Source organism: Metopolophium dirhodum, chromosome 8, assembly GCF_019925205.1.
Source record: "Metopolophium dirhodum isolate CAU chromosome 8, ASM1992520v1, whole genome shotgun sequence".
NCBI lineage: Eukaryota > Metazoa > Arthropoda > Insecta > Hemiptera > Aphididae > Metopolophium > Metopolophium dirhodum.
Window position 1 is genome coordinate 8,676,846 of NC_083567.1, and position 144,179 is coordinate 8,821,024.

General features: G+C 30.5%; 9 protein-coding genes across 10 annotated transcripts in view; 6 read left to right on the top strand and 3 right to left on the bottom strand.

The window, feature by feature from the left end:
- The first annotated feature begins 10,362 nt into the window (after positions 1-10,362).
- LOC132950598 (pituitary homeobox homolog Ptx1-like) lies at positions 10,363-42,290 on the top strand. Its single transcript, XM_061022116.1, is given in 7 exon segments — positions 10,363-10,436; positions 14,590-14,953; positions 28,232-28,342; positions 28,572-28,594; positions 28,596-28,829; positions 40,674-40,862; positions 41,838-42,290. Coding segments are annotated over 7 exon segments (1,419 nt in total). The 5' UTR covers positions 10,363-10,391.
- A 66-nt stretch (positions 42,291-42,356) lies between these two features.
- Positions 42,357-45,065, top strand: LOC132950599 (ell-associated factor Eaf-like). The gene is made up of 2 exons (XM_061022117.1): positions 42,357-42,789; positions 43,553-45,065. The coding sequence occupies exon 1, from the start codon at positions 42,357-42,359 to the stop codon at positions 42,759-42,761; it is 405 nt and encodes a 134-aa protein (XP_060878100.1). The 3' UTR covers positions 42,762-42,789; positions 43,553-45,065.
- A 14,431-nt stretch (positions 45,066-59,496) lies between these two features.
- On the bottom strand, positions 59,497-81,197 carry LOC132950994 (progestin and adipoQ receptor family member 3-like). Its single transcript, XM_061022647.1, has 7 exons — positions 80,600-81,197; positions 64,842-65,005; positions 63,628-63,784; positions 62,946-63,098; positions 62,633-62,821; positions 60,822-60,912; positions 59,497-59,845 (listed from the first exon to the last, which is right to left on the bottom strand). Exons 1-7 carry the CDS (start codon positions 80,711-80,713, stop codon positions 59,706-59,708), a joined length of 1,008 nt encoding a protein of 335 aa, XP_060878630.1. The 5' UTR covers positions 80,714-81,197; the 3' UTR covers positions 59,497-59,705.
- Positions 81,198-86,576: 5,379 nt separating this feature from the next.
- On the bottom strand, positions 86,577-91,402 carry LOC132950310 (H/ACA ribonucleoprotein complex subunit 1-like). Its single transcript, XM_061021712.1, has 4 exons — positions 91,047-91,402; positions 90,655-90,767; positions 88,763-88,978; positions 86,577-88,688 (listed from the first exon to the last, which is right to left on the bottom strand). The coding sequence occupies exons 1-4, from the start codon at positions 91,120-91,122 to the stop codon at positions 88,413-88,415; spliced, it is 681 nt and encodes a 226-aa protein (XP_060877695.1). The 5' UTR covers positions 91,123-91,402; the 3' UTR covers positions 86,577-88,412.
- A 178-nt stretch (positions 91,403-91,580) lies between these two features.
- Positions 91,581-93,319, top strand: LOC132950526 (uncharacterized). Its single transcript, XM_061022026.1, has 2 exons — positions 91,581-91,774; positions 91,873-93,319. Exons 1-2 carry the CDS (start codon positions 91,724-91,726, stop codon positions 93,184-93,186), a joined length of 1,365 nt encoding a protein of 454 aa, XP_060878009.1. The 5' UTR covers positions 91,581-91,723; the 3' UTR covers positions 93,187-93,319.
- Positions 93,320-94,684: 1,365 nt separating this feature from the next.
- On the top strand, positions 94,685-106,588 carry LOC132950036 (uncharacterized). Of its 2 annotated transcripts, none has more exons than XM_061021228.1 (15): positions 94,685-95,216; positions 96,134-96,273; positions 96,332-96,442; positions 97,351-97,448; positions 98,153-98,274; positions 98,658-98,817; positions 98,876-98,945; positions 99,068-99,251; positions 99,323-99,551; positions 99,637-99,782; positions 99,872-100,124; positions 103,665-103,888; positions 103,969-104,195; positions 105,495-105,720; positions 105,831-106,588. In XM_061021228.1, the coding sequence occupies exons 1-15, from the start codon at positions 94,991-94,993 to the stop codon at positions 106,019-106,021; spliced, it is 2,607 nt and encodes an 868-aa protein (XP_060877211.1). In that variant the 5' UTR covers positions 94,685-94,990; the 3' UTR covers positions 106,022-106,588. The 2 variants fall into 2 exon arrangements, with proteins under 2 accessions (XP_060877211.1, XP_060877210.1); XM_061021227.1 differs by having other exon boundaries at positions 94,686-95,234.
- A 722-nt stretch (positions 106,589-107,310) lies between these two features.
- Positions 107,311-110,104, bottom strand: LOC132950037 (probable isocitrate dehydrogenase [NAD] subunit alpha, mitochondrial). The gene is made up of 6 exons (XM_061021229.1): positions 109,841-110,104; positions 109,591-109,716; positions 109,044-109,216; positions 108,682-108,945; positions 108,356-108,605; positions 107,311-108,276 (listed from the first exon to the last, which is right to left on the bottom strand). Exons 1-6 carry the CDS (start codon positions 109,865-109,867, stop codon positions 108,040-108,042), a joined length of 1,077 nt encoding a protein of 358 aa, XP_060877212.1. The 5' UTR covers positions 109,868-110,104; the 3' UTR covers positions 107,311-108,039.
- Positions 110,105-121,721: 11,617 nt separating this feature from the next.
- LOC132950284 (uncharacterized) lies at positions 121,722-140,002 on the top strand. Its single transcript, XM_061021643.1, has 2 exons — positions 121,722-121,921; positions 137,274-140,002. Exon 2 carries the CDS (start codon positions 137,277-137,279, stop codon positions 138,000-138,002), a length of 726 nt encoding a protein of 241 aa, XP_060877626.1. The 5' UTR covers positions 121,722-121,921; positions 137,274-137,276; the 3' UTR covers positions 138,003-140,002.
- A 3,939-nt stretch (positions 140,003-143,941) lies between these two features.
- Positions 143,942-144,179, top strand: part of LOC132951125 (poly(A) RNA polymerase gld-2 homolog A-like) — a 12,934-nt gene continuing 12,696 nt past the window's right edge. The window contains exon 1 of the mRNA XM_061022841.1: positions 143,942-144,179. This exon is cut by the window's right edge and continues 499 nt beyond it. The gene's annotated coding sequence lies outside the window, so the exon portion shown is untranslated.

The following is a 144,179-nucleotide window of genomic DNA, read 5'->3' on the forward strand; positions in this document are numbered from 1 at the left end:
AGAAAGAAAAAAAACAACAATCGAACGACAACGTATATTATGACAGTCGCATTAATTCCACATATCGCTTTTTAGACGTCTCCTCTACTACAGCAGCCAGTTGGGGTGATCGGAGCGCGTTCAGTGTATGGGTTTTACAATATAATATATATATATAAATACGGTCGCGCGGTCCTGCGACAACGTATTTACCTCTTACACAATAATACAACGGGCACGTCACTCAAAACAATATGCACACTCACACACACACTCCACATACGTCGTTTAATATATATATATATATAATGACATGTATGAGTAAATCGAAAAATTTCCCAACACGCGCGGGCACGTCTCGCGCGCGATCCCGTCCCGCTGATATTCCGTACCCAATCTAAGTCCGAAATAATTGTGATCTGACAATTATATTTCCGGTCCGTTTAGTCGCGTTCATCCGTGGACATAAAATACATATATATATATATACACACGCATATAAATACCTCGCTCCGAAAGTCCCGCTTATATATACAGACGCTGCTGTGCCGTCAAACGGATTAACGACGACTCTCGCGAGCGATACGTATACATAATAATAATAATAATATTGTATATATACATTATACAGCTCAGTATCGGCCCTGGACGAGAGGCGAACTGCACCGATCGCGCGGCGTAGTCCCTCGTCGTTGGCGCGTGTACATCCGTCCGATTGTCACAAAAGGTCGAACCTTAATGCGCGCGTATTTAAGCCATCGGTCGGTGCGTTTATATCATAATATAATATTGTTAATAATTTGGCTAAACGAGATTATTGTCGTCATCCTGCAGCGGCGCCACTCCAAACGATAGACAGCAGGACGCGACTACGCCGCCGCCGCCGCCTCCGCTGCAGATATATATCAGCTATACAAACGAAAATACAAAACAATATTGTGTTGAAACTTTTAGAGAACATTTTATTTTAGAGAAAAAATATGAATGTATTTATCATCAGAAAATTATTACCTTGAAAAATAATCTGAAATATATATTAATATATTATATATGAAAGGTATATAATTTATTGTTGTGAGGTAGACATATATAATTTCAAATTTGCATTGGTTCAATTATACCCAATATTATAAACATTTTTCAAAAGTATAATGTTTTTCTTCAATAATTTTGTATTATTTAATTATAATCATTATATTATAATTTGAAAACTTAATAAAAATATGCACTACCATGAAACACGTAGGTATACTATATATAGTGTTTAAAAAATCAATTTCGATGGTATATATAGATATTTTTTCAATAGTTTGATTGAGATAAAATCATATATATTATTAATATATCTGTAGCAGTGCAAGTATAAAAAAAACATATTTTAGTGTTTAAAATTTAAGATCGATTGCACATATTACAGCGATGTGTGTTCATTTGATTATGTTATATGTATGTAAGTATGTTATCACGTTTTCAAGCAGAAAAATACTTCAAATTTCAATTTTGAAGGTTGATTTTGGTAGCTAATTAGATCTAGAATAATTCTAGATTGTAAAAAATTCTTGGTATTTCATAAAACAATTGAGAAAAACTTACAAAAATAACGAAGATTATACTGACATTTGAAATAATCGTATTTTATTGGATAAATATTGATAAAATATTTTTTGCTCGGTTAAAAAGCTCATGAAGATAGGATAAATACACGGTTTCTGATAAGTTCTTATATTGCGTAGTTTAAACATATCAAAGATATATATATGAAGGTACAAACTACAAATTTTTAAAAGCATTTAAAGTTCATATGTTGACAAAATTCGTCAAAATTATGAAAATATTCTAATTATTTTGTAGTTTTATGGCGGAAAAAATTTTCCATTTTGCCGAACTTAAAGCAGGCGTATTATTTCAGGTTTATAATTGTTGACAACATTTTTGGAGGTCATTTTAAAATCATTATCTTGAATTGAACCATGACTAAAAAAGAAGTACAATGGGCAACTCGGAATGTTCCAACATAATCACTGTAATATACATAGGTAGCTACTAACTTAATAAAAATAATAATGACAATAATTAAAAAGGACGTACATTTTTTTAGTTAAATTATTTTGTAACTCAAAACAATAATCATATGCTATTACGACGTACCTACCTATATTATTATTTTGAAATAGAAATTGACAAACAATCTCCCCGATGATTGATCTCTGAATTCAAATTTAACACATCCTTAACATCGTATACATATCCTAATCAATGATAAGGTTCATTCGAAACCTGCTATACAGAAGAACGACTTCTCCGGTTTTGTTTTTACTTAACAATCTTTCAAATAGACGATAAAACTACTTAGAGGTATATATTCGAAACAAGAACCTTTGCCAGCATGTTTCTCAAGGATTAACCTTAATTCCACTTCCCAGTAACGTCCGAACAAACTAAAACAGCCCTTGCACTTAAAGTGAACACCAGGAATTGCGTTTTTATCCACCGCAAAACTTTGAAGTCTTTATATATATATTACATATGTGATTTAAAAATTATCCAAAAACATTAAAAAATGTGTTTCAAGATTTAAGTACAAATCATGGAAAATTATATATTAACTACTAAGTATAGGTACCAATTTAATACCTAGTTATATACGTATAAGTAATATGTTCTTTATTATAATTTATTTATTGGTTTAAGATTCTTAAAGGTTTGATCGTACAAATTTAATTAATAAGAATTATGAATACCTACAAACTAAATATTTATAAGCAGTAATATATTATTTAATAATTTTGATATTGTTTTAAACGATCACTATAATTATTATTCTAAAATGTATTTTTTAAACATTTGGTTGATTTTAGAAGTATTGAAATAATTCTAGTATAATTTATATCTACAGGTTTAGTTAAAATTATTTTAACATAAGATGAACATCCTTGACTTATTGTTTTTACAGTTTTAGTATTTATATAATATACCTAATATATAAATATCCTTCTAGAACTGATAAAATTATGTTTTTGATTAAAATATTTTTACAATTTGGTTTCATTGGTAATATTAAGGTTATTTAATATAATACAATAATATTATTTTAGACAAACATCAACATTTATTATCTAATATAGAAATACCTAATAGATGTTGGACTAAATAAATTAATGTTTCATATTTTTAAGATGTTAATCTGATGACAATATTGAGTGTATATTATAATCAAATACAAAGTGGTCGCCGAACATTAAAAATATTATATCTTTTATTAGTTAGTATTGTTTTGTTTGTTATAACTTATAATAGTGTAGACGTGTAGTTACACGAACATAAGTATAGGATTTAAAAGATAATAATTTTTTAGTCAATAATTGATTAGTATAAAATGTAGTAATCACTAGTTTTTTTTACGTCCATCAATTGTAAATAAAAAGACATTTCAGTCTATATCATAATGTTAAATTTACATTCTTATAAAATATAATACAGGTACCTTGCGAATAATACACGTACCATAAAATTTTGTAATCTTAAGTGTTTATTAATGTTATGTTTTACAGTCATTAAATTTGAAGAGCACTTGGCATAGTGTATATCGACACTAGTTCGAACAAAATCCATGAGTGATTTATTGATTGGGGAAAAAATATTACAGTAGCTGATTCTAACGACCAATCACAATGCGTGTTAACTCCCTTTATGGCCATCAGGTAATGCTTGACATGATTATAATATATTTACCGACCCTCAATAAAACTGTCTTTAAATTTACTATATGGACCGAAGAACATAAATTACATACCTATAGTGAAAAAGAGTATATAATATATAGCCATATAGCCATATAGCCATATAAGTATACTTGATGTGTGCCTATAGCAGGTTCGACCTTTCATGAAAAATTGTTCCCTATAAATTATAATATAACTTAGGTATAGGTAGGTAACTACAGCCTAATAAATAGGAATTAATTTAATATTTAAATTTTTAAGATATTTATTTTGTTGAATAATATAATATTTAATTGAGATAGCATTTGAAAGGAGTTTATTTAATTGTGTTTTTATATTATATCAGTACATCACTATATTAGTATATAATAATATGATTGTAATATATATTAGGAATTTATTTGAACCAGTTTCTTTTATTTGTTCATATGTATACAGTATACGCACTGCAATATGCAATATATTTGTTACGGTTTGTAGTCTTGTAGATCTCTATCCGTATTCGTACAGGATGTCCATTGTGCAGCGTTTATTTAAATATGATTTTACTTGCTTAAAATAATTTGCGTTATCTCCGGATTTTCTCATCGGAGTGTATATGTATATATACATATATAACTCGTTGAATATAAATTATTTTATTACTTCGGGATAAGCATATCGTAGTGTACGTGGGTGTTATGTTATATAATTATTAATGCAACTAGTTACTGCACCAACGAAGACACTGGCACGAGATAGCGTGCGAATATATTTATACACAAATATATATATATATATATATATATACATCACTGCACACACCTGCAGCACGGGGTGGTTGGAGGGGGTCGAGAGATTCGATGTGGGCGAGTGTCGGTGGTGGTAGTACTGATGCTGCTGCTGCTGCTGTTGCTGGTAGGGGTAGCGGTGGCGTGTATATTCAACCCCTCCGCTCGAGGAAAAAAGGGGGTGGAGTTGGGCCGCCGACGACGACGGTACAGGAAGGAAGGGATGAGGATTCTGAGAGTGTCGCCCTCAGTGCGCCGCCGGATAGCCCAGGCTTAGCATGTTGATCCCGCTGGATTAGTGGAACGGCTACCCAGTATCAGGTTAGTGTTTTGCTCTTTTTCGTCCTCCCCCTTCCATTCACTACCACTTTAGCCCCTTCTCCACCTATTACCCCTCGATTCTAACTCGTGTTCGTCATGTGATATCATCATATCATTATAAATATTATATTATATATTACGTGACGAAATTCCGTTAAATTAATATAAACCTACGTGGGTATTATAGAAATACCCAATAGGTGCACAGCTTTAGATATTAGAATTATTGTTTTTTTGTATTATATACGATGAATATTTACTTGATACATTAAATGTATAATTTTATATCAAGTGCACACATTTAAGTTTGTATGCGTGAAACATTTGATAGGTTACTTAAACCAGTTAAACCCATATAATATGTATGTCTTACTGCCAGTTCAGTTCCAGTTCATATGTCCGGCATATAAGTTAAGGTTTTTTTTCATCCTAGTGTTTAAAGTTAGAAACGTTATAATATTTATGTCATCATATAAAATTCATGGTTGAAATTTTTTTAAATAATAGCTTAACAAGTTAAGATTAAAATACGCTTAAATATGTGCAGTTCTTATTTTATATAAAAACGTAAATTTGCATAATTTATACAATTCATTCTATTCATAATTATATTAATCAAAGTATTAATTTATAAAGTTGCCACCAACAGTAATAACAAAATTTTTAGAATTTTAATCAAATGAAAATAGTAATAAATAATAATAAACTAAATATTTTAAATTAAATGTTAAATGTTAAATGTTCAGTGTAAAATAATTAATTCAAGCTAATTGTCCAGACACCAAGGCTTTAAAACTAATAAAAAGAAATTATAGTTTTACTCCATGTAATTTAAATGCTTTTAAATAACTGTACACATATAACCTATTTTATTTTAGGATAAATGATAATATAAATGTCTCTTATCATGTTATATTATATAGTTATAATGTAAAAAAAAATGTCAAATAAACTTTAAAACTATTAAAATTTTCAATTTTAAGTACCTACTGTATCTATATAAAATTAAATATAAATAAAAAATATATTACATAATATTTTTTTGAATAAAAATACTCAATACATAAAGTATACCTTAAGCTTGGTACTATATAATATATTGGTATTTGATACTGTTCCTAAATAATATAACATTGAAAAAAATTACCTAATTATGTGCAAAAATACATTTGCAGTAGGTATATTCGTTTATTACATAACACAAAATATTGTAAATGATTTAATAGTTAGCGTAATTTAGCACAATATATTACTTGAGTAAAATTCAAATTATCATCATATTTATGTTGTTATTGCCTAAGTTTCATGTTATAAGGAAATAGAAATTATGAGTGTCCAATCATCATAAAAAACTTCACTGTCCTAAAATCTTATTATTGATTTTAACCACATTATGATTAATATTAATTAAATTTATTAATATATAGGTACTTATTATTATATGTAGGTATATATAGCTTGAAAATTAGCACTGATACGTTACAATTTTCAATGATTGGTCTGAATCATTTTTTTGTTTAAAGAACCACGGGATAAATTAATATAAACAGCAATTAAAATTTGCACGAGTTGCTCAGTTAAAACACAGTAGTGAGAAGTAAGTGGGATTTATTAGTGTTTTTCTTTCGAGTTGTAAAGCCGACTTAATACCAGCGGATCACAGTTGATCTCAAACGATTTTTCGTTGTGGCCCACTGCAGCAGTTCTTTTTTCAATATATTATTATGTACCTATTCCCGCTTATTTATTCTGGTCTAAATATTATCATAATTCATCTCACATCCGTATAAATAACCTTGAATATCTTGATCATACTTATTTAAATCTCAGGACTTAGGCAAGATGTGCATCTAAATTGTATGATCATTGCTAATGGAAATGGTATGAACAATAATTTTTTTGAGAATGTTGTTATGTAATATCTATTATAATGCACAATATTGAGACTGTAATATTGATGATTCTTTTTTTGAAACTTCGACTATGGCTTAGATTGTTTAGAGGTACGTTCATAGTAAAAAATAAAAATATTTATAGAAATGACATAAACTAATACATTTATTGTTCATATTACAGATTTAGGTACTTAATTTCTGATAATTGTTTTAGTACATATTTATTTCATATACTTGATTTCAATATTTTATATTTATCTAATATGTTCAAGTTCGCAAATAATTTTTTTATGATACTACTACAGTTATACCTAAATATTCAATATCCTCTTAAAATGTATGTTATAACAAGATAAACTGCAATAGGTATCTATTATAGTCGATAGTCATATAACTATTAACTACCAATATTTAAATTCATAAAGTATCTATTATTTGAAATACCCAGGTATATATTCAGGAATATTAATTGTAGATTGAAATACATATTTTAAGACAATAGGTATTATTATTATTTTTAAAATACTTTTTATATTTCAAATTCTAAATTTTTTAATATTTGGTAAATGTATTAGTTGACTACCTACATTATTTTCATCACATTTTTTGAAACCAACTTATTTTAAAGAATATTAACCGTCTGTCCTACTTAAAATTATATATAAATACATTCAATGAAGTATAAGAGGGTGTTTTATTTTATATTTATAATATTATGTAGGTAGTAGGTACAATAAGACAGTTTTAATAATTTGAACTATAATAAGTTTTAAACATATTTTTATATTTTTCTAAACTGTTTTATGAGAATACAATTTAATTTTCATAAAATAGAAATTTATTATGACATATTATTTTTAATTTAATTAATACTTAGTAGGTATATTCAATAGAAAATTCACATAGGTTGTAGTTAACTTTTTTCTTAATCGAAAAAGGAGCACAATTTAATAATTCCATTTTAGGCATGTGTGTACATATATTATAAAGGTACTATATAGTAGTCGGTAGATGAAAAAAAATCTTAATTCAAGTCAAGTGGAAGTATTGAGCAAGGCCACTTTCTTCAGCGATGCGTTAGTGCAAAAACAAAATAAATTTAAGAAATTCAATAAATTATTTTCAACCATCCAAAATTTACAAATCAAATAAATATTAAAAATCGAAAGTAGATACAAATGTAAAAGTAATAGGTAGTATTTAATATATAGTGTTTAAATGTTAACGTTAAATATATTATTTTAAATTAATTTAATTTAAATTGTATATTAAATGTTAAATTTAAGTTTATATAGGTATGAAGTGATTTTGAAGATGGGTAGTTAGTAATGTAGAGGTATATATACTAAGTACTATAAATGATATACAGTTTACTCTCTCGTTTACTTGAAGCGTATATGCTATACATTATTGTTAGTGTAAACGATTGTAAATTCCCCGCCGTGTTACGACAAGTATATATAATTTAATACTGCAGCACACACGCGAATTTATCGCTATACCCGCGTGGTTATATTATTATTATTATTATTATTATTATTATTATCATTATATTATTATATTGTTAGTCTTATATGTATAGGGTTCAGTGCCATTATTATACACTATATACGTATATACGCATTATACCTGTAATAATAATAAATAAAATTGAGTAGTGATTTGTGCCTATATAATAAAGTATATAGAATATATATAGGTACACCGTGTATAACATTTATTATTATATACATGCCACTGCGGTAGGTACCTTACCTATATAGGTTACCCTCTAACCATATATTATATACATGTGCAGCTATAGTTAGGTATATACCGTTTTGGGAAAAGCAAAATAATATTTTTATTCGGGACTCGGGTCATGTAATTTTAGGCGCAGTGAGTGACGGTCCTTTTTCGCCCTCCCCCCTCCCTTCACAACCTTAAAACTCAGTAATATATTATTAAATAATATAATATTATGAACTCGTATACAAATAAACTAATATTATAATATATTTAATATAATATAATAAATAATAATATTATTGTTTTGAATATTATACCCATCATAGAAAACGAAATCGCAATAATAATAATAAAGTAATAATAATAATAATATTATATTATGTTTTCGTCGGTGTGGCGCTCACGAAATTTGACGAGGGTCGAAACGCGAGTACCGCTGCGCGCGTCATACTGGTACAGTGACAGTGCGAGCGGCGGCCTTTGCGCGTTGACGCGGCGTAAATAATTATTATTACATAAAAACGCGTCGTTTTTCGGCAAAATTTGAAGCAGCGGCGGCGGACATATCATATTATTATTATTATTATTATTATTATTATTATTAAAGCGGCGCACGACGACCTTCGAACGCGAGATTGGCAAAAACAACGGCGGCGGTGGTGGTTCAACCTGGCGACATGAGGGTGCGGGTGGGTGGCGTGGTAATAATATCGTATGAAAAATCGTCTGCGGACAAGACGGCGTACGAGCGCGAAACCGTAAAACAAATGAACCCGTTCGCCGAGCGCATATAGGTACACTCTAGCGGTGCAGTGCGGGTGCAGAGCGGCTGCGGTGTCGGTGTGGGTGTGGGTGGGTGAGTGGGTAGGACGTGTGATGGGACAGAACGTGTGGAGAGGAGGGGAGGAGGGAGAAAAAAAGAAAACACCGTACGTGTGTCGAGCGCGTACGTGGCGTCGTCGTCGGCGGCGGTGGTGGTGGCGGCGGCGATCGGGGGCGAGAGAGCGCAAGCGCCGCCCGAGTGGGCCAGACGCGGTGGGGCCCGCCCATTACCCGGGATGGTGGCCGCCGCCGCCACCACTGCCGCCGCCGCTGCCGATCGGTTCCCATATCTCAAAGCCGGGGGGCTCAAACCGCGGATAGTCGACCTAATCTGAGGTCAATTTGTTAGCTTAACTTTAAAACTCTACGCGGCCGGCTCTCGCGTATTATTATTATTATTATTATAATATACGAATATATACTTACCGTATACGGCGTGTACTTAAATATATATTATTATATTGTAAACTCGCGTATTATACATAATATATAATTTAATAATATTATACATAATATTTACAAGCGACTTACATTGTGCGTAAGTACGGACCGTTTCCGTGCGTGTGCGTGTGCGGCGTGACGATTATATTTCACTCGAGTCGGATCAACGGTATTATTATAATATTATAATCGTATACGGTTACAATAATAATATTATATCATCGTTACATTATTATTTAATTCATCTTTTCGCGACGGACGAAATATCGAATTTTGTTTTTTGTTTTTGACGCGTCGGAACGAAATATTGCATGACGGGCCTAAACGCATCGAAAGTCAACCGGTAAGTCGAGCGAATTATTCGTCGATATAATTTAATATAATATCTAATGTTATGTATTACAACTACTATACGATATTATTATTGTCGTATAAAAGTAATCTTTATTATCAATTTATCGTGTACCCACATTTGGTTATAGCCTTATAGGTATAGTTTGTACGTGTAAAATGAGATAAAACATGATAGGTAATCAGAACTAATATTATATAATATTTTCAAATTCGGTGTGCGTGTCAACAATTACGAGTAAAATAAGTATTTAACTAAAATAAAACGTCTTCTGCGTGCGGTGCAGACGACGCAGTAGACTATACGACAGACGCGCCTTAGGTACATTTGTCGTTTAAATGTATACACGTCATAACGTCCGATGTTCCCGAAAAATCGCTGGCGATATCATAGGTTTTTTTCCGAAGTGAGTAAATTTGTTTCAATTATATTTCGTCGTCATCTTCGTATTATTATTATAACTTTTTTGTACCACACGTGGACGTGGTATAATATTTTTTTGTTACCGTTACTGTAGTACAAGCAGTGGTATAATAATGCATGGGTATACCGTGCGTCCTGTGAATCGAACGCCACCGCGTATATCATGCACGTGGGTTTTCGCGACCGCGAATCGCAGTCAGTTTTCACCGCGGAAAATTATATAATATATTGCTCACGATTTACAAGTCACGACAATTATAATAATATATCGTTATCCGATTAATTTTCATCAATTATATTATCGTGTGTGTCGCGTGTTCGTTCGTCGTTCGTCACGGTCTCCGGCTCGATCTGATGCGTAGGTATATTATGATAATATAAAATAAAATAATATAATACGTCGCTGTCCGCGTCACCAGCGCACGACGGATGAGTTTATTCGCGGCGGACAGACAATTCTTCCGTTCCCGCGGTCGCTGCATGAGGATTAAAGCTTCAACGATATAACATATACTATAATAATAATAATATATTATATTATATACGAGGTATTTACTATATTTTCAACGTCCACGCGTGAATCGTACGGACACAAATTTTCAAAAATTATTTTTAACGCATATTATAATATATTATACGGCAGTGCGTAATTACAGAGAAGTAGGGTCATTTTTTTATTACCTACCTAATATTAAAATACATTTTAAGCGTTTGTCTTACGTTATTTGTTGTTGTTGTTGTTTTCGTTTAGAACTATTGTAAAAGGGAGGCTATATTAATCATATTCACATATTTAATTTTAAAAAAAATGCATTATAATATTGGCACTGCTATATACATCATGGACCAGGGTTACTGTCTTACTGATTTTCTAATTAATTTATAATGATATACTATACATATATTATTCAATTTTTAAACTATGACGCATACACACACTGGTTGTATAATATAATATGTTAACTTATAGGTACCTACATACTTTAGTCTCTAGTTCAACAATAAATTCATAGTACTTATTTATTTATAATTCAACAGTACTAAATTTTTTACAGTAAATAATGTGGTATAGATATTATGTAACTATTAATACATAATAACACAAGACCAACCAAATAACATGTAGGATAATAATATTAATAAAGATTAAATTACCTACTCATAAAATTATGTTAAAGTGGATGGTATACCTAACTATAGTTTACAATGGTCTTTCTGCATTTTAATAAATATTTATTGATAATAATATGCTTGTCTTAAATCTAAAAGTATCTCGAGGGGTATTAAAAAGATCTAAGGTAGATTCTATACATATTTTAACTTCTTGATTCCTTTTCAGTCACATACCTACCTACTTTTAACCTAATTGTATGTTTAAAATTGATCGAGTAAATCTAATGATCATAAGAATATAACAAACCTTTTAAAAATATTCATGATATATATTTATTCATCATACAGGTATAAGGTATAAAACCTAACCTATATAAACGCTCAAAAAAGTTTTTATCTTTACTTTCGCCATTGCGTGGTTGTAAATAATATTAATAGTGTATATTACCTATATTTTTTTTATATATAAAATAAGAATATATTTTAATTCCATATAAATACCTAATTCTTACAATAATATATGGTTAACAGTCAACTTAATTTATTAATTTTTTACTAAATTCGCAAATAATAAATATGTTGGTACTTATATACTAATATTTTTATTTTTTACAAGAGTAAAATTTTGTTGTACTGATTTTTTAATTTGTTCAAATTCAGATGTACAATACTCAGGGTTAGAACAGAATTTATTTAGCTTTTGAAATGTTAAGAATATAGGTTTAGATATGTATATTAAAATTAAAATTAGTACCTATTATACTTTATATTTTTTGCTGAAGATGTTTAAGTAGGTACCTACTTACATGCATATATCTATATATAAGTTATATAGTTATAACATATAATAAAGTTTTTATTTTTATTAGGAAAATAGATTAGGCTAACAAAGCAAACATTATATAATCACAGCATATGACAGCAAAAATATTTTAAACGACAAAGGTACCTATATATAATTTCTTGTCTTTATACTATATGCATGGTTCATTATTAAAGTGATCGAGTTGAGTAAAATACAATGAAATCCATTCGTGTTTCGTATGTACCCTACAACAGGTACAGGCTGGATAGATAGCAGGTATTTAAGCATACATTATTAACTCGATTTGTATTCAAAAAATATAAATAGGCAGGCTCTTAGAAATATGTGTATTGGTGTAAAGGTGTTTAAAATTATAAAAGATAAACATTGAGTACGAATGTTTTTTTATGACGTAAATTGCAGTGTGGAATTACGATAAAATGGTTCTCTTTTTATATAAAACACGCACCTATATATTGTGTGTAATTTATATTTATGTGATTGGCTTAATTCGATTTACAAGGACTCAATAATTCGTTTTCAAAAAAGGTCATTGATATAAATTGGTACTTATTAAATATCCGAATAAGTTTATATTATTTTACTCTTTATTGTTTTTTGTGTGATCGTTTAAAGTTTAAACACGACGCATGCGGCACATGATAATTATTCGTAGCAAATCTGCAAAAATATATTATAATATATTGTAAGTATAATATAAACATTAAAATATAAATAATAAAAAAACTCATTTTTAAATTTATCTGCATGCGTATTAACATTTTGAGGGATATAAATATTATTTACTATGAACAACTTAAGTTTTATTGATTAACTCAAGATTTTAGAATCATAAAACAAAGCCTCGACGTCTTTAAACGCATGTTTTATGATTGCATTTTCTTTTATGTGAATAATTCTTAGATTTTCTCTTGCGTACGTGGATTTAGTCATGATTTTTCTGTTGAAGCATTTTAATCTATGCACACATAAAACCATAAAAATCGTATAGATTTATCAATATTTGCCTGGAGTGTAGGTATATATATATCCATAATATATACGCAGTATTTTAATAATCATATTGCAGGCTGTGCTGTATACAATTTTTTTAAATTTTATTTGTAATGATCGTTCAATTAATTGATACAATCTAACCTACTTGATGATTAAATAGAAATATAGAATATATAAGTAATTATTGTTTGTACCTATATTGCGTTTTTATTCAGTTATTAAATTAAAAAAAAATATATATATATATATAATAGAGCAATATTAAAAACTCGCGTGTTTATCATGTGAACAAAAAATATATTTAATCACAACCACTCCTCTATTATTACTTGCGTTGGTACTCATTGTTTAACTATAGGTACTAGACGTCAGTCAAGATATTATATTATAGAAATTGACGATACTAATATTGTTAAAACTGTAAACGATTGGCATTGTAATAAGTATGCCTATACCTGTACTACTGAAATCTGTATAAATGTCTGTCGGTGTAAATATAATATTTTTTTAATTATTTAATTAATAATGAATAAACTAGTTTAACGAATTTTGATTTTTATATTTTTATCGTTTAGTATTAGTTAGTTTTGTGAAGTATATAGTTTCATATGTGCTAAAAAGAACAATATACTTTAAAAACGTTTTTTTTCTTTTATAAACCTAGTGATTATAGTTAAAATGTTAAAATTTGTCCGAACTATTACTACAGTTCGATTTATTTATCTGTAAGTATTTGTATTTGCTTAACGGGGAAATTAAACACTCTTGTCTCAATCGATCACTTTTGCAATAATATTATTTATACTAACAAAACGTTTATTTGGAACTACGGTACACCTACATAATATTATAGCCGCATTATAATATTATATGTTATGGATATTATAAGCAGACGAAATGTATAATATTTAAATACGTACATTATATTTATGCAATAATATCATGTATTATATACGCAATCGGCAATCGTGATTCGCGAGCAAATCCTGCAAATGGTTTTATTTATTATAGGTTGGATTATTTAATGATAGGTTCCCATAAAATATAATAACTACCTACCTATTTCTCTATAGTTCTATATGCAACTTAATCGAGTTATTGTGTAATAATATAGTATGCGTTTATTGTTGCAATGTGCATAGAATTTACGTATATTGTATAGTTTTAATATCGTTTGTGAATATTGTGTGGTTGGTTGCAGATTTCAACTGAGTGTTCACTTCCCGCATTCGAATCCGGTGATGGTCGTTGGCCTTTGATAAGCGAAAATCGAGATTTCAAAAACCCAAAAATGATGGAACGCCTGGAAAACCTGACCGACCCGAGTCTGTGTCTTCAAGACTTGGTGTCGTCGACGGGTTCCGATCACCATAACGTCGCATTACAGCACGCGTCACCGGCATCGTTTCACCATCCCGTGCACGACGGCAGTGCCGGATTGCACCAAGGCATGCTTGGACACCACCACGTGCACCATCACGACGGTCATCACCATCATCATCACACGTCGGTGCCGTGTCCGCCGTCACTGTTGCACCACGAACCGTTGGAAAAACTTAAGAGAGGTGCGTAATGTATATTATTATCATAATCATTTTCAACTGATTATTATTATTAGGATTTTTGTAAATTATGAAAGTACGACGATATCAGAAAAAAAATCCCTGTAACAAATATATAATTTTATATATATTAAGCATATTTTTTAGACTTTATAATAATACGCATTTTCATCATAGTTACACATTATTTAGGTATATACCTACTGTATTCATTTCCTCGTAAATTTACCTAATTGTAAGCAAGTACGAGACCGAAAATCATATATTATTATCATAAATATAGCCAAACAATTACTCCTTAAATGGATAGGGTCAAGTATAAATGTCAACAGCCCGTTTATAGTTAGTTCGAAAAGACGAAGGAGGTATATCGCTTACTTTAATAATAATTTATAATCAAAAATTTTATGCGCAATCCTAATATGTGTTTTGACTATACGCAGCATAATATATTATAGAAGGAATACAGTTTGGACAAAACTTGTTTCGCATATAACTCATTGATAATAGGTGGATACTCGGAAGAAAATTAATTTAGCATATTTAATGTTTTGAGTTTATTTTCTTGCAATATTTTTCACATTTTTATGTTATTCTTTTTTTTTACAATCCACCTATGTTCTACAGCGATTAGCATTCAAGTTTTTTTATTGGTATATGTATTTGTTATAAGAATAATTTGACTTATTCAGAATACTTTAAGATTTTTGTTTTCAATACCACTTGTTTACTGACAAAATATAAAATATTGCAAACTGCTACTTAAACACGAAAAAATAAGTTGAAATAAAATTATTAATTAATGAGAATAACAATAGCAAACGTTTGATAAACGTATGTTTTAAATTAACTTTATGTTTGCATTTTTAAAATTTTTAAGTGTATTTTTTTAAACTATGTAGTCAATAGTTGTTAGTTTTTAAATAACAGAAAACAAAAATAACTCGTGTAGTAGGTATTTTTAATATTTTACACAATCTTACAAAATATTTCAATATTGGAAAACTATGCAAAATAAAAATAAAACGAAAATAATATATTCATCTACTGTTAAGCAAGGAAAACGCTTAATTTTGATATGAAATAAAGATATGAGTATTTTGTTCAAATATTTATATTAAGTAATATATAACACAAAAATGTAATAATTTGTATATCTAATAAATAATAATGATTCGTTTTATAATGATGAGGTGTCATGAATATGTTAGACTACTGTGTATAACATTATAATATAGTATAGTATTTTATAGTATAAATACTCGAATTGTCGACCTATAATACTATAAACGTTAAACCATGTCTGAATTTCGAATATAAAAGGGTAGATATAGTTTTGTACTTATTTACAAATAAGTTTTCAATATACCAGCTCATTCGATTTTGATTTTATAGGGACAGTTCGTGCAATTTTACACGATTGGTGCGAGGCGTAGGTCATAATATTACTTATTAGCTATTAAATATATTATATTATGTTGGTGCGGCCGCGGTATCCCGGTATGTACCTACCTACTATTTTTAAGATGTCGTAACAAGTAAATTTCAGAGTTTTTGTGGCGATCTTTTAATTAAATAGGTATAGACATGTAGGTACGCTCAAAACATGAATTCGTAAAATTTTGAAAGGCTAACGTTATCTTATGTATTTACCTATGTATATAAATATTATACCGAAGACTACTAACTATAATACCTATGCTATCTCTCCGTCATAACGACGCACTGCAAATAAGACTACAGTCGATCGTGTACCTACAACTTACCTATGTATTACATTACGCAATATGAAAAACCGGGTGTTTTTGCCGTTAAAAATATGACATTGGCGGGTGCGGGGATATTAAGCGTACATGCATATAGGCGGTATATTATATTATATTATATTATTATATTATATACAATTGCGGCGCGGTTGATGTTTAATGGGCAATAATTTAGAGCGTTATTGTTATCGGGGTGTCCATTAGCATAATCATTGTTGTACGGGCGGCGTACACAACAAGTGCGAATTCCCATGTAACACTGAATACACGCGTATGCGTGTATATGTATATTATATATTATATTATTATTATATAGCCGTCGTATAATAGTCGTCGAGCATATTCGTGATCGGCGCCCCGTGAAATCAGCGCACGAGCTCCCTAAAAATATGATACGACGCGAAGGGTGCGAGGACAAAAAAAAACTTATTTCTCCTTCACTCGCCCCATATTACATATTATTATTATATACGTGTGTAACGGTGTAAGTGTATACTCTGTATACATATATAGACGTGGTATACCAAGGGGGATGGAGGGATAGATTAGTGTCCGTGTGTATATATATAGAACACCCTGTGGCCGCGTATATATACATATATATACATTTTACACACACACACACACACACTACACGTCCGACGACTATACTCGGGCTAGTCGACCGAAAACACATATTTATTATTCGACGCCCAAAAGAGGTCCACACCACCCATAAACCAATTTGCCCGGATAATCTGTCGTTTTGTTATTCTTCTCGGGCCTCGCGGGGTCATTTAAGCCCGCGGCCGCCGACAGGAGCCTATCTCTTTCTTTCTTTCCACATACATAAGATTGTCACGTCGGAAAATTTTGATTGCTAAAACGCCTGACGCGTTCAAAATGGTTCAAAATGTATAAATATATATATTTCTATAGTACGATTACGAGTATAATATTATATACTGTATACATATTTAATGCACTATACATAGGTACTGAACTGTATACACTTACGACTTACCTATGTATGAAGTGCATTCAAGTTTTTGTCTTTTCTCTCTATTTATTTATCAAGTATAATATCATTTTCGTTTTGACCGAATCAATCGTTGTTAAAAATATAATATGAGAGACGAAAGTATTGTATAAGTTCTCGGGTTTTCTAAAGTAGAATCTCTGAAAATGTTGACACCGCTCGTGCGATTGAAAAAAATCTCAAAACGCATTTATGAGACGAAAATACATAATATCTATTTTGAATTGACTATTTGGTATTACGCGTTTTTGGCCGCTATAGGGACACACATATAGACGTACCTATATAAGTTCTTACGTTTCACTCTTATATATTTTTAAATCTTCGTTAGTATACGCTTAACATAATCATATTAAACAGGTACAGTTTTGGCAAATACCATTTAAAAAATCTCACCAATAAAATATAATATATTTTCTGCTGAATCGTATATTATGTCCCATAATTGATGTTCATTTTACTTATTATGTTATTTTACAGTATTTGAATATTGAATATGTTTTATCATATTATTATACCTAGGCAATTATTATTTGAATTTGTTAACATAGGGCATTTTCTTCAATTATACGATCGATATAATAATCGTTTTAAAACTTTTATATTTTAACAACATTAGATTTGATGCAAAAATCCTAATTCTTTTGGTCGAAGGTTCTTTTTTTTTTGTCAATAGTCGATATATATTATGACTTTTAAAACATTGTGTTGAATACAAAAACACCAAGCTCAAAGAATTAATTTATATTAATTCGTAATGGTTTGGATATTATCAGATTATCTACCTTTAAAATATATATAGTTGAACAATGGTTTTCTCATTAAATGTAATTTGTAATTAGGTTTTCGCGATAATTATAATTGACATCGTGGTAATAGGTAATACATACGAATTTTTGATATTTTACTGGGTAAAAAGCTAAGCTGTCTAATATACCTATATTTTATTTTAGTTCGGAATGCGGGATGAAATCTTTTTGGCAGATGCAACAGTTGCGAATAATTTAAATTAAATTAAACAGACGATATTTTTTACCCTTATATCAAGTTATATATATATTAATAATAATAGTATGTATTATGCTAGTTTCTGACAATTTTTAAGAGATACGCAGGTGAGAATAAAATGTGTGGGGAGAAGTATTCAGAAAACCCTGCAGACTGGTGATGACGCAGGTTTGTATACTGATGAGGATATTTCACATGTATTTTTAGAAAACCAATTTTGGATAATTTGACAGTTATTGCATTGTCAGAAAAATGTTATTTTAGTCTCATTATGACAATTCACTTCATAATTATTTTTATAATTTTATGTGACTGGCATAGTGTGCCAAATTTAGATTGCAAAAGTTATTATCTTTCGGAATTTGCGCTCTGTCTCTCTCATAAACTTTAGTTCCTATACCTAATACATCTTGTTAATCCTATAGTTATAAACATAACATTTAAATATGACTGAATATTATATATATATAAAGGCCAATATTTGTTAATTATATTAATATATAAAAATACATAATTAATAACAAGCATTGTAAAGTTAAGTTAAATATTATAATAAAAATTGTTTTTATCATTTTGACTATAATTATGCATTATATTATTTTAATCTTCTTAATTCTTACAACCTTTTAGGTTGGTAGCAACAGCCTATCTTTTTAGAACAGTTTAGACAGTGCACATTATAATGTATAATTATTAATACGTTTAGGTATATGTAATCACTAAAATGTTATGCAAGGAGAAAATGCACAGAGAATTAGCTCACTTTTGGTTTCAATAGAAGCCGTGGTGGCGAGGCCTCCCACACCCTTTAACATTTCATTTATATGAAATCTTTAGACATCAATCATCAATATAATAAAACAAGGTATATTTGGAACGTATCTAGTTTTGATTAATTACAAAATGGTCACTAATTTATTGATCACAATTCACAATACATACACTGGTTCGATATCAAATATAAAATATTTCGACCACTTAAGCAAGCTTAACCACGGTGATGTGGTAGATTAGAATTTATAATAATAATAATATACCACATATCAAGATTACCAATCTAATTTATTGTGATGTTACGTTCCGTTCTTTCATGATTGTGAACAAGTGCGACCGTTTCTCAAAATGTCACTATTTTGGTTTTAACTATCAAAATAAATGAACAAAGAAGGAATTTAATATTTTATTATTTATTTAAAAAAAACAATTTTTGTTAATAATATTTTCTCTGGTGCATTTGTATCCCCTTAGGCTTCTGGGTGGGCCCTGTTGTTCTAATCATTTTACTGAAAAAAGTGGTATGTAACTAGACAACTGTTATATTACTAAATAGATTTTAAATAAAATAAAAAATATTGCATATTTGATATTTGCATGCCATGTTATTATACGAATATGTCCAAGATGGAACGCTGTGATGCTGGATCACAATGATTATTATGAATTGAAATGAACACTAATAAATAGGGCTGTGAATTTGTAGGAAAGTGCATTTTTTTGCTGATTGTTAAACGTAGCTTTGTAAGTACATAATTTGAATTATGTAACTACAAATCCATTTATGAAACTATTATTTTGCATATTTTTGCATTTTTTGACGTTTTTAATTTTTAGGTCTTTTTTTTGCTTTTTAGGTGATATTTTCTTTTTTTAGTTCATTTTCCGGTATTTTTAATAAAATTTCGTCAATTGACATGTTTGAAAAACATTTTTTTTGTTTTTTTTTTTGCCTATTAGTCAAGACTAAAGATGAATAAGGTACCTGCAAATAAATATATTTAAGTTTGTTTTATTATTTTAACAAAATAAATAGGGACATAAAAAAAAATGTTTCAAGTAAATAGCATTAGGTATACAAAATTCAAACTCAATCAATATTTTTATTCTTTTTTTTTATTAAATAAACACATTTGTATGCATGTACAATATAATGTAGTGTAATTATATGTACTTATATATAATATCCTATAATAGCAATATAAATATAAAAATTAATAAAAACCATTTTAAGTGAATTTTATACTATAATTTTTGGCATTTTATATTGCATTTTTCGTATTTTAAGTGCATAATTTATTGCATTTTTTTGACTTGTTTTAAGGTTTTTAGTGCATTAAATTCACAGCCCTGCTAATAAATATTATTATAGGTACCTATAAACTAATATTAATTGTACGCCTCACCCCTTTATGTGACAATTAAAACAAATTTACACATCCACTAAAATCATCGGTCATATCCATAATGAAAGTAAATTTATTTACATAATAACTGTAAGAGAGCTAATAAGCGAGTTCTTATTAATTTAATTTATTACTAATAATAGTTCAAAATAGCCAGTATAAATATATATAATATAACCATATATAACCCATTCAGCAATCTATAGTGTCCGTAATTTGATGATTTCTTTTTGATTTTTAAAAATTAATCTTAATTTTTAATTTTTTTTTTATTAAAACTAGCTATACTAGCTATCAAATTCTAAAAAGTCATAAAATTTTATTATGTAGGTATACGTATAAATGTGTAATAATGTATATAAGTACCTAGGTATACATATAATATTCACGAGCGACTTCGTTGTATAATGTTTTCGTTAGTCATTTCGTGCAAACAAGTAACAACAACATACTTTAGGGTGGTGAACGAGGAGCGTTACGGATGTGAATAAAGTCGACCAACTAACATAAACCAACTGCAGCTTTATTTTGTTTAGTATAAAAAAAAATTGAACATAACTCACGCCATTCTCCCTTTGGTGCGTTCTGCTTGCGAGAGAGCTATTCGACCGAAATGTTTTGTAATAAAAATCATAAAAAAAAAAGATCGAGACCGTACTTGGATGGCCTTAATGTTTTCGGATAACGTAGTTGTACCCTCTAATAAACATAAATTAATAACGAAAACAAGGCAACTGTAAATTGTCGTAAGGGGTGGGTGAAGGTCACCATTTGTGAAATAATTTCTTTTCGCCAAAATCCCTTAGAGAGAGTTTTATTTATGGGGGGTGATACCTCACCCCCGGAAACCACCACACACACTTGCGGATTTTCGGAGTCCCTAGAGGCCTGTGGCTTGCGGGCCGCTTATGGTTGGCGCGTACAAGAGTAATTTTGAAAAACAAATTACCCCTTTTCCGTAGTACACATATACAGCGCGCACCGTAATAGCTGTGCGGTCAACCTTATAATTATTCCCTCAAGATATACGCACACAACCCTTTTGTGTAGCATCCGATAATTTATGTATGGCAAGTGTTTCGGATATTTGTGTATTTGCATTGCACCCTCGACCTCTTCTGGTTGCAGCTTATGTAGTATATAATCGAACAGACTGTCCGTGTAAAAATCACTATTATTATTCTTATACGGTCTGTAGCGCGTCATTTATACACTGCACACATACTGCGTAGGCGTGTGTATATAATCAAAATGATCTGTTGCCTTGACGAAATATGTAATATATTGTGTTTGTGAGGTGGGCTGAATATGGTCAAATGTCAAACAATGCTCAATCCCTATATAATAAGAAATAAGTAAATAAGAATAGTAATAGGTATACCTATATACTTTAAACACGCATTTATCGAGATACGTCTGTGTTTTAAAGCGATGAAGAAAAAAATTAGAATTTTTTACTTTTTATTCCTAGGTATAAAATACTGCGCAGAACTTTTACAATACTATAACTTTATCGATTATAAATCATAATAAATTCCATAATTCGGTTAAAAAAGAGAATAAAAATGACTATTTTCACCTACGCTTCGTCAGCAGAAAATGGGCTGCTTATGCAGATACACTACAGCGTATATCAGCGCTTGACTTACGCTTTTAGGCAGTAACACGATAACCCTTATGGCAAAGATAAAGTTGACATATCTCTTAACGAAACATGCAAATCGTAATTGATTACTCCACGCAGTCCACACTGGCAGAGACGAATAAGTCGTGTGCATTTTGCAGTATAGCGCAACACCGTCAAACTTTCAGTGGTGGTATATGCAAATAGATCGAAGAATACAAATAGTTTCATATGTGTATTAAAATAAGTATTCAACGAATTTATAAATATAAATGAATTTATTGAATTAAATGAGTACCTAAATTAAGATTAAAATTACAATAGGTTAAGGTTAACCAATTATCCCCGAAGTATAAGATAGGTACCTATATTTAGTAGTTATAGTTATACTAATCAAATTATTTAATAAATTAAATACATATCATGAAATATGCAAATGAGAAATGTATTGATATGAATAATAAATTGGTCATTATAGGGTAGAAAATAATATTTTTTTTTTATCCTAATGAAATAATTTAGATAGTGTGTAATACTGTAATAGTGCAATCTATATTGTTGAACGACGAGCGACGTATAAAAAATGGATGTATTATATTATGTGTTGATTAAAAGTTACTTTTTTAAAAAAATAAAATAAATCAAATAAAAAATAATGTAGGTAGTTAAAAAAACAATATAAACTCGTCACATGCCGCAATAAAACCACTTATGATATGAATGTTTGTGAATATAATCTTATTGTATATTTATGTACTTTAATAAATTATCACTACTGCTGAAATCAGAATAGATACATAATTTCATAATATGCTGAAAATCGTTAAACACGACACCATTTAATGTATAATGTATATAGAAGTGCAAAGACGCCATTTTAAGCGATTGCTATTACAGCACAATGCCATATACGTCTGCAACTATATAATGTATTATAATATAATATATTTAGTTTGAAGTTTTGATAGGTGTACCACTCTACACATATTGACGAATTCAATAATTTTAATTAATTTCAGTGATATATATAATACTAGGCACTAGCTATGTAACCCGACTTCGCCCGGGAAAAAATGAACTAACATAAAATACGGCACTATATATCAGCATAATATGTATCTCAATTTTGATATACCCCAGTTCACGAGAAAATCGGCATCGGTGTTCCTCGATTTGTGAACTCCGAAAGACCGAAATGGACAATGTAACAATCTAACCTAATTTACATCATACAACGATTAAGACGATGACGATATATTGTTATAATATGTATTTACGCACCAAACGTGACTGAGTGGATGAGGTGGCTCGGGGGGGGGGGGGGGGGGCGTGAGAACTTCACCGGCTCATCCGACGAAACCGTTTCTGGTACGAAATGTTGAATGCAACAATATACTAATAATATTATGTACATAATGCATATTAAGAGTAGATTGACCGCAATACGTCAACGGTGCACCCCCTCGCTGCAGCTGGTGCGCGTGCACACATGACAATACGGTGTTATATAATACGAACGGTACGGCCACGACAACTTTTATTATTATTATTATTGTCATCGGCGATGTGGTATATGGTATATCAATTTCGCAGCTCGCGCGACCCGTTTGGTTTGCAACAGTCCGCCGGAAAACCGATCGGTTACCGAGCCACGTCCCTCCGATAATATATATTTACATTTAAACGAGATTTCCGCCGCCGCCGGTCCAACTCGATGTAATAATAATTATTATTATTACTGGGATATAGTAGGCGTCCCCTTTTAGCTGGTCCCTCTTGCGGTAATACTGTTGTTGCCCGTCGATATCCGGTGGCCTGTGCAGCGCGAAACGAATTCGACCGACGAACGTCCGGTCACTCGTGAAAACACGTCCGATGCGATTTTCCGAAGCATCGGTTTTCACGGTCCGAAACCTCGCGCGCGCGTTATAATAATAATTATAACGTAACTCGTCGATTTTCCACTGCAACTGCCCGCCGTGTACATAATATAATATAATAATATCACGTTCGTATATACGGTTTAATGTCGTGTATTCTGCTAGAAGCGGTCGGTCCACTCGTTTTTCCGGACGAACGTATTATTATTATTATTACGACGACACTAATTCGACCGTCCCTTGTCGGTAGTTCGATTTCGAAATTATATTTATAAAACCAATTATTACGCTTCAAGGTATAGCGACCCAAACGTGCACTGAATAAGAGCGTAACGCATTCAATAGCACAAGAAGCGTAGTCTTGACGCAATAATAACTGTCAACTTAACGAATTTAAAAGCTCGTAAAATAAAATTTTAACTGCTATACTTAAATATTAAATGTATAAATGTAAATAATGATATAATACCTATATTAGGCATAGATATATTATACCTAGTTTTATTTCTTTACATTTAATCCAAATAGGAGTGGGGCCATTCAAGTTTTTCCTATTTTTATACTTACTTCACTGATCACACGTATTTACTGATGATACCTATCCCTACTTCAAACACACAGATTTCACTGTGCCGCAGTTAAGTTGATGCAGGTTTAACAATAAATAATACACATACGCTCAACACCATATTTTATACTAATGTCAGTTATTTTTCATTACGTTTCAATTTACAGGGTATTCAGTGCATAATACATCTAAACGAGCTGAACTATATTGTTATTATAAATCGTTACTATTATTATTAACGCACGTGGCACGTGTGCCGATTCAAATTAGTATTTAGCATAATCGAATAAAATATTATTTACATGATGTACACATTATACAGTAGATTAACCAAAACGAATTGGGAATAAACAAATTAGCAAAATGTATTAATGCAAAATATTGTGAGTATCGCGTATGTACCTACATATTATACTTCATTCAGCAGAGGTTTTTGATTCCATTATCCAATTGATATTAGTCTCTGTATAAATATACAATGTATAGTATTATTATATTAATTGTATTATTTCGTTGTGTTTGATAAGGTAAAATAACTTCATTTATTTTAATATATATTATATTTTTAATACAATGTACATATTTGAATTACTAAATATAATAAGCAGTTAACACAGTCTGAAATAGATTTATTATTGATAACAGTATAGTATTATCTACATTAGAAAAAAAACACAAGTATAATAAAAATCATAAATAATCATAATAATTATTCATTTGTAAATAAGAAATTATTATATTTTTTGTATAATGATATGGTAATAACTTATATAGAACTCTTTTACATTTACCGATTTAGACTTGTAAACATTAAAAATTATTGTCACATAAATTGTAAGTTATAGCCACCGTTACATGTGTTACATGCACGATGCACGTTATGATAATAATATAATAAACTGAAACACATGTTTTACTTTTGGTGAGAATATTTCGTCCTTATACGCGCGTTCAATATTATTAATACAAATATTACAGATTGTATACATTGGCATGTGCAGTATAATATTGAATATTTCTCGGTATGGTGACGATATATAGACGTACATTTTGGTCGGCAGATAAACTTTTGGGAACCGATCGAAATTCTCGTGCTCGGCTGCAGCAAGTGCAACCCACACGGACCGTTTAAGATACTTACTATATAGACTTGTATTACAAACAACCTTTTGAAACTCTCTGCAGTTTCGGCGTGTTTAAGCGTTTGGGGTAGGATAGGTAGGTAGGTATATATAGTATACATATAGTTCTCACCGATAAGACCACGCGCATTGATGTTTTCAACATGATTTATGAGATAAGCAAGCGGAAAAAAAAGAAAAACAAATTGCCACCGAATATCAACCACGTGTCTGTGAACACAGATCGTTGTCTGTATATATATATACACACACACACACACACGCGCGCGTATTTAAGTCGTATACGTTTCGGATGGAGTGATTTGGTCACGTTTTTTTTCCCCTTACCCGCGCTCCACACCCTCGTCCCAAAAACCGGTGTATTCCGTAACTTCCTGTAAGCCGATCTCGTGACCCATCAGCCGCCCGTCGCCGGGATTTGCGTCCCGAGGAAATATATATATATATTATAAAATATATACGCGTGCGCGTCTTCGATAGTGGTATAGCTATATTATACGCGCACTCACGACATATTATATACCTACAAGTATATATATAGCGGTAATAGTACTTACTTGTCGTCGATATATTTTATCGTCGCGGGGGTTGGGCGCGCGAGAAAAACGAGACGAGCACCGCTAATAGTCCGGTCGATTATACGTGTTAAAACAGCTGTTTACAACTTGTAAGCCGATAAATCACTCCGACAACGACCGGAGAAACGCGGTGGCGTGCGTATATGTGTGAGTTCCTTCCCCTCCACCAACCCATGTCCGATCGCAGTTTGTCACAAATCATATCGTGCACTTCGGAGACGCGCGCGTTGAGAATATCATATATAAATATATAATGATATGTGTGTGTGTGAAAGAGAGGAGAAAGAGAGAGAGAGAGAGAGAGAGGAAACGATTCGAAGATGTAATTTACGCGGATACGAAAATAGCCGCAGTCGTTATTTGGCGAACCTAGTGGATTTCGGTACGTGACTCTAAGCCAGTTTCACCCGGAGACGAGCACATAACTCAAGAGTCTAATAAAGTCTATATACGTGCTCGGTGCCTCGGTGTGTTATTTTCTTACACATAATATATTATATACATAATTAATGTACCGACTATACCGAACATAAATTTCATTTGATAATTGTATCCGATAAATATTGTTATAAACGAGTACTATTATACCGACTTTCTTAACTCCGCGAGATCACAACTCAAATAACGACAAAATATTGTCATAATAACATAATAATTACTATACCATAATAACAATCAATTAATCGATACCATATGATATTATAAATCCTGTAGTAAACTTGTGTGTAGGTACTAATATTTTGTTTTAAATTTTAAATATTTTTTTTATTGCACAATCTGTTTAAATAATGTAGAATAATAAATTTCTGTGATGTTTGGAGTAAAAAATACATGATTGGCAGAATGATGAAATCTCCTAGTGAGACTTCGATGTATACTTGTGTACATTTTTCTTTCTATAAGATCTGTGTTATCAGTTTACCATTTCCGACTCACGTAATAACAAGTTAAACTACTCTGTTTAAAAATGTAAATGTAATTTAATGCGATTGTTATTGGATAAAAAAATGTACTACAAATGTCCTATATAGTAGGAATATACTACTATTTCTTTTTTTAATATATAATGTTATTATGAAATATCACAGTTCAATTATTAAACTGTATTATGCAAGCTTCCACGTATAATTTAATTTTGTTGTTAAAAGTTTAAAACGCATACCTGCGACTTGTAAAATATTACTATTGATAAACATGTCATCCTTTGACATCTTTTTTTTATGAATGATGTTCGATGTCTATAGATTAGAATATGTTGAAGTGGGCCAACAAATAAAATATACACAAGAAAAATTATCATTGCGTGTTGATAGTGTTTCGTGTGTTATCAATAAATTGAGTGCAAAGAAACGCAAACAAATACTTCAACCGTTATTATATACTGCAGGAAATATATATATATAAGATACTGATTGTGTAACCGATATAGGTGACTGCGTTCGAAAAAATACTTCTATTTAACTTGTGTCAAATATTATATAACTGTTATTAGAATATAGTATAAAATATGATTCCAGTGTGGGCAGAGACGGGAGACTTCCGTGATAACAATCATCATGGCCTTTCTACGGATCATACGTCACAGCTTAACTTTGGTTCATCCAGGAGTAGAAATCGTGACAGAAAAGGTGAGTTATATGTACACAATATTATATATTACAATATATACAGTAGGCAATCGAACCATTCGAACTAATAAACTATTAAACGGTTTTCAAACATGTATAACTTTATACCTTGTAGATTATTTTGTTTCGGGTTCAAACAAAAAATAATAGTAATAATCGTATGTAAAAACCGTTTTCACTAAGATTAAAAAATAATATAAAATCCATTAAAATATGAATTTTCTTACAGGGCGGGTGGACACGATCGGTGCTAACCGGTATAAAAACTGAGGGTATAGACACGGGAGTTGGCGTGGTTACCGACGACGGAAAGGACGCCAACATTAAAAACAACAAAAACACGAAAAGACAGAGGAGACAGAGGACGCATTTCACTTCGCAACAGCTTCAGGAACTGGAGGCCACGTTCACCAGAAACCGGTACCCAGACATGAGCACCAGGGAAGAGATAGCCATGTGGACGAACCTCACAGAGGCCAGAGTCAGGGTGAGTACCTTAATACTGTGCTTATTGTAATATTATGTATACCTTGCCATGGATTTTTTTTCGTCCGTCATCGTTAGAAAGAAATTAGACATCATAAGGTCACTGAGGGTTTTTTTTCACTTTCTATTTAACATCAACGTATAAATGATTATTTTTATCATCATCCGACTGGTTATTGGATTTGCACAAGGCTCAGTGCGTCAACGTTTTTGGATCCCTAACAATCCAGGGGATTGTCCCTTTTGCAGTGGTGGGGGGCCGAGGGTATGCGGAGAATAAAATGAGTAACCGATTGACAAAAAAAAAAATAATAAATAAATAAAACCCGCGGACAAAGTCACCCATTTACTGGCGGAAAGCGAGGGGATTGCTACAGGGATAATCCTTTTTGGTTTATATTAATACTGATGTACACTATGCGTTTAAATCTGGCGTGTCCGAACGTTGTCAGTTTTTCAGTCTGTGGCCTGAACGGCTGAACCCTGTTTTAGTATTCATGTCCAGAACGCAGAGAAATGGTAGGTTATTATAAACAAGGGCCAATATAGGGAGGTTTTGCGTTTTACCCTAAATCACGAATCCTTTTAGTATTGTATTTCATTTATTTTGAACAGTAGGTAATAGTCAATAGTCAATAATATATTATATACTATGTAAGTATACGATTTACTATTTATTTAATCGAAATTAATCCCGATCCTTTTAAACAATATTGTAATATATTTTAGTAAAAAAGTAAAACATATTTCCCAAATCATACAACCGACATCAAAAATGTTTTAATATCTAATAATAGTTATAACAAATTGTGTATTTCAATATTTCTTGTATACTTCAGTTGAAAAATATGTTTTTAAATGTAATTATATTAAATACAATATTGTCACTCGATATTTACTTTAAAAAAAAATAATAGTTTAAATTACGAACAATTAATATGATTACATATTATTACCTATCTAGTGAATATTAAACTATAAAAAATGACATGATATTATTATAGTTTGAATTTGAGTTATATATAAAACTTCGTCATCATAATATAATATTGTGCACAATAGTTTTATAGATATAATTTATATATTATACAAAGAGATAATAATTATTGCATTACGAGTTAAATTTGTTACAACGACATTATCAAGTGCTCACTGTAATTTCACATTTTGTTTCTCGTTTTATACAATATAGTACATCAATTTATAAATTGGATAACTACCTATTATTATGATTCATACCTAATATTATTTATTATGGTTTGTACATTTTAAGTAATTCTAATATCTGATCGTTTCGAGCACTAATAATAATAATCAAGCCCATAATATTATGGTATGGTTTATTGAACCGTGATCAGAAATTACCGATATTATATATAAAACATACATACTGACTGAAATTAATCTTTAAATGCACTCGCGGTCACTGTGATAACGATGATATTATTTGCATTTTACACGGGACTTACGTTTAAATTGTGTTCGCCACCATAGGTTTATCCTAGATTACTGGATATAATTAGTCGGCAAAATACCATCGATAGTCATTATTTGCACACCGAGGAAACACCGACACCGGCGTGGTATTAAATATAGGTATATATCGGTATATATATATATATTTATTTATATATACGGCCGTCCAATTATAAACGTTATGTACACATATGTACATCGAAAATCCCAGCATGACAAGAGAGGATGATGAAAATGTCTGTGACTTTGTGCGTGTGTTTTTAGTTTTACAACCCCGTAGCCCCTCCATCCTACACCCTCTTCTGGTCATTAATAAAAGCGACCAAAAACAGAGCCAAATGTATATACAATTACGCAGTTATTCAGAATTTATCGATATTATTTGAAAAATTAGAAATTAAAATACCTACCGTTGTTGTACTACACAGTACTCACACACTCATGAAACACACACACCCACACATACTGATATACGTGTGTTTATATATATCATATGTAAAGCTCGCACGCGTTATCCCTCTGGCTTGGTGGCCGGACGACCGGGGGGTTGACAATCTGGATTTTTCGTCCGCCATTTTGTGTTCCTGGTTGATATACGGTCACCGGGTTGGACTTCAACAGAGATTATTGTTTTTATATGACCCGTATTTACGTATAAGCCCATCGAGCGGGACGCATAAATATGGCTTTTTAACACGTTTAACGAGTGCCGCCGCCGCTGAGTTTGGGTAATTAAATTTTATTTCCCCGAGCCGCATTGACGTAAGCTTTCTCGCACATTCCGTACGTCTGCACGATCGGTGTTTTTTCGAGACCAATTTTTCACATTTTGGGAGCTTATCATAATTATTCCTAATACATTTAGGTATTATATTATAGACTCGCGCACAGTGTGTATAATATTATATTGACGATAATATTGTTATAATATTTTAATTACAAATGTAGGTAGCTTATATGATCTATGATTTCATAAACGCACCTTAATGATAAAATAGGCGTTTTCACTTTCTTTATAAAACAATTGGCAGAAGGGACTTTTAAATAGGTATTAGTGGCATTAGTAAACTATTTAGTTATGTCAATAAGTTGATCGCATTTCATCCAACGTCCAATATTATATTCAAAAGTATAGGTAGGTACTCAAGACATGTACGTATAATATGGTCCGATTAATATAAATATTAAATACATGTAAAACTATAAGTCAGCTATCGTCTGAAGAGTGTGGGCACATTGATTGGGATTTATTATAAGCTTTATAATATATCAATATTTAGGTATTATGACTTAGAAGTTGTTCTTTTGTAGTATTTTTAATGGTGCAGTAGTTATTATGAATTAGAAGAAATAGATTATTTACTTAGATTTCAATAATAGTAAATATCTTAATAGTTTGGTAGTTGTTAAAATGTTTTTACAAAAATAAAAACAGTTTCATAATGCTACAGCAATTACTGGTTCTAAACAGTTTAAAAAGAATAAAACTTTTATTGCACATAATATATGTACCTATATATAATATATAATATACACTGCAATTATAGACGTATACTTAATTCATACGTATTTTAAATTACACATAACAATATAAAAAAAATTACAATTTACAACTTATATGAAAATTATAATGTATAGCATCTAATGTTTGAATCGTTAACTCGAGTTTTAGAACTTACAATATTAAATTATAATACACCAACTAAACATATTTAAATTAAATATTTAATAAAAACAAGAGCTCCGTTTATTATTTCCCATATTTGTTCATTCATTTCTTTTAAATATTTCTAAAAAAAGGTTTTAGTATACTAAAATACGGAAAGAAAATAACAAAGCTATTTAGCCGCACGCAACTGTAACTCTTTCATATGTGACATGTGTAACAAACACAAATATTGGTCGTTTTTTGACCGCGTTCTTTACAAAAAAAAAAAAACCAAAAATACTACTCAATAAATACTCTAATCAGTCGGTCGTTTTCAACAAAAGAGTCAACACGCCGACGACACGTAATCGTTTGTTGTTATCTGTTAAATAAGAGGGCAGATATGATGACAAATAATGGGAAGAAAAAAAAAACGTGTTCTAGTGTCGTGTTTTACAACTTGGTAAATACTAACGCGGGTATACCACTCGTTGTTTTCTATCTATAAACACACACCAGTTTCATGTACTTATCTTGTTTATACTAGTACTTGATAAAGTTATAAAATTGTTCGTAAATTTAATCATAAAAAATGTATATATATTAGGCAATATTGTTAAAAATGTGCGTGATTCTATATTTTAAATTATGATTCATTGTAATTTAGTCCAAGAGAGAGAAGAAAAAATAACAAAAACACAAAAAAAAGCTAGTGAGGGAAGAGAATTTCCGAGTGGTTTAGTTAAATAAAAAATGAATAAAAACGTTTGCGGGAAAAGAGAAGATTTATGTGATAGAAAGAACAGGCCACCTTCACTTGACGTGATTTATAACCCAAAACGCCATTTTGTTCACGTTCTGAAAAGCAAAACCGTTCATTTCAGATGAAAATTAAAAATGTATAAATAAAAGCAAACCTTAGATTCGTAAATGCCACGAGTATTCACAAATAACACTATAAATAAGTTCTTAGAAGAACGTCCAAAAGCTAGACACGATAAAGATATTCTGACATTTTTAATTTATATTTTATTTCGTCGATACATTTTTTAATAGAATACTTAATCAATCAACGGCATCGATTCAGGATTTTTACAAGACGTAAAATTAATTTACTATTTGCCGACATTACAAGAGTCACTACAAAAATACTTTTTAAATTGTATTGTTGATTGATAAATCATGATAAACGTGTTACATAATATCAATTTTAAAAACAAAGTATTGAAAAATTTGCAAATTCAATTAATAAACACACAGTATAAAATAAATCGTGAAATGTATACGAAAAATATTTTCTGTTTAATATTTGTGTTCAAAATAAGATAAATATTTTATAAAAATATCGTAACAAAATGTATACTAAAATGTATATGACATATACACATTGTGTATAATGTTATACTAGACTTATATGCAAATAAATATTTTAACCTATGATGTGATAATAATATATTATTATACATCCAATACAATATGTAATTTAATATTTTAAATGTACAAAAACATAAATATATAGGGCAATAGGGCATTAGGGCATGTATAATATATATTATAGTTTATTATTAAATATAATATGACAAATAATCACGATTTATTCGTACGATATGATATAATATACTTGAATATTATATGCCCAATCTGTATATTATATCTACATGTATATAGCCGCCTTTGATCATAATCCATCATCATATAATACAACTAGGCGTGAATAAGAGTTACACAATAATAATATAACACAAACAAATTAGCTCTATTGACGTTATCAATTGAAATTATATATAGTTATCGGTATACCGAACGGGTGCGCGATCAAACGTACTTGTAACGTATTTCACTCTCTGGGGAAGATAGACCGAAACAAAAACCAATAATACGGCCTGGAGATACTTGAGATGCGACGAAAGGGACATAGTGGGCAGAGGGGAATCCGGGGTGGTATGTGTGCCGCAGTAATCAAAGCACACACGGGATTACCACACGGACAGGGAGCTCGCGGATTAGAATAGCTGCGTGGTCGCGTGGCCTAGGGGTTCGACTGCAAGTTTTGGTTTTGACGAATGACTTCGCTTATGGTCGCGGACAAGTTCAATTAAGTCGGATTCAGTCCACTCTCTCTCCCCTATCTCTTTGACTCACTCTATCTCTCACTCTCTCTCTCTCACTTTCCTCCACGGGGAGCCGCTTTTATTGGTATTCACAGAAGCATTGCCACCCCCTTCTCGCAATATTGACCCCCACCCACCATGTAGGATCATACGCTTAAGCTCCCGAAACACAATAAAACACGGGGACAAACCCCATGTATATATATTCTATACAGTAACCGTTGTTTTATTGCACGCAGAAATCCACGTTATACTATTAAATCGATTTTGACACCCTGCGATTTCCAAAGACCGAACCCCGCTCGTCCCCTTGGTTATCAAAACAGTATTACTTCCCTTTATAGTAAAAAGAAAACCAAATAAAACAAACAAACATCTTTTTTTTTAATCATTGTACCTATTATGAATAACTTTTGCTGATCTCGATATAAACAATAATAGACGTTTCAAATAATATCATTGAAGTATAAAGATTAAAGACATGTTATTATATATATCATACTCTATATTTATGGTTTTATATATTATATATATTTTATGATAGGTACAACAGCTTATTATAATATAGGACATCTATTAGTGTGAACAGAATATTAATATATTATCATATACACATGGACGATTATATTTTTATTTTTCAACATTTATTTGAATAGTAGAAATATTTTCGTTTTATAGTTGCTAGTGTTTTGACGACTTTTTATACCTTATAATTTATAAATAATGTTAAGACGTATATGCCTATATCTATATATATATATATAATATATAACTATAGTTGTATGTTTTCAAATGTTTATCTTATATTAAGTTAGTTTCTGATATCAATATAAATGAAACTAAAATTAAGATTTAATATTATATTTTACACTTATAGCCTAACATAGGTAACTATATTTTTAAGATTCACGGAGACGAATAGTGAAATTCTATATGATAAGCACTATTCTTCTCTGAGAAGTGGTGTGTATTATATTATGCTTCTAAATTTAAAATATCAAACGGAACCCAAATGTTCGATTTTCTAACAATTTTCAATTATTTTTTTTAAATACAAAATGTATAAGGGTACTTTCTCAAATTATTAAAATGTATTTGAATAAATAGTTTGATTACGAATCTATGGAGAGAAAATGTTTTTTAGCCTTTCAATTACCCTTAAACGCCTTTAAGAAATTCAAAACATTTAAACATATAAACATAATATATCGTGAAACAATATTTCTGTCTAGTGATTATTATACCATCAGTTCTGTAACGCTAAATATAACAATTTTAGTGACTTATATGTCCATATATAACTGTAACTGTAAACTGTGTTACCATTTCACAGACGGAAATAATTTGCGACTACTACTATATTTTTATAAATTTAATTCATGCATAATAATTATAATCCGTTACGGCTATTAGGTTTTAAATAGTATTAAAACAAACGAAAAGGTGTTATAAATCAAAAATAACAACTTTTGAATTAAATTATTATTCGTGCAGATTATTATACATTTAGGTACCTACCTATAAATCGCGTTATTCGAATGGAAACCATTAATTTATGCCTTATGGTAACTTTTCCTGAAACAGTTATCGGAAAATACTATCGAAGAATAGACAATTTATCAACGACCCACATTGGCCGTTATCGTCAAATTTCCTCGTGATTTGAAATTACAATATTATCGTCAAACAAAACACTGCAGGCATACGAATGAAATATATTATGTATTCTTTTTTTTAAATTGAAGAAGTTTTTAAAAAATATATATTTATATATTTAGCGCTTTGCAATAACCAATAATTGTAAGAAAACAATGATAACTACAAATGCGGGTATAAAATAAGTATAATGATATTATTATATGCGGTCCGTCGCCCCGGTTTCGTGCGTCGGCGAAAAACGAGGCGCTCACCTCGGCGGGCGCGCGCGCGCTCCACCGCGGATTACACGGCTGTTGTTAATCGATCAGCACTCGGCGGCACTGCCACTGGCTCACACCCACACACCCACACGCGCACATATATACCCACACACCAGCACAATCAAACGTATAATTTATACACTGTACAGTGTACACGACGTGTCGTGTGCGAGCAGTATATAATAATATGTATAATTATAATATATATTTCGTCGTGCAGTGTTCCCGCCGGCAAATAATAATAATATCTAATATTATATTATTATGGAGGGATATATTTCAATATACGTAGGCCGGCCGCGGTCCCTCTCGCCGACGTGACGGCAAAAGAATCAATTTATGACCCGACGAGATTTTAAAACGCGTACCGAGCACACGACGTGTGTGTAGAATAATGTTATATTATAATATGAGCATATATATATATATATATTTATACCAACACCATATACCGATCGGCCGCCGAACGGTATTACAATCGTTTTTTCCGATATTTTATTTCCCATATATAACGCGCCATATATCCCTCGTCCCTCATCCCTTATATATATATATACTATTATTAATATATACGTACACGTGCCGGCATTTATGTGTACACACGCGCGTTACATTGTTATTTATATATTTATTGTGTGTGTGTATTATTTATATTCCGCATTAATAGTCCGCTAAATCCGTTTAAATTAACGCATTATACCCGCCGCCGTACTACGATTATACATTACGATAAATACCGTTTGATATTACTATTCCTCGCGATGTGTTATTGACTCGTGTAATCCGGTGTAATGAAAAATTGCCCGTATCGACGGGAGGCTGCGATTTACATAATAATAATAATACTATAATGGCAATAATAATATAACGTATCGTCGTATTTTGATATTGCCGTGTCGGTTCCGATAAACGGCGTGATCAGAAATTCGAAACGAAAAATCCGGTCGACCATATGATATAATAATACCTATGGGTATATATGCATATTATTTTATAATAGTAGCTGCCGGTGCGAAGTTCCTCCGCAGAAGAAAGAGCACCTACGACTACTTTATTTTATAAAATACATATTATTATGTATCCGTTTTAGATTCCGAGTGAGGTGTAGAAATTATTGATTTTACAATTACGAGGTGTTTTTTTTTTTATTTAACGTCATCTTTATAATATGATCAGTAAATTGTAGGTAAATATGCTTTGATCTCAATACCTTTGAGTCTTGAGAGTGATTTCGGGTAACGAATCGGATTAGGATGGTACTATATTTAGGGTCAAAAGTAGAAAATTCACAGTTGTTTTTAAAATAATCACAAATAATTTTCTCAAATATTTTAACTTTTAAGTACGCAATTTGTCGCAATTATTTTTTATTTTAACAAAAAATAAAGATTTTATTTATTTTGCTGTAATTCAAAAAATATTATTTGTAGAGACTTAAGACTTTTCACCAATATGTATAGTGTATGTTTTATAATTAGTCCATATAGCCTCTGTTTACGTTTTTAGGTACTGTTCATATTTTATACCTATAGCTGATCAAAATCTGATTTTTTTGTATACTGTTCCGATCGTAAAAAAATGTAACACATAAGGTGACCAAGTATCTATTTTTTATGAACTAGTTATACCAAACCGCAGTTCAATACGACCGTCGATCCTTCAAACTATCGCGGGCTCGTGTGATCGGCTGATTGGAATTAGTGTGATTATTAATATTTATTAATCTTTAGTTTTTGTTATAACATGTTTATCAGTACTATTTTATTTATTTTTAACAAATACAATGTCATACAAAACGTTATGCTGGTATAAACCGGTAAATGAATCGTTTCCTATGGGTTACCTACATAATATTATATTGACCCGTCCACCGATTATACCTATAGGTTTACATCAGTTAACCTTAGTCCAACCCCTCTATTACCCGTACAATACCCCTCTTCAAAGTTCTAACGTGCGTGTAATAACTGAAAACAGCACACTACTGTATTGAGTTTGCGAACTATAGGTATACCTATATATACTTTGATATAATAAAATTCCTTGCGAAATAAAATTTCGCTTATTATACCGCAGTGTAACTTTTAAAAAAATTCGTAGGTATGTACCTTATATCTACGTTATACAACGGACTCACGTTCACTGCAATCGCTCTTTATATTACGGGTCGTAAAAATATTATTCCTATGATAGTAAATATCATAATATTATGTACTTTAATAATATAATATATATCATGGTGGTGGGGGTGGGGGGGGGGGGGTATTCACAACTGTGGTGCCGCGGTGTGTACCCTGCAGCAACGCGACCACCCCGCGACCACCCATCATCGCCGCCACCGCCGTCGTCATCATCATCTATATATATATATAACCATTTAATATAATATATATTGTGCGCGGGTGGTAGTGCGCGGTGGAGGGGTAATAAAGATTAACGAGCTTTCTGATTGATGCTGACAACGCCGGGCGCCCGTCGGGGGCTCGTTATTTACCGTCGGATGCTGTGGCTGCAGCAGCATCGCCGCCGCCGCTCTTGCGGTCCTATCCTTCCGCGGCGTTGGCTGCGGTATCCGCCGCGCTCGCGTTATGGCCGGCCCATCGGGTCCAAGATTAATGACGTCCTGTCGCCGTGGTGGGTGCGGTGGGAGCGATGAGAGGGGGGAGGGGCGGAAGCAACGACGGATCCGCCGCGCCCGTTTTCCCGCGACGAGCGCACGTCAAAAGATTTCCAAAAGACCGTATCACGTGCTTATTATTATTATTATTATTATTCTATTATATAGTATGGTACGGTGTACGCACAAAGACTTGAGGCAAAAATACCGCGCAGCGACGTACTGTTAGGGGCTGCCGACGGCGTCTGGACAGCAGTTAACATCCCACCCCGGTCTCCCCGCTAACCAAAATGCCAAAAATGATTTTGATATCATGGATAATAGTATAATATGATTACGATGGAAAGCTGGAAATAATCCACGTTTCGATACATACAGAAATTGTTTAAACAAGTGTGAAATGTATATTAGAAATAATATAATAATATTAGAAAAAATTTCATATAAAAAATTGGGCAGTTATCTACCTATAGCTGCAAGTAACCCTGTATTTATTTGACATTTCCAATATTTGTACTACTGCAGGATAGTTGTTGAGATAGATTTAAAAAAATCGTAAATTGTAAATTGTAATTAATTATTAGACGCTTATATATAATATCGCTATATCAGTGTCTATATAATATATTACACGATGTATAGTGCGAAGGTGAACCATAAGACCGTATAAATGATAATAACAGAAATTGTTATTATATAGGTATAGGTTGTAGGTTGTTGTCTGTAAGTAATAAGGTTCAACACTTAAAAAAAAAGTGTTCGATGTAGATAGTAAAACAATATAACTGCTCAGTTACGAGTTTACAATTTCTTCTGATGGTATACTTTTTTCTATACCTAGACCTATATACCCTACCCCCGTCGACGACGAATGTATCTAATTTATTATATTATTATACATCGCGCCGCCTTGCTGGCGTTCGCATATTTTCGCATAAACCTGTTGAACTGGCCGTTAATAAAATGTGCACATTTCCTTGGTGAAATCGCTTAGCTACACAGAGTTACCCAGCTACCGAGTTTTATCGTGCGCTATCGGGTATTGCATGATTGCATAATCGCTATCACGCGCATCGTGTATAATATACCGCGGTTGCATACGGTAATCATGCAGCGCTCGCGAGGCCTGCATGATTATCGTGCGCATCGTGTAGGAAACAACGATTCCCGCAACATAAATATTACACAAGTGTTATAAACACGGTAGAATAAATCAAAGAAATTATTAGTCGAGCGCATCGTGTTTTTATTGTAATTCGTTTTATCCCTTAACCCCGGCTGGGACGGGAACCGTATGGCAGACGGATAAAAATAATAAACGCGCGTCAGCTAAACTATATATTAAATTGTATTATTATACATAATAATAAGGCCTGCCAACTGATTTATTATATTATACAGCCATGCTGCTAAACCCGTGGCGGTTTTGGTTCGTCAAATTATGTTGAATCAAGGTTTCGGTTAGGTATTTCCAACTCGAACTTTTTAAGACTCGGAATAATATTACACAATATGAACATAATGTATTATGAACATGTTATATACTTATATAGCATTACTTGGAACCGACTTAGGAACGGTGATACCCCAAAAAATTAAAAGTCATTAATTGGAACGACAAACATAGAAACGATAATTTCGAAGTATTTGAGTCAATATAGACGGATATAGTCATATCCATCTTCTAAAGGTATTTTTTTTGGAACAATTCTTAGATCCCAAGCGAATTAAAAAAAAATTGTCAAGTGCGCATATATGCCACCTATACCAAACGTGGTGATCAATTAAAGATCGCTGCGCTCGATCAGATTATTAAAATCGAAAACATCTCTAGACGTGTTATTCATACCTTCAGTATTTTATAATATTAAATACTATTGAGACATTGGATGGCCAAGTCGTAGAAATTGTCATTCGACAATCAATTTCATGTATTATAATGGGAAGCGACTGAAGAAAAAATATTTTTTTTATAATTTATTAAAACTGAAAAGAATTTAAAAAAAACAACTGTCTTAAAATACCTGTGTGAAAACTATTCCTACTTATTGAAGACATTTTCTATGGTACATAGGTATGGTTCAAAAACCGGAGGGCCAAGTGGCGGAAACGCGAGAGGAACGCGATGAACGCCGCAGCGGCTGCGGCTGTGGACTTTAAGAACGGGTTCGGAACGCAATTCAACGGCCTCATGCAACCATTCACTGACACAGACTCGCTGTACAGTACAGCTTACACGTCGTACAATAATTGGGCGACCAAGGTGAGAATTTTTTTTTAGAAAAGCGCATTTTATAACCCTTTTTTATACAGTAATCGATCAAAATATTTTTAAAAAAAATGGTCATCAGCGTTCGTGACGATCGTTTTTGCGCGGTACACGTTCGTGTGTTTTTCCGGCCTATTTTATATATAATTTAATATATCATAATATCACGTTTTTGTTTCGTAATTACCGATTTTTTAAATATATTTGCTTTTCGCAAGCGGCGGCATACGATACCATACATTTCCTATATTCTGGTGCTGAATTTTTAGAAATACGTTTGATCGATTTTTTAATATTCGTTTTTCCATTAATTTTAACATACTTTGGCACTGTCCATGTGTGTAACCACTTGATAAAAATAGGCATAATATTATTGTATAATAATTGGCTGGAAGAAATTGCATTTTCGTCAAAATTTGTTTAAACTAAAATTATATTATAAAATAAAATCACTCCGCAGACCACAATATTATATTATTATAACAGTCGTTTTCGGTTTCTAAACATAAGTTATATCCCCGTTGTGCCCATCCGGCCGTTAGTTATATATAGTCACAATTGTTAATATAAAATATAAAGTTATTCATTAATAGCCCATAATATAGGCTAGTTACTGTATATAGTTACGATTGTTTGCAGTGTTAAGATTTTACTATACGGTTCTATTCAAAGTAAAATTATACTAGCCAGTGTTAAGAAATTACCAACTGTTGAGAATTTAATATAGATTCATTTTGGCCAATATTAAAAATGTCAGTACTAAAATATGAAGTTAGCGAATTCTTTATAATTCGACATTCGTACATGGAATTATAGTTTATTGCATTGAATTAAAATATAGGTACGTTTAGAAACCGAGAATTTAGAACGCTCTATGAGTATGCTTTTCTAACTTGTTTACCTGCACACACATTATGATAAATGTTAGTATAAAAAATAATAATAAATATGTCGACGTATACCACGCAGGTGCCGAGCCCGTTGGGATCGAAGACGTTCCCGTGGTCGGTGAACCCGTTGGGCACAGTGAACCATCATCACCACCAGGCGCCGGTCAACTGTTTCAACGCGGCCACTTCGGCGGCCGGGTCCATGTTGCCGACGCCCGCACCGCAGAACGGGCCACCGTACTGTCCACCCACCACACCGTACTCCGTGTACCACCACCGGCCGGCCGAGCCATGCAACGTCATGTCCAGCAGCATCGCCAGCCTCCGGCTCAAGGCCAAACAGCACGCGTCCGGGTTTGGTGGTTACCAGCCCGCGGGTTCACCGGGTTCGCTGCAGGCGCAGGCCAACGGCGGTAACCGGTCATCGTCGTCGTCGTCTTGTCAGCAACAGTACGGCGGCGGACAGGGCGCAGGTGGCGGTGGTGGCGGCGGCGGGAACTCCGGCAGCGAAGGCACGCGGACGCCCGTCTGACGTGAAGAGCGGACCGGAGGGAGCGTCCGGTACACGGTTGAAGACCTGTTGGACTTCAAAGAGGAAATGGATGACGGCGACGGCGGTGCGTCTGTCGCGGGTGGTGCCGACAGTGGTGACGAAGTCGACGGCGACGGTGATGGTGACGATGACGACGACGACGACGACGACGACGGTGACGAAGACGACGAAGAGGTGGACGCTGGCGTCGACAACCTAGTCGAAGACCAACTACACCACCACCATCATCTTCACCATCACCACCAGCAGCAGCAGCAGCAGCAGCAACAGCAACAGCAGCAGCAGCAACAGCAACAGCAACAGCATCACCACCACCACCATCACCAGCAGCAGCAGCAGCAGCAACAACAGCAGCAACAGCAGCAGCAGCAAGTGGACGGCGGTGGCCGGACCGTCAAGCAACACGCCGAGTTGGCGCAAATGCACGCCGCCACCGCTGCTATGCTTTAATCGCTCACCTGCGCCGTCGTCGTGGTTTGTACGTATTTCGTATTTCATGTATATTAGCTTAAAATCGTGTATAAGTACCAAAGGGGTGTGTTACCACGGTTCCCCCATAAGGTTAATGCAAGAAACCCGGAAAACCCACCCTGTATTGTATAAGTGTAAATAATTTACGTGTTTTGTACATATTGTGTGAGTTGTGTATAAATATATTATGTGTTTGACGCCGACGTCCCCCCTACCTCTCTAAATGCCTCCCATCCCCTTCACACAGTCGAATAGAAACGATAAATATAGGTATATATTGGTATTATATGCAGGGTATCCCATAAAGTACCTATGTACTTTTTGAAAAATGAATAAATTATTAGAATCTTTAATGAAAATGCATTTATTTCTATATATTTACCACCACAAATAAGAAACAAAACGGAGTAACTACTAATTGGTAAATAATAAAAATGACAAGAACCATAGTGGCGCCAACTAAATATTTTAAAAATGTCACCAGATTCTATAAGTGCGTACTTTGTGGGACACTCTATATATTATATGAGGCCATCCGAAGACCGACATATTTTGAACGTCGTAAAACATCGAGATTTAGAATTTTTCTGTGGACTTGTTACTCCCATACGGAGACGAGTCCCATTATTTCAAAAATGCAAGACCATCTTCGCGGTGGGTATTTTCGTTTTGTCTGTCGCACCCACATGTAGAACGTTGCCCACCCACCCCCTTACATATTATACCAATATTGTCGTTTGACTTTTTGCTAACCTATATCCGTATTGCAGAGTGGATTGCCGTTTACACCGCGGTACATAGGGCGCGTATCGCGGAAAAACCGCATCTTCTGTGGCTCACTCAGTATATACGCATACGGTTGCCTCGACTTCTCACCGCTAAAAAATATCCCTGACCTGCAATGTATATTATTATTATTATTTTATCCTACGCCTTAACTTATTGTGTACTAAATGAACATAACATAATATGTATTGTGTAAGTCTATCATATTATTATTATTATTATTATCATTTGTTTCATATACGAACGGTATGTATATTATAATTATGCGTATTTTGTACAGTGTGTATACGATACCCACATAATGTATATTTGAATACCTAGTTTTTGAGTATATATTATATTATTATATTTTACGAATATTATTACGACAATAATATAGATCCATTCGCCTAGTCCAATATTATTATATATTATAATAAATCACATATTGTTTCCGTTTTGTAAAAAAAATATTATACACCTACCAGCCTGCAGCTGGAAAATACTAACAAGCGTAGGAAAATATTCGTTCATATATTTTTTGATGATTGCCGAAACGAGTACTTACCTACCTACGTATACAAAGCGACGAGACATTTTTTACACAAATCTTGACACGATTTTTAAACTAGATCTCAGAATTTTAATTATTTCATCAAAACGTCAAGATTACACGAGTTAGATATTTCTTGAAATAGTATAATATTATATAATAATAGTATAAAATCGTAATTTTATCAGAGAATAATCATGCATGCACAACATCGAAAATCAATTCATTATAATATATTACTTACATGATAATATTATATACAATATACTCATATCTGAAACAATCGATAAACAATTTTCTTACATTTTTTTATGGAACTCGTAGAATTTCTTTGAATTGTCGGAACGTGAGAAACTACGACGGTAAATTGGTTTGAAATATTGAATAGAAACGTTGTCGATTAATTAGATGTTTGTAATATAAGTGTATACCGCGGTCTGTACCTATATTATTGTATGGTATACAGTATATACATTATACATATATAAGTAAATTTCAAAAAATCAGGACCGTTCAAGCTTGTGACAATGTTTTATTATTTTTAAGGAAACATATTGTGTTGTACCCACAGGTTTTCATTTTTGTTTACGTGTAATAAATAATATGTATTTCTAAAATTATTTTAAAGTCAATAAAAATTGTAGGGTCGTTCAATTTATAGTGATATACCTATATATTGTGTACATGTTTTTTATTATTATTATTATTATTATTATTATTTTAATCAATAACATCGTGTATAGAATAATATTTCCACATACGCAATGTATAACCGTTTTGTGTAACGTGTATTTTATATTATAATATATTATATATGAAAAAAAATACTACTAAATAATTATTATTGTACGACATTATTCGTGTAGCTAGGTGAATTTATACATTTTTTTCTTTTTGTTCTACGTTTTACTGTAATAATAATGAGTGTTGAAGAGAAATACAAACATAATAATTTTTGTTTTTTTGAAACGGAAAACGCATTCTACTATATTATCATCGGCTGCAGCGTATACAATAATATGTGAGTATATTATATTATATTATACATACATACATAATATACACACCACACAGCATAATATATCATCATTAGCAAACCTATGTAGCGGGGGGAGGGGGTGTTAGATTTTGCGTAGGTACCTACTTAAATTATAATATTCCTTACATTTTAAAACTTTTGTTTGGGTATTTTTCGTATCTACATATAAAATATACGGTTTTTTATCTATACATTAATTTATGTGTTTATACATGAATGATGGTGATGGGTCTACAACACCACGACCAAAATATTATGATCCCCGTTTCGTCTAGATACTCTACAATATACATTTCTATACAAATTATAATAATATAATGTATTATGAATACGTTGTTATATTATATTATGTTATGAAATATATTATGTGCATCGATATTGGCTCGAACGAATACCACTTACGTATATAATATATATATACCTAACCTATATACACGTCGTATAATATATAATATATTATGCGTACCGCGATATTGAAATCCTAAGACCGCCATAATATTGTTATTATTATTATTCACCTAATCCTCAGCGATACTTGGATTTCTATTGTTGTGCAATGTTCGTTGTATATTGTACTATATATATATATATGTGTGTGTGTATGGGTGTGTGTAATACGTTCTGATAACAGATATTATTGAAATAAATATTTAATATATATATGTGCTCCGTGTTTGTATAATATATAATAAAAAAATAAACGATCCGAAATGGTTGGGGCGGCTTGGCGTGACGGAAAACGGGTTCGACGCCGAAATTACAACGAAAACACTTTCGGGGCGATACGAACGGATTCGCTTGCAGTCCGCGCAGTGCACATTTATATAATAATAATATTATACACCTAATACATAGATCCCACTACACGCAATAATAATAGTAATTCATTGCGCAATACGATATTTTATGCATCGAAAAACGCGAATGCGGGGAAAACTAGGAGCTTGCCATTTTTTCTTCACTTTTCTTATCATATTTTGTTATACATGTACCTACCTATATAGTATAATATATATTGTGTATATATACACACACTTATGTGGTATATTGCTATTGTATAATATAATATATATTATAACCGCGTCGACTCCGACACGGAAATGCGCTACATTACAATAATAATATATTATTAAGTATATTATAAATAATGAAAAACAGCGTTGCGAGTTCCGTGTCGGTTATATAATAGGTACCTAACCTACGCGTAAAACGTCGACGTCGACGTAAAATGTCGTGCGGAAAGATAAAACGGATAACGTTATCGTTTTTGTATATCCGAAATCCGAAATCCATATTATAGCCAAGCCATGTGAGGGTAATATTCTCCAAAGTAGGCATAAATATATATTATATTATAGACGATAACCAATAATATAATATTATAACGCGTCTGCCGGTGGTTTTATTGAAACAAAACTGTACGTTTTGTTATTATATATTGCGGTACACATGCCACATGGTATACGTAGGTACACCAGATACCCATATTGGCCATTACCTAACCTAAGTGTAAAACATTAAAACGTGTGTGATTCACTGCAATTATAGTACGACAACGAATGTGTATAAGGGGTATCCTACAATACTTTATCCTTTTACGAAATACTCGTTATTATAATACGATCGTATATTATGTATATTTGAAATAATAAATTTCACTTCTATTATGTTATTTTTAGATATCTATATTTATTATTCACTGTTATGATATTTTTTTCGATTTTGTTTTGTCTAAGGATGCGTAGAAGATAGGACCGAAAAACGGTATAAGTACGCATACAGATTTAATACGAAAAAAAAATACAAGAACCAAACAAACGAATGTGTCAATTACCTTAATGAATAAGCCACACACGTCATTAGAGAACGAAGTACCTATGGGTAAAAAGATGTATAAATATATGCGCATGAGCTATATGTGACAATTGACAAACCGACAAAGTCATTATTGGTGTAAACGTAGGCGCCACCTCTAATGATATCATATTTTTTATAAAAAATAAACGGTCGAATCGTCAGCAAAACAATAATCGAACTTAGGAACACAATATAAACGAAAGCTGCTCGTTTATATAGTTGTGTACCGCGGTGTCGTATGATCGATGCACAACAGACCTTGATAATAAGTAGAAACTAATAGGCTGATTTTGGGGGATATAGCCTCGTTCCTATTTTTTCAAGAGCTTTATATTATTTATCTGAATAAAATATAAATCATATTAAAAGAATATTTTAATTGACTTTCTTGAATATATTTCCACGTATATACTGCAGTGTGTAACAGAATGACCTGACAAATAAAAATAAAAAAATGATACTAGTTAAACGTGTGACAACAATTATTATGAAAATTATATGCGTAATAAATAGTTTAAGAAATCAAATGGAAATTCACAAAAGTATTATTTTGAAAAAAGTTATTACATTTCAAATTAATTTACACCAAAAAAATGTTGAAGTTTTAAAAAATGGTAAAAAATTAACTACTCGACTTAAATAAACATTTTCATCATAAAAAATTGTGTAAAATATAGATTTAAAAATTGGATATATTGAATTTTTATTTTTTATTTTAGTTTTAAAAACTAAAAATAAAAAAATGTTATACTGTAAGTGCTTGTATAGCGAAACTCGAAAGCACCTATAAATTGTATTATATACAATTATTAAATATTGACTGTAACAAAAGTTATTTCATTTTTCAGATCTTTCTGTTACACCTTCTATAGACTATGTTTTAATGGTTTGATTATCACATTATATATTATATTTTAATGAATAATTATAAATATATTTAAACTTCCAAGTGCACATTTTCATAGTAGTTAACTATCTATAATCTCAGTGTTTTGGGAGGTTAATTTTATATTTTGGAGTGATGGGCCCTATAAAATACATTAATTTTAATAAATGCAATTGACCCGTGTGCATTCAATACATCTACTTATTTTGTTTCACAATGTTGAAATATTTCACTCTTAATTTAAAAAAAAAATAGTTAGTTTTTTAGATTATGCTTGAAAGTTAATCTGTAAGCTATATGTATTATTTTGTATATAAATAGATTCAATATAACATAATTAAGTAGTAACAGTATTTAGAACACCCATTTGGTTTCACACAATTAAGCTCGTAATCAATTATCTTACACACCACATAAAGAAAAATCGGGCAACCACCCCTAACAATCACGGTGGTGGTGCCTTTGGACAATAATATAATTTTAACCATAGGTACATGTGTTACTATTATGTAAATATACAATGTATTTTGATATATTATTAATGTATAATTGTTATATATGCATAATAATGTATAATAAATAATAATATATGATTATTATTGAAGAGTTTGAAGATGATTATTTAATAGAAATTAAGCTACCTACTTTCATAGATACAAAAATATATAAAAAAATATTAGAAACTTTAAATTGTCATATTTTTTATCTATGTAAATATAATGTTATCTAGTTAATTTATATACGTCAACCATCTTCCAAATGTGTATAAATCTGAATATGTTTTTAGTTATCATAATTGCACTGCAGTACTGGTTATAATCAGTCAATAAATGGCTCGAGTGTAAAACGTTAATACATTTGCAACGGAGTGCACGTACAGAAATAAAAGTGCAATTTATCCTATAATAATAATAATATATAATTTATATAGTAATATAATATATATATATAGTATGAGATAGGGTTGCAGGTGTAGCAGATAACGTAACGTAGTGGCATCTCACATAATTTTCTCAACTTGGAAATGATAACAATTATTATATACAATACGGTTACGTGTCCGCACGTATTGTTATTATTATAGCTGTGTGGAAATCAAACTTAAACACGAACCTCGACACGAGTGTTATTATAACGCAGCACTCCAGCTAGTCCAGCTGCAGTATAATTCGACCTTTGTAACTCAGGTAATATATCGAATGATAAACTCGACGTAAGTTTATTTCAGAAATTATTGACGTTTTTGAAAATTTTTATTTATTTTACATAATTTTAAATTGTCAATGTACCTACCAAACTTTTTCTAAAAATATTATTTTTATTATCGTTATAATATTTTTACTTTTTACTTTTTTTAATGACGATGTACATGCAGAATAATTAGGAGCATTTCGAATTTTGTACGAGAACCTGATGACTTTTAAGTATTTAAAGTTCAGATGCGCGGAGTGAAGTGGTATGTGGGTACCCGCAAAATGTGTGTCCACTATTCCACTCGACAAAACTTTAAATACTTACTTATGAATAAGTTTTTATTTTTATTTTTATTTTTTTCTTGTTCTACTTGATTTTTATAGATCGAAATACTCAGAATAATATTCTGGTTTGGTGGAATAATAATTACAAATATGTAAAAGGTTTGTGTTTCCATTTAAAAGAGTAAAAAGCTTGTAACGAGGAAAAATATCATTATTTTCCAAAAATGGAAAAGAAATATGGTAAAAAAAGTTAAACTTTTCTGAAATAATCAGTGTCTTACGTAAATAGATAATTCTGTATTGTATAATATTGTTCAAATATGTAATATGTACCCACGTATATTTTATTATATGTAGTTACTGACCATTTGTCATTGCTTAATGTTTTTATTTCCTATTTTTCTTTTTAAATGCATTACTATCAAACTAATATAATATATTAATATCGTAGGTACATACTTAGGTAATGTATAATGTATATACAGTAATGTAATCTATCTGATTTAACTGAAAAGTATATTATACTATTAAACTATAATATATTGGTAATAATGCACAAGAACTAAAAGATTATTAAAACGTGTGTTTGTTGTTGTATTTTTTTGTAGATTGTTTATTGTTCAGTATTTAATTAGTAAGCATTTAAATGTTTTAAACATCAAAAATCGTCAAGGTACTTATAATACGAATCCTAACCATAATTAATACAAAACGACCGTGATGGTGACATTTTTAAGGACGAACGAGAAAGGAAATAAAACAACTGTATAGGTATTATATTATAATATAGTCGAAAAGCAAAAATTAATAAGAATAAAAAAAAAGGAAAAAAATCTTCTTCGTCCTTATATTAGGATCTTTCACCAATAAATTTAAACAAACTAGATAGTATTATACCTATATATAATTTATAATTTGGGGGACGGAGTGGCCGAGCGGACTAAGGCGTCGGTTGCGACACACACCGGCGCTGGTTCAAACCTCGGTCCTCGGGTGGCATTTTTCTTTGGGCAAGTCACGGTGTCCGGAGAACAAGTGCCGCCATCCCCCACCCGGGCATGGCAGATACCTACGGGTGCCCACTTGAAAATCTGCCAAAACTACACACACTTGTTTACACCTACTGTTCCCTCCCCCACAGTTTAAAAACCACCCAATGGCCTAAGTTTTATAATTTATTTTATTTATATTTATTGAATATTTTTTTACAAATTGTAAAAAAAAATTTGTAAAACATTGTTGGTTACAATTTTTTTTAAATATTTATACCTAATAGTAATTAATTATTTTCAAGCAATAAATTATTGTTATAATTAAAATTAAAATAACTTTATTGCAATGTATTAAAACACAATTGAATTTTTTTTAAATTTATAATAGACTTTCGGGCCCAATCATGAACCAGACCGACACTGCAATTGCTGAAGCTCCTAAACATTTTTCTGGCACATGGGATTTTCCACTGAGTAATAATTAAATATTATGGCTGCATAGACTTCGTCGAACTGCAGCAGCAGTGTATATATAATGACACAAAGGTGTTAAAATACATAATTACCGTATATTATAATGTATAGATATATATATATATATTATATAATATATATAATATATCCACACACGCATATGTATATAATATGTTATAATATATAGGTCAGGCGATAGCTATGATTAGGGCTGGATTAAAGTGGAGTCAAAATAAACAGTTCAGGCGTTTGACCCAAAAATTAAACAAATTTGTATTTATAAAATACAAAATACAAAATACATATTATATTAATATTGTTTTCACTATTAATATGCATCGGTTATTATTCAGTTTTTTTTATCTATAAGATACTGCATGTATGATATGTATATTAGTTTCCGTAATCTGTAACAGTAATGCTTATACGTTGTAGGCCAAATTAACAGTTTGATAAATACGTCACAAATTATTTTTTTAAAAGAGATGAAAACATGGATAATAACATCGTCCAGCTCCACAGTTTTACATTCATGACTTCAAGCATACTCGTCAATATACATCATAGAGTGTAATGCATACGAAATAAATACCTAGCTGAGTAAGTATTTCATTAATTCATCATATTATACATTTATACTTCTTTCTTCTTTGGCGTATTGTACATTTGTACAGGGTGATTCACCAAGCATGGTCATCCATTTTATTGCAGTATAATGCAGTTATAAAAAATCTGATTTTTGGAATTTTTGAATACCTATTAGTACATATTATGTACTTTAAGACCAGTGTATATTCGTTTACTTGAGATTTTTTGTATCATTGAAGACGATGTGAAGATACAATCTAATATCTACCGTTGTTCTAATAAGAACTAAATGTTTTTACTTTAAATTATTAAGCAGATTATTTTTTATATGTAAATCCAAATTTGAACGAGTTGTTTCCTATAATTATCAAACATTATGAAAAAAAAAAAGGTGGTAAGCAAGCTTGGTTAATCAGTAATATTACCCTATACAACTGACAGTTTAAAGCCATTAGTGTAATTTTGTTTTTATATATATTATGTATATATACTACAGATTTTGTAACTTAAATATATTATGAATATTATAAAAATATTTGGTAAAAAAAACAGTTTTCATAAAGTACACTTTAATTCAATTTAAGTATAATTTTCTTTTGGCAAGCATGTGAGTGAAATCCTCAACACTCACCAGCTCCCTAGAACAAAAAACAAGTCTAGTATATTTTACAATGATTATAAAGAATATAGGTAGAACGAATGAAAACATCGTATTTTTGATTCCTCTTTATAAATTACAATTTTTGTTCAATAAAATAAAATATATAAAATACATTTTTTTAGAGTTCTTAATATTATATTAATATAGCTAGCTTCGGTGCACCTATTTAGATTCTTTAGGATCACTCTTGGTAGGAATTACTAGATGTAGGATCTCGTGTGCTACGTGAGTGTCCTTAGTCTTATGGACATGTTTTGTGGTTATAAGTCTTTTAAAGTATGGTGCAAATCGCACTGCTGATTCTCGGCGTTGTAGCATAAATCATGTCCGGTTTTTTTTTGTCATAACTCATAACTGCAGAGTCGTGCTAGCTAAGTTAAAAGCTGAGTTTGATGTCTATATAGTTAACAATCATTTCTGTTTTTTTTTTTTTTTATAATACAATTGTTAATTGATATATTATTTTTAAAATTAAAATCGTTTAGAACCATGATAGTAACAAATTATAAGTAAAAGAAAAAAAATCAAAAAACGTTAACATTTTTAACGTCTTGGAACTATAGCCAGCCGGGGTTACAGCTAAAAGTGGCTCTACAATATATAATAATAACACCCCCATAGTTTGGCCAATAATTTGAAATTATTACTGTAAAACTTACATGCATAAAAAGTATAAGCAAAACCGTATCAACCATATGATTATTAATTAGGTTACAGTTTGATCATAATATCATATACATAATATATATGTATGCCTATATGTATACCTATGCCCTATATATAATATACGCACCCCCGTTCATTAGGGGCCGCCCGACCGTTAATAACGAATTAATGGTGACGCGTCGTTTTGTTTAACACCCCGGCAGCACATTAAATATGTCTGAATAATAATAATATAACCGTACCCTTTTTATTATAATATCATTAGCTCGCGCTCGTACATTTTATATTATACGGCCGATGTGTGTGTGTTTTAATGTCTCCGATTCAATTAAACCTTTATAATAACGCGTAAACCCATCGAACCGGCAGTGACTTAATAATTAGCGGGTATACGCATTACATTATTACTATTGTGATTATCATTATTGTTTTTTTTTTTATCGCATCGACGTGTTGTTTTTTTTTTATATTACGGTTTTCAAATCGATTAACTAAATGAAAAAAAAAACGACAAAACGGGGGAAGAGGTCTATATACATTATACATATATATTTAAACCTGCGACAGGGCGCGCGAAGAAAAAACAAACTGCTTTCGCGGAATAAGTGAAGGTCTTAAGGTACAGAGGATTTAGCATAAGCCCGTAGTCCCGCAGAATGGTCGTCGTTCGTTTTAAGTAAATTCGCTCGCACCGCAACACTCTGCCAAGAGATTTTTGTTATTATTATTATTATTATTATTATTATCACTATTGCCGATGAAATCTTCCTTTCCGTAAACGGATCTATTGAAGACCTGTTTTTTTTTTGTTTTTCTTACCTCGTTATTATAACGCGTTTAACTACCGAGCCCGTCATCCCGAACAAAAAAAAAAAAAAACGATAATAATTATTGCTTGTCTGGTTATTATGTTTTGTTCTGTTTTATTTGCTATAAATAAAAATCTCAATCTATACTTGATTATTTCGATTAGTATCTAAAGGCATACAACAATTATTAGCCGTAAATTATATTTAAATTATTACATTGTGCAGTAGGAAACATATTAATATATTATAATAGTCGTAATAGTTCAATATATTATTATGTTGGCAAAGGCCAAAGTCACCTATTAAGAAGTTAGCGTTATAATATACTTATCATCGTAAAATTCGTAAATTAATAAATTGAACTTAAACCCTAACATTTTTATTAATTAAGAAAAAAAAAATTTAACTGCAAGTGAAAATGATAACAACATTATTGAAAACACGATAATATGCTCAACCTTATTTTTATATAGAATCCACATTTGTATTAAACTGAACATTTATTTATAATCGATTTGGTATTATATTATTTAAAATTGAGTTAGGTACAGTTAAAGTGTATTGTCATAAATACATCACTATATATTTATTTATTTTTATTTTTTATCAAATATTTGATTAATGTGTAACGGTACAGACGTACAGACGGCACAGTGATTATATTATTATAATGTTGAACGAACAGTATGCGACACGACAATTTTAAGGAGTTATGTTTAGGCAATTTATTTTCGAATGTGGTAATTATTTTGAGTGTTCACCAAATTGTCGACTTTTAATAGTATTGAAATCGATGATCAATAATAATAAATTATATTAATAAAATAATACTAATATAATATTATAATTGCTCTTATAAAAATATATTTGAATTATAAGATATTCGTACAATTTTTATATTTATGATTCTAATATTGTGAAAAATTATAATTTATTTCGAAAATATTAATAGTTTTATAACTATATTAAAATAATTTTAATGAACACAAATAAAGAACTTCTTGATTGCCAGTCCACGTATAATATATTATTTTATGTTATAAAGTACTTATATGTGTACAAATATTAAAAACTTATCATTTCTTTTTTTCTTAGTGTCTCTTGCCTTACATTGTTACTTATTATGTGATAATTGATGTTACTATATTATTATAGATACTTGCAGCACTTCAACAAATAGTTTACATCATATCTGAAAACATTAATACACGTCGCACATTACAAATAAATTAACACGCAGTGAATATTATATAACTGTCTATATAATTGATCACCACGTGACAAAAAATTGACTTTCCAAATAACTTTTTTAAGATGAGGGACACACTTCATCGGATCGACGATTCCCGGTCGGGCTTGTGTATTGCGATTATATTTCAAAAATGTACACACACACACCACACATTCGTATGAACATATTTCGTGTTTTTTTCTCTTTATCTCGCTCGTTTTTTTCCACCCCTCGACCGTAGAATTGATTGTTCCGAAATCCGGGACAACCCGCAGAAGTCAAGAAAATAACGAAATATAAACTGGCTGCGAAAGACAGCCCTGCTACAGGCTCTCGGGTAAAAAGGAAAAACGTCGGGGAAAAAATTATAGAAAATAGCCACGTGGAGAAGAAGGGATGAAAAAGAGGACGAGGTAATCATTTCGAGAGAAGAAGACGTATATAAAAAAAAAAAAGAAGTAAAATAAAATAAAATATATATACGCGCTCGTGGTCGGGGGGCGAGGTGGTTGCGACGAAGGGCACCCCTCCGGAGGGGGTACGACGCGGGAGAAGACAAAATGGCGTTTCGGGTGGTGTGCGGTGAACGGGGGTGGTTTGGACGGAGGGGCGGGTGGAGGGGTAGTAGGACGACGGGTAGCTTAGGAGATAAAACCGGCCGAACAGAAATTGGATTCAATACGAGGGGTGTTACTATAGTTACTGCCGAGGCGGTTTTCCCTTCGAGAAGCTCGCCGCCGCCGCCGGTACGTACAGATTGTATATATTATATATATACTTATACCATGGCTACTCCTCAGTGTGTGTGTGTGTCGTGTGTGTTTGTGTGTGTGTGTGTGTATATATATTATGTATGCCGTATTTATATATATATATATATTATATATATATGGGCAGAGGCGCCAAAATCGAGGACACGTTTTTATGATTAGAATACGGCGACGACGCTACGGTCTTTTACATATTATTATTATATAATGACGATTTAGCTGACGACATGTACGGCGGTTCACGTCCTAAACGTTCAAAAATCGAGCACGTTTCCAGTACTTAGTCGTATTTTTGCTTCGAGATTTGTAATATTTTGTTTTGGTCTGGGTTTTCACATATGTATTATTATATTATATGTCTGCGCGAACAACAGCTGGCGCTCGCAATAATTATACCTGCCCCGACCTAGCCCTGGTCACCGTAAAACTTCTATGGAGCAAACTTTGAATCCGTGTTCCATAATATAGTAACATATAGATCACGTTACCAGACCTTTGTATTATTATATTATACTATTATAGGAACGGAAAATACTTACTTTTCGTATATTATATATTAATATATTATTATATACTTCTGTGTGCTTACCGCACTGTATCAAAAACTAAATTCGTTATTCCGTAATGTTACATTTTATCGTTTTGGGGGTAATCCGCGAGCGAATAACAATTGAAAACGATAACGATTCCCTGCTTGTTTTAAGTGCGGTCGCTCGATTTTCAGAAGAATAATTAACATGAATCGACGCGAATCGTTCAGTAAAATGTATTTTCTCTAAACATTCACCTCCCCAATTATCGGTTACGAGGTTTTATGATAATGCACGTTGGTATACCGCACGGTATACATAATAGTATACCTGTATAAGCGGTAGAACCGGCAATAACATTATACAGAAGATTTTGCTCGTTGAATAATAGTCAATTGGGAACCTACCTACTTGTTTGTTATCGTCCCGTCACTAAATATAGAGCAATTGTAGGCAAGACATTTTGAAATTTTGAAATTTATATTAAATTCAATACCTACCTACTTTCTTCATATATTATAAAGGATATGTCTCCACTCTCAAGTCTCAGTGCCTCGCATTGGCGTATTTAGGACTTTTTCATGGAGGCCGTCCAACTAATTGTCCAAACACATTTAAGCGAGGGGGTCTGGACCCAGTCAGTTCAGTTGTATGCATTAGAAGCAGAACATAATCGATTATATTTTTAAATATATATATATGTACACTTAAACTCAAATATCATTTTCTGGTACATTATGGCCAACCACTTCTTAAGAATGGACCACTTATTTTAACCTCTTTAATTAGATTTGAAGAACATAAGACAGTAAAATCAATTGCAAATACCGTATCTAAACTGTATTTAACATCATTAGTTGTTTCAACATCTATACCAAATTAATTTAAAACTGCTGTAATGTTATAATGAGTATAGTAAATGCCATATTTACATAATTTAATTTGTTAGGATATAAAAATAACTGTGGCTATCTTAAAATCAACTGATGCTTAGTGGTTAGTACAAGCATCACGAGTCTTACTGTAGCAATGGACAGTAATTATTTTAACTATTGCCTGTGTGAAATCAACGTCAAGCTCTTTTCAGCTTAAAATCCACACTCACCTGAGTACAACATTGACACCAACGCGTGTAGAATTAACTACAGATTTCTAACTGTGATGCATACGTTTATTATAGGATACAGTATACCTACACCACACTGATTGTTGGGGTTAGGAGGGAATGGAAAGTACTCGATACCAGGTATATGATATCCACGAGAGTGCTTTCCGAAACGCCCGAGGTTGTACCTGTGTGTATGTGTGTGTGTGTGTGTGTGTGTTGTGTGTACACTGTACACATTATAGCGTAACGCTGCGCCGTTACGTCTTGTTGTATAAAAGTTTAAGGAATGGAATCTTTTTTTTTTACCCTATTAAACCTCATATCCGTTTTCACGCGTGGTATTAAACGTCCAATACTTTTTTTCACCCCGAGCTTTGTATCTTATCGAGTTTGTACTCTACGTACATAATATATACCTACCCTAACCTATTCTATGTACCGTGGTAGGTAGTTATATTAAAACGTTATATGTATATTATTATTCGATCGATAAAAGTATTTCTAGATTAACCGCAAACATTTAGGTATAAAACGCGTAGGTATCGTATATAGGTATCAAAATAATATACATAATATCTTATTAGTGTTTTTACCAGCCAAGTGGCAAATATATTTTTAATGCACCGTTTTTGCGTTCTCGCAAAACATCGATAATCTAAAAGGAAAATCACAGTCGTCGGATAATTTAAGACGATCGAATATATATTTCGATATAGTATATATTCACTCAGAATATTATTTCAACAATTTATCACTAATCGTGGGTCTAACAAGTTTTTTAACCAGAAATTCGAATCCTTTAGTTTTTCCACTCACTGGTTATTCAAATAAATAGTAAAATTCTATCTACATGATCGATATTACTTATTCACAAAATAATATAATATATTTTTGTTTTTCTTGGTCATGTTGTTTTACCAACTAGTTTTTCGCAATAGTTTTTGTTCTTAATTATTAAACATTCACTGAAATAACGTTGTCGGTACACTTATATTATAATATATTCAAATTATTTGCATAAATAAAAACAAACCCTCGACCTATGCCATATGTGCTGCCGGTTGCCCTAATATTTTATCTTCTGGTGAATACTCACCTATTTTAATATGGTTTGTTGGAGATATATTTGTTCGATAAATGTGTATTGATTGTTGTAAACTAAGATATGTATTATATATGAAGTAACTATACTATATATTATGTAAATAACGTATTTCCTTTATACACTGCTGTCGCCGTATTCAATTAAAATATCATTCAGTTAATGGCGACGAATTTAAACATTATAGCTTATTGAAAAATAGTCGAACAATAATAAAGAATAGACACTTAAGACACAACGTGTCAACATGCTACAGTGTTCAGTGTTCTCTACATTAATATATTATATATAGGTCAACCGTCAACACAATATCCTAAAATTAATATGCACAACTGCAAAATTATATATCTTATACATACTGTAACTGTAGCGTTGGTTTTGACATTTATTTAATCAATATACCTACCACTGTATAATATGGAATAAGCAAGTGACGATTTTACTACCTATATCATTATAAAGAACATCCAATTAAATAGCGATTACGCATTCTACTGGTTGGTGTTAAGGTAAGCATTTATTAGAAAATTATAACGTTTTTATTTTTAAAAAATTTCCTCTATACGGATACTGTAAATTATAATAATATTATATTCACAAAATTTAAAATAAAAGTTACCAACAAATTAAGTTGTGCCTAAATGATTATAAAATATCAATGCTGAAGAATATCACACGTCAACATCATCGTTGAGTAGTTTAAAGATTGTTTAAAAGTTTTCATTATTTATCAAATTGCAAATCATTATGAGATAATGTGTTATTATAACTATATTATACGAATTGTTATCGATATTCTTTATAGACTTAAGCTGTACAATAGCTCTCATACCGCTGTGCCACGTCCTGTGTTAAGCGTGTCTAACAACAACAAAAAAAACGAAAAGGTGAAATCAAAATGTAAGTCTGCGTTTCTTTTCCACGCACCCGAATAATGTAAATTTACATAATAATGGTATACAATACATGTCATACACATTTATGCGCTTACGTTTATACCATATTATACATTTTTTTGGACAAACCCATTGTTAAGGTCGTGATTTTAGGGATATCAACCAGGGATATATATATATTCATAGTATTCGTGTAACATATAATACTTAGGATGTATCATTTCAAATAAGAGACTTAGGAGTTAGGAGTATAGTATATAGGTATTATGTATTAGGTATGTATACTTATTGCGAAAGAAAATATAGCCGTTGTGTATTCAATCGATTCCATTTTATTAATAAAAATTGTTTATGTACATAAAAAATTGAATTTCATAATATAGTTTAAGAAATATTTCACAGAAAATTCTCGACAAACCGTAAAATAACAAACATACTATATATAAGTAATTTACTTAACATTAAAAATAATTTAATTATAAAATAACAATATAGGTACACTTTGAGCAAAATGAATATTATAGTCGTAAATCGTTGACACATCCGTGGTTCATTCTGTACTCGATGTACAAAATACCAGTGTTGTGCCAGTAATACAACGCTATCACGACCAGGAAATGCCACCACTGATGCGATGATCCTATGTAATCTAATTTACCTGAAAAGCAGACAAATTTAATCATACAAATCGTTTTTATTTTACTGTTAACAATTCAAATTACATTTTTCGAATATAGTCGGGGTATAGTTATGGGGTCTGCGTAAAAAAATGTAAGATGTTACCTTTATATTAGACCTGATTATCGTACAATATAATATAATATATATAAACGATATATGTATATTATTTTCTTATTTTTTATCGATAGTATCATAATAATTTAATATTTAATAGTAGCTTATGTCAAATATGTCATGTGTGTGATTGTTAAAATAATAAGTGTTATGTTGTATATATTATTATATATTTAAATAATTTATATTTATTAGTGATCAAGGATTTAGGGTTGTTTAGTTTACGATTTTCGGATCAAACACGATACACTGAACTGCTAAAGCCCCTCAAAAATAATGGTCCATTCAGTAAGTAATCATTCAATTTAAATTCTTCAATTTAAAACAGTAAACAGTGTTAGATCTATAATATTAGGTTGTAATACTAGCCACTTGGTAATATTATGTCGTCTTACGACTTAGACAAGATATTTAATTAATATATTTTATATTATTATTTTTAATATTATTATTGTTCAACTATTTGAACTTTTTCGTCATGATATTTATTAAGTCTTTAATACTATTATTGATGACAGATCTTACAACCTTAAAAATAAATAGAATCCTACAATATTATTGCTATTGTTTTAAAAACGATCGTGTCAAAATGGGATAATGAATTCAGAATTTCAGAATTTCGCAAGAATTTGTTTTGCAAGGAACTGAAGAAATCATATTATCGAAGAATTAAATAAATATTTATTTAGAGTAAAATGGATTTTTTTCCAAGTGGATAAGTAGTAAGTACCTACCTCCTTCTAATAAAACATGTACGTTATATAGTCCGTTCTTTGCAGTTTTAATTGGTTATATACTTAGCTATAATATTATAAATAAGTAGGTACTAAAATATTTACCTTTGAAAAACCGTTCTGGCATTCTAGTAACGTAAATCAGGAACGCTAATCCGGAAATAAGGTACATATTTAAAATTCTTGATAACAATTTCTGAAAAAGGAAATAAACAAGATTCATTATTTATCTTTACGACAAAATTAAATAATTGTTTTTTATCTCGTTATAACAAACAAATGATCAGTAATTTAATGTTACTGGACATAATAATAATAACACAAATAAATTATAAATAATAATTTACACTAGATATTTTACTCGATGTTTGAATAAATATGATTTTTACATACTTAATATAGGTATATAACATAAAATTACTTGGGAAACTCATATACGTATATTTAACTAAATTACTAATATTATTAATTCAATCAAAGTTAAAGTTGTATATTTCCGTGTCATTTATAAGTTCTTTTTGGAGTTTAAAAATACAATTTAAATTTATCGACCATGTTCTCAAACTTAAATTTAATAGTTTAAAACGTGAATATATATTTATTTTTAATGGTGAAAATTAGCTAACTATTTATTTGAAATATATTTAAAAACTCGTGAGAAATAAATAATTATCTGATAGGTACAATAATCTAATCATAATTTACGAAAAACAAGAATATCTAATTACGTTGTCTACATAGATTTCAAAAACTAGTCCCAATTTTACTAGTTCTTTCAGTTTCTTCAGTGTTAATTTCTATAATAAAAAATATAAAATAGTATAAAACGCCTATATGCTTATAGTTGAGGTTTCTAACATATTATGTATAATTATTGAAATGTGTAATATGTTTAATTATTTATATTTTTTTTTTTTTTTATTTTTAAACAAGAGAATTGTACAATCTGTAATTTAAAGATTTTCAATAAGCACAAGTGATAAAAGAATAATATAGAAAAAAAGAAATAATAGGGTAATAACAAACGGGTTGATAATTACGATTATTTACAACAATTCAGACAGGGGGCATGAGAGAAGAGACCATCCATTGATGGGAATTATTTATATAATTTTTTTTTACTTTTAAACAATTAATACAATAATGTATATGCGTAAGTTAATCAATTGAATTTTAATTCAAGATATTTATATATCACTTATAACTTTGAAAATAATAGACACCTTTAATAGAGTATAGATGGCTGAAAATTTAATAATTAATATTCCTTAAACTGTAGTTGAATAAAGCTTTAACTTGATGCTATATGCATTTGGATATTTATAAGGATTAGATTTTAGATTTATTCAAACTTTTTATATGCAGGGTATGTTTGAAACAATATACGTGTTCTAAATTTTTCTATACGCATTAATGCATTATTAATAAGAGTTTCAATATGTTTTTTCATAAATTATTCATAGCATTAACTATATTGCTGTATGTACAATTGTGTTTGACATAATATGCTTTAACAATAGTAATTAAAATTAAATAAAATTTATTAAGGCCTTATCTAGGAATCACAAATTTTTTTGTTCATTTCGTTTGTAATAATAGCGAAATATTAGATACTATAGTTAGTACATAAATAATATAACACAGATATTTTCAAAACGTGATAATATTATAATAAGTAATATTATACGTACTTTTGGTTAAGTACCTATATCATATTATTTCCAACAAAAACGTAGGTAGGTAACTAAACATTTATATAAATATATTAACATAAATCCTAAAAAGCATCACGACCGCGAGCATGTATATTTATATTAATATTAATATATTATTAATGCAGTTTTTTAATTGTGATTGTTATCATTATTATTATTATTAACAGTGTAATATTAAATATACCATATAGCAATACTTACGGCCACTATTGGATTTTCCCATCCACCCATGATTATCACCCAGTGACACGTCGGTATCACTCCGTATGCTGCCCAACACACAAATGAGATCATTTTCAAATTATCACTTGCTTTTAGCTTTGGTAATTGCAATCCCATGACAGTTACAAATATAAAGAACACCGTGGATAAGTAAAACATTCGATGTACCTGGAAAATACACGAGATACCGCACTAGGTTTTAGTTAATGTATTTAAAGAATTAACTGTATATTAATATTATAAGACGTCCAATGAATATAATGCGCATACTGAAACGAAATCGTTCACTTACGGGATGACACCAAAAAGCGTAATAAATTCCTGACAAGTAGATTCCCAACAAGCTCAGCGCTATGCCGAACAAGTCAAAAGATAAGAAACAGTTGAAATGTTTTTCAGATTTGCACGAAAACGTGTGGTACATAGTCGATGATGCCATGCTAATCTGAAAATACGATAAAAATTACATAGGTAAGTAAATATTATTTAAATGAAACACGTGTGGTACAAACGATGATATAAACCATTTTAGGTATACCTAGTATTAAAACTATGATCTTTAAAAATCAGTGACATTAATAACATTTTACATGAAAATAAATTCAAACATACATAAGACTGCAAAATAGATTTTAAAATATTTTATAGTACATAGTACATTAAAAGTTTTTTATCTGCAACTCGAGACGCTCACTTACTCGATATATATATAGGTACCTATACTCTCTCGCTCGGACAATAAATCGAAAACATCACTTTATTACTTAATTTACAATGATCATTAAACAACATTTTCTGTTCAACCAAATACTTTTGAGAACCAAATTTATATTCAACAAAATTCTCTACCGTACAATTTATTTTTTGCCCGTGAGACTTCGTAATATACTAAAACAAGGGAGTTTCGTGTATTTAAATGATTATTTGGATAACATTTTATTCAAATGATAATGCTCTACTCTGGTTATAAATACCTGAAAACATCCGAGTAGTAGACCCACGACAAGCTTATCGAACGGTGAAGCGTGAATATTCAACAGTAACAAGTCATAAATTGTTAGTCCAAAAAACAGCATCCAGCCAAAAACATGTGACCAAATATTTATGGTTTCATTAGTCAGCCAAAAAGCGCTAAAACAAAAAGGTAACAAACTACCAATTAGTATAATCATTTTTTTTTTTATTAATATAACCAATAAAATATAAATTAATTAAATAATACATTTTAAAATTTGTCCTTGTGTGATCGTTAATGCATTATTATAACTTGATAACTACTTATTTTGTTTTAGAATGGATGACTTTATGTTTTTCTATAACAGTTAAGCAGCTAATAATATGTTTTTTTTTTTGCTATTATGATTACAATTAAATTAATATCCGAAGCTTGAAGGAGCATCATCATTCAAAATAACACAAGTTAATGAAGGTCATTGTCATTTTTTATTGACAATTTCAATGATCTGCACATCGTCAAACATTACATTGAAGGTTAGAATATGTATATTCAAATTTAATTTTTATAATATATTATACATAATTATATCTTTTTTATCGAAAAATTTTGTTAAATTGAGTTATAGTATTATTTTCCTTAATTATTTAATTATTTGAACTAAATCCATATTGAATTATAGTTCACTTAGTTTGTAAGTCCTTAAAGTCCAAGCACTGTAAACCCACCCAAAGATGGAAAATTAAAATGTAATATTATTTTATTACTCTGTAGTAAAAGTTTCTATTTAGTTAAAATAAAATTAACATAGTTGTGTAATATTACATTACTTTTTTGTAATAGTGTGAATGTGAAATATAAACTTTATTCGTTTGTTGGCTGAATATTTTATATGAACAATTCAATAAGTTCAGCTAATGGTTAAAATCAAATTCGAACAACTTTTTCATGAAATTATTTTAGATGCAACGATTTGGTTTAATCATTTGAAAACCTTCGTTTTTAACGATTCATTTTTTTTTTCCATAAATTGAAGTGTTTTTTTTTATAATGCTCAATAAAATACAAGGTAGTTCTATCAGATGACGCTGTGAAAAAATTATCTTTAAATTTACTATATATTTTTATTGCGATATGATCGAACTCCATTTGATGTATATTATATTGTAATTACCATAATTAATTATATTATATAAATTGCTAATATAGAAAATACATAAAGAATTAGCATACCTCTCTATACACATTTTTGTCGATAGACTCGCTCTATAGCCGGATGTAATATATGGATTGGATTGTAAATGTGGTTCAACTTCATGGAATTGCAGTAACGATAATTCTTTTACACTCCTCGACAACAACGAATCTTTTGATTTCTTCAAGAATTCTTTGTGGTCCTAAAAAAAGTACATAATATTATAATCATCGTTGAGTTTTTATAAACAATATATATCTTCATATAATCATTTAAAGGTGGATAATTATAATACATATTAAACACGTGTACATGTAATTGACTATAGTCAATAGGTATACATATTTAGTACATACATATATATATAATAAATAACAAAAAAAAAATAGAAGGTTAATTTATTCACTGTTGTATGTATTACAATATAATGTAATTTTATAACAAATGTTTACTAGTTTTTTATTACAAATATTAAATTCTGTATTCCAAGTCTCTGTGTAAGTATACTGCGTATACTATTTATTAAATATTCGTGCAAATAACAGATCAAAATAATATTATAATGTGATTTTTATGATGCAATTAAACTATTTAAAATTTAAATTTATCAATGATTAGATTTTAATATTATGTTATGGGTATGAAGCGTATAAATTTTATTGATTGCAGAAATAGTCAATACAATTTAGATGTTTTAATTTATAACTCGGTGTAGTAATATAATAAACCTAACACCTATTATAGTTATACTCAAGTTATTATGCTTTTATATGTAGGTACCTTTTTAGACATGTCATACTAATCATACTATACCGTCTATACCTCGAATAGTTTATGTTATCTTTCAGGCTATATAATAACGATATTACAATACAATTAATTTAAATTATTGTTTATAGCTACCTACCTAATATAAAAACTTTCTTTTTCATATGATTTGGATTTGGCCCGTTATTATTAAGGCTATTATTGCTGTGATAATTTTATAATTTTTTCATATGTATGTAGGTACCTATACGCTCGCAGAAGTGGTGTAATTAGAAATTTGAATTGGAGAAGGGGACTTTTTTCAAATTTGTTTGTTTACGTTTGTTTATGTGTAATGAAATATTAATATATATACATATATAAATTATGTATTGGTACAATGGTAGGTTAGGCTAACCTAACCTATACATGCATTTAAAAACAAGCTTATGATAAAACTTCTAATAATATGTTAATCATTTTAAGGTAATACGATTTCTTAAAAATATTAAAATATTATTGGTTTAAATTAATTTTCTCATTTAAAATGCCGTTTTATAAATGAACTAGAGTTTATTTTATTTTTTCAATTTAAGAGGTCTGGAGACAATAACTGAATATCCCTTTGCAGCTCCTTCGTATGTTTGTTTTAACACTTTGTACATTTTTAACATTACTTGAATACATTCATTTAGTATTTTGAATGCTGTTTTTACTGTCTCGTTTCGGGTATTGGTACCGAAAATCGACCAGAAAATGTTCGGAGTGGAATTTATAATCACCCAAGCACGCTCACTCCCCTTTCATCCTTTAATATTACATCGATTAAATTTCTGATTTTGGGAATTTCTAAGTAAATATAATGTATATTTTAAGGATCATATATTTTTATAATTTTACGACACTGAGATTTAAATACTTAATATTACATACAGTGCGCACGTATCACCGCGGACATTACGAAGAGGCGTGTGGCCGTGTCGGCGACCACCAGCAAATTCGCCGACAATAAGGAAATATAATTAGCCCTCGTGAGTTTTTAGCACTCGCGGGCTACAACGAAGTTTTGAAGGGGAAATAATGATGTTTAAAAACACTTGAACTTGACAGGAGTGCGATAATCGTACAATCGTCACCGGGACGTCAAAGACCGTGCTGCTATAGCAGTGTTTGTGTTTCGCATTATTCGTACGCTGCTAATTTGTATGGCGCGGACACGTCGAAATGGCACAAGGTGTTTAAAATTCTCAGGTCATTTCCGTGTGCCCATAATATATTATACGTACTTCTAATGTTGTTATTGTTATCATATATATCGTATTGTAACAACGTCGTCTCCGGCATAAGGTCGCACGCATAGTATCACGCAAACTCGTTAATTGAATTTTTCGCGAAAACCCAACACTGTATAACATGATAATAATAATATGATGCATGCGCACACACCGTATTCATTATATTATGCCTGTTTGGCTACACCTATGCCTTATTATAGTGGACACCAATGCCTTACAATTACCATATTGTACACCTATTATGTGGTACCTATAACCTATATGGTACATATACCCCCGAGACGAGACGATAGAGTGTCGTTCGGCAGGCGGAAACATTTTTTGGGTTTGGCAAACATTGTTATTACGACGGTCGACGGCTTAGGTTTTACTTTTAAATTGATTTTATTAATATAAAATATGTTGTATAATATACTACATAAATACGAATATTATAATCACATGTACGCCTAATTTATTATTTAAAAAATAAAAATAAATGCGGTGACTATACAGCAGTTGTAGCGTCTTATTATTAGGTACCTATAGGTATAACTACACCGTTTGAAAATCGAGCGAAATGTCATATTATTATTATTTGTACATATTTTATAGGAGTGCACTTTTTTTATTAGAAAATAACAACGACACGCACAACAACGGTTGAGAGAGACGTATTATAATTTATATGGTACCTAAATACCTGGTAACATTATTATTATACGTTGCGCAGTACGTGAGAAATACGCGTAGTTCTAGGTATAATATTATAATTATGTAGCCATGTATTGGAATATTAAACTAGTAAACACTGCGAATAAAATCGCGTCGCAAATATATAATAACATTTGGCTGGTACGGATTTAATATTATTTTTGTAAACATCTATTGGTTTTGAACGAAATAAAACCTGTACACTAATCATTTAAGACCTGAAGTATTAGTGCGTGACTACAGGTTTTTTTTGTTGTTTTTTTCAATGGGTGGTGGAGAGGACTGTCCTTTCAAAGAATTTACCTTTATTACATTATACCTAAATTATTTTATTTTACAGCGGTTGGAATTTGAAATATATCTCGTTTTGATTAATATACGATTTAATCAATAAAAAGAAAAATCTAGTATTATAATATTAATTTGTGTATCCTACATGGCTATATATAGGATATAGGTGCAGCCTAAAATTAATATATTTTACTTATTTTTTATTCACTGCGCGCCAAGAGACCCAGAGGCAACCACTACCGTGTCCCGCTGAATTATCTGCGAGCTGTAATTTGTAGTAGTTATCTAAATATTTATAGTATACCTAAATACAGATGTGATTTTATAAATTTGTCATTTTGTCAATATTATCATAATATAATATACACGCCTGGCGTCACGTAGTTACAAAAATATTGTTGTACAGCAGTATTGTAGTAACGTAAACAACTCGAAGTGGTATAATAATAAAATAATAGTAAGATAATTATCACGCCATACAGTTGTTTTATCCGTTTTCGGCTCAATGTGGTGCGTCGTAGCCTAACCCAAGACGGACAACAGGAAAAGCCGTATCTATAATACCCACATAATATATAATATTATGATATCGTAATAATCATACAGTCGAGCCTCATTGATAACTCAAATTTTTTCACGCCCCTAGAAGTGTTATTGAGGTATATAACTCGAAAAATACTTAAGTCGAATTTATTTTTAATCCCCTTGAGATTCGAGTTATCGAGGCTCGAATGTAATATGATACGTACGTTGGTGACATTCTCTCGGCTGGAACGAATACCTCATAGTGTCTGCTATTTTTTTAAAAAAAATTATCACGGTCTCCTATAAGTACCTAGATATTAAATATCTACTGCAATTACTACATTGCGACATCATCTCAAAATATATCTTTCTGTTAGCGTTCATATTATGTTATATGTTATTATTGACGTGCGTTTGTTATGTCTATGTGGTATGCGGCGATGTGCACAGTAAAGAAAATCATATAAATACGCTTAAAAGTGTTTATACAAGCAGACGAAACGCGTTTTCAAAACTATGAAAAAAAATTCTATCCTATTCGTTTGTTTACACAGGAAACGCGTGCAGTATACGCGGAAATCCATAAATCTGAATAATTTTAGTTCAATCATTGACCTAACAATCCTACACAAACCTGTAGCCGTGGCAATGTACGTGTTTAGCGGTCGTTCTAACGAGATTAAAAAATATTTCGATTCCGTATAAAAACTCAACTGACCGCAGTGCTGAATGCTGAAAAATCAACTGCTATAGGTGAATACTTGATGAACGGTAGGAATATTAAAGTATTAAACGATGGGTTAGCTATGGTTATTATACAGATTAATTACAACTACATAAATTATATTATATAATATTATTAAAACTAGTTGTCCCGCCCGGCGTTTCCCGTGCCAACAATTTTTTTTTTTTTTTTTTTTTTTTTTTTTTTTATTGAGTAACCCGCGGCAACATAGGCCATTGGGTGTGGGGAGGGTACTGTAGGTTTTATATTGGGTAGGTTTGGTAGGTTTTATATTGGGTAGGTTGGTACACGTGTGTGTTGTGTTTGGCAGAATTTCTAATGGGGCACCCGTAGGTTTCTGCCGTGCCCCGGGGTGGGGGGATGGCGGCACTTGTTCTCCGGACACCGTGACTTGCCCGAAGAAAAATGCCGCCCAGTGGCCGGGAGTCGAACCCGCGACTGCCAGCGCCGCAGTCGACGCGTTAGACCGCTCGGCCACCTCGTCCCCCACACGCCAACAATTTATTTTCTTATAAATATAATTGTAAAAGAATGTATATGCCATATTTCTGCAAATTATTATAATAGTTATATAATATGTAACCAATGGGAACCATATAAATAAACAAAGAATATATTCTTTTTCGGTGGCTGAGAGGGGCACCCTCCAATTCTCAAGGAGTATATTAATATAACTTTTATTGAAAATATGGTCCAGTAGTTTTTGAATATTCATTTCGGATAAACTAACACTTATAACCAACATTATGTAACCTATATATTTTATAATTATATACCTTAAGGTTGTCGTTGGTTATAGCAGCTCTTAAAAGTTAAAATATAGGCTCTGATCCGGTCAGTTATTTTATTTCCACAACAACCAGCCCAACAATTGGACTAGCAATCAAAGATGGTCAAATTCCCAACTTGAACCCCCACCACCCTCAAATGATGCCACTGACTTTATGCACGGAGGACAAAAATCATTAGGTAAACGACTCGTCTAGTCAAACGACCTGCACGCCGCTCGTCGTGATTAACATTACTTTAGTTATTAATATTATAGTAATGACTAATGAGTAATTATACAAATTTTTCAACTCCATGTGGTTTTATTTTGTCGTCATTAATTTTTTATTTTAAATTTCGATTTGTTAATATTTAGGTGTTTGTTTTGATGATCGTCACGTACTGAAGAGTGGTATTACGCAAAACACCGAGTTTGCATTCAAAATTTTCCAATATGTATTCAATACACGATCGACATTGAAAGCTATACGCAGGATTATTTTTTCAGACGTTCAGTACTGAATAGCTTACGAAATATTTTGGAATAAGGTGTCTCCACCTACTACCTATATTATATTATATGCCTATATGCATATACCTTGTGGCTTGTGGCTTGTTCCAAAATATATGGGTACACGCAATATATTTTAGATGACATATATTATTCGAATAGAAGCGATGATTACAAATGAATAACACAATAATATTGTCGGAATAATAATTTTAGTATAGTTCACTTATAATATACCAATATATGTTTATATTGTTTATATAGTAAGTACCTACTGTTCAAAACTCTTCGAAATTAAATATGAATACTATTTTTTTGCAATTGATATATTTTACTACAAAAAGAAAAAAGAAAAAAATGCAATCAATTTTAAAATTATATCCCCGCGACTATAAATGGACCTTGAATAGTTGTACAATGTCATACATAATTTAAAAAATACCTAATAAGTTATATTATTGTAATTAATCGATTATCATAAAGTGTGAAATAAACGTACCTAAACTTTTTTTTTACTTGTTTACACTGTAATAATTATAACTATAATAATTATCGCGATAACCTTAGACTTAATTTAATAACATTATTGATTGTTGTTTGTATTGTGAGCTTAAAGGCGTATTAGTTTTTGGTTTAATTACTAAATAGTTTTTGATTTCAGACATCGGCTTTTTTTGGTGTTTGGTAAATCGGACTTGGTAGGTACTTCTTTTTGTCAGCCAACAGCCCTACACCTTCACAATACCATACAATAAACGCGTTGTACATATTCATGCGTGCTTCAGGTATTATGTAAATGCGTTTTACTGTCAGTATCATAGAAATTAAACGTATAATTCCAAATGTAGGTTGGTATATGTCAATTAATTTTTTCTCACTATATCGACTCATATAATATAATGTGTCGGTTCGAATTGCGAGTAGGTAAGGTCATAAACCAAACACATGTTAAATTATTCAACGTCGTATTATTCAAATTTACAGTCTGCGGTATAAAATTGATACCTATGTATTAAATAGTGAACCACAAGAATACCAGATATAATTGATTAAAGTGTACATTTTCACCAAATAAAACCATAACATCTCAAATAATTGAATATTTTATACACATACAACATATTATAAAATTGACCTCCAGAACACTTCCTGCAACTAAATATTCAGGAAAGACTAATTCGCAAGAATAGTAGATAATACTGGAATATTTAGTAGTGGTTTACATGATATTCATTTTAATACTACGTTCTGGTGTAGGTACTATCATTATAATTCAACTCGGGTAGACCTCTATATTAAGGAACTTCCTTCCCGATCTTATTCATTAGTAAATTGTAATCTTTTTTACGTCATAAACTCCATCCGTTGTAGGTATACAGTGCCATAGCGTTGTGCAGTCTGTTTACATTAAGTATACATTAAGTACAATAAATTATAGATTTAAAAGAATACACACTAAACCTTTAATATTAAATAAATTTAAACAACGTTCCTCATAGCCGACTTATATAATTTATAATTACTGATATCGTGTAATTAAAAATTACACGCTCGAGAAGTCGAACAGTGCGGAAATGAATTTTGCACAATATTGCAAGTAAAAATAATAAAATTCTAGTTAGTTTTTTTATACAAATAAAACTGACAGGATTTTAAGTTTAATATCATCGTTTCACATTATATTGGTGCAGTCCCACTATAGGCGTATTCTCCTCTCCTGAGTCCTGACCCGATTCCTCGTCAAATTTTCTTATTGTACCTATTAGGTATATTAAATTAAACAGATTGTAAATATGTCAAATGATATTTTATTTTTAAAAAAAATCATCATTATATTATATTATATCATATTATCTACTGTTTTCTTCATACAAAATATCGACAACCCGTTCATATTGAGTTGCGAAACAGGTAACCGTCATTACCTGTTTAAATACTACCTGTACCTATTTACGATGTGTAAAAATTAAATGTGCAAATATAATATTTATACGCGTTTTTAACAAGGATTCCGTGAATTTATTCATTCATAGGTACCTATGTATTATTAGTTATTATTGCATGTAATATTATTGTATCGTACATAATAGATTTTTGTCGTCGTCACACGGTCAGTTTACTTTAAAAAGTCTGAAATTAGGAGATGACAATATTATTATTATTAATTATGTGAAAGTCAAAATCATTTATGTGGTGTACCAGTACCATGTACAGAATACAATCGCGACTAAAGACGTCTGTCGTTTTTATATATTATAATTATAATATACATATATATATACACACTCGCACTTAAATTTGAAACTTCTTGTAGATCGATCACGATCGATATAATATATTATCATTGTGGCGCCAAAGATCAAAGTCATGTAAATATATGTACCAATTTATTTATAATTTATACACGTGTTAAATTTCGGTTCATCTAAAAATTTCGGCACAACGAAAACGGCTTATGGAGTTTTGTGGAACAACGATGATTAGTTTTTTCGTAATTCGTGTATAATAGATACTACTGTGATATTATAATACGTGTTGAGTACGAAAAGGCGCTTCGTAGTAATAAATTGTGTTCCGGATTATTATTGTAATTAAATTGAAAAATATTTATCGTCCAGCAGTTATCGTTCACCATTCGTATATTTTTATTACCTCAAAACGTTACGAAAATTCCGGTCGTCGTCCTGCCGTTTACCTTTTTATTATTAACACCTAATAGCAACAATAGACGTATTTTGACGTAGAACAATAGATCGGAGGTTATCGGATAATTCCTCGGCATGTTTATATAATGTACCTATATTGTAGTGTATACAATATACATTGCGTCTACGGTCAATCGCTCGTTTTATTTTCATGGCGTAGGTACAAACCGCAAACAAATCAATAATCGAATAAACAAACAATAAACAAAATACATTTATTGAAAGTAAAATGATCAGTACGAGCTTCATCCTAGGTAAATATCAAACGCAGACTTGTATAGTTATATTTACATAAAAAATCGCAATAGATAAAAAATGATAAACAGCACAGCAAATAATACAATATAGATCAATTTACAATATTATGTGCTTTATATATAATACAGATACCTAAACTCTACACAATATTTTACGAACCACATTACGTCATTGCGATACAGACGTGGGAGTCGATTTTTAAGGGTTTCGTCGCCCTTGTGCGAAAACAAAAACTCAAATTACACATCCTACTCACATCACACTCCACACACAACCGCATAAGCTAATTGTTTTTGTGACCACAAACAATATTATTTTCCTTTTTTCATCAAAAGTTTATATATAGTTATCAATTACAGAAGTGGATACAAAATTCCAAGTTCAACCAAAACCAGAAAACTGTTCGAAATGTTCAAAAATCCATTAACAAAATGTCTATCGTTGAAACTCTGTATCAAATATAATAGTACCTATAATAATAAGAGTACCTATATAGGTTATCTACTGTAATAGTTTTACATAGCATAAAAATTCAATTTGGCCACAAAACGTTTAGATAGCTGTTATACAGAGTATATACACTATAATCACTGCAGGTAATAACATACTAAATACATTTTTATAATTGTTGTAAGTCGTTTACATTATTTGTAATCGCACTTATATTATTAGGTACATAGCTCGTCGATCCAATTCTCATTGCCGCGTGGAGGTATATTACTAATCGCCATTCACGCGTAGGTATTTCGTGTATAGTTGTTGGCTATTTTATGAAAGCATGAAATGTATATAACGACATTTTAAATTATATCTGAAATGTATGTTAAACGTATAATGTGCTAATATCGTATGCTTTTGGTTTAGTGACCAAAATCGTATAACTAAACGTTCAACATATGGATTGATTGTAAAGGCTTCAAAAATAATTTTCTCAGTACCTATATAATGCAGGTAGCTGTGATGGATTCTCGCGCAAATAAGAATCACATTTAGTTTAGAAAGCATAACTATTGTAAAGTGCGCACACCGGACGAATTCTAATATAATGTCAACTACAAGTGATTTTCAACACTGAGCACACAGATTGACCTCAATATTCACAGCCGATACAATTTTTTGATTTAGGTAGCTATTGCCGTATAGGTGTACTTTTTAATTTTAATTCATAATATTTTACTATTGTTATATTTATAATTTATATACGAGACAACCTGTTGTTGATATATACTCAATGACACACGTGCAGTATATTATATTATAAATTGATTTTATATCATTGTATATTATATTATATAGTTACCAACTGTTGTGCTATTGCCGACGACTGTTGTAACTGTAAACTATACCTATATATTTGTAAATATGAATAAAAAACATGGGTTGGTACCTATACTTATACTGGAATTATATACACATATACATCACGGATCCACAGAAAAAATGTTCTCGGCTCTCGTAATTGTTTTTTAGCGGTTTAATTACATAATATATATTTATATTCGTATGTAAAATAAGTAAAAATGACTGAAACGTTTCACGGGTATTGATGCTACTGATTCTTCTAGCATCTCTCTAAATATTTTTATCCGTATTAATTCAAAAGATGACGCTCGAAAATCGCCCATTTTGTTTGCCACACATACCTAACACGACATGACCCGTGCACTTATATAACACATGCTATTGATTTATAGTAATAGCAATATACAGTGTTACTAAGAATTTGTGTACCTGTAACTGCTATAGTACATGGCCAGGATAACTGAAGAGGACGCTACACCCGCATGTGTTGTCTCCGTCTTACAAATGTACAACGTAGCAAAAACTGTTTTGCGCGGGAAAGAACCGAGAAGGCTACAATCATAACTAAGAAACGAGATTTTCTCCACATAAAAATGAGAACTTTGGCTGTGCAATGTTGTTTTAATTTTTTTGATATCACTTATATGAAAAAAGTTCTTACTGTTTCAAAAACCGTTATTGTTTGTGTTTTTCAAACTTGAAAAACTTTTTTCATATAAATGATATCAAAAAAATAAAAATAACGTTGTACAGCCAAAGTTCTCTTTTGTATGTGGTGAAAATCTCGTTTCTTAGTTATGATTGTAGCCTTCTCGGTTCTTTCCCGCGCATAACAGTTTTTGCTATGTTGTGCATTTGTAAGACGGAGACAACGCATGCGGGTATAGCGTCCTCGTGAGTTTTAGAAACATTTGGAAAAGATAAGACGAATTACGGTCAAAACATAGATTTGTATATATATACTGCCTCCTTAGTTCCTCTCTCGATGACCCTGATTCAAGCGCTGACTGTTGGTATGTCAACATTTTAAATGGATTTAAAGATATTATAATTTGCGATGTTACGAAAAAAAACACCTATAAGAGTCTATATAATATTGCAGAATATGTTTTAAGTACGCTTGTTAAATTGTTTTTTTTTCTTGAAAATATCAATATTGTGTTCTACTGTTGGCAATTATTTTTTTGTTCAAATATTACACGGAGGAATTTGAAGGATCTCAAGGTCAAGGCCTCTAAATTATCTAAAAGGTATATTTAGACTTCAAGATCTTCAGTCATGTTTGCCGTTTGGTACACGAATGATATTATACAATATAATTTATTGTGTGTTACATACTTAGATAATATGTACTTCACATATCGATGGTCGTCTGTAACAAACCGCCCGTATACTTTTAACCTAGACCTATTACATCATATTACTGCAGAAGACATCTAACATATATAGATACTATATAGTGCGTAATAAATGCGCCATGGCCCATGAACGATGAACCTATATACTATATATAGTATATAGTGACCAGTGCCCGGTGGTGTTCATTTGGTACATAATTTATAGTATCGTAATACTTATGTATATGAAATTCTTAAATAATATTCTTCTTCGGCATTAGTTCTCCCGAGAAAATGTAGGTACATATCCATTATCCATGATTCTCGACGATAGTCATACTTTATTATTCTCTTACTTTTTTTATAGGTCATTATTCACACATTTCTCATTCGATGTGTATCGTTTCCCAATTATGACATAATTAACCGTTGGAGCGAACTGGTCCGTAAGGCGAGGAGAGAAGAGAATATGATTCGGGACAAATCTTTAAAATAATAAATACCTTTATGTTTAAAATATTATAACCCTTAGGCCTCGGTGGGTTTCGTAAAGAAGAAAAAAACATAAATAAAATGGTGTAATAATAATATGATGGCACGTGCATAATAGTTTCAAAGACAATTATTATTGTTACATATGTGAAATAATTTACAACATAAATACGATCTATTGGCCATTTTCGATCGAAATCAATCGGCAACAACACACATATAAAGGTATATAGCAATATACAGGTATTAATAGGTATAAATGTATAATATGTATTACTATAATATATATATATATATATACCGTTTATATAAATATAGGTCACATGTATAGCACTCGTATCCCGCCTATATATTATAATCATAGTGATAGTTTAGGTACCTATGTACAAGTATTTTTCGTATCGTACAGCATAATATATAATTAAAATTATAAAACTCGCTGCAGCATATTATGTTTATAGCGTGTAGAGTGTACCTATTATATAGTATAACCATATAGGTAAATTAAAATATATATCACATGTGTACAAATTGCGTTTGGTAAATTATATTATAATGATTATCGTGGCACGTTAATATAATACTATCGGATTCGTGTGAATATAATGGGTACAACGGCGTTTGTTTAGTCAATTTCGATTATTTTAAACACCAGTGCGTGGGTGGTAGGTAAAATATATTAGGTAATATGCAGCAAATACCATAATATAGTAGCATAATAATATAATATAATATATTCTATATATATGCCTACCTAGTAGTAAACAAATACTATTTGTGTACGAACACACGAGAACTTTAGGATTAGGTTATTACTTATTTGCATTCATTTTATAACATATAAATAAATACATACTTCATTAAATGCAGTTTACACAATTATAATTTATATATATTATATTATATACGAAATATATGCAATTTATACATATATTTAAAAGATATGCATATAGGAATAATATAATAGGTAACCATTGCTTGTTGGTTACCAAACGGTTCCGGTATCAGAGAACAAAAATTATTTATAATTTATTTTGCATTTAACATTTTTAAAAATAATAACACATTTTTAACCTTGCCTCTTTTGAAACAGTACTAAGTATGTATGAAGTGAGCAGGAATTTGTGTTGTCAAAAACGGGAGCTGTTTGGGAATAATTGACGTATTTGTACAGTGGGAATAGTTTGGAAATTTACACTTTTGTAAAACGGAAGCCTGCAAATGTGCTAAAACCTATATTTTGGCGTATACTGTTGTGAGATGGTCTTGAATTTTGCCCCTCCCCTCTAGACAATAGAAAATTTGTTGAATTTATTCTTGTATAAATATTATGCTACTGCAGCAGTTTTTTGTATGCATTATTTCCCCTTATACCCCGAGTCTAATATATAATAATATACCAATAATGACTCCAATGATTATAACGAACTCGGCCTTCACGCAGTACATGATATAATTCGTACAATATAAATTATCATATTATTATTTGTCTTGTCCAGTGCCCCACCGCAGCAGTCGACTGCAATAATATTATAATTTATATTATACGCATAGGTTGGCTTATTTATAATATTATATTTAATAATCATAAAATGTGTATTATAGGTATGCTCGTCGTCGTCCAATAAATATGGACATATTATAGCTTATAATATTCGAGAGTATTATAAGCCCGAGGACGAACACGCCAATCAGTATTATATAGGTATATCATAGATACGACCTCGCAGATGAATATTGGGCCGGCGGGGACATACGTTTTGTGCATACGATGTGATGAAAAAAAACGCTGAAGAAACTATAAAGTGGTTTCTATGATGCAAGTCAACATTTTTAGCCAAAAAATATACGGATTTAGTCCCTTATTATGTTAATTGTTAGGTTTGGTTAAGCTCGGCTGGTATAAGGTATAGTATACATATTTCTTTACAATAGTTACATAAGCGACTGTATGAACTACTTAACAATGCAACTTTACTAGACTTTCAAAACATAATACATATTATGTTACCTACTTCTAAGTTCTAATTATTGTGATTATTTGTGAACATTTTTAATAAGCTAAAATAGATCGATGATTTGAAGTTAAAAAAACTGTGAATGAACAGTATTTTTTTCTGACAAAAAGTTATCATACCTAGTACATAAGGTATTGCCAAATTATTATAACTAAAGAAAATGATAGCTAAAAAATTGAAAAGGTTATATTTTAGACGGAAAGGGAAACTGTTTGTTTGTTCGTGAAATAACTAAGTATGAGGTTATTGCGATAAAAAATTAAAAACCAACTATCGCTCGTGCTTGCCCTATTGGCTATTATATACATTGAGTTTATATTGTCACCCGATCTGTATAATTTGTATAATATATACAATATTTACGTGTACATTTTAATAAATTATTATGGCGTAAATTAACAACGGAAAATATACGTTTCCTATCCATACGCGACATTACGATTGCGTATATGACGTCACGTGGATTACCTATATTTCAATCATATTATATTAAGTTTTACTTTCAACGCATAAAAAAGAAATAATCAAGAAATAATTTGGAAATAAGACATAAAATAGTAACAATGTAATATTGTTGCCTTCCTCCGTCAATCATCTGGTAACTACAAAATATATTAGGTATATTTCAATAATTAAAAAAATCGTTGGTCAACATTTGTGTATGTAAGTATGATGCTGTATAATAAACCTATCAAACTGTAAATAACAAATATAGTAATTCTGTACACTTTCATTACTGTTGTTCCTTTAAATAAGGATTTGGAAAACCTACGACTATGAATTTGGCGAAGATGAAAGTCTGCCGCTTATTTTGGCAGAGAAAATAATATCCTTTCTGGCTTCTCGGAACAAATTTCTGATCTCGCCATTCTGTGTTTAATATTACACCTATCGTTTCCAGATAACCAGTAGCGACGTAGTAGCACCAAAAAAAAAAAACACAAATTTATTAGCATATTTTCAGTGTAGGTACCTACCTAAATATATCGAGTGCCTGCATGCACTCTTATACCTAGCGTTTAAGTTACCTGCAGGCTGTAGCAGCTCGATACTTACGACTATTGCGTGGCGCGTTTTTTAAGCCTACGATATACCCTACGGCCGTCGATATTTTCTTCGTTTATCGACCTCACGACTAATTCACCACCAAACGTCCAACGCATATATTTAAAAGAATATAATAAAATATTATCAGTTCGTATGTATATAGGTTCAACGGTTTAACATTTTTAAATACATACTCGACTAACCTATATACTATAATGCATATAATATTATGCAGATGTCGGACTGGTGTCATGCTATATCGCGACGGTGCCATTTCCGCAATTACTATTGTTTTCGACGATTTTAATTTTACCTTTGATCGTGCCTTATCCTGCAGAGTTTTAAGAAAGAAAATAAAGGTTGAAGTTGGCGAATTAATTTCCAATTTTTAAAACATATTTTTTATTCGTCACTCTAGCGTGTTTATCTTTTTAGTATTTAAATTTTTTTTCTGTAATCATATTGAGTTGTTGAGATGAGTAGAAATCGTTTTTATTTTTAGTTTTTGACACGCAAGGCATATACTAATAATTATTAATTTCTTATTGACTATTAAAATATTTAATGATTGAATTAATGTTTACATTAAAATGTAAGTTGGAAATAGCTTTACCTAAAGGTCATATTACAATCGTCAAAAATGGCACAGACAGACTCACCCAATCCAACAGAAACCGGTAAATTCGGAAAAAAAATTTTCTGTACGTATATAACGGTTTATGAATAATCACGATATGTATTCCTATACGTATAGGAATACAAGTATAGGTACATAATATCTAATATTAGTACAACCAGTCCACCAGGATTTTATATGAGCGGGGGTCCAAGAACTACAAATCTATTATTAACGAAATATAAACAATATTTTGCACAATAAACATGTCAACTATCCAATCAATCAAAAAATGCAACATAATATAGAAATAATCAAAACTTTTGATTGTTTATTTATTTGATATTTGACAGGGAGCGGGCCCGGAGTCCATCCCTTTCGGTGCGCCACCGGTACGTAAAATAACATTGTAAATTTAATGTATAAAGACGATGGTGGATACTGACCTTTAACTGGCTGTTGGTCCTCTGGTGCACTGCGGGCGGAGACGTCATGTACCCCTCCACGGTCATGGACTCCTTGGCGAAAACGCAACAGTCTGCCGAAGTGGAATCGATCATGATTTCGACGCGGGAGATTTCAATACCTAGCTGATATTATCGTAAGGGTGCACGATCTGGCTCGGGGGCTACGCGGTCGGCGCACTCGCGACTTGGAAAACCACCCGTGGAAACCCAACAATAATATTAATCAAACGCACCCTCTCAACGCTTTTCCCGTCGCTGTGCAACAGTATACCACAGACGGTGTTCGGCGTACACGATCGACGATCGTACGAGATATTACGCGGCGTATATACAATACCGATGGTAATTATATTTTATATTATAACGATCGCCTGCTGCAGTATAGAACCACAGCAATACGATATCGTACGATATTATTTTCACGCTCGCGTACTATCGTGGTCGTAGTCGTCGTCGTCGTCTTACGCGAATCCTGTATAAATATATGGCTCTGTGCGACGTGTCGCGCGAGTAATGCGGCGACTGCTCTGCGACGGGCACCTGTTGCGACTGTTGCGGCTACAATACTATCATCGTGCCAAATGTTGCGGCAGTGCGTATGGAATTATTATTATTATTAAAGTAGGCAGTGAGAAAACCGGTACCGGCGGTACCGATATAGTAAAAAATCACGCCATCGCCGACCACCACTCCGCTACCGGCATCGCTCGAGCGGACTTGGAACAAAAATAATAACAATAATAATAATAATAATGATTTAATATTATGTACGTGTATATAGTACGCGCGTATAGAGGTATACATTATGTACCTATACGTATATATAATAATAATAATAATAATAATTTGTACTGCGATAATAACGCGTATAATAATAATTGTAAATACGTCGTCGTCTTGCCCGTCAAAGTGGTGGAACGTTCGTTCACCTTGACGTTGTCGACGTTCGTATTATTTCGTAACTATAGCGCGTGAACACGCTCGACGGCATGTGCAGTTCTGATGACGACGTTTGTAGGATGGACGCACACGTTGTGTCTTAGTTTGTTAACACGTACAATGTATATTATAAAAAAAAAAATAGTTTTATTACGTGCATAATAGGGAGGTACTAGACTACTACCTGGTGGGGCCCAGCACCCCCCCCCCCCCCCCCAAATTTAATTATTATTTGAAATCGCATACCTATGATAATTTGATAATTCGAAATGAATTTATTTAGAAAAACATTATTTTATCGCAGTTATATAACCGTTGTAAGTTACAACATCTGCACATAAACCGATCGATGCATATTGCTATAATATTAATTATTATACCCACGAATCACAATGTGATTAAAGTATTATTATACCATAGTGACATAGGCGCAAATTGACTAAATTTTTTGGGGGGACTCGAGCCCCCCTCCCCATAGGCCATATTGCTTAGTACCACAGAATATAAAAATTAGTACTAATTACTAGATTTTGAATTGGGGGGACTTGACCGACATATGGGGGGACTAAGTTCCCCTAAGCCTCCCCCCCTTATTTGCGCTAATGCATAGTGACATAGTATAATTTACTCACCAACATATCGAATTACGTTTTTAGTGTTTTACTTATTCTTATATTGATATTACATGTACATTGTACAATTGTAAATGGTAATTAGGTAACAAATATGGTTTTGTACAAATTATAACAATTAATAAATTTTTTATATATTTAACAATTAACAAATTTCACATTTTTTGATACCTAATTTAATTTAGAAGCGAGTTATGAAGATTTTTAAATTGTAATATTTTACATGTTTATAGTTATAGGCAGCATTTTGGGGAGGTCACGAGATTGGTCACCAGAAAAAATATTGAGAGGGCATATAGTTATCATTTTAAATGGATTAATAAATTCTGATCAATTTTTGTCCCCCCAATAATTAGAGCCAAATGCCGCATATGTTTATAGTTATAACTCACTTAAGAATAAATAAAAACCCGAACATAACAAATCACGGACAATTTTTTTACCTTAAAGTTTATTAATAGATAAATCCATTCTATTAAAACTGACGAAGTTAAACGAGAGTTAGACCATACATTTTCCTTATAGGTAAACGCATTTGTAAGACGGATGAAACGCATATACGAATGAGACATCCTCTTAAGGAAAACATAAACAAAATGTACCTATTTACTAATTTGTATAAAATGGTTTAATGGCCATCACTTAAACAATTGCATCTGCAGGTACACCTGTTAGAGCCATAAGAATCAAAACATGTTTATTGCACAAAAAACTGTGGAAATTATAGCTTATAGCTTATCAATTCTGAATATTTAAAATTATATTGTAATTGGTAATAGACCCCGAAAAAGTGTAAAACTATTAAATACTTTCATTAAAGTAACAATAAAAGAAAAATTAAAATTATCGTACCTAGAGTAAAAATAATTAAAAACCTGGGAGAGCAACAATGAAATTAGTTTTAGATTGCATGTTATTCAAAAAAACAAAATTTCGTCGTATGGTCAACTAGACAAATCCGATTGTTAAATACAGTGTATATACTGATACGTATCATATAAATATGGAGATGTCTGGTTTCTATATTCATTATACGAGTATAATATATTATATTATAATTTCGTAGTGCAACAATTCGACATCTCCGCTTTTTATTTTTTCATTTTAAGATCATACAAATTTGATTTTGACAATATTTTCTCTGGCAACTACTTATACGAGTTTATTGATGTGGGATATATTTTTTGTTAATTTTTAAAACATTTTAAGTGTTACCAGGTCTTTTAATTGTTTTGTTAACGAGAAAATGGGCATCGGTGAACGGTGCACACTGCATCTAGATTTGTGAATTAATTCGATCAAGATAATATAGAACATGATATATTTTAGGACTTGGAGGTTCAAACTAATCTCTTAACTTTCCTGATATCTCTATTCTCTAATAAAAACAATCTCTGAAACTTTCGTCGAAATCGGTCGAGTAGTGTTATCATAGAATAGATTAAATGTAATCTATTCTGTGGTTTTATAGTCTTCTAGCCATGGCTAAATATAATATGTAGCCATGCTACTAACTAGTATAGTAGCTACAAGCAAAGGGAGGCGTTATTGTTGTATACGCCCTAGTGTCCAACAATAACAGTAAATATAATATTATTTTATTTAAAAATAATCCCATTGCAACGCGGTTCAGCTATAATGGTTACGAAATTTATTATTTCAGAAAACCCTAACGTTTTTAAAACTATTATTTTTACATAATTTTAATATTTAGGTCGTCACAAAAAAATAATATTTTTTACCATTTTTTATCGTTATCACTTTTTAAATTTTTACTTAAATAACCCCATACATTTTTATTTTATTTTGCTAATCAAAATTTTTTTGGTGTATCTTTATCTATAAAATCAAATTTTGAACAAATTTTTTTTTAGTCCATGAGAATTTAAAGTTTAGACGAGTGGTGTAGTAGACCAACATTTTGGCGGGGAACCTAGTTGTATTACTCCATTACTCCACTCCGCTTATCCAAACTTTAAATACTTATATAACTCATAAACTACTTAATATAAGGTTCCTGATATATTGTTACAATAGCAGTTAAAAAATTTTAAAAACAGAATGGCACAAATTTTTTTTATAAAATATAGAATTTTGACAAAATTTATCAAATTTTAAATTTTAAAAATGCTTTATATAGTCAAAATTTATAAAATGTGTAACTTTTATATCTAAAGATTGAAAATTCAAAACAAGGTTCCAAGTACCCAATAATTTGTAATAAATTACATTATTCACAGTAATATATTATCATCAAAAATACTTGGTAATATATAATGTCATAGGCTGACTGACCGTATTCGCTCAGAATCATTTTTCGTATACAACGATAGGTATTATATTATCATTGAATCGAATTTAACACCATCCATTACAGTGACCCACTTGTAACCTACTGTACATCAGAGCGACACCCACTTGGCCACCTTTTTTAACAGTACGTTCACAATTTCTAAATTCGCACAGTTAAAAATCATACGAAATCTCATGAAACTTTCTGAAATTGTTAGTAAAAAATACTGTTAAAAATACTTTAAATGCCTACAATACAACATGCATAAAATGAAACTCACTCTCAATAAGTCAATTTTTAAGATAGAAAAGTACTTTGTAAGTCGTAGATTTTTAAAAAATGTAATTTAATTAATATTTTTTATTTAGCAAAAAAAAACCCGAATAAAATTCAGGGTCATGCGTTCGAAATATTTTGTGTTTCCTTTATAGTGTTGAACACACTGCATAGGTGGTAGCTGTAGGCACCTACGTTATTTGTATATACTATATAGTTATGTATAGTTGTACCTGTGCACAAATAATACTTATATAATATTATTATTAGGTATAGCAATTCAACGTATAAACGAGTATTTTTTGTTAAGACTGCTAATTTCGAAGGTCAAATGACAAAAAAAACTTGTCAAATAATAATTATACATTTATATTTTATACTACATTCGATATTGGATGCTTGAACAAAAGACAATAGGTAGTCGTTTTGTAAACCGGATTATAATCTGAAGATATATTATTGGTATGGTATTATAGGAATACAAGATGCGAATTTAAATCTAATTAAACTTTATTTAAACTGCAGACCGCGAAGACGTTATTTATAGCTATACATGTATTATGTATATATTATATATAATATAAAAATACCACTCGCTCACTCATTCATCGCTACACCTTAAAAAACTACAAAACGTACGAACCTGAAATTTGGAATAATATAGTTCCTCTAAATTCTAATGCTTTAAATGTGCAATAAGAAAGGATTTTATTCACATTTCAAAGAGGTGGTCAAACAGGATCTTGAGATTCAAGGTGGAAATTGAAACTCATTGTTTTGTATATAAATGGTTGCCATTGGTATATTAGGTACTTTTGGGCAGATCAGGTACAAACATACATCAAGTTGTCACTCTTTTGGCTTCGAATTAAAAAACTATATCTTAAAACCAAAAATATGTGTGACACATTGTGTGTAGGCGTGTAGCTAATATTGTCAAAAACTACTCAATCGAATTCGACGAAAATCTCAAAGATTCTTTTTAGAGATGTCAGAAAAGTTGCTTTGCGTTTCTATAGCAATAAACAAAGCGTTACGAAAATTGGTTAGAAAAAATCAAGTTGCACCTACCCAGCCTAAAACATATCTTAAACATACCTATCTTTAAAACTGTGGGTCAGCTGTAATGAGCATAACTCTCTTTAAAATTAAAATATAAAATGAAACCTATGAGATTCACAATTCACTAGATAGTAACATATTCTTACTTGAAAACATGATAATATGACAATAACCTACTAATTTCAAATAATTATTTCTACTAGGTACCAGCCACCAGGTACCTATTACGCTATTATAATCTGTAAGATTCTGTAACCAATTGCAAACATTTATAAACAGAAAATTATTTCCGATTTCCATCGTAAATCTTAAAATTATTGCGCACAGAGAAAATTGTATTACAAAATGTCAAAAGGACGTATAGGCGCGATAACAGGAGTACAGCCAGTACAGGACGCATGATTCGTCCACAACGAATTTTATATTTTTATAATTAATTATATCGATAGATAATATTACACAAAAACGATCATAGGTATCACTCTTATTATTAAATCGCAACGATTTCTCTTTGTCGTTTTGTGCAGATATATCATCATCCGGTGAATTAGAGAAATAATTATTACGAGTTGATTTTATAGATACCTATCGGCTATCGTCAGATTATTGTGCAGATGTAGTGTCGTCAATTCGTCATAATGGAAAAGTAATTTTATTTCACATTGTGGTATTGACTATTGTGCGCACCCTGTCTACATACTATACACCATATCGTAGACACTATCCATAAGTAGGCTCTTACTAAGTACCAATTTATAATTTTTTTTATTGTTTGACACTTATTGCAAGCCTTATGTTGAATTTTTTAATGATAGAAAATTTATCAATAAGCATATTGTCATTTCACCCAATAGTAATATTATTATTTATTAGTAATAAATTATTACATTCGTCTTAAAGTACCTAATCAGCTTTATAATTTGGATAGTTAGCTCAAGTACCAATTCAATTGATGTTGTCGTAGGTAATTTTGTATGTACCTATTATTACTATAATTATAATAATACTCAAATTAAGAGTTTATTTTTTAGAAGTCCACATGATATTTTTAAAATATCTGGTCACTATACGTCTATCTCTATACCTACATATTGATTGAAAATAAAATGAATCACACATTTGAAATACATGGTAAAATCATATCCCAATATACTTTTAATTATTGAAATCCCAATTTGCTTCTAGAATAGTTTGAAGGATTTGAAAAAATACAAATATTTTATAATTTTTTTTTTTATTAAATTTCATACAACTTTTTCTTTTTTATAAAAAAATTTTCTTAGTATTAGTTAGTGGTATATCAACTTGATGTTATAGGAGGTTGGAGCAAAACATAAAGTATAATGTTCATTTTTTAATAATACTATTATCCCAATTACAAAATTACCTATACAGGATACAGTAGTTTATAGATACAATGTTGGAAAATTAAAACTTAATTCTAATACATCTCAGTATGAAAATGTCTATTAATAAATTATATTGTTTTATAACTTAAATTAAAAGTTAAATCCTATATCAGGAATCAAAAATTAAAAATAGTAGTACCTGATTAGTTAGTGTAGCCGTGTAGGTAATGTATTAAAGGATAATATTTAGTTATTTAGTAATACATCTTGTAAATATTGCTTGTTGGAGAATTAATAAATTATTATTATTATTAAATAAGTAATTTTAATTTCCATGAATTACCTAAGTATTTTATTTTTTGTTAACACTTTTAATTCTATATTCTGTTTGTCATAAGTTGATCAACTTTATTTTTTTGAGTATGTGGAGTATGGTGAAAGCGTTGTGACAATACAATTTATTACGCATACACCGTGGTGTTTTTCAACGTGAAACTGTAGAACTACAGTGAATAGTATTGTTACGAAGTCCCCATAATCCGCGTGCGCAAAAAAAAAGTGGATCAACTTACGACGAAAATACGAAGTTACGAGTATTAATTTTGAAAGTGTAATATTACTAATATTTATTTATCACAAAACTCAGTGATGTATAAACTGTTTGATTTTCAAACCAGGCTTATCTCAGTTCAAAAAAAAATTTTTAAAATGCAAATATTGGAATCAAATCAGTCAATTGATTAATAGTTTGGTTTAAAAATCAAATCAAAGACATTAATGTGCATACTGCATATCAAATTTTATTAAAAAAAAGTTCACATTTTTTGTCAAAATTGCATTGGTTTTATTAGTTTTTAAATCTTAATTCAAGTTCAGTTTAGATTTAGATAAAATTTGCATATTGGGTTCAATATTCAGTCTCAAAAATCATAAAATCACTTAAATCAGTTTATAGAAGGGTAGCCGCAGCCTAAATTCTTAAAATAATATCAACTTCTAAAAATAATAACTATTAAGTTTAATAGCATGTATGAAATAATAGTTAATACAGAACTAATTAATAATAATTTGTTTCATATTGGATAAATGTTATCAATGTCATTATCATTAAGAAAGATAAAATAATAAACATTTGTTTTATCTGTATTTTTTTAATAAAAGTTTAAGTCTAAGTTATAGTACATGATATAAACACAAATATTTATTTATTTAATAATTACAATTTTTTTTTATCATTTTTTTCATCTCCTGAAACCTCGTCCTCCTCCCCCTCCTCGTCCACCACCAAATCCTCGTCCTCCACCGCCTCCGCCACGTCCAAATCCACCGCCTCCACCACCACGTCCAAAACCACCGCCTCCACGACCTCCACCACCACCACGTCCAAAACCACCACCTCCACGGCCGCCACCACCTCTACCGCGTCCTCTTCCACCACCACCTCCTCTACCTCTCTGGCCACCAGGTTGAGATAAAAATTTCTTCAATGGTAACAGTTTTGCTGGATCAATGTATAACTAAAATATAAAACAATTTTAACAACTTAAAAGTATCTAATTATAACTAATAATAACTATAAAATTATCTTTACCTTGTCAGCTCCTTTGAAAGATTTTGATTTAATTTCAGAGTTTAACTTTATGGACACAAAATAATCACTGTATGTGCCAAATATTTCATCTATTTTTCCAATTTGTTGTTTATTAGCAAAATATATAGGGGCATTAAAGTATGGAACATCTTCCATTTCAGCCTTGCAAATAATGTCATCTTGACAAGCATGAGTAAAATAACCCAGAGGCACTACCTAAAGAAACAAATGAAATGATAATTATGATTTTTCATTATAAATAACTCAATAAATACATTTTAATCCCTACTAATTATTAATGTTGTACTTGGCAGTAATGTTTAGCGAAAATGAAAAAAAAATAACAATGATAAAATTACTGAACTGCATATGAGAACACAAGTTGTATACAAGTTGTGCAATTAAAAAATCCTCTTATAAGAAGTTTCCATTTTCATTAATTTGGTATAATTTTGATTGGAACAATATGAACAAAAATACAATTCTTACTAATAATGAATATATGTAGGTATTAATTAAAATAATGATGAAAACATAGAAAACGGAATCCTATCATAATCTGATAAGGATACAAGTTTTTTAGTACTTTGCGTGTGCCATGTTTACAGTTCAGTGCATCAAATACAAATACCTATATAGACCCATATAGAATACCTGAATAATCAATTTTGACTAAACAATAAAAATATTGTTAACTCCACTGAAATATAAATGCAGGTCAAAATATTTAGGTGAAGTACAAACTAAATAGTTTGTTATAATTCCATGAAAAATAATATATATTATTTCTATAAAGAATCGCAAAAAAAAACCCAAAACTTAAGAGGACGCACGCTACATCCGCTACACCTTCAATATCACAAATTAAATAAGTTTAAAACTTCATTATTTATGAGATTTTCAAACTTGAATAACTTTTTTTTTAGTTCTGATATCAAAAAAATAAAAACTGTTGCACAATAAATGTTCTCCTCTATAAAGTGTGAAAATGTAGTTGCTTGGTTTGGACTACAGCCCGAGTGGTTCTTGCCAACGCAAAACAGTTTTTGCTATGTTTTACATTTATAAGACAGAGACAACACATGCGGGTGTAATGTCTTCTTAAATACTTTTAAAAATTAGAAAAATTGTACTAAAAGACACAATTCACTCCAATCAGTGCAATGTATTACACTGTATAACAGATTTAAAATAAATACAATAAAAATATAAAATTATAAAACTTATTTTGTAGTCATCTTTAAGATGCAACTAGTATGCAACCACTATTAGGTAAGTTTGTTATCTCAATAGTACAAAAATAATGTCAATAGATGCTCCATTCTTTCACGCTGTCACATTTAGTACAACTTTTAGACTTATTTAGCCTTTATACTATTATGTATACAGATTGTATATTTTCTAACTTATATATTTTTATAGGTAGGAGAAAAAATAGCACAGACCAAGCTCTACAATTTTTATTTTCATAATTTACCTTTCATAACATAATATGTAAAAATAATCTAGTATGTACAACTACAAGGTGGGACATTACATACTTATTTGATTTTCTAAAATTAGCTAAGTTTAAATATGTAGACAAATTATATTATGGCTAGGGTTAGTGGTTACCTCAGATATTTATATATTATATTAAATACCACCGATAAATGTTGATGAGGATGTTTTTCTCAAAGCTGTCCAGATCTAGTACACATTAGTAGCCCACAATATTTAGAATTTCCTCATAAGCAGTAACTTACTTGATACACAATGTATCCTAAACCTAGACCATGTTTAATAGTTGTATAGTTATTTCTACCACTAATTTATTAATATAAAGAAAGATGTTAAGAAAAAGAAAATAATCTATGAAATTGAACAATATAAAAATGTAAAATAATTCATACTTCTTCTGGAGGGCCTTGTTCTGCAAACCTATTGAAACCACCTCTTCCGCCACCGCGGCCTCCACCACCACCACGGAAATTACCACCTCCGCCTCCACGGCCACCACCATCACCTACAATTACAAAATAATGTTTTACATTTTTATCGTTATTATTAAATATAATCAATATTTAACATGAAAAGAAAAAATCAATAATAATTAATTGATATAGGTACTTAGAAAAATATTTATTTGAAACAAATATTAAGCTGAAAACAAGTAAAATTATTTTACAAATCTTGAAGGTAATCGTAATGATTTTCAAGATTAAGTTAATAATTATGGAATTGTACTGCACATGATTCACATAAAATAGTATATCGGTACTTAAAACAATATTATATGATTTACCTCGGCCTCCTCGAAAACCACCACCTCCTCCACCACCACCACGACCAAAGCTATTTCTATTATTGTTGTAAGACATCGGGATTCGGAATCAACATACACGATCAATAATTATGAATTAAAAAATTAAAAAATTAAAAAATTGAGTATAAAACTAGAAATTTGAAAAAAAATATCACTTGTTTATATTTGACGTTTAAGCCGGATACATTTGAAATTTTCAATTTTGAAACGATTACAAACAACAAACGTGCTACTTATCAACAACTTGCTGTTACCACCTGTTATTAATTATTATGATCTAAGGTTACCACGGTGTTGATGATAACCAAGAGTCACAAGAGACATCAGCTGATTCAATCCATGGTAATAACTATAATCCACGGTAGTAAGTTGTAAACTCTTTTTCAAATGAGAACGCACCGGGCGGCGGACGAAAACCGGTCGAAACGAGCGCATGGCCTCCCCACTCCCGACAGTTTCAGCTGTCGTAGGTGGTGCCACCTTGTATACGTAGTGAGTTGTATTTCCACAACATTGACGGCCAATATTGATCGCACAATATGTGAAACGATATCTACTGTTTTGTTTACGCGCGCTCAGTAAATATATTGAATTTTGGTTTGGATTTGTGCGTTTAAATTATTTTTTTTATCGTGTCCTGCTTATTGGACAAAATTATGGATGACGAAATAATTGTTACACCAACAAAAAAAAATCCAAAGGGAAAGGTTTGTATTATTGTGATTAATTATATTATAGAATAGTGTATATTATGTTATTTGCAATGTATACAATAATATTATTATCATACATTTATTTATTCCAGTTTGTTTCATCAAGTCAAAAAGTGATGATTATCAATGCGTACAAAATGGAGTTGAAAAACAATCCGAAAATCACGATTAGGGAATGTCGGATAGTTCTTTCCAAACGCCTAGGCATTGGGCAAAGAACAATTTCAAACACTATTAGTGAGTACAATACCTCAAAGACTGTGATGTCTCCAAACAGAAAACGATGTAAGAAATCGTTTAAAGACGATTTCGATGATTTACATCGTAACACTGTGCGTCGTCATGTACATTCTTTTTGGTACAACAAAACCATTCCTACATTGGCCAAAATATACGCAGTTATTAAGGACGACGATAGTTTACCGTATGTATCAGAAACCAATTTATATCGTCTTTTAAAAACCATGGATTTCGAATACACCAAACGAAGCCACAATAGTGCTCTCGTCGAAAGAGACGAAATAGTTGTATGGCGTCAACATTACTTGGAGGATATAAAGAAATACCGGGAAGAAGGGAGACACATGTACTACCTGGACGAAACGTGGGTCGATGCAGGAGAATGTACCAACAAAACATGGGTAGACAAAACCGTCAAATCGTGCCATGATGCATTTGTTCGAGACCTCACAACAGGGCCGAAAAATCCAACAGGGAAAGGCAAACGACTGATCATTCTACACATAGGGTCGGAAGACGGGTTTGTACCAGGTGGACTCCTATGTTTTGAGTCAAAAAAAAACACGAATGATTATCATGACGAGATGAACGGTGACACATTTTTTGAATGGATGCAAAATATATTACCAAAACTAAAAGAAAACTGTGTCATCGTTATGGATAACGCATCATACCATTCAGTAAAGGCAGACAAAATACCTACTACATCAACAAAAAAGGCGGACATAATTAAATGGTTGGAAGAAAAAGGTGAAGTTATCGACAAGCCTATGGTAATTCCTCGACTACTTGAAATAGTACGCAGAATTAAACCAATGCACGAGAAATATGTAATTGACGAACTGGCCAAAGAACACAACCGCACCATCTTAAGACTCCCACCGTACCATTGTGAGTTAAATCCGATAGAGCTGGCTTGGTCATCAGTCAAACATCACGTCAAAATAAACAATACCAGCTACAAATTACCTGATGTGAAAAACTTGTTGTTGGAAGGTATCGAACGGGTAAATTCCGTTATGTGGAAAAATTTCATAAGTCATACCGAAAAAATCGAAAAAAAATTCTACGAAATGGATTTCATCGTTGACCAAATGTTGTCTGCAGAAGTAGAACCTGTTGTCATCAATGTAAGTAATTCCTCTTCCGAGTCTGAGTCTGACTAAATGTATTTTTATTTTTTATATTTGTAATTTTTATTTTTTTTTTATGTGTAATAAAAAAAGAAATATTAAACAAATGGTTTTCTGTACTTGTTAAAATACCATCCATAAACCTATCCATCGTGTTTCTGTGTATAATATAATCAAATAAAATAATGAAGTATATATATTTATATACATTTATATATATAAAAAAAAAATTTTTAAATGTTTTTTTGTTGTAAGTGATATACAATTATAAACTAACTACCTATCTGATCGAAATCAATTTAATAAACCGTTTGATTAATTTAAATACATATCTAATAATTATACAATCATGAAGAGCCAAAAAAATCTTTAAATTCAATATTATATAGGTACGATTAGTGTCGTACTTATATAAATGCGTATTATAATATATGAGTTGATATACATCATATATTATATATTAGGTATAATAGGTGTGTGTGTGTATATATATATATAAGTATATATAATTATCCCATTTAGACCCTAACACATGGATGTACTAAAAAAAATATATATATAAGTATAGCATTTATATACACGCGTTAATATTGTGTACGTATATAACATAATATAATATAATGGTCCCCACGATGCTATACTTTATATATATATAATAATTAATAACACACCAAGTATATTATCGCCAAAAATGTGTACGAAATCTTCGCCGACCTGCTATGAATGTTCGAATTTCAAAACGTACATTCTCATCACAATAACCTCGTGCGACCCGCCGCCGGACGTACACAATATATATTATACTATATAGGTCAGAGTTGGGCCAAATTTTATCTAGATAATTATTCGAATAAATATGTATTCGATTAATTATTTATTCGAATAAAATGTTATCTCAATAATCATCTAAATAAAATTTCATTCGAATAACGCCCTACTCTGCTATGGGTAAATACGATGGACTCCACAAGTCCCTGTGGTGAACTGGCACCACAGCCTGCTACGACTGCTATGGACGATTTAATAATTTTGTTTTAAGAATTAAAATATATAGGTATTATTATAGATACCATATTACCACGATGCCATAATATCGACAATATGTATACTATAAGAAATACATCAATAAATAATGAATAATAATAATCCGTAAGTGTTTACGTATTTGAGTATAAAAATAATAATATTCTGTGGCGTGCAACAGTATGATGCGGTAGATAATAATTATAATAATAATTGAACATTCTGTATGCCCGGCGGCGTCGAAAGTAGCCGATCATTGGCGACTAATCAGAAATTAATTACTAATTTTGTGGGAGGGGCTTGTGGTTCCGCCTCTGATAACGATGCGCGACCCGGTGCGTTCTCATTTGAAAAAGAGTATAGATGCTATAAGCTAAATCTCAGGCTGTAAACATGACAGAAATGAGTATAATCATATAGTTATAATAATTCTGCACAGAACAATGACTACCAACTACCTAAAAATTATTCAAGTCTTAACAAGTCCATTATCAGGATCACATTATATTCGTATCGGTTATCCAAAATCCAAATAAATCGGGCATCGGCCATCATGATTATTTCGCGGCGATATGTGTGTGGTTGTGAATGGTGATTGTATAATGTAAATGTATATATTTATGAACGCGCGAGCGTGCTGTATGTTTGGTTCATATTCATTAGTTCTACTCTTGGTCAAAAATCTAGGAAAATTTGACTTCACAATTTTCGCGGTTAACGCAAACCAATAATCCATTCGACCTTAGACGTCTGGTTCGCGACAAGTCCAGTTTTGTCGTGAATAAGATAAACGGTGGGCAATTACCGTGTGGACATGGATGACAAAATCGAACTCAAAACCGAGCATTCGTTGCCGGCCAAGACTGAACCAACAGACGACGAGACACTGTGTCTAACAAACAATGGAATAGTATTGAACTGCGAACAGTTGTCAGTCAACTCGGTCAGTGAATTTAATAACATCAATCATTCTGATATACAGCAGCCCGCCAAAGACAAGATAGTCACCAGCTCTCAGTATCTCACTGCCCAAACTGCCGGTACAGACGTCAGTGAAAGTAATTATTATTTTATTAGAACTAGGTATAGTAAGTAAATACCTTCTACTGTCATTTTAACGGTTTCAGATCAAAATATCTCTAATGGAAATATCGCCCTTAAAGTTGAAAATATTTTAATATCATTAATGTTAACAAAAGTTGTATCATTACAAATACAAAATAAATTATAATGGGTATATAAAATTGACTGTAGAATACAGTCATTTTTATGTGTATACAATAATGATTGCAACAAAAATAGCAAATAATCCATGGACAATAATAATTAATCCAACATTATAATATCAGTTAGTACCAATTTTAAATTTACGATTGCAGGCAAATGTAATAATTACAAAAATTATTAATTATTACTAATGTAATACAATTTAATAATTAATTAAATTTATAATTTGAATGTACAAGTTAAGATTTATGATTGCGGGAAATAGAGTAACTAATGCAATCATTTTTAAAAAAATAAAATGAATAAAAATAAAACCCTATCAAGATATAAGTTAAAATTTAAGATTGTGGGCAATTCCCCTTAAATGTTTTAGAGATGTCATTTTGTTGTATTGACTGTCAATTTTAAACAATCGTTCATCGTTACCCACCATCATTTGGATACACAAACGAGAAGCGCTCTCTCACAGGCACGAGTATAGTGATATGTAACTGGGTTTAATATACATATTATGTTCAATACTGCCTTAAGTTCTGAACAAATGAAGGGAATTAAAGGTATCAACTTAGTTAATTTTCAGTTTTATAACACATTTTCTAGTGGTTCCTAATCGTTTTATGTTAGGTACTAGGTAGGTTCTTACTGTAAACATCTAGCACACTAACATTACTTACTTTATCCAACTAGTGTGTGAAATTTGTTTAATTTTTTTCAATTTTTATGTGTTTAGGGTCATGGGATTCTCATATCATTACTCCTCCTACATTGTTTCAAACAAGTTCTGAAATTGTTTTACACGGCCCTCTCAAAGAAGTCCACGGTTCAACATCTGAAGGCACTGCAATTGATTCTGATAGAGAAATCCAACTAGTACTTATTAATATATTTTTTTTTGTGTTAAGATTAAAATTTGTTGTTATTTTTTTAGCTTACAGAAGATAAGGAAAAATCTGTTGACAATTTATATCCTGAATATGATTACATATTTTGTATTGCAGCTATAAGTAGGACAACACCAAATAGTTCTAAACTGCTTGCGGTATGTTATACAATTTTTTGCCTCTACTTTAATTACTTCTCTTGTTAATTTTTATATTTAAAATAATTTTGAAACATGTTCAATGTGTACGTACCCTGTAATTATAAGATATCAAGGGATAGTGTTAGCTGAGAACACATACATGATCTGTATGGACAATGCATTACAATGTGTAGTCTGTATTTTATACTGTCTTACCTATACTATATGAGTATAAGCAGAGGTTAGGTTATACACACAGCTATTGCTATATATACACCAGAAGTACATAAATTACATTTATGGTTCATTTAACATACCTTTCTAAAATAACTTCAATTAATATACGCATATTCGTATACACTACAGTTAGTACAGCCAGCAATTTACAAATTAGAGCCGTAATTTTCATGCTCCAAGTGGCCATTGTTTTGCACTGTTTTGGAAAATAATAGCCATTTGGAGCATGAACCATTGCAGCTCTAATTTTTTACTGTACTGTAATTAATAATAACATACATTATTTACTGTAAAAGGTAAATTGTTTTTAAGTATTAATACCAAAAGCATTTCTAAAATGTTGAAATAAATCAAAATTAATTTTCATCATATAAATGTTATGTCTGATGAGCATACCCAGCCAGCTATGATCAAGTAAATGTCATAACTCATAAGTAATTCTATAATAATTGTTCTAAAATTGTTGCATTATGGCGCCCAATCGTAATATTTTAAGTATCTATTAAGTTTGTGTTGGTTTTTAATTTCATTTTCCCGCCATTTTTATATTCAAAATGATGGGTTATGTTTTGTATATAATAAATATTAACTATACCTGTATTTTAAAATTAATTTATCTAGATATTTAACTTCATATAATATATATGTATAGGTATGTGACTAAAATTACTTATACATTTGTGTTTTAGATATCAAAAATTGATTCAAACATAAAAGTTGATATAAAGTCTGATGTATCCTCTCTTAATGGTTATGCTGCTGATCATTCTAGCTCGTCAAACTCAACGTAACTATTAATAAATATTTATAAATGTGCATTAATCAATTTTAGTAATGTATTTGAGTCATACAGTTAACAATTCAAGGCTTGGCAAGTTAATGATTTTTTTTTAACTCAGTTCATATGCACCAATAACAAAAAGTTAAAAGTTAATTTAACTATAGTTTAACTCAGTTATGTTTTAAAGTTAACACACACTTTTTGTTAACTTCTTATTCAGTTAAAAAAAAGTTAATATGTTTATACAATTCTAGAATACTTAATTTTTTTCTAATCCAAAACTAAATTATAGACTATAGTGTTTATACTTTATACAGTATTTCCATATAAGTTAGATTGGAAAAATATAAATATTTTAACTTTGAACAGTTCACAGTAAATATTTTTTGACATGAAAACGAAATAGACTGAAATAGTGAAATGTAATGAAATGTAAGTTAATATTTAACTTAATGAAAATCCAAAAGTAATTGTTAAGTTACAAAGTTAAAATTAATTATTTTTTTAACTTAACTTTTAATTTTTAACTCGTTAATGCCCAGTTTTGGTTAACATTACATTATGAACAAAAATAAGATCTGTTATTTATTTTTGAAAATATGTAAGAACTCAATATTCAAATAATAATTAATGTAACATTTATTTAACTTATAGTTAACCCACTTTATTTCTGAAACTTAATGCTAAACAGTTAATTATTTATTTTTTAGTTGTGGTCATTTAATTGAAGAACCATTTTTGGTACCAAAAGCTCCACGAGATTCATTTATGTCATCTTCAACATCATCATTTAGTGGTTCATCAACTGGAATACTTTTACAGCCATCAAAATGTAAGTTTGACTGATATCAAGATTATAAACTGCTAATTCTCTTACTTGATAAATATAAATAATGACAATTTGATTTTTAAAAATGTTTAAACTTTGTCACATTGTTTTAAAATGTGTGATTAATCTAATTATTATGTACCTATTATTGAATTAAATCTTCCAATATTCACATAATAAAAAGTAATAGATTAATAATAAATACACATTTTATAAAATATGGGTCACTTAGGTACAATTACGTATATATTAATACTGTTTTTTTTAATACTTATTTTATACATTATTAAAGTAAAAAAAAATTAATTTTACTTAGTAAAGGTTTGTTATTTGATACATTGTTATTAGTCTTATTCATAACTGTTTTGTTATATTATATATTTCAGCTAAACATAACAATATTTTACTATCAAAAAATGTATACACTTATCCAGAAAATTTAGCTTGTCACAAGTGTGACCATGTATATCCACGGGTAACAGAAAATTGTATGGCTAGTAATATGGACAATAATGACATCAAAAGTGAACCAGAAACTAAAACTCGGTAAAAAAATTATAGTCTGTTCAAATCTTGGTACTTAAATATTTTTTTTATCTTATAGTGCGGGAAAATCGAGACAAAAAAAAAGACCAAAACAGATAAATGATAAAAGTTCAAAAAAAATTTCAAAAGTATGTCTTATTTAATATATTATCTATATAATATTACAATTCATAATTATATTTAATTAATTATTATAGTTTACAACATAAAACACTCTAAACATTGTAGTTTTTTTGGTTTTTTTTTTTAGAAAACAAAACAAAATTCTGAAAATGTTTTCAATGAGAAAAATAATATTAAAATAGAGGAACCTAAATGTTATGATATGCCAATCGATTCTGTTGAATATCCAACCAATGAAAAAAATCCAACAAATAATGAAATTCCAACAAATGATGACATTCCATCAAATGATCCTATTACATTCAAAACTGGTTTGTGAAATATAATCATTATAAAATATAAACAATTGATAGTTAATTATTTATTAATATTTATTTTACAGGTGATAAAATATTTGCATATTGGACGGCGGATAAAATGTTTTACCCAGCTATTATCATTGATATAGTAGCCCCGAAATTTAAAGTAGAATTTTTATCCGACTACTATATAAAACTATTGAATTCTGATTGTCTTGTTCATAGTACAGCTCTAAAAATTGGAACTCTTGTCGCTATATTTGATACTGTTTCCCAAGAATATAGAGTTGGTGAAATTGTTACTATTAATGAGTATGTATATCATAGCTTATTCAACTTTATAATGTCTATAGTTAATTGTGATATATAAGTTTACATAAAACATTATTGTTTCCAGAGTACCCAATGGCGAAAAAACATATACAGTGGATTTGAATTCAGAGGAGGTGGTTGTTCCTTTTGAAAAACTAGTGTTGGATATGGATAAAGCAAAAAACTTGCAAGACAAAATTGTATTAAAAAATTATCATAGACTTAGCATGTGTATGTAATTGCATTAATATTTAAAATTATTTATTATTAGTTCATAATCATCATCTAATTTAAAATAATTGATTGATTTATGATATTAGCTAATGTGTCTGAAGGAAAAAGACTTCGCTTATCCCGATCAACTAGTACAAAATGTAAAACTACAAAAAATGAATCCAGTAAACGTAAAAAAACTAAACAAAATGCTCCAGAAACCAATAAAAAAAAACGAAAATGTTTATTTCCTGAAGTACCTGATCCCAGGTACATTCCTAGTACTAGCACAGGAATTACTGCAGGAGATGATTATGATGAAGGTATCTTCCAAGCTGCTTCTTCAGATTCAGACTTTGAGTAAGATATTTGATGTTTTTTCTGATTATGTTAACATATACATACATCCCCAAAATTATAAATAAGGTGATCAACATTGCTTGTTAAGAGGACGCTACCCATACGTTTATTGTCTTCGTCTTAAAAACGTACGATTTAGCAAATTTCCGTTTCTCTAGTTTCAATGATATGTTGTTAGTTTTTATATTAAGTGAATTGACCTATTATCAAACTTTTAGGTAAGGACATTATCTGTGCTTAAGCGTCGGGGAATTTTTCGATATTTTTATTTTCAATCAAAATATGGGTATGTGAATATCACAAATTAAAAAATCGAATAAATGCCAACCTTTAAGCAGGGCTTGAAACTGGTTACCATGACCAATTTTGGGTCTGGTAACCGCTTCCCGGTTTGTAAGTTTACATTTTGAGAAGCGGTTAACAATTACCAGTAACCACCAAGTTCAATTAAGGGGTAACATGTAGCGGTAACCTTTTTTTTTAAAAAAACGGAAGTATCAAAAGAAAAATAATGTTATATTGGATTTTTATATTTTTATATTTTTTTTTTTTTGGAAATTCTATTCTATTTTTTTGATTAATAATGTTATTTACAAGATAATAAATGTAATGTAATAATAAGTACAATTAAAGATGGTATAATGTCTGTAGCCGCAATGACGAAAAATAAGAGGATGTCACACTCGCATGTGTTGTCTCCGTCTTACAAATGTAGAACATAGCAAAAACTGTTTTGCGCGGAACAACTTTTCTCGCACCATATTTGTTGTAGAACTACTAAATTCTCACAGCTCCTATAGAAGAACTGATATATCTGTGCTTTTTTTTTAATAGCACTATTCAATCAATTTTTATAAACAAATGAAAAAAACAAAAATGTGGGTTACAAGTGGGTCACAGTAATGGATGGTGTTAAATTTGAATTCAATGATATAATATCATTGTCTAAGAAAAACGATTCTAAGCGAAAACGGTCAGTCAGCCTATTATATATATATATATTTGATAATATTATTGTGAATAAAGTAATTTATATATAACCTATTTACGTTGAACCTTGTTTTAAATTTTTAACTACAAAATAATTGTTTAATTTTAAATTTGATACATTTTGTCAAGATTCGAACTTTAAATCCTTATAAAAAAAAATTGTGCCTATGTAATTTTAATATTTTTCAACTGCTATTGTAAAAATATATCAGGAGCCTGGCATTAAATTTTCTTAAAATGTTATTGATATTCATAGGAAAAAAAACAAAAAAAATTGAAAACTGACAATGTCCATAAGCAGCTCGAAAAAAGTCAAAATATTTTTAAAATTTTATGGTGTATAGCAAATGAAAATATAAACATTCAGTAAAATTTTCATGTATCTACAGTTATTCGTTTTTGAATAACAATAACATAACAAAACCGCTACATGAGAAATCGAGTGAATATCCAATATTGTGAAAATATGAACTTCAAACGCTCGTAAAAATTTAATTTGACTTTCTTATAGACATTTTTTTTTTTGATGAAAGTAGATAATCTTATAAGGAATCTTGTATTACATTTTAAAATCTTAGATTTAAAAAGAAAAATTTTTATGAATTCTTAACTCAAAATAATTTGGTAATTTTTGTAATTTTTCCATATTTTGTCAATTTTTGAACTTTAAATGCTTATAAAAAAAAACTGTGGCCAAGGATTTTTAATATTTTTCAAATGTCATTGTAACAATATAGTAGGTGCATTGTATTACATTTTAAACTTTTTTACCCAACAAATAAAGTTTCATTGACATTCTTAGAAAAAAAGACTAATAAAATTGGAAACTGAAAATGTTCCTAATTAGTTCAAAACAAATCAATATATTTTGAAATTTTATCGTGTATAGAAAATGCTAATATAAATGACCAGTGAAAATGTCATTTGTATACGTTCATTTTTTTTTAGAGTTACACCAAAAACGAAAATCAATTTTGTGAAAAACCGATTTTGCGTAAAAATTCCCTTTTTTCCTTAATTTTCATGTTGTTTTTCCCGACGCTTTTTTTCTTTAAATTTTAAATTTTGACCTCCTCAATGCACCAACGATATTCACTTTCCCATCGAACAAGATACTGAAGTTGAAAATCCAATCATTATTTCGACTACTTATCGTCTACACAGACACAAAAATAAAAAAAAAAACACATTGTAAAATCAATACATTCATTGTTCCACTCAAAATCTAAAAAAACCAAATGTTTAGAAGCATATTTATTTTTTAATTTAGCTTGTCCCTAAATCGTTTTTTAAAGTGGATATTTGTTTTGTGTAAATTGAAGTAAAACTAAAATTTTTCGAAAAAAACCGTTTCCGAATTCCGAAGTGGTTACCGGTTATCTTGAAGAATTAAAACCGCTCCCAAACCGGTAATCACATTTTTAGGGATCATTTTGGTAACCGGTAATCAATTACCACTAATTCTAAAAACCCCTAAAACCGGTAACCGAATTTTTCATAAGCGGTTTCATGCCCTGCAGGCTAAAAGTTTGATAATAGGTCATTTCACTCTAATATAAAAACTGAAAACACACTATTTCAACTAGTGAAAAAAAAATTGGTATATCGTGCGTGTGTAAGACTGAGACAACAAATTGCATGGGTAGCATCCTCTTAATAATTTTTCTTAAGGTCAAACTAATAAAAATTAAAACTATACACAATATCATTGATTATAAATACTAAACTAATGGGTGACAACAGCCTTCCATAACAACCACATCCATTTTTTGTCAATATTTCGAATCGCGTAAATACGGGCTAGTGAATAATCTATAGTATTTATAATCAATGATAATATTTACAGTGAAACCTCTATAAACTCTTAATAGAAATTCGCTAGACTAAACAGGTTTAAAATTATCCCACATTATCCCGCACCGGGATAATGAACCATGTCAATGATATGGTCCAAACATCCCGGTGCATTATTTTTCACACCGGTTCAGTCTAGCGAATTTCTGTTTAGTCTCGAAAATTTCTTCTGCTATTCGAAAGATTCAGTTTGTTAAAAAGTTTGTAGTTTGTTACCCAAAAAGCATTTACTAATTGAAGGTGTCTGTTTCATTGTATATTAACGAAGCTGGGATGGACTGGCTAGGGTGACGGGTGGGCGATCCCCGCCTGGGCCTGGCGAAAATTTGGGCCGATAACTTAAAAATATTTTATTATTAGCCAAATGTTCTATTTCTCCAAGGCCAATTTTATTCCCAGTCCGCCTCTGACTTTATTAAGAATAAAAAATTGAAATCGGTTAAAATAGTATAGTTATTACTTATAATTATTGTTTCATTATTTAAGAATGTTAACAAAAACAGTGTACAATGTTACTATAAGAATGTTTTATCTTACACCCAACTATAGAATTAAAGTTGTATAGAATAGTTTTAGGGTTAATTGTGTGGTATTTTATTATTATTTAAAAGCAAACAAAAATTATTTTCAAAATTATATTCCTTGATTTTTTTTTAATATAACTAAATATTTGTTTATTAAATTTTATCATTTTAGTCACGTTAGAGAAGATTTAACCAATGTTAACTTAGCTCAATTAAAAAACTCAGACATTGATAGCGAGCATTCATCTCCTGACAAAATTAGCAGTGCAGTTGTGTCTCCCTCCGCTAAATCCATAAAACTATTTGAGAATTTACATTTTATTGTCTCTTATTCTAAATATAAACGGATACCAATGACCAATGACAGTGATGGCACTGATAGTGAAATCAACCAACGTATGTATACAATTAAAATAATACATTAGTTTTATAATGTATATTTAATTATATTACTATATACTTAATTTTATTTTCAGATTCACGTTATTTTAAACCAGATAAAATCCATAAAAAGTATCTAGAATCCCTAATATATAAACATGGTGGTGCGTGTCATAGGTATTTGAATGTATTACCAAAGTCCTGTTACAAGAGTTCATACATTATTACCGATACTCCTTCACAAACTTGTAATTTTTTATTGGGTTTGAGTCTTGGTATACCAGCTTACCATCATAGATGTATTGAACATGCCATTTCTCAAGTAAGTTATGACAGACTTTTTTTTAACAATAAGCCAACTTAGCTATTCAATTTTGTGTTTATACTTTATACATATTGTATAATTGAAGGAAAACATAACCTTGGTCCATTCATTAATATTGAGATTAGTCATAAAATGCAATATAATTCACTAATTATAATTTTCACTTATTTTGTTTTTTTCGTCAATTTTGTGCACCAAGAAGTTATTTGAAAAATTGACATTATGTATACAATTTTTAGTTAGTATTTTAGTGTACCCATTATTATTGATTAAAGGGATTGCTGCACATATATTTTTCATATGGTTTAGAACAATAAGGGTGGTAACACATATTTCGCAATGTACGATTTAAATTTTTTAATGTAAGTATGAATTCTTTGATGAAATATTTAGACAACTGTGGAATTGCCCCATAACCTGTCTGTGTGTAATCAATAAATATTATAGGCATCTTTACAGCTTCATTGTTCTTTCTGGTATAAAGGCCACTTACATTTGTATACATAGTTATTTAGTGGTTTATTTTTTTTAGTTATGCTCTGGACCTTAATGGCATGCAGGCGCAGACTGGCTGGGATGCTACGGCATCCCTTGCCCTAAAAAAATATTTGCCTAATATATATTATATATTTAAAGACTAGACACCTAATGAACAGTAGATTGTTTGTTACCAACTTACGATTATTAGTAATCTAATTCTGTACAATTTTGATTGAGTTTGTTGTAATTTGGTACTTAATTACGTTTTTAACAAATATTTTATATTTTTTAAAAACTTAATAAAATAAATATTTTATAAATATTTATATGTTTTAAATTTGCCACAAAAATGTTTGTTATTTTCCCTTAAAATTGTGTAGCATCTCATGCCCTTTTTTACCAGTTCACGCCTGATGGCATCTAACCTATCATCCTTTTTTCCTATATACTTGAAAAATGTCAACAATACTACTAAAAAAGGTTATTAATTCAATACTAATTAGTTCTAAATTATTTGACAATAGAAGTTATTGTTAAAAAATAAAAACAAAAACATATTAAATTAAATAGCACTGTGTTATGATAAATTAAATATTTGTGAATATAAAACATCAAGTTAATAAACTAACAATTATAAACAAATTTCAAATAAACAGTAAACAAACTGTATAATAATTATTAATTTCTAAAGCTTATTCTTTAATCAATTTTTATTGTGTACAAGTATTTACATATTGTAAACTTTTTCAATCTTTTATACACATTAATATGTAATTATATTTAGGAATTAAGATTATGTACTTTCTTCGATTTCAGAAATTGTCATTCCCCGAGTTCTTAATAAAGAATGATATTAAACCTATACCAAACGGTTGGTCCGTGGAAAAGAAAGAAATTATCTTCCGTTCACCTGAAACTATACACTCGAACATATTTTCTGACTATGTTGTTTATGTAGCTTTATCAGATGAATCCAAGAATAGTTTTTTTTCCAGTTTGTTAAAATTTTCTGGTGCCATAGTGTACACTATAACAAAAAAAGGTGCGTTAAAAGGTTTTTTACTTAGTGATTTGTTTTTTACACAATTTTAATTATGAATATTAATAATATTATCGAATGGTCATACTTTATTCAATGTGTTTATTTTCTAGGAGCTGTAAGTCTGCCATTAATACGCCACATGACAGTCATTGTGACCGACGACCAATGTCCAAGCTCAATCATGAATGAAAAAATTCCCAAGTTATCTACTTTATGGATAGTTCAAAGTTTACTATGCGAATCTCCTCGTCCTATTGATGGCCACGAGAGTTATATCGCAATAAGCGATGAATGCGAATAAACTTAAATCTAACAATTAACAATAATTGACGATAAGATTTTATGTTTTAAGATTATCTGAATGTTTATAAATTATTTCCAAACACTATATTTATTTTTTGGTATGTTGAAAAAAATAACATCAATATTTAATTTCAAAATATGTTTTTGCACTATATATTATTAATGTATTATGATTTCTTTAATGTTACATGTGTAGCATAATATTATTAATCGGATGTCTGCACACAATATTAAACGTCCCGATAACTTGGCATGTTATAATTATTAATTATTCATGTGCTGTTCGTTGTTACTAGATTTTTTTTTTTTTTTACTCTTATTAAATCATAACTATCATATGTATTTATTTGAAAGTGAAACATGTAAAAATGCTGAATGTTTGTGGTAAATTATGATTTAAATATTGTAATATTGAGTCTCAACGCATTAGCAACATTTACACTATGACTACGATTTATATATATATTTTTTTCCAAACATTTTTACTTTTGTCATTGTATGTAATATGGTACGTTTAGCAAGTAATTTTAACTGGTTATAGAAATAAATGTACCTGAAAATACCACTTACATTTTTGGATGAAAATCTTTTTGTAGTTTATTTTCAACCTCTGAATAAATGCTACTTCCAAGCTAGGAAATAAACCTCGTAGAGTGTTCCGATTTCAATAATTTTTTTTTTTTTTGTTGAAACACTAATAGGGTGTATTTGATTTTTAAAATTCTATTTCTGAACGATTTAGAATATGACTAGTTTTCACAAGCTATTGTTATTGTTATTATGTTTGTTTTAAGCAAAGAAATTAAAAATCAACTATATCCTATAGTAACATTTATCAAATAAGACCACTTTACATTACGTGAGTTTTTCCTATTAAGCGGGTTTTGAGCAAAACATCACTTATTTTTGGTTGCTGGTACGCAAAGAGCACGTGCATAGATAGCCCAATACTAATCGCATTCACACTAATCATCATTGACGACTAACGCAAATGCCGAGGATGGTGTCAGTGAAATTACGTATCGCCTAAATAATACAGCCCCTTAACATAGACATACGAGCAGGCCACTTAACTGGTATTTGTTTGTCTATGACATAATCCACAGAATAGTGGATTGATATTTGGAATCATATCAGTGAGAGCACTTATTTTTAATTCTCTTTTGATTTGGCTTGTGATAGTATAGATAAATATTTCATATTTGTATAATTTTAATGCTAATTGACAATTGTAATAACTAATAATATTGGTGTGAGGATATAATAATCAAAATGAGCCACAGTTGATTTCAGTAAAATAACAAAATTTTATTTTATTAAAATATTTAATAATACCGTCTAGTGACTAGGCACATGTATCTAATACTTTCATACTCTCATTAACAAAGAACAAAGACTTATTCATTATGCACATTTATAATTATTGCAATATTTGCTGAGCATATATATTTTGTCAATTGTTTGAAAAGTGTATTTTATTTAATGATTAACAGCACTATCATTAAGTACATAAAATATGTCGAATATCGCAACAATTTTTAAGACAATAATTTGTATATCAATAATAAATAAATAAATAAATAATAATAACAACAATAATGAAATTGTAAAGCAAATGATTTATTGTTAATAGTACATCAAGTCATGGGTGATAGATATTTTTGATCTTGAAAATTATAAAATATGATGATTATATAGAAAATCAACGAACTAATTATGTGATAAATGAATTAATGGGAAATGACTGTTAAAAACTTTACGAATGGTTTTCCTTCTAAATATTTATCACAGAAATAATGACTCAGTACTAGTAAAAAACATCATTTTCATAAAAATCCTAGTTAAATTATACAATAACTGGATTAAATATTATTTTTATATTTAAATAGAAAGGAACAAACACGAAAAACTCGAGAGGGTTATTGCTAATCTGTGTGGCCTAGTTTTTTCACAAAATAAATATACACAAATACAATAATTAAAATTGATGGACCAACATTATTACTTAACAAGAAGTTAAGAGGACTCTTGAACTTTACGGCAAATTTCATCTGTAAATTCAGAGCACTTTGCTTTTCCGCCCAAGTCTCCAGTTCTGTATTTGCCTTCTTTGATTGTTTCAAAACAAGCTTTTTGAATAATGTCAGCTTGGCTGTTAAGTTCCATGTGACGCAACATCATTACAGCTGATAACAGAAGGGCGGTAGGATTGGCCAAGTCTTTGCCGGCTATATCTGGAGCGGTTCCATGAACCTAAACAAATTCAGTTTGTTTAAAAACTAATGACTTCATTAACTTAAAGTAATAAACAAATAAATCAAACATTACTTACAGATTCAAACAGAGCACCGTTGCTGCCAATGTTTCCACTGGGTGTCAGACCTAAACCACCGACCAAACCGGCGCACATATCTGACAATATATCACCATACAAATTAGGCATTACCAAAACATCATAATGACTTGGATCTTGTACCATAGTCAAACATACGGTGTCTAAGTATTTTTCTTCAAATTTGATTTGTGGGTACTTTGAAGATGCCATACGGCAGCACCTCAAGAACAAACCATCAGACATTCTCCTATAACATTTCACATTTTCAAACACATTAATAAGAACATAATACACAATTTAAAAAGATTATTAGTTCATCATACATTATGTTAGCCTTATGTACAGCAGTGACCTTGGATCGTTTATTTTCAACAGCATATTTAAAAGCAAATTCAGCTACCCTGGTTGAAGCTTCTTCTGTGATCAATTTGATGGATTGTACAACTCCTTCAACAATTTCGTGTTCGATGCCTGAATATTCACCTTCAGTATTTTCACGAATTGTTACCACATCAACATTCTCGTACAATGTAGGATAACCCTCAAGTGAGCGACAGGGCCTAACATTGGCGTATAAATTAAATTCTCTAGAAAAATAATGAGCACAAGTTGTAATCTCAGATAAACACCAATACACATTTTTATGTAATTATTTTTTTAAATTAGTAAATAAAAATAAATTTACTTTCTAAGCGCCAAGTTCAATGAGCGATGACCTTTTCCAACTGGTGTCATAAGAGGTCCTTTTAATCCAATTTTATTGGTATTCACCGATTCAATAGCTTTAGATGGTATTTTCATTGTACCATCTGGTGCTTTTACAGGAGTAACATCAACTACGTCCCATTCAATTGGAGTCTAAAAAAGAAGAAGAAATATTTTGTTTTAATTATAACTGCAATCAATAGGTTTCAACCTAAGGAATTAAAAACGGTTACAATGGACAGATTTATTTTGGATTACAAGTCTAGTAGGTATCTTTAAAGCAAACATTTAGTCTCTATTGTCGGCTACCGCCAACCCGATTAACAATACCGTACAAATACAGACAATGAATTAAATTCCACTTGGCCGCGTTCAACAAATCCACTGGACTCTAGTAAAAAGCGTTGAAAAAATAACAGAAAAACTCATGTAATGTGTTTGACCTGTGGCATGTAGTCTCACTAATACGTGGCCAAGAGTGATCAGATTCGCAGATCTCTTACTTCGAGCGAGAAACAATCACTTACTTTGGCGGCTTCGAAAATCTTCTGAACAGCGGCCGATATTTCAGGACCGATTCCATCGCCGGGGATCAAAGTCACTTTCCGTGCGTCTACGCCGTAGGAACGAGCTAGGTACTGGGTAACGTTGTTCTGTCAACAAACCAACAACGAAATTCCGCGTTAACAGTGAAAATGTATAGGTACTCCATTTACCACTGCGGGGGCGAACGGTATCGACAAACGATCCGTTAATCGCCACGAACCGGATACTTACGATCTTGTGAAATATCCTGTGAGCCATGGCGAACGGTCGTCGGCGGGAGATGAGGTCGAAAAAGAACTCTCTCGAAGGGATAAATGGTCGGGAGAGAAATTTTCTCCTCAACTGGCCTGGCCGCAAGAGAGGGCTGATCACTCGATCGTATTTTTAAAACGAAAATGGGTGAGAGGTTAAAGGAACAGATGTTTTACTGAACAGGAGAGCGGCGGTTCGGTGACCGTAGGTACGGATCACGATTCGATAGAACTATTACGACGGTCGGGCACTCGGACCGTGTCGGACGGGCGGTGTGTTCGTCGTCTTTTTGTTCCATGACGACGACGAACACGACGGTGCCGTGGTCGTCGGGGGGAGAGGGCGGCCACCCGATGCGAATATGCGAATATGCGACGGCAGCAGCTGATAACGATTACGATTCCGATTTCCGGTGAAATTTAAATTTTATAGAGAATACAGATGGAGTCACCACAAATTAGATAACATTTTTTGATAAAATAGTAGGTGCCTATATTCTCAGCTACCGCTCACCACTGTACTCGCGAATTTCGTATTTATTTTATGTTTGTTGTACCTATTTTGTGTGTAAAAAAATATCTATCCACCTAAGACATTCCAAGTCACGCCACTGATATTCTAGTAATACTCGTTATGCGCAACGCCGCAACAGTATAATATAATAATATGTCCATGCCCATGGGAACATATTCTGATTTCCTTGTTAGCCATTGGGTACTGCCCTCGGTGGTTCTGCATGTCGGCGAGGTATAGAATAACATAGGAATATTGAAATATTGTAATTTATAGGAAAGTACCTAAATACCTACCTACTCTCCTAGTAACCTAGTACCTCGGAACGATGAAGCCATGAAGAGTGAAGACTAAATAGGTATGAATTCAGAATTAAATTGTTCAAACGATCAATAAAGATCATTCCGATATTTTATGGCTTCGTTGCCGTCACGCCGACGTTTACTTCGATTAAATTTCATAATCGCGGTTTATCAGACGTGGGTCGTCTGATAATAGGTGTGTAGAGTATAGTTGTTAGTTAATAACACAGAATAGTTTTTTGATAATAAATATAGACTAATAAACCTGTTGCTGTCTGTCATATTTAAGTATTTTGTACCCAATCTCAGAATCTTAGCGCTGACGATTGAAAAGTCTGAAACAATAACTTTTTACACTTTGGACGCGAAACGCAATAATATGGCCGTCTAATGTCCATTCTGTAATATTTCAATAGAATATTATACCAACCTAAGTTAGTATGATTCATCATTCATGTATACAGACTAACGAGCTAACATTGTTTTGTTGAAATGCGCATAAAAAGCTAGTCGGTACTTATTACCTTTGTATAAGTACAAGTAGTAATAGCAGAACCTACCTATTATAATTTTATAAAATGTTCGCATATATATACAATTAGCCGACGTATAATTAGCCAGTCATCAGAACTTCGGTCTTATAATATAGTTGTAACTTATTATACCACTAAAACCTATTAAAATATGCGCAAGCGTACCTATCAATTATTATGCATAATAAGCCCAAATATTTTTTGAACAAACTCAATATTAACCACTGTTGTGAACCTATCGTATAAATAAATAATAATACACAGAAAAAATATAATTCAAACCGGTACCTACCTAATAGTTTATGCTACAGCATAGGCATATTTAATATGCCATATTAAAATGAAGAAAAGTGTTAATATTATTATTATTTAATTGTGTTTTGTATATCTATTAACTATTAACTTATATTAATTAATAGAAAATAATAAAGACTTTATTTTTCTTAGAAACAAAGTGCTAAATAATGTTTTAAAAAAAGATTATACTCGACATAGTTAAATAAAAATTAATTTAAAAGAAAAATGTATGGTCAAACCAAATTTTATATTTAAGATATTGATAATTATAGGAATATAGGATATGATAGTATGTGCCTATACAATTTTTAATCAGTTATTGGCAATTTAAACATTTTCATTTTTATCAGTTTATTCACAGTACGCGGTATATTGTCAAAAAAAATTGTTTAATATATTTATTAATTATTATGTACCTTAGCGTAATAAAATAAAATAAACATATTATATTATTATATAATTATATAATATACACGTGCGTTCTAAAATTGCTTCCGGTTTCGATATGGACCCATCATGCCTGCTGCAGCATCTCCACGCCGCCGCGCGTCGTTACCACACGGCACACAATGGCAACGTCTTTGTCGTCGATCGTAAGATAATAATATATTATTTTCATATTTTCATATAATATAATATTATATGTGTGCGGTGTGTGTTTGTGTGTCATATATTATATGCGCATATATACTGTATATAGTATATAATATATATATACGCGCTAACTCAAATTGACGACATTAAATTCCTTAAACTGCGCACGCGGCCGTAAATCATTGTATTATAATATTATTATACTCGGAGTGACGAGTCAACTTCGGTGGTGGAACGAGGAGGGTGGAGAAGGACGATAAAATAAAATAATAATACGCGTCCTCTCACGCTCCTCTCCAGACTCCAGCATTTCGGGATGGAACAATATATATATATATATATACACATGTAAATACACACGATAAAGCCCTTTATATAATACAATATATAGGTATGACGTTTGTCGTCGAGTGGTGGGATACTGGGATGTATAATATACATGTATATAGCAGAAGGTTGCATGACGAAACCACGTCTTATATTATTATTATTATTTTACGTATATAATATAATATTAAATGAAATATACGCGATCGCTTTACGTCTTTCCCCGTCGCCGAGCTGAGATATGCGAGATATATATATAGGTACAGAGCCGCGAGAGCTTATCCGAAAGGTATACACGCGTCATATTATATTGTAATACCTATAGGTATGTACTTGCATATAGGGTGTCTCACGTTGTGTTTGTACCTGTAAATAATTGTTTTCTAATATTTTGTTTTGCAGTGTCAATCAAATATCATATTTGTTATTACATTTCTTCAATGTCAGATGCATAGCAATTTATATAATATTATATACATGTAGATAATTCGAGTATCTACCTAAACAATATTATCATCATTTAAAAGTCGAATTTTCGTCACGACCTTTAAGGGTCAGGTATGGCAGGCGGCATGGAGAAGCACCTACCTATGTAATCAGTATATATATACTACATATATATATATATATAGATATATGCGAAGGATTCATCGACTGTCATAGCACAGACTGCACCCTGTATATATACGTCACTAAATGCGGAGTTAAGGTTGTACGGGAGGGAAAGAAACTTGCGCGCGTATATCGCCGTCGTCGTCTCGACGTTGTTGCAGGGACAGGCGGGATGCTGCAGCGCGCTGATGTCTGTTGTCTAACGTGGCGTAAAGGGAGGAAAACGTTTTCCGCATTAATCCCGTCCGCCTCGGATGAATACATTATAATATATATATATATATATATGTGTGTACACGCCACACAACGGAAACTATTGCAGTGACTGTGTGCCTGTGTAGTGTGTGTGTTCTCCTCTCTCACACTCTCCGTCTCTTGATCAATCTCCGACGACGTACACATTACAATATATACATATATGGGTGTGTGTGTGTGTGTTTATAGTGGTAAACTATATGTATATATATAGAGAGAGTGATGTCTCCCGTATTCTCTTTTCTCCGTCGTGCGGCGCGCGTCTGTTCTTTTGTCGACGCATTTTAATCCGAACAAGAGAACGACGAAAACCGCCCGGCCCACCGACTCCAACCTTTTAGGAGGCTTTTAATATCCCCGGGGAACTTGTAGCGGTGGGCAGGATAGATATATATATATATACGTATACGCTGTATTATATAATATATACACATCGTGTATATAGTCGATGCCGGCTCGATGATTGTTGACAATCCAAATCGGTATTATAATATAAGTGTGTGCGTGTGTGTGTGTACTGTATATTATTATATATGTTTCGATACGGACCCACACGACCGTAATGACGAAACAGGATTATTTGTACCTATCACGGTTCGGGTAACGCGCAAGAAGAACGTGTGCGTGTGTGTGTGTGTGTGTGTGTGTGTGTGTGTGTGTGTGTGTGTGTGTGTATTTATGCATATTGAATATAGGGATTATACGCGGTTTGATCGGCACGCGCGTGGCGCGCATATACATCTGACTTGAGCGAGGCGAGGTCTTTTTTGCGTAATACGCACTATATAATATTATTATTATGGTGTTGTTATAATATAAATGTATAATATTGTATTAAATTGTGCCTATATGACGTGTTGTTATAGGTATAGTAAGTATCTTTTAATTTTATATTTATGACATTATTTATTTAAATGCCATATATTACCCTTGAATTACTTATAGTCTTATATACAGAGGTAATTATATAGGTACAGTGTTATACAACCTAGTATCTAGTATAGTAGTAGCTAGTTTGTAGGTATACAACACATTTAGTAAAAAAAACTAATTTCTTTACTAAATTTGATATTTCAAAGTTATGTATGCATTAAGTATATAAATATTACAAAATATAGAACCAATAGTTAATATTATTCATATTAGCTCTTGCCTCTTTTAAAAATTATATAAGAGTTAAGAAATAGCAATAAAGAATTTCAGGGGATAATCTCCAAAATTAAAATTCAGCTCTAATATTAAACTGTTTCGACTAATATATTAGATTCTGATATTTTTATTTTTATTTGTATCTGTGTACACGATAAGTAGTCGAAAAAATTCTTTGACTATCAAATTTAGGTTCGCAAATTGGATCCAAGGGCGCCTGCAAGGGGGAGGGCAAAAGGGTAAAAAAAAGTTTAAAAATGTATTACAAAGTTCCTCATAAGTTATTATATTATCAGTTTAAAAATACTGAAGATATATAGGCACTCTTTTTTGATAAGCATTTAAAATTCAAATTTTGACAAGATTGTTGATGTTTAGTTGTTGATAGATGCGCTAATTACTATACAGTTTGTAAATCACCACACGCCCATAGTACCATAGGCCATAGCACCTATATCTTCTAAGCTCGTTATCATAGACCTATATAAATTATCCTTAGTAATTAGTAAAACTATACAATATTATAACCCAAATTTTGATTTTGATATACGTTATAACTTTCAGAACAATAAAATTATCATCTTAATAATTTACAGTAGAAAAAAGGGTTCTCATTTGAAAAAATAAGTTTGTATATCCACAGAACATTTCTTAAGTAGTATCTACACAAATCTTAAGAGATTAAAAATATGGATTTCAAGTAAATATATTTAAAAATTCCGAAAAATCATATTTTGAATAACTCCATTATTGAAGAAAAAAATGGGGGTGTGCTTGGGACGAATCACACTGTATAATTTATAATTTAATTTTTTTTTTTTGTTTTATTTGTATACGGGGTTTTGCATAAGTATAATGGTATTTCCTGAGTAAATGCAAGGAAAAGTTACGCGCATAATAAACGTTATAACTGATATTATTATGCACCTACAGTATAATATAATGTATATAAATCACATCGCGTATCGTTGATTCGAGGATTGAAACTACTGTAATATATCATAATCAAAATATCTGAACAAAGAGTAAGCACAAATGTAAGTACCTACAAACGAAGATTAAAATAATGTTGAAATCAGGGTTAGTTTACATAAAATAATTTCATTTTCATTTTCGCACCAAATTCAGTTAATCATTAAGACGATAATTGAGTAGGTACTATTTAGTATTTTAGTACCATTAGAAATTGGCAATTTATAAAAGAGAATAATTATGGGAGTGAATAAAAAACACACGACAATTGTGTCTATAGATATATCTATCAGCTCCGTCTTACCACTACATTTTTATGTACCGTTTAATTCTTTAAGAATTCGAATAAAGTTTTCTAAAACAATTTATATCTTTGAATAATAAATAATCTTTTAAGCTTTTAATCAACGACTACCGTCGACATCGACAGTAGTTAAAATGTCGTACAGATTATTTTTCGTGTTTTACACTTTAACATTTTTACTGCAAGTGGACCTGTGAAAATCTCTAGATATTTTAAGTATGAATTTCCATCGTCATCACATATTTGTTCTGATTTATATTAATTATATTTGATAAGCATCATGCAGTGCCTTTTATTAGGTTTAGATATTTCATATATGGTATATAAAATATTATATAATAAATCATATAGATATATACCTACCGGTGCAACACACAGATCTGACATTCTGACAAATAAAAAACCTTTGTTGCAATCAATATTTTTTTCCATACATAATTTATTGATTCTTGATTCTTTAATTCAGATTAAAAAAAATTCAAAAAGTCAAATTAGCCAATTTGTGAATCAGGTTTTTAGAAAACTTTTGATTTATATAAGTCAAGTGGATTATTTTTATGATTTTTTATAATACCAAAGTGTTTTGTAGTAAGACTCATTTATTTTAATAGTTATAACTTTTTAAAATAATATTTAGATTTTAACCTAGGTACCTATTTAAAAATTCTCATTAAATATTGAAAAAAAAAGTTTATAGTTTTTGAACTCAAACTGGGTCGACAGAGTCAACTGAAGTTAACAAAAAACTTAACAAAAATAACAAGATTTCAAAAAATTGTAAAAAATAAAATAAACTACATGATTTAAATAAATGTTTTTACAATCTACATATTTCTAAAAACCAGCATTATAAATTGGCTATTTTAAATTTTTCAAAAAATATTTACACTACATTTAAAATGTTTTTATTTTCAGTATTAAAAAATAAAAATACAAATATTATACTAAAGAATATAGGTACTATAACCTTGTTACGCAAGCATCTGTAAATCATTAAAAAAATAAATTTTAAATATTGAAAGTTAGAACGAAAGTTATTTCATTTGTCAGGTTTTTCTGTTATACCCTGTATGGCTGTATAATATAATATGTAAAGGTGTAAAGGTAATATGTAAAGGTGTTTGCTGTAAAAATTCAAATAAGTAAGGAATATAAAACAAAACATGCAGTAAATTTTTTCTTACGTAATAAACGTTTAATTAAAATTAAAAATGTATATATTTGTTGTATATGTTTTAAGTTTTGCTGGTATGCCTTATACAACATTAAAGTGTTCTTGTTTGGTAACGAATTTGTTTGTATAGGTCTTCATAATAAATTCAAATTGAAAAATATTCTAAAGAGCATTGATTGTACTAACTGTGACTACTAACGAAGGTTTCCAATTAACAATTAAAAGTTACACTTTGTAATTTGTCGGCCTTATTATGTAAATCAAAAACTAAAAGATATGAAGGTTTTCCAAGAAATTTTTTCTTTAATCAGTGATTTTGAGCTATATGAAGGCTTGACGTTTTTGAAATTTCTTAGACGGACAAATATGAACATCAAGTTTAATCAAATATTATATATAATTTATTTATCATAGAGAAATATATATTTATAACATATACATATTTATAAATATATAATACTACTTAGTAATTACATAAGTCTCAATTACATTCCATTTATAAATGTATGTAATTTACATTTCTCCTTTGCCATAGGTATTTATATATGTTTATATCGACTAATGACTATTATTCATAACTTCATATAAGACATTAAATATATTTAAATTTTCCAATATACGTAGGTACTTTTAATTATTAATATTTAATAAGATAACTTTTTTGAAGTATTCTGCAGATGTTTCAAACAAATGTTGTTCAAATCGTATTGTGAATGACGTAAAACATTTACCGGTTCATCGATCAACCTTTTGTACGAGCTAACATCTAAAGGTATTTTTTACTACCTACGATAGAGCAAATGATAGGTACATATCTTGGTACTAATTACAAGCTCCCACAACACGCACATATATTGATATAATATACAATTCAAAATTGTTTCAAATAATTATTTTATTTAATAATTTAATTCTATAGATAATAATTAAATTAATTTAAAAACTGTAAGTAAAAATAATAACAACTAAATTGCATTTGTTGCACTATTAGTCCCTGGAAATTTTATCAAATAAAGATTATGTATATAAAATATTAACCCTTTTAGTCCCAAATTAATTTTTTTCGAGAAAAAAATTTTTTTTTTGCTTTTTTCTTGAATAATACTTCTTGAATAAGAAATCGGTCGATTTTCATCCGTTTCTGATAATCTGGTACAGATATCTTTGAATGTACATTACGATGTGCTTCGAGAACACAGAATACTCCCGATATGCACATTGTAATGTGCACTGAGTATAGACCTAAACTATATAGTTACATTAGAATGTGCATTGGGAATGAACTTATTTTATAAATTCGTTGCTAAATTATAAATATTATAGGGAGACATTTTATTTTATTGTGCATGGCTAAAATTATAACGAATGCGATTCGGAATAAATGTAAAATAAATACTCGGCCGTCATTAAGCATGGCTATCAAGTCTTCTTCTAAAAAGAGAGCTTTTCTAGCCATTTTACTTTTATTTAAAAAGATTATGAGAATAAAATTAAAATAAACAAAACTATATTATGAAATATCAATAACCACTATATCACTATGCGTATCTACTATCTAATAGGAAATATTATCATTTTATCAGTTAAAGCCCCAGTGCACAATATTTTGATGTGCATACTTTTGGCGCGTTATAGACAAAATGTCTTTGTATCATATTGCTGGTATGTTTATTACCAAATACTCATTATCAAAATATAAATAACGTGAAAAAACTTGTATATTTATATAACTAATCATGGAAAGATAAATCCCAAAAATCTTATAAATATTATCATATTTTATCACATTTCATAATTTTTTAAAGAGTATTAAAATAAATAGTTTTGTTAATAGATAATGGTTTGAAGCATTTATGATACCATAAGATAGAAGTTGTACTATCAGAATCTACCATTATCACGGACATTTATTTGATACAGATAAAATAAATCGTACATCAATTTGATGTACTATATTGCAATGTGCAAAGAGATCGAAAGAGAAATTTAAAATTATGGTGATATGTACTTTTATTAATGTTTTGTTTTGTTTATTGTACCTTAGTACCTACCTAGGTATAATATATATCACACCATACTTAAACAATTTAACTATAAGTGCAAGTGATGGATTTGAATGATTTGATACTTACATAACATTTAAAAATGTAAACGATAATCAACATTTGTGTTGCATGTAATTAAATGGATGTCCACCTCCCCCAGACCATCTGGACCCTTTCTGCGCATATATTATCAAGCGTCATACATATACCATCTACAATATATTGTATTTCCAATACTTATTCGAAATTCAAGTTTATACTAAGTATTATTATCATAGTATATAATATGTTTCAGTTTGTCTTTTTAAGCTCAATTTTCAACTTAAAATCTAAAAAGTTTATCTCTTGGTCCTATATAATATAACAATATATATACGCTCGAACAAAATCCATTTGACGATCTTCCGAATTCTCAATAATTGTTTACCACCACTACCTCCACCACCACCACCGCCACCACCACCACCGATGTCGAGTTCCTAACTTGTATCAGTACTCCGTAGAGTATTATTATCATCGTCGTCGTCGTGCTTTAGCGTTACCTACCTATATATAATCTATGTGTATATACAAATTCGAAAATAATAAGGCACGGTCGAACGGGAAAACACTATATACAATAAAGTTTGTTCGCCGACAGGTGTGTGTCCCTTCTAAAGTTAAAGATTTTATTTCATTACACCGCTTAGCGCTTATTATGTTTGTATGTACCTACGCCGCGGGTATATAATATATGGTGGATTGCAGCTGTCAGTACATGCCTCCGAACACCTATATATTAATTCTACTATATACGGTATACGGTTCAACGCCTTTAGTAATCAAAAGTTTCCCTATACTGTACAGCTAAAACCAATTCTACCCCTAACGTTTTAAAAACCCATTGCTTTCGAGTCTTGATTATTTTGTCAAGAGGGTTGTGAATCATTATAGCTGCTGTTTTCCCAGACCTTTTTCCAAAGCATACTCGAAAAGTCTCAATCGTCATTTGTTTTCAACTGTTGGGGTTTTTTTTTTTAAACATAATATATAGAAATTAAAAAAAAAATGGTTCACTATGACACTTGTGGTATTCTTCTCCCGTCCGCACGCGCAAGGGAAGGGTTGGTGGAGATTTAACGGCTTCGCGTATATCGGGCGAGCTTGTTGTAACGAGGGGTGGTTTTTAAATCCCTTCGTTTTTTATTCAACACCGTGTGTTGAAATTAATTCCGCATTTAATGATTTCGAAAAACTATTTCACCAAATGTTTTTGGAAAACCTTGTCCATCATACGCAATAAATAAAAATTATTTTTCCATTCGTTATAATCGTCAAATATAACACTGTATAAACGATTTTTTTAAACAAAATATGTATACCTACATTTTTAAGTTCATAGCGTCACTGTGTAACCTACCTAGATATGTTTATGTAATGTTATAATGTATTTATAATTATACATATTGAAAACATATAGTTACCAAAAATACATTATTTTGTGCCAATATTTAAATACAATTGAAAATCAAGTCAAATAATTTAGATGGATCTTGACACTATATTTTGGTCTACATTCTACATGCAGTCTACAGGCATTGCAGTTATTATACGGTATGTCGGTATTGTATTGTATTGGTAAATATTATTATATCGTATTATTTCGTAAAAGTTGTGATATTATGTTATAGCTAAGTCTTTGAACTATATAGATATCATTCATGTTAAAAAAGGCTGCTAAATAATTGAACTTAGCTTTGAAACGGGCCGATGGATTAGCTCAAATTAGCACGGTTTTTCAATGGTACAACTTTGGCTCTTGTCAATATACTCAAATATAGGTTAGTGGATACTCGCTTTTTTTTACTTAGCTTCGTGCCACTATACCGTCGCGCTGTATATATTAAATGTATATCGTATTCTTTATTCATCGATGTGTACAAATGTGTACGCACACTGCAAGTTGCATTAGTTGCAACAATATTATAATACCTATACATGTTTATTATGTTGTATAAATTCCAGGGGTGGTTGGTGAAAACGAGCACTAGACCGTATGCTGCACGCGGTAAAGCTGTATGGGAGAAGTATAGACGAAGACACTTATATATATATATATAGTAGACGAAGATGTTACGATGACTTCATAATATTATATTATGTATAACCGACGTGTACGTGTTTTATAGTCGGCACAAAAGTGTATATTATAGCTATATAGGTGTATGTGTGTGTGTGTTACTCAGTGTGTATATATATATATATTCTATACTATAATATACATATATATATATTGTTATTATCGTTATATATATACGCCGTGCGAGCAAGCAGGCGTATTGTTTTTTCTCCACCGTTTATTATTATGGCATTGTTCTACATATATATTATTTGCGTGTAGGTATATAATATGTATAGTATATATGTTTGTATACATTATGCGTGGGCGGAAGCTTCGACGACGACGACGACGACGACTATAATATAACACTATATACAGTAATAATAATAATAATAGTAATAATACAATGCGACGGCGAGAAGGGAAAAATCTTTTCTTTTTTTTTTTTTTTTTTGTTATTCATCCGAAGGGATTTACACAAGTTTTATAGCTGTTAAACGTCGGCGCGTAAAAATTATTGTTTTCTCTGGTGGCGACGGCGGGTGTCGCCGCGAGACGAGCGCGACGGAGCGGCCGGTGGCGAAGGTTACCGGCGTCGGTGGTGGCGAGGTGCTGGGGGTGGAAGAGGAGGTCCCGGAGGCGTGGACTCTGTTCAATTTGAAGCGCATTATTCATACACGCACCACACAAACAGACGGACCTCGATCGTTTTCTGCGCAAAATTACCGCACGTACCAAAAAATATATGTACTTAAAATAAAAAAAAAAATAAATATTTTTGGGCATCTGCAGTATTGGTGTTTTTTTAGTCGAAATTATATCGTTATATTGTACGCATTCGTCGTCCCGAACCGTCATCGACCCAACATACGATTCAACCAGGTAACTAGAGTGATAATTAATTAATAAGAATAATAATACCTATTATAGTGGCTAATACGTGGATTTATGTGCTCTGATCACGTTTTCGTCTCATTCATTTGTTAACCGCGACGCCTTATAAATTATTATTATGCGTATATATTATTATATAGTCGGAACATCTTATGCCTTGTTACGAGTTACGGCAGAACTACTGAGTTCTCAACCTTTTTTATAACGCGTACCTCCTGCACAGTTTTAACATCTTCATGTACCTACCACTTGACCAAATAAGTAATAACGTTTTTTTTTATTTTTGCTTATCAAAAATGAATACGTTATTTTACATGTATGGAAATGTATTTTATTAGGAACTCAAAATTATCATAACATAAGCATTTAATGCATAAAAATAAAACTAATTATATGCAATTGTTATTTAAATTATTATTATTATCAAATAAACCAAATAATATTTATTGCGATAATGATCCATTCTATTGTTTTTTTATAAAGGGAATTTTTCTTAGCGTACCATTAGCTAGAGCTTTCCACGTACCACTAGTGGTACGCATACCACATATTGTGAAACGCTGCCTTACGGGATACTTGCCCCATGCCTGAAATCAAACTTACTTTGATTTCTTCTACAAACTTGTTCAAGCCGTCTTGTAAAATATACTGTTTAAAAGTATACAAGTACAGATAGGTACAGATAATATTATTCTTAAAAGTATTTAAAATACGTTTTTAAATGCTCAGTAAATACAGTGATACTTCCAATTTTTTATAAAATATATTTTAAATTAAAATGGAAAATATATTAACTAAAATAATAAGTATGTATTAAAAACTTAATATTTGTTTTTAAGTACAAATAATTTGAGAAAGGATTTAAAATACTTTGTCCAAGTACTTTTTTAAAAGTGTTTAAAATACGTATTTGGGCACTTACTTAAAAAGTATTTAAACTCTTTTACTCTTTTGCTACTATTACTCAAGTACTTTACAAGACTGGGGTCAGGTATACAACAATGATTTGGTTTTTATCACTACTTTTTTTAGAATTAATTTTTTGCTGGTATGGCATTGCTTTTATAGATCACTTTTGACATTTCCCTTTATCTAAATAATTTTGGCAAAACGTTGACCAATTTTTGGCAAATTATAGTATTTTGAACATTCATAGTTGATCTATCAGTTGAATTTTGTGTACAATTTGAAATATTTATTTTTAATACCAGAAAATTTAACACAGGCTCGGTAACGTGTTTGTTCTAACTATATATAGATCAAATACCGTTCCTCTACATTTTATTTAGAACATTTAATACCTAGTGAAATTGATTTTTTCACGTGATATAGTGGAACAACCATAAAATTATTAAAGATTTGATTTCATATATTATTTTCTTGTGAATGTTCTTTAATTAGTTTGAAATTGGGGTACCTGTCTGACATGTTCATAAACCTACATTTCAACTTTTGAGTAATATATATATATATGTCCCGAGTCCAGTGTCCACACTCCACAATATTTTAATATTTCAATATTCTCCTATAAATACTTTTTTCAGCTTAAATGTTTTAAACTTTTAATGTATGTTGTTATGGTTTTATTTTTAGAATTGTAGGTACCTGTTATATATTTTAATATAATAGGTATGTGATAGGTTGGGTTGAGATTTTGAAAGCATTTAATTATGTATGTACATCACTTTTATGATAACTTTTTAAAAACGTCTTTTATAATACAGACAAGTGCACTATATAGTAAACCTAGTTCAGATTATAATTATTTATAAATTGTAATTATTATATTGTCTTTAAATTTTGATAGTTTAATGGCCCAAAATATACAAACAATTGAAATATGCAGTGCTTATGATTTTATATTATAATATATTATATTCATAAGTAATTTTAATTTCAATTCAATTCACAATTATTTCAATAGCCATGAATACAAACAAATGTATAATTGTACAGGTTCAATTAGACGACCCATTTTTAGGTTAAGTTTGTATAATTATTATGCATTAAATTATAATTCATAAATCATAAATATTTTTTTGACTAGGTTTACCACGGAAAAAGATAATTTGTTGATCAGTGTTATAGACCCTTAATGTATTAAGACCCAATAAGTTTGTATTTCATTAAACATTAATTAGCATAAAAATATGGACAATTTGTAAATCATAATATAATGTGTTGACTTGGTAATATATAATAGATTACATTAAAAGACCTATACATAGTTCAAATGTTTCAAAAGTTATTGATTAGTAATCAAAAAATCAGTTTTTTATGTGTTTCTCAATTATCACTCCCAAGAAAAAAAAACCGCAGATTCAAAATAATAATGTATTTTTTTTAAATCTTATTTAAGCCCTCGAAAACTGTGGTCATTGGTCTGTTACTGTGAGGGAAGTTATGGTTAGTTTTTGACACGTGTGTGTGTGTGTGTGTGGCAAGGGTTTATCACTAAGAACCCGGGCGGTCACCCATCTGGCAACTAGTGGCACCGGCTGGTGCTTACTCTCAGATCAAGTTTCGTGACTGATTGCAACCACCGTGTTACGCCAAGCTACATTATAATGCATTGTATTATTACAAAATATGTGAAAGATTATATGATTGAATCAAAGTTGTAAGTTAGCTATATTAATTTTAAAATCCAGGTGTCAAAATAGTAAAAAATTCATCCTCTTTCATATCCGCCAGTCGTCACAACTGTCTATAAATTAAGGTGGCTGATAATACGTATAACATTAATACTTCCTATATTATTAAATCTCTAGAAAAATAATCAAATATAGTTTGATATTCCAAACAATCATTTGCTGGTTAAAAATAATTAAACTCTGATTTTATTATACTATATTATAATATTGTAAAATGCATTTACATAATATTCAGTAAGTTAATGTATAATATTTTGTAATATTTAGATTACTCAACTTGACTACTATAGGATCGTCAATAGCAAATAATAAAATGAAAATACAACTTTTGTGAACCCTGTTTTTCTGCGTCCCTCTGCTGACAATACAATGTGTCATAAACTATATAATAGTAATATACATATGTACATATACATATATATTAAACATATATCATGTGTGTAGTACTCGTTTAGAAATATTTGTTAAAAGTCCGTCATGTCGTCAAGTCCGAGTTCATAGAGATTATGGTAATTTTTCGACTAAAATCCCGCGGCAATAAACTTTCCGTGTTGCCTCATACTATATAAAGTGCTATTTTTAATACCTCTTGCAGCAGACAATATGATAATATTGTTATTATCTGCTCGGGTAACTTAAATTATTCAAAATTCCGTTAGCCTACACCGATCATCAATATTAATAAATATTTTTTTTTTTTTACCCTCGCGATATTCGCAAAATGACGTCATTAATCTCTGCCGACTTCTAACTCCCGTTGAGGGACATCCGTCCAATTTATGTAAATTATACAGCCGGTGCATTTTTGAAACCACGCCACCACGTCCCCACCAGATGATGAGAAAAGGGAAAAATGTTTTTCTCACTATTGTAATGAAGGTGTCTGGTTAAAAAACAGAACGTGGAAATATCGTCTTAATTTATTCCTAAGAGATTTTTATTTTTTTTTGTTCATTTTTTCAGTTTACATTTTTCACGCACTAAAGCACTCAGATAATACGATTTTTCTTTTATATTGAGATATTGAAATTAAAATACATCAACAGACGCATATTTCCTCGCTAATGCACATTTTGTTTTATGAAAACACAAAGATCGTATACAGTAGTCCTTAAGTCCCATTATATAGCTATATGCTTAAAAAAAAACATCCTTTTGTATTGCATTGTTTAAAATAATTACAAGAAAATGTATGAAAATACAGTTTTAATAATAACAAAAATATACCATATTTAACAATTCGAATAATCACATAAATTCAAAATTATTTGATTCGCTAAGTATTGTATCTAACTCATTGTGCATAATTATTAAGAGGACGTCACACCCGCATGTGTATTGTCTCCGCTTTACACGTACGACATAGACAATCGCGTTTACGCAATCTTAGTAGAACTCGCTCAATTTTGGTTCTAGAGTAAAAGTACCTATTACAAAATTGAATTGTGACAATATTTCCGAGGGAAAAATGGAGCGTTTTTTACATTATTTATAATATAACGTTCATTGTATCGTTTAGAAATTGCGAAAATGTCAACATTTTTAAATGACCCTTACTGATCAAAATTAAATTTTTTTTTTTAAAAAACCACCGTCTTGCCCTCAAAAATATTGTCATAGGTGTTTTTATTCTAACACCTAAATTGAGTGAGTTTTACTCAGGGGCATCTTCAGGTCAATTCCATGGGAGGGGCGAAAACATTTTAGTCTTAAATACCGCATTGCTAAACAAAAACTTAACATGTATATATGCTTATATAATTTATTTTATAATCTATTTGTTTGATGTTTGTGTCAACGATCTGTACAATGAGTGTACAAACAATTAACTGAATTTATAAAATGTATTTATCTATTGACAAAAACAGTACATCCTCTCGACTTATGGAGGGACGTCTCTGGTTCTATTCAGACTGCTTACGTGTGTAATTGTGTAAGACGGAGACAACACATGGGGTGTGACGTCCTCGTAAGCGTAATATTTTAAATCACTCTGTTCGATATATAGCTTTTAAAATGTATATGATGTAAAGTAATAATAAGTTCATTATTACTCATTGAAGTATATTTCAGACTTCAGTACTTATATAAATGTGTAAAAATATATAACAAATGAATGCATTATATTCATAATATTCTCACTGCAGGAATTTATATAATATCATTAATTATGAATGTAGTAGTATTAACAGAATATGTAGGTAATAGTATTTAATATAATCAATGATAATATTCTTGAATATAATTTATTAATTTCTGCAAAAAAAAATATTATTAAAATAGACTCTGCTGGTGCATATTATATATTTATATTGCATGGTTTAGTTTTCGTATTATGAATTTAAAATGGATGATAAATACCAAATAAAAAAAAAGAATTTATAATATTTGACTGCAAATATATCTACTAAAATAATATTTTATAAATTATTGCAGTGGTTTCAATACATTTCACTAAGAAATAAATTTAACAAAATTAAGCTTAAGTTAATTTTTTTTTCTTTATCTCAAAATTTTTCTCTCGTATCTCCACCATGAATATATACATAATGTTATTAATCAATAATAATTAAAAAAAAAAGATATATAAATTGATCACCCCATAAGTATTACCTATAGATTATAAATAGTTCTACAATCACAGATGGAGAATAGCAATTATTCTATATTTTATTTTATTTTTGAAAAATTATGATCAAATTATATTCAGTTAAAATATAACTTGATATATTATTTAAAAATTACGACTGAAAAGTGAACTCAGTAATGTATAAATATTATTATTATTATTATTATTATTATTTTTTATTGATCATTGAGCCCGGCAACTATGGCCATTAGCTATTTGTTTGTAGGGGAGGATACTGTTGGTTAGGATGGGGGATGGCGGCACTTGTTCTCCGGACACTGTGACTTATCCGAAGAAAAATGCCTCTCGTGAACTGAGGCTTGAACCAGCGCCGGTGTGCGTCACAACCGACGCCTTAGTCCGCTCGGCCACTCCGTCCCTCAAATATTATTATTGTAATCATTTAAAAATATATATTACATTTGAAGGTTTTGGGTTTACAGACTATGTTTTGGCTACATTTTATACTTTATCTAAAATACGAAATATCTAGTTATCTATAATAATTATTATATGATATCAGTATAGCCTGCGCCGAGGTATATATGAGCAATGAAAATCAGGCTCCAAGTTCCAACCCGGTCTACCTGGTCCTTTATTTATGTTTTAATTTTTAACATTTTTGTATAATATAAACTAGTGTTTTCAAAATCCGTTTGTATGAAAAAAAAAAAGAAAAAATGTCGGTTAGACTTAAATAATTATTTTTATGCGCATTTCCATTCGTGTTATATGTACCTGTATAAAAATATACTATTATGGAATGATTCATTAATTTCTATTCCAATTTTTGTCCATCTGAAAGGGAAAAAAATAATATTAATTTATGTTGTTTTTTTAATGGAAAAAGTTTCCTCTCTGCTACCTCGTTTTGTCAGCGTCATTTTTTTAATTTGTGAAAAAGACGTTTAACATTACATTACTACCTATATTTATTATTTATGAAAAAAAGGGATTTGTTTCGTTTTGGTTATAGTTGCCAGTGGTTAGTGTAGGGTTAACATTTGACGTGATATATGTTTGTTTATATTTTTTTAATTGCTTAAAGTTTAGAAAGTATATTTTTAATAAATGAAACACGATATTACGAATTTATATCATTATTTTTAAGTTGTTGAAATGCACTGATTTATGTATGCTATATTTTAAAAACACTATTATATTATGCATACAAAATGATAATTTTTCTGTTGCAACAACTTAATATAATCGCTTAGTATAAACAATTATTATATGCATGTTTCAGAAAAAATCAATATTGAAAAATATTCAAATATATTCAATAAAATATTATTAAGACTTAAAAGTAAGAGATAGGTAGTATGAATATATTTAAAATTTAAATGTATTCATTAATTTTTATAAAAACTCCTTATAGTACCTATTATGAATAGATACTTTTTAATCATTTGCAATACAACCTCAACAATTAAACTGATATTGTATACTTAATATATTTATGTATACATTTATATGAAATATGAAAAACATTCATAATTGATACTCATTTAAAAGAAATATTATAATTGTTGATAACCGTAATAATTGTATAACAATATATACCCACGGGTATTTCAAGTTAATAAAAATTATAATATTTAATTTATTTCATTGTATTCACGGCATTTTAAATCGGAGACGCTTTATTGTCACAAACTCTAATGTAACATTGTAACGAAATTGATTGAATTTTAGTTAAAAGTTTTCTTTTGTCTGGATTTTCAACAGTAAATTAATCCAGTTGTGTCGTATAGAATTCGTTGCGAACATACAGTTGGTAAACTATTAATTTGAATATCTGCACCATATCGCAATAATGTCTTCGGATGAACATAATATAATAATATAATACATTTTACTCTGAACGTTCAATGGGGTTGTCGCGGTGAGTATAGAATATTCCAAGTTTGTCAAGTAGGTACTTGTTACGCTTAATGTAGGTATATAATATATTATGTAGGAAAGATAACACAATAATTTGAAAATGTTATTCTGAAATTGTTAGGCGAGTGTTTGATTAATTACTTACTGTCGGGTATTTTTCATTTTTACAACGTAGAATTATTTACATAATTTATTATTTATTTGTACACGCGTCATTGTGTATTAATAATAATACAGTATAATATAGCATTCATAATGAAATGCACGAAATTCCGAGTGTAATATTCATTTATAAATACTGTTTTGTATTCAATAACGACGACAATACTGCGCTCGTACTTTCTTGACAATATAATAATCGTTGTCGTCGTCTGTGATGTGCTGGTGCGAAAGGGAGCGACAAATTGAAACAGATTCGTATCCATGGAAATCGTCTGCTGCTCGACAAAACGAAAAAAAGAAACACAGGGGAAAAGAAAAGAGAGAGAGGAAAAGAAAGGATAGGTATAGTGTTTTCTCAGGTCTCCGGCGTTTTAATTAGTTTGTCGAAGAGGTAGGGGGCATTAAACAACCGTCTTGTAATTAAATCGGCAGTGGTGCAGCACGGTACGAATCTCAAAGAGTATTAAAGTTTCGGTCCCTTTCAGAGTAATTAGCATCCGCGGAATAGGACGCGTGAAGTGGGAGGGGAAGGGGTGTAAGTTGCAAATCAACAAAGTTTTCAATTCTACCTAGAATTCTATTTGACATTAATTCAAACCGTCTCGTTCATCAGAAAGGATTTTAATTTAGTCTTCTTTATTATTTTTATCGTTTCTTATAATATATACATTATATATAGATTTTTGTCTCAGTTTTGACGCTGACTGAACGCTTGGAACATCCAATGTCATTAATTACTCATTTCGGATTCTCGTCTAACTATATATTTTTATGCATATTATTTAGTCGAACTAAATGAGAATATCGGAATAATTTCGTTTATGCTATTTACATTTTAAATCATAACAATTATTATTATTGCCCCTTTACTTTTATAGATAATTTTTATTAGTATTTAGTATATTGCATTATCGCAGCCGTTTTTAAGATTTTTTTTGGTACCCGAGTGAAAATCTGTCTGCGTTTTCATTGATCTCACCAGTCTCCGAGATTTTATTTATTGTGGTGCGGTTATTCGTTCGCATTCAGTGGCCGAAGAGTGCAGTGATTTATAAAAATAAATAATTCAATTATTAGATTATAATTATAATTTATTAATTGTTATATAATAGTAGTACATGATCTATGCGATAATATATTTTATCAACAATCATATTAACCTAATAAGTTATAAACTTAAAAATATTCTATGGTATTCCCATATTTATTTGCAGTTATGGATACCACATAACTACCAGTCCAAGTACCAGCTATATACATTTAGGTAGATAAATTATATTTCGTCGTGAATTGTCAATACATTTGACTGACCGCGTGTCCACGAATATATTTATGAGATATTATGCGACCTTTATCTATCATAACTGTTTTATTATGTACTGTTGTTATGTAGGTACCTACTGACTACTTGTAATAGTGTACAACTTTAATAAAACGGACCCATATATAGTAAACTTTGTAAAACGACGTTACACAACCGCAAGTCGTTCATTACACACTAAAAAACAGTTACGAACCGTACGACTCGACGCGGTGAGGCGTATATTATCGCGATGAATATTCATGCAAACATCTTGTTCCGAATAAGGTATGCCTATTATAGGCTATGCCACGTCAACTGCAATATTGCGATACTTATTCCGGAAGGGCGAGAAACAACAGAATATAAATATGTATAACCTACCTCCCGCGACCTCTTAAATTTAAATTATCAATATTTTTCTGCGACCTTTTATTCCAAATTATTCACATATCTAGAAGAGATATAAAAACACGCCGAAGTTGACCAAATGAGATTTTGACGGCTGCGTTGTTCAGTGGCGGATCCAGGACTTAATTTTGGGAGGGGAATGGGAGGGGGGAAAGTACAAAAAGTTTTAAAATTGGCTAAACACAGTGTAAAACAAAGAAAAACTACGGCAATGGGGGGGGGGCAAATGACCCCTTTGCCCTCCCCTTGGATCCGCCACTGGCGTTGTTACAGTTACTTTTTTAATTATTTCGGTGAGAGTATACGCTACATAACACGCAATGATAGGTAAAGCTTTAAAAAAAAAAAAACAATCACATAATTTATGAGTGTGTATGTATGTGTGTGTGTGTGTGTGTGTGTGTGTGTGTGTGTGTGTTTTATTTCATTACACTGCTATAATAGTACCTACCATATTAAATAATATTATATTGAGAACGATGTAATTTATAAATAGTTTTTGATTTTTGGTTATTAAAAACAATTATATTTTTCATGCCAGAGTATCGGTGTTTTGCGGTCAGCAGAATTATTAGAAAGGCACTTTGCCTAATTCGAAAACCACACGGGGTCCAATAAGACGGCATTATTTCTGACCAACAAACAACTCGCAGATCATACACCGCATATAATATAATATATATAGGGCGTACCGCCTTTTGTTTGCATCGGGGTAGAGTCTTTTGTTCGTCTGGCCTGTATATGTATATGTACCACTATTCGGCAGTTTGCCATTCCCCGAAGATTTGCTCTCCTTTATTGTTTGTATACCCTATGGATTTTTCGTCATTATGCATATTTGCATTCTAAATTTCTAAGCCCTATAATTAACATCGAACATAGAAAGAACATCGGTCTCAGATCTATAGATGCACATTAAGCCGTGTGCGTGTTAGTTATTATATAGATATATTAACTGAAAGTGGATACCTGCAAAGGCCAGGCGATTTAGTCTATGTAGCGGGCAAGCATATTATAGGTAGTCACAATTGAATTCGAAACGTATTTACGTAATAAAATACATTATAATAAGCCTGCGATATTAATTATGACTGCAGCAGTAGGTACCTAACTTTTAATTTAATTACCAACTTTGCACTATATAATATATGTTAATAGTTACAGTTTGGACAGACGTATCTATATATAGTTGTACACTAACTTGTCCTACGTATGGAATATTATACTATATAATATTAATACGTATCAACGAAACGTAGGTATATAATATATAGTATGGTTAAGAACTTGAAAACTTTTCGACTCATTATGTATATACTATATACCTACACTAGTTTTGATTGTATTGTTCGTACAGTTAATCGTATACACGATGGAGCAATATTATAAATTATAATAGAAAATAAAAGAATTTTATTATATAATGTGTCTAACAAACGTGATTATATTAATAACTATAGTATTATAAACTAGAAAAATAAAAATGCCGATCTAGTAGTGATATCTTAACTAATTAAAAATACCTAACCTATACATATTATAATTAAAAAAACTTTAAAAATGTCCTTATAATAGATTTAAAATATTTAAACTATTTTACTCAAACTTCTACTTTTAACTCCAACAACTGTTTTTATTAAATGAGATTGCAGAAAAAATGAGTGAGTGAATATGAAATAAACCAATACCTACCATATTTTTATATTATATGTTTTTCCTCCCCAAAATTCTCGATTAGAAGTTTCTTCACTTTGTGAAAACGCAAAAAAAAACTATTTAATAGCCAATAAAAGTCAGGAAATAAATAGTCTCAAACTTAAACTGTAATATTTATATTTTGTTTTATAATTTGTAAATTTAATAAGTAAATAAGTACCTATTAATGAATCGAATATAATATGAAACTTTACGAATTATCGTCACTCATTAATCTCAGTAATAGACCTATATAGATGAAAAATAAACCTAGTAATATGGCTAATATATAATATATATATACGACATCGGGACATCCGAACGCTATGTAATAGTAATATTATATCAGGTGTTATATATGTTATTATTATTATTTAAAATTTGAAATTTAAAAGTTTATTTAGTGAATTAAATGTTATACCTATTTTCTCGTACAGCGAACGATTATCGTTTTAATCACTGAAGTAGTCAGTGGTGGATCCAGGGCTTAATGTTTTTTTTTGGTGGGGGGGGGGGCAAATGCCCCCTTTGCCCTCCCCCTGGATCTGCCACTGGTGGTAGTGTGATGTATACATATGTGTGTGAGTGTGTGTCTACGTAGATAGGTATATAGTCTAGGAATGCGTGTAATGATGTGCATTTATGTATATGTACATATAATATAACATTTACATATACATACACATAATATTATAGCTATTATATATTATAGGATTTTAGGAGACCGCGTGTAATATACATAGTGTATACCTAACCACGGAGAGAAACGCGAAGGGATGATTGTTCCCCTAAATGACAAACGTATAGCCGTAGGAAACGTGAATGTCAAACTCACACACACACATTATGTATGTGTATATGTATAGCGATTGTTGTACGGGTGTGTGCACGCGCGAGTGTATAATATGTGATACAATGGAAATGCGAAATGTAGAGGGGGGATCGACGGTGTAGCGCGGTGCAAATTGGGTTCGAATTTCCCATTTACTCGCGATAATTGAATTATTCGCATCGCAGACGAGAATATTATTTCGCATTGTCTGTCCGGTTGTCAACTGTGCATAATACGCATTATCTGCAGCGGGTCCGACCGACCGACGCGCGGTCCCTGTCACGTCTTTTGTTTCCGGTTTCCTCGCCTCCTCATCGGTTGGTTTCAAATATTTTATTTTATTTTTTATTTTTCTCTAAATCGAAAAATTAATAATAACGATTCCGAGAAAACCTATACATATAGTATAGGTACGTCATAATAATATTATTATAATATTATTTATTATAATCTTTGAGCAGTATAATATATTATAGTTCCAATATCGCGAGAACGATGATATCTAATGCGGTCATGCGACGCAAACAATAATATTATGCAGTTATATAATATTATAAACTGCCGTGCTAAGCAAAAGTGCCGTATCCAACTATATAGAAAACAATTTTAAAATTAGTTAGAACGGCATCGGATTTAGGTAGGTTTATCAGCTGTACACAATGTTTGTAGAAGAAATACACTTGCAATTACATTGAATAGGCTATCAACTCAATAATCGTTCTTATTGAAAACGCTGTATGTAATAGGTATAACAAAAAAAATTAGAAGTACTAAGTAAGAACGCCACATCTTACGCTTACTATAAGCATAAACGCCGTGTAAATATTATATGTTTATAGATACGGTGTTTACGCATAACACTTCCATGATACATAATAGGATATATTATTACTGTTTTTATATTAGTATGTGAAACACAAAATTAATTTTAAAATGTAAAAAAAAGTTGACAAAAATTAAAATTTTTAAAGGAAATAGCGTATAACTCCAAATAACGGAGTATTATAGGTACCTACATTTTTTATTTTTATTTCATTATTCTATACCTATAATCTTCCTTTTTTTAAAATGTATTAATAATTATTTGTAAATTTCTGATTTGATTGTGTACCTATGTCAGTTGATAGCACGGTAAAATAGCTTTAAAGAAAAAAATAAGATAAAAAGTTGAAACGTTTTAAAAATACTTCAGCAAATGTGCGGTATGTAGGTTCCGTTTTGTTGAAAAAAAATAAAAAGCTTAGACCCGCCCTTTAAGCTTTTAAGGGTTTTTTTTCATGACTTAAGGTAGATGTACTGTTTTATGATGCCGGCCGGTCACTTCTTCAAGGGACACATTGTATAAGTACTTACATAGTTATACAGTTACGATGAGGGTAGCGACTATATGTGATCATATTAATATCTCGTATCGTTGTATCGCCGGTTGCCGATAAGCGCAATATATTTTGTTAAATATAAAATCAGTGTCGTATATACATAACTTGTGTTATGGGGAGAGGGGGATTAGTGGGTAACCCTAACCTATGTACAAAATAATAGAATTTTAAGATATTTATACACATATAAATAGTATACATTCTTAAAAAAGACTATATTAACTGGCCGCAGATTTAAGTAATATGTTCAGAAAAGAAAGAAAAATGCCTTAATTTAATAAACTATAGGTAATAATATTACAAAATTTAATTTTTTTTATCGGGAGTTCCAATTTTGTGTAATAACCTTTAATATTGAGCGAATTTATGTATCAACATTATTCGTCAGTTCACATGCATGGGATTTTACAATATTTTAATTTTTAAGCAAGTGATGAATATGTTAATATTAAAAAACTCATAACTCGCTTAAAAATTAAAATATCGTAAAAACTCCATTTGAAAACACATATGATGATGTACTTACTTAAAAGTATAAAGTTTGAGAATAGGTCTAGGTTACTACATAAAATTAGAACTGCTGAAAACAAAATATGTTCAACAATATGGTATGGCGACCTCTTAATTATCCGAATGTATAGTCCTATTGAGGGTTAAATAACGGCCGATAACTTGTTCGCTATATAGTATAATATTCAGGTTTTGAATATCTGTTACGACTATATTATATACGGTGTATTGCTGCAGTATATATAATATAAACTTCCCTATTATTCTTAATTATAAACGAGACGTATCGGTCAGAATAAAATTGTCAAAAAGAACCGCACCCCGCACTGTACCTACCTACAGCGAACATGGTGGTTCCATAAACCGACAAATTATTTCTCCGATCGATGTACTTATGTGTTTTTAAAAAAAATTATTTATACACCGAAATCCTTGAAAAATTATTCTGCTTCGGAATATCACATCAAATATAATGTGTATTATTATGTGTATAATATTGCGGTAATTCAGAAAGTTACAAACATAAAAAAAAGTTAAAAATATATATTTTTATCGACAATCAGTGTTGTATATTTTTCAAATGTTATGGTAAAGAAATAATGTTTTTAAAAACAACATGCATTTACAGGAAAAATAACTGTTTATTGATAAATAATATCACCTTGAGTATGATATTTTACTATACATACAGGAGGTATATATTCTAAATCGCGTCCAGTGCGGTTATTGCTCGACGCGCAACGATTATTTATATTTTCATTTTAAATAGTGTAAATTAGTTTCCACAAACGCGTGAAAATTTGATGAGATTATACACTACTCGTCGTTGTCAGGTATAGTAGGTACTCGTATAATAATAATATGAGCAGCTGGGGGTGGATCGTCGAATACAATTACGGTGGAGGTAGTAAATTCTAAACGAAGTCCATTCGACGTGATTGCGTGTTTTTTGCTTTTGCGCGGAAAAGGCCGGCTGCGGTATATACATATGTACATTATAATATAATATGATGGGGACGGGCTGCACATACGTATATGCATATGCGGTATTGTCGAGGGCGATGATGACTAATGAGTCCTGGGGTTATAGTTAACTAGACGTGCATATATTATTTTCCGCTGCTGCAGTGCATATACCAATTATAAATTATTATATTATTATATTTTTGGACGCCACGAGACCGCGCGCAAATCGAATTTTATATTCGTCACTCCGCAGCGCAACGTCCAATTGTAATTCAAAACTTTCACATAAATCTCTGGAGTGTTCAAATTGTCATCGGCCAAAAATAAAATTATAATAATAACACTGATTCGATACAACTGTTGTTGTGCGAACATAATCATTGCCACTCTCTATACAATTATAAATTATAATATATAGGTATATGATTCGATCATACTCGAGTTTGTATGGATATTCCGATGTGGGTATTATATTATGATATAATAAATTGATGTACCTAATTCGCACTGAAAGACGAAAGTCATATTCATTGACTTAAATGTTTTGTAATAAGACGTATTAATATAATATTATATAAAATACTAAATAGGTATCTGGTCAATTGATATTTAGTATTCTATGACCAACAAGAGATCTGAGTATATTATTATAATATAATAGGTATGTAATATATATATATATATATATATGTGTACCTATATAGTTATTCGAAAATTACGCATTGGTTGTACTTTTAATAATCTTATTCGTATATACATATTTTGTATTCCAAAATAAATATTAGTAAATATTATATGTATAGCGCTGTAGTTGACTATAATAATCGAAGGGCTTGCATTATTGTTTCTAATGTATTTGTGATTTTGTTACACTACGATAGTATAACTCCTAATACAAATATTCTTTATACTTTTCAGATTATGTCGGGCACAATGCGCGAGTCTCCGTCGGACTTTAGAAATGGAGATTTGATAAGTCGTTTATTAGCAGCCACGCCACCGTATCAAACCAACTCTACGTTTGTACCGCCGGGATTATATTTTAGCGAAATGCTGAAAAGATTCGTACAGGCAAAATCTTGTGTACCCTTATCCTTAAATAAAAGAGGACGAAAACGGACCTGGAAGGATAGCGGAAAGGCCGAACTACCGTCTGAAGCCAAGCAAAAGAAAATGGATTTCGTACCAATACCGCAACCCTCACAAACGGAACCGCAATTTCCATTATGGTACCCGCCATTTTATCCATCTACTTATCCGCCGGTGTATTTTAAGACCCCGGAAGCGGAACCGCTGAACTTACAAATACGGTCGGACCCGTTAAAGCAGGACAGACATTATTCGGCGTTCCGTGTACCCGAACCGTCCAAAGTCGAAGAACTCGAAAACATCAGCAATAAACAGGGAACGAGTTATTTGATGGGAAACTTGACGAAAATATACAGGCAAGTGGCGCCGGAGGAGGAAAAAATTATCGATGTGGAGGGGGATGGTCCTGAAACAGCGCAAACCGAAGGTGGTGAAAAAAAAAACTGTAAGGATTTAACGGCTCTAATCGGATTAGAATTAGTTGTAGATTACGTGAAACACGGAAATAATAAAGACGGTCAAAATGATCAAAACGTCAAGTGTTGCCAAAATGCATAGTTCAAAATATGTTATATTAATGCTATTTAATCAAACGTAAATTTTTTAATTTTTGTGTACCCCGCAGTCAGTATTATATAAATAATATAATATATATGATAAATATATTGTGGTTTTAGATCTCTTACGTACATCAAGGATGTTCAAAATGTCATTTAATTATTTTTCTTTAGTTTCAAAACTTTATAATATAGATTAATAATTAATAGTTTAATTAGTCATGATACCTAAGTACCTATATTATATGTATTATCTATATTGTATATCGAGAAAAAAAAATTTGATATTCTGATTATATAGGTACTAATTTATTTTAACAAAACTATTATACAATTAATGAAGATCATAGTTTGAGTGTAAACATCAATATTAATGTTGAATACTTTTGAATGGATAATTAATCAACCATAATAGAGGATGTTACACCGACATTCGTTGTTTCCGTCTTACAAGTGCGTAACATGGCAAAATTTGCGCTCAGCAGATCACGTTTAATTTCGTTATTTTAAAAATTGGAGAGAATTTACCTCTTATAAAATTTAAAGGTAAGATTGTTCTCTATGGCATCTCATATGCTTTTTGTTATATTTTAATTTTAAAGTGATATCTGAGTATTTTAGAATTGTAAATTGATTGTATATCTTAAAATACTCATAACTTGCTTTAAAATTGAGATATAACAAAAAGCCTATAAGATGCCCTAGATAATAATTTTTAAATCGTATTAGGAGTAAATTCACTCTAATTTTTAAACTAACAGAGTTAAACGTGATCTCCTGAGCGCAAAATGTGCTTTATTATACGTAAAAGTAAGAAGGAGACAACAAATGTCGGTGTAACGTCCTCATGACATAGTATTCTATAAATTATTATTATCACAAAATTGTCTAATTAATTGTGTTTATAATTTTATTTCAATACATCCATCTTCAGGATTTTAGTAATTTGTTGCTATTATATCTTATAATGTGTATAAAATGAAAATTACATATATCTATCTACTAGTTACTTTATACAGTGTTTACCCGCATACACATTTCGCATTACAATATTATCGTTACATATAGGTAATAATTTTAGAATAATATAATAAATAATTATAATACATTAAAATAATTCAAATTTTGGGTAGGTAAACTTAATTATCGAGTTCAGCTGATAACTTTTTACCTTAGATCGGACATTCCCATAAATAATTAAATAATATAAGAATCGTTGTCCGTTACATAGTATGATATTATTGTAAGACATTGTGATACACAATCAATAATTTTAATTTTAATATATTATTATATATTAGGTATAATGTAATAATTAATTAATTAGTAAAAATACTGTACGAGTTTTCATAAATATTTATATTTAATTGTTCGAACGCATTGAAATAGATTTAGTAGACAAATCTTGGAAGTAACTAGGTACGATATCTACAAATAAGTCCAGTAGCGTATCCAGGGGGGGGGGGGGTGGTTTAGGGGGTTGTAACCCCCACCCCGAAAATTGTTAAATAATAACAACATTTTCATTAATAAATTATTTAAATTTAATAAAATTAATTTTAACCCCCCCCCCCTCCCCCTGAAAAAAATTCTGGATACGCCACTGCAAATAACTGATAATATACCTATTTAAATTCAGATTAAAAATAAATTATGTGGCATTATATAGGTCATAATAAATATTAATTGTGAGCGTGATTTTTTTTTTATCCGTCATTTTATGTAAAACATACTTTTAACAATCACGAAAGTTGTTAAACGATTAGACTTGATTCTCATTGTAACTATCTAGTCATCATTTCGTTACCTATTATAATATAATATACATTGTATTATTATTTTTATTATTTGGTTATCTTTCAAAAACCTTGGTTCAGTCGGTGTTACACTATTATTACTACTAAATTATTTGATGTATCTATAAATTATAATGAATAATTATTGTTATATTATGTTTTATTTATATTCTTGAATTATAAATAATACTTAGTCATTTTGAAATTAATTCAGTTAAGTTTTTATATTACTCCCATTATACTCATAATCTGTGTATCCTGTACCTATCCTATATACATATTATAACATGCTGTACTATATAGTTATCTACCTTTGTTTTTCACAACAGTTCTATGTCACCACAACATTGGGTCCCCAAGTGTGAGGAACTTTTTGGTGTCTGTCCCCCGACCCCCGTCGACTATGTCATTTTCAGTGCATAATATATTAGTCCGTGATTTTAGTACATCCAAAAATGTATATATATGAGGGTGAGTTGATGAAAAATTCAACTTTATTAAATCCGAACTTAAATCCATCGCACGACCCACATTTAAATTGTCTTGCCTTTTTCATTAATAATTCGTTCATTTTTATAAAATTACGTACCTATTTATAAACGTTTTGTGTATGGTAACGATTGCGCAAACGAAACTGCCTGTGCTGAACTGGTGATGGTTGACTAATCTGGCTTTAACTGATAATCAGTGATCGACAAGATTATTGCATTTAACAAATTAATCTGTCTGGGAAATACTGTATGTCTTAAAAATAATATTTTTGAACATTACGGAAATCGATAAATTAATCAATAGACAATAGTACACGTAAAATTATTAATATAATAACTAATAATCTAGGTAGGTAGGTATGCTATGGGAGGCAATTCGAGTGAAAAAATGTCATCTACCTAAATTTGGGAGGCAATTCAAGTATATAGTCAGTGGCGGGACCGTCACTTGGTGGTGGGGGGAGGGGGGGAAGTAATAATTTTCAGAAAACTTTCGATGGTATAATACGTTTTTTTTGTGATTTTGTTTTTAACAATATACAATTGTTTAGAAATAGGTACTAATTATAGCTAAGGTTCAAAAATTATAAATAAAATACCAAGTATTTCTAGTTATTAATTGTATTTAATAAACAGATTAGTGGGCTCGAATAATTAAAACGTGTATTAAATTATTTGGTATTACTGTATTAGATATTATTTAAACAATAATGAAAAATAGTTTTAATAGTTTTTGATTTATTTTACTTGACATTTTTTACCAGGCTAGGCCAAACAAAAATTTGAATTATCAAAAACATTTTTTTTTTTTATTATTACTGATTGTTACTATGATTACCTGTTAATGTATTATATAATAACTACAATATGTTTGACTATACGGGTTTTAGTTTATTTTAAATAATTAATATATTATAAATTTTCAAAAATTAATAATAATCCTCACAACTCGTACAAATACAAAAATTATTAAGTGTTAATAAAATATTAAAATGGTATATCTAAATAAAAAAATACGATCTCAGTGAGTTTATAAACGTTCTGAAACGGCATGTGTTGATGTCAAACGAAAGTAAGAGTGAAAAAAAAACTCAATTAAATAATTGTTATTCATAGTATTTTGTGTTTATAAGACTACTATAGGTAAGTACTTACGTTCCACGAGTTTGTGTATAATATAAATTATTATTTAAACTAGTTATAAATAAATGAATTGAATAATCGATACGTAAAGAGTCCATCAGAATAAAAAGAGATGTTATATTTTTCTTTGTTAATACATACTTAACTTTTAATCTTTTTTATTCTTTTTTTCGTATTATCGAGGACCGGGGAGAGAACCGCGATTTGCATTGCAGCTCCCCGGCCCCCATCGTTTATTGACAAACACAACTAGTTATCAAATTACAACAATATAGCTTAGCCCCCGCGACCTGGCAGACTATATGCGCCCGCCGGGACATAACTTATAACCTAAAACTATATAATAGTCGTGGTATATTTCTGACGAATTTAATTTAGAATATGTGTACAATATAATATCACACGTTTTTTATAATATACATATTTTTTTTAATAATATTACCTATATTATATTATATAATATTATATACATACACGCGTTTATCGCTTTCACATTTTGAATACATATTGTAATGTATTGCCAAATAATATAATATATAATTACTTCCGTCCTACACCGCATTGACATTGTAGTTCACACATTCAATATAACTCACCCTATTTGCTGATACACGTAGTTCTTTTTAATATGCACGGTCAATATTCAGCCCTACGCGTCGTATTTTCCGGTGAAATGAGTACTCAATCACCTCCGTCCTCCCAACACTCGCAGGAGTTTCATTCAAAATCATTGAATCATAACATCATATGACACGAGTTTAAAGATTATATTTTCGATGAACAGACGCAATATAAAAAAAACTTACTCGCGAACATTTTCGTTATTAAAATCGAACTGCCGAATGTTTAATTCTTATAGTGTCGAGTTATACATTATGCTACAGCAGCTAAGCAGCATTATTTAAACCTGGGAGCCGATGGTGATAATGATTTACGATATCATGTATATAGTCATATATATCTAGGTACAGAGAGAATCGGAGGATATTTATGTTTCGGCGTTGGTTTTTATTATTACCTTGGATTGTATATAATAGCATAATATTAATATTATAATTACTGTTTAGTAAAATGTTTTCAATAAATCTAATAAAAAGATGTGTCGTTTGTGAAAACTATTGAACTGATATATTAATTATTCAGTTGAAAGAAAAATTTTAAAAAAGTCGTTTTTTTCGATTCATATTAAATACAATTTTTATCTTGTACCATATTATTATAAGCACCTTTCCTTGAATGTTTGAAATCTGTAATCATAATATATTAATATATATTCATATTATATAATATTAAAAACATAATAATAATTTGACAATATTCATAGTCGGAAACACTTTTTCATCACTCTTTATCAACAGCGATTCTTTAATTATTTCAATATTATTATTATTATTATTTATAGTCATTAGACATATCGGCCAATTTATTTTACGATATCGCTATAGTTCGATGACCCTATTTGACTGCTTTCATTATTATTTATTACTTATTAGTTATTACATTTTTGAAATTAAACTGAATATTTTTATAAAAAATTAATATCGATTATTAAACAAATAGTTATTTGTTCATAACTGTATATTTAAAGATATTATAAGTATATTGTATAACTATTTAAATATTTCAAAGTTTGAATAAATGGAGTAATGCATAATAAATCACTGCTAATTCCGTTCCTATTACCATTGATTATAAATATTTATAATCAATGCTATTACTTAAACGTCTTATAAACATTACCTATAAAATAAATAATACCCAGAAAGGAAGTCATGTTATAATATATAATATTATGTAAATTAAAAAAAACTATTACTTCCTTTTAACACGTCGTCACTTTTGTAAAAATATTCTACTTCCTAGTATGAAATAAAAAATATTAGCCGTCAACTGTAGAAAAATCGACTTGATAAGAAAGTAGGTTTTTTTTCAAAATGTATTCATATTATTCAATTAACTATCTAAATACCTACTTTGTACTTTAGATTGCGTAAAATGTTTTTATTAAAAGTCAATCTAAACAATTGGTCCGTTTTCAGTTAGAATTGAATCGCTCTTTATGTACTCTGTAGTAAACAGTGACCGGCATGTACAGTCCTAGTAGTATTGGTAGAAACTAAAAACAATTGATAATAATTAATAAAATAAATAATAATAATAACAACAATAATAGTAAATAATATAATTAATTAATTTTGTTTTTACTATTAATGAACAATAGTTGTAAAATAGTAGATATACAGGACTCGAACCTAACCGCTTTATCTGCCATATGGGTATCTACAACTACCTTCACCTGTTGCGTATCGCGATTACATAAACTAGTACACCTACCTGCAGCATTGCTCGTCGTATAATACAGAAAAATTTCGATTTTTATTTTAAGAATCGTGTTCCATATCTACAGCGCGGCGTGGTGAGGCGCAACAGGGGGATTTTCGTATCATTAAGAACGCGGAACGAAAACCCATCGCCGCCACTACAACAGTCACCAAAGTCGCCGCCGCCGCCGTCACCGAGATACCGTGAAATCGACGACGACCACTGACTTATCGCAAGCGACCCGGTCATTCGCGGACCCACGAATATTATCGTTATTGCAATATATTATTATTATTATATTATTGTACCTATACCAAACGTGTTTGGCACGTGCTTGCCAAGTTTTCGGTATCATACCTCCATATAATATATTATCGTGCACGCGCACACTGCAGCAGTCGGTCGGCGCGTTTCGTTGAATACTAC

Coding starts and splice junctions, on each gene's coding strand:
- LOC132950599 (XM_061022117.1), top strand. CDS start 42,357: ATGGATGACGGCGACGGCGGTGCGTCTGTCGCGGGTGGTGCCGACAGT.
- LOC132950994 (XM_061022647.1), bottom strand. CDS start 80,713: ATGATCGATTCCACTTCGGCAGACTGTTGCGTTTTCGCCAAGGAGTCC. Junction 60,913..62,632: donor GGGAAAATCCAATAGTGGCC/GTAAGTATTGCT, acceptor TTCCTTTTTCAG/AAATTGTTATCAAGAATTTT. Junction 59,846..60,821: donor GCCAGAACGGTTTTTCAAAG/GTAAATATTTTA, acceptor TCTGCTTTTCAG/GTAAATTAGATTACATAGGA.
- LOC132950310 (XM_061021712.1), bottom strand. CDS start 91,122: ATGTCTTACAACAATAATAGAAATAGCTTTGGTCGTGGTGGTGGTGGA. Junction 90,768..91,046: donor TGGTTTTCGAGGAGGCCGAG/GTAAATCATATA, acceptor TTGTAATTGTAG/GTGATGGTGGTGGCCGTGGA. Junction 88,979..90,654: donor AACAAGGCCCTCCAGAAGAA/GTATGAATTATT, acceptor TTGTTTCTTTAG/GTAGTGCCTCTGGGTTATTT.
- LOC132950526 (XM_061022026.1), top strand. CDS start 91,724: ATGGATGACGAAATAATTGTTACACCAACAAAAAAAAATCCAAAGGGA. Junction 91,775..91,872: donor AAAAAAATCCAAAGGGAAAG/GTTTGTATTATT, acceptor TATTTATTCCAG/TTTGTTTCATCAAGTCAAAA.
- LOC132950036 (XM_061021227.1), top strand. CDS start 94,991: ATGGATGACAAAATCGAACTCAAAACCGAGCATTCGTTGCCGGCCAAG. Junction 97,449..98,152: donor TCTAGCTCGTCAAACTCAAC/GTAACTATTAAT, acceptor TTTATTTTTTAG/TTGTGGTCATTTAATTGAAG. Junction 104,196..105,494: donor TTGAACATGCCATTTCTCAA/GTAAGTTATGAC, acceptor CTTCGATTTCAG/AAATTGTCATTCCCCGAGTT.
- LOC132950037 (XM_061021229.1), bottom strand. CDS start 109,867: ATGGCTCACAGGATATTTCACAAGATC. Junction 108,946..109,043: donor TTGAACTTGGCGCTTAGAAA/GTAAATTTATTT, acceptor TTATTTTTCTAG/AGAATTTAATTTATACGCCA. Junction 108,606..108,681: donor GTACATAAGGCTAACATAAT/GTATGATGAACT, acceptor GAAATGTTATAG/GAGAATGTCTGATGGTTTGT.
- LOC132950284 (XM_061021643.1), top strand. CDS start 137,277: ATGTCGGGCACAATGCGCGAGTCTCCGTCGGACTTTAGAAATGGAGAT.